The sequence below is a fragment of the Gadus chalcogrammus genome, chromosome 23 (assembly GCF_026213295.1).
Source record: "Gadus chalcogrammus isolate NIFS_2021 chromosome 23, NIFS_Gcha_1.0, whole genome shotgun sequence".
Lineage (NCBI taxonomy): Eukaryota > Metazoa > Chordata > Actinopteri > Gadiformes > Gadidae > Gadus > Gadus chalcogrammus.
Genome location: NC_079434.1, coordinates 1,809,252 through 1,931,582, shown reverse-complemented (window position 1 = coordinate 1,931,582; position 122,331 = coordinate 1,809,252). Strand labels below are relative to the sequence as shown.

Genomic DNA, 122,331 nt, shown 5'->3' with positions numbered 1-122,331 from the left:
CTTGTCGTGGTGTCAGTCAGAATTTTCGATTTAGCTTTATAATCCATCTTGTTTACTTTATCCACTGCTGAAGTTGCCGCTGCAGTCTGTGGCTGATCGGCCAGAGCTTGATCTATTTGTAGCTCGGGGAACAACGATAGTGCTGTCTCAGCTTTATCACATTCACAGCCCAGTCCACCCTCTTTGGTTTTAGTAAAAGACCTTACGTGACACGTCCGCAGTACTCACAATGCACATCAGAGGGCAGCATTTGTCAGAATTTCAATGAGATGTTTATCAAGATGATGAGGCTGCTCGCAGCTACCACCACTGAATTCAGTGGCGGACTCAGAGTGTTTGAAGGGAAGGGGCAAACAATAAAAAGGGCACATTCTTGCTCTAGAGTGCACATCGTCATAATTAATTAATGAGAGGGCCCTCATTCATTTTTTTCACCTGTAAAGGGCAGCCAATAAGGCACTTTATCTCGTATTCACCACTCTAGAAGGCACTTTTTTTCAACCACGGAGGCACTGTAAGGGCATTAAGAGGGCACTCATTGAGGCACGTTATCGAATTTTCTTATCTATAGGGCTCATCATCATAATTTATTGTATGAAGGGGCACCAGAGGGCACCCAATAATTTTTTCACATGTAAAGGGCAGACAATAAGGCACTTTCTGTCGTATTCGCCACTCTTGAGGGCGACTTTTTCAACCATGGTGCCCCCCCCCCCCCCTGAATCCGCCACTGACATTCCAAGTTCCCTCTCCCCAATCCTTTTTTTTGGGGAACTGCATATTTATATATTCCTTGATTTGGAGTTGCAACGGAGATTATTGTGTCCCTATTGATACAGCTGTGCCCCATGTCAAATTAATCCATTCTCCTTGTTTTATGGCAGAACAACGAATACTTGCAGGAGAGGTTACTTCAAAGAGCGCCAACAATAACAGAGAGGTCGAAAAAGGTAAGAGCCAGTCAGTAAGGTTACATTAAAGAAGACCTACATCACAAAGGTAACAGCCAGTCAGTAAGGTTACATTGAAGAAGACCTACATCACAAAGGTAACAGCCAGTCAGTAAGGTTACAATAAAGACGACCTACATCAGAACAAACGTAAAAGCCAGTCAGTAAGGTTACATAAAGACAACCTACATCAGAACAAACGTAAGAGCCAGTCAGTAAGGTTACATTAAAGACGACCTACATCAGAACAAACGTAAGAGCCAGTCAGTAAGGTTACATTAAAGATGACCTACATCAGAACAAACGTAAGAGCCAGTCAGTAAGGTTACATTAAAGACGACCAACAAAGAAACTAAGATTATCCTCAGGTTTCTGCCTACAAACCGATGTGTGTTTGTGTGTCTTTTCGGACGTACGTGTGCGTGTGTGTGTGGGTGTGTGTGTATGTGTGGGTTCAGGTGCGGCGGGTCCCTGGTTCCAGCGGGAGGCTCCACAAGACGGAGGACGGCGAGTGGGAGTGGAGCGACGAGGAGCTGGATGTGGAGAGCGAGGAGGGCAAGGCCGCCGTCGCCGCCTTGAGGGTGAGCCCTGCCACCGAGCTGTTCCTCCGTCTCCTTCACCTCCTTCTCCACCTCTTCTTCCTCTCCTCCACCTCTTCTTCTTCTCCTCCTCCTTCACCTCCTTCTCCACCTCTTCTTTCTCCTCCACCTCTTCTTCTTCTCCTCCTCCTTCACCTCCTCCACCTCTTCCTCTCCTTCTCCTCCTCAAACTCTTCTTCCTCTCCACATCTTCTTCCTCTCCTCCTTCTCCACCTCTTCATCCTCTCCTCCTCACACTCTACTTCCTCTCCTCCTCCAACTCTTCTTCCTCTCCTCCTTCTCCACCTCTTCATCCTCTCCTCCTCACACTCTACTTCCTCTCCACATCTTCTTCCTCTCCTCCTTCTCCACCTCTTCATCCTCTCCTCCTCACACTCTACTTCCTCTCCTCCTCCAACTCTTCTTCCTCTCCTCCTTCTCCACCTCTTCTTCCTCTCCTCCTTCACCTCCTCCAACTCTTCCTCTCCTTCTCCTCCTCCACCTCTTCTTCCTCACCTCTGTTTCTTTCTCATACTCAGCCTCTTGCTTCCACTCTTCTTTCTGCTTATCCTCTTTCCCTTCCCTTTTTTCCCATTCCTTCTTCTCCTTTTTCTGCTGTTCCCCTCCCATTCGCCTCCTCCCCCACCTCTTCCTCCTTTTCTGCTCCTCCTCCTCTTTCTTCTCCTCTGCTAATCTTTCTCCTTCTCCCCCCCCCCCTACTTTCTCCCTCTCCTCATCCACCTCTTTGACCTACTCCACCCCCTCCACCTCCTCTTTCTCCTCTCTTTCTCAACCTGCTCCTCCTGGCGCATTAGCACCCGATAAAGCATGTCCCCACAGTCTATAATCTGATTCACAATCACTTATGACAGATGTCCTCATAATGTCCAAATGTCCTCATATCACCAGTTCGACTTCCATAGTTTCCATGCTCCTCTCTAGTGTCTGTCACATGTCAGTGTGTTCGCCAGTGTGTCTTTTATTGTGTTATCTCCACTGAGTCTCCCACTATGTGTGTGTGTGCGTGTGTGTGTTTATTATCTTGTGTCCGGCGAAGGAGCAGCAGTCGAAGGCTGTTTGCGCGCCCAGGCGACAAGTGCGCTTCTCCTTCCCGCTCGAGCTGCCCACGGCCAGGGTTGTCCTTCTGCCAACACAATACACATGGCTGTTCCTAACAAGGAAGGGACTCTCTCTGTCCCACCAGGACAGGAACACATTCACCCAGACAAGCATAGGAGGAGAGCGGGCCAGAGACATGGCGAGGGACAGGCCTGGAGAGAGAGGCTTGTGGAGAGAGGGAGAGCAGAGGCATGGGGAGAGAGGAAGAGTAGAGGCATTTGGAGAGAGGAAGAGTAGAGGCATTTGGAGAGAGGAAGAGTAGAGGCATGGGGAGAGAGGAAGAGTAGAGGCATGGGTAGAGAGGGAGAGTAGAGGCATGGGGAGAGAGGAAGAGTAGAGGCATGGGGATAAAGGGAGAGCAGAGGCATGGGAGAGAGGGAGAGCAGAGGCATGGGGAGATAGGGAGAGCAGAGGCATTGGGAGAGGGAGAGTAGAGGCATGGGGAGAGAGGGAGAGCAGAGGCATGGGGAGAGAGGGAGAGCAGAGGCATGGGGAGAGAGGGAGAGCAGAGGCATTGGGAGAGAGGAAGAGTAGAGGCATGGGGAGAGAGGGAGAGCAGCAGAGGCATGGGGAGAGAGGAAGAGCAGAGGCATTGGGAGAGAGGAAGAGTAGAGGCATGGGGAAGAGGGAGAGCAGAGGCATGGGGAGAGAGGGAGTAGAGGCATGGGGAGAGAGGAAGAGCAGAGGCATTGGGAGAGAGGAAGAGTAGAGGCATGGGGAGAGAGGAGAGTAGAGGCATGGGGAGAGAGGGAGAGTAGAGGCATGGGGAGAGAGGAAGAGCAGAGGCATTGGGAGAGAGGAAGAGTAGAGGCATGGGGAGAGAGGAAGAGCAGAGGCATTGGGAGAGAGGGAGAGTGGTAGCGGTTGACAGAGACATGGAGAGAGAGGTAAAGAGACTGTAGGTTCTTGCAATGTGATGTACAGGTGGTTAAAAGCTCTTCAAGGGTTAGCCTTTGAAACAGTTGTTTCTAGCTAGCTCCAGTCCAAATAGACAATGGGTTTTGTTCAGTCGTAAAAGGGAAGAATGCAACAAGGGCAATGGAGGACCGGCAGTGAATGATCACGAGTCCCTCGTCGGGGAAGGACAGAATGCTCCCCGGGTCGGAGACATACATACACTGTGCTCGTATTTCCAGGGCTAGCCTAGCGCATTTATGTTGGGGTCAGCATAGATAATTTGGATCATTTGCACACCACGGTAACATTGGATGCATCTTTAAATTGTTCCCGAGCTCTCAGAAAGCCAGTGTGGGTGTGTGTAAACCAGCTGAGATCAGAGCGGGGTCCCATTCCTGGAAGCCATGTGTATTTCTATTCTTCAATCACGTTTGCAGTAACTTTTACTGACCTTAATCAAAAGTCCTAATCGAAACCTACAATGCACTACTGATTAACCTGAGTGGACCAATGACTCTCTAATGAATTAAGATCATCTTTAACCACTGATTTGACATTTGGTTTCTTTGATGAATCACATCTTTCACTGCCTCTGCTAAATGCTTTTCCTCTCCCAATGTGGAGCTCTGTTTCTATCGTGGCTGGATGAATGATTCATCATGGTGAACCGTTTTTAGGAGTTACTACTGGTATAATTAACTACCAGAAACCTAAGTGCTATTACTATGCCTCACTTTGTGTTGCACTGACACATAGAAACTGATCTCAAACCAAAATGGTATGGAAACTGTGGACAGCGTTCTGCGCAACCTCACACCGTTACGTAGGATATCACAATGCTTTACTACAAAGTGACCCAAGTTTGTCTCCATTTTGAAACTGTATTCAGTTCCTCGAGCAGCGATCAGAACCGAGACCGTTCACTACACCCATTCAGTCTCTGCTGGCTTTCCTTTGCAGATGTTTGGAACACGACCGTATAATTGTGTGATCACTCTTTGTCTTACAAATAATTCTGCTTCTTCTATGTTGAGTTTTTTCAAGCCAATCCAACAAAATGCTCTGATTTGTTGCCAGTTGTCATTCGTTTGATCTCAAATTCAAAATACATAGTTGGTACTTTTACACATTTGACAATGTTATTTTGGCATTGAAATGCCACACTTGAATTGACATTTATACACACTTAAAAATAAGATTTAAAACAATTTAATTCACATAATGTAGGTAACAGAATCGTATCCCAACTGTGAATGATTTTACAGTTACAGAACCCAAAGTCGACTATGCAGGCAGTCAGACGCAGGCTAAACAAATGGCAAAAGTGGACAATATCATTTCTTTATGTTGCGTGTACGTCTGTGTGCACACATACATCTGTGTGTGTGTCTATCTCGTTCTCTCTTCAAGTTATGGTCGGCTTGTTTTCGGGTGTACGAGAAGACTGTTTTCTAAACATACCTTCATGTGTTTCTCCTAGTCGCCCAGAGTGAAGGAGGGATCCGAAAGTTCTGAGGTGGGTGATAACGATAATAATGATGATGTCCCATTCGGTCAACATCTCCCACTGAATCTATTCAGTCTACCTTTAAACCTGCTGGGTTGAATCATGCCTGGTATTAAAAATGTTTTCAAACCAACTAAGCTTTTGTCTCATGATTAAGATTTCTGATTTTTGTTTTAGAATAAACAAAAAATAATACATCTCTATATTTTATATGGTTATTTTAGGAATGTACTGATGATGTAATGATATACTGTTTAACAGTTGGTCGCCCCTTGAATCCAAACAATTACACCTGTGGCATTATGACTAACCTTTACTTGTTCATGTATGTATTTATATATATATGTATTTATTCATTTTTACATACATTCATACACACACTGTTTAAAATAGGACTTTGTGGCTACGGAGGCCTCAAGTAGTCATCTCCAGCCCCCGGCCGCGGGTCAGCCCCAGCTACCTCATGCAGCAGGCCAGGCTCTGCTGCAGCCCACACAGCCCAACTCCCAACCCACTACCCAGGCTGCAGGCCCCGGCCTTCCCACTGCTGCTTTGTCTGCTCAGGTCAGTCCGCCGGCCCGCACCCCGTGCAGGAGAGCCGATAGAGTTAGGCCCAATCCGGATTCATTGCTCTACAAAAATCTCCACCTTAACCCTACCCTACCCCTACCCCTACCCCTCACCTCAACCCTACCCCTACGAAATGGGACGACAACCCTTCAAGACCCAGTTACAGTACGTCATTAGTAGTCATTGACTGGGTTTTGATGTATTTTTTTTTAGCTTTTGATACAATATCTGTTTCTGGAATTTTACTGTAATAGTTTGAATGTCTTAGGAATGCAACCTTACCCACTTGGAAAAGCGTTGTACGATTAGATAAGATCAATCAAGCTCACAATCTGTTAGAAACTGCAGAAACTTTATTTTGGATCAAACATTATACAAGATCAACATAAATATTAGGGGTGTAACGATTCATCGATACGAATCGGTATCCGGTTGGATTAACACAGGTGTGACTACATCGATATGTCGGCCCCTGAATCGATTTAAAATGACCAAGAATCTGTCGATGCACCGATTTAAACGTTGCGAAACGGTTGAGTGAGCTTTAGCCTGATATCAAGACAGAAGTGTAAACTCATTTCATTCCGTTTCCATACGAATCCGGAAAATGAAACTGAAGGAAGCGAGCGGATCCGTGTGTGTGTTTGTGTATGTTTGCGAGTGCGTCCTTGGTGCGCCCTGTGACTAGGGAGCAACCAGAGATGTGAGTACGCGAATAACTCAAATTTAAGTGCAGCAAATCTGAAATCAAACGTGTGGAAGTCCTTTGGGTCTTGCCTCTGACAAAAGCTTCACAATTTTTTAATTGTGTAGAACAGCGATCAAGTCTATAAATAAACAAATAAATCGACATGTAGTTCTAAATTTATAATTTTTTCCCCTATGCCATACAAAACTAAATATATAAACCTAGGTCTTCCAATGCAGAAGAGGTGCTTTAGGTGGTGGAGGGATGGGCTCTGTGATGGCAGCGGCCTCAATGATCTCCTGAAAGAAAACATAACAAATAAAAAGGAATTGTATGGCAGAACTGGGCCACATGTTATGTCCAATATATAATAACTGATATATACATATTTCTTGCAAAATAAATGAAAAAATACACTGGTTTATAAAAAGCAACGACATCACATTGGTCAACCATTCTTCAGGCTAATAAGCATTTTTAAAACAAATTATTGCATTACTTGGCAGGGGATTAAAGCTTATCTTCAACCTGGGGTCCCTAGAACATGGAGCATATGGATATCATACGACATGAGCCCGGCAGTGTCTTCTATTAACATAGAAAACATTTACATTTGTGGTTTTCAATCCTGTCGCACCTTTTTCGCCCGCCATCTTGCCTAGGATTTTTCTTTCCATTTTCTCGCAAGGTATTGTGGGAGCAATTCACAACTGGAGCGTTCTCAGTTTCAATGTGCCCATCGAAAAATCGCAATTTTCGAAGGGGGGATGTAAGCCCTCCTCCTTACCCCTTACCCTACCTTTAAATGGGTTTTGGACACGGCTACACAGCGCGTGAACGCGCAACAGCGAGGGTTAGGGCTGAGATTTTGCTTTGAGCAATGAAATTGGATTCAGCCTTAGTCTATTGATTTAGAGACAATATGAAGACATTCTTGTGACATTAAGCTAAAGTGCTAAAGAGTAACATAGTGCAGCTTTTTAGAGCATAACTTGAACTCGCTGTTCAGAGTTTGGGCTGAGTGTCAGTTCAACACATAATAATGAAGCTGATAACGTTGTTGTATAATGAAGTTATACATTGAAGTTGATAACTTTGTATTTCAAATGAGGTCTTACTGATACATAGTTCCATTGATGTTGTGTTTGTGTGTTGGCAGATCCTAACATCAACAAGTGATCCTAAGGCCCCCATCAGCCTGGTGTTACGGTTAAGGTGGGGAAACCAACGGTTCATGTCCCTTAATAAAGAAGCACTAGGAAAGATTTGGAGGGCATTCTTCTAACAAACATGAGTTTGAAAATATATCCCCCAGCAGCAAGTGGGCAGAGAAAGGCACCCAGGAACTCGTTCTTTGGCCTGCTACACAGCCAACTACACATTCTTAGTTTTGAAATCAAGTGGTTTTGTTGCAGAAGATTCTATTTACAGATAGCTGCCAGAATATTATTCTAATTTGATCATTTTGACACAAATATTGCTTACTGTTCCTTTAAAATATTGTTCACTAAGAGCCGAGGAATTATGTCTTGCATTAGGTTTATCAGGGCTCCAGACTGTGACCAAATGGTCGCATTTTGCGACCAAATTTTGAGATTGTGCGACTGAATTTTACATCTGGTCACTCATGTGCCACCAGTAATTTGATTTATTTTTTACACGTTAATCGTGGAAGCGGCGCGTCAATGAATCCTGAATCTGTAGCAGACCAATCTGTGAGAAGGATACGGAATGGCCTCTGTTAGTGGCTAATGTGTGGAGGGGGAGGGTCCTAGATGTGCGTGCCTCAACGACTGTGAGAAGAGAAAGATTTCCACCTTACGTGCGTTTGAACAATGACCTAGCGACTATTGATTTGTTCTGCCGACATGCGGCTATGTGCCAGTGCCAGTCAGAGTCCTGCACGGGATTATTTTGCAAACCCGAACCCGCCTTACCCGCAATACTTAATCCGCATCCGACCATGTCCACGTAGCGCAAATTACATTCCGCAACTGACCAGACCCGCTATAAATTGATATCGACGCCCAACCCGCACCCGAAGGAAAATTAGTCACGTTAGATGGAACGCGGGGCTATTACACTATCTGGTGTTTGGCGTGGTGCTTTAGATTGCTTCGCAAAAATAGCACATCCATCCACTGTTCACACTACATGCTCCGTCGCGGATGGCCGAGGGTGTGTCTGACGAATAGGGGACTAGTAGACGCATACTGAAGCCATCGAATTGCTTCCCGCTATAGATAGATAGATAAATACTTTAATAATCCCAGGGGGAAATAATTTTTGTCACGAACTCCAATATACATACACAAATGTTAAGAATAAAATAAATATAAAATATATTATATATATATATATATATATATATATATATATATATTATATATATATATATATATACACACACACATAATATAAATACATATACACACATAAAAGATACAACCTAAGAAATACAAATATACAAATAACATAAATTTAAGGACAATATAAATATATATACAACACCATATATACATACATATATATATATCACACATACACATATACATATATATATATATATATATATATACATATATATACATACTACATATACACATACATACATAAGACAGCACAGTACAAAAGTATGTGTACAGTATTGTGCAAAAGGTGCAAGAATTATAGTCCTTGTTTGAGGTCAGAGATTAGAGAGGGGGGGGGGTGTCTGACCTTCTAAGGGAGGCGTTGTAAAGTTATTGGCCACAGGCAGGAATGATTTCCTGTGGTGCTCTGTGGTGCATCTGGGTGAGAGGAATCTTATGCTGAAGGTGCTCCTCTGCTGGGCCAGTGTGTCGTAGAGAGGGTGTGAGACATAAATATATAATACTAACTATAATGGCGATATGTGGATATAAATACAAAAGATGACACAAACAGGTGGCTAAAAACAATCCTATTTTTCCACATTTCTTTAAAATATATGAGGCTGGATTTTTACTGCTTCTTCCTGCTTGTTATTGCAAAATGGATCCAAGAAGAGCGTGGATTGCATTTGCATAACAGCGATCTGATTAGCTGACGGATCTGGCGCTGCATGAAAAGTTGAAAATTTCTCAACTTTTTGACGCAGGCCACGGAGCCAACGGAACGGACGGACCCACAAGGCATCTCGCGAGCGCCCCATGCAAAGTCAATGAGATCCGTCGACGGACGGAGGTAGTGTGAACAAGCCCTGAAACTGTCGCTTCCGTGCTGGTCGAACGCATGCGCGCACACATGGAAACCATTGGGATAGATGAGAATCACAATAAAATGAACTGAATTGAAACCGCACATTGTAATTTCTGCATCTATAATCAAAATATGTAATACAGGGAAAATTAGTAGAAATTTGAATATTTGGTTGGCATGTTGTTTCACGCTGTGTGCCCCTAAAATTTCTGGTTGCGCCCCTACAATTTTCAGTTAGGGGCCACAGTACTCCTGGTATAAAAAGTTTGTCTGTAGCCCTGTTTATGATGAGTCTGTGATGATGACAGAGAGTTGTGTTTGTCTTCCATTTACAGTATTTTGTGAGGTGTTACATATTTCTACATTTTTGCTGCAAATAGAAAAACTAGAGTGAGCGATCAGATCACTCTATATCAAGGTTCTTATTTTTCCATTTCCTTCATTGCAGAAATTTAAAGAAGGAACTAAATGACATCCGCTTTGAATTCATGCCAGGACGAGGTCAGTAAGATGAAGTGATTCCTATAAGCCAAACCCTGATTCAGACTCGTGGCAGCAGTATATGGGCCCCTCTCCATTGAGTTCTCTCCCTCTCTGCCTCTCCTCAGACACGGCTGACGGCGTCTCTCAGGAGTTGGTCTCCGCAGGCCTTGTTGACGGCAGGGATTTAGTTATAGGTCAGTTGCCCTGCTCTACGGACCGAGGACATGCTTGTTGACCCCTGCTGTGTCTGACCACCTAATATGGGGAATTAGACCCTTTTGTTGAAGACCTTCCCAGAGATCTGCACTGGCTTCATTTCTATAGTGAGCTGAGAAGGACAAGTCAGTCAATATGTGTTCTTTGTCTTTTCAGTTGCTGCTAATTTGCAAAAAATTGTGGATGAGCCTCAGTCGAACCGAAATGTGACCTTCAAATTGGTAAGTGGCTGTGGTCCCTTGCTCCAGGGCATCACCCATAACAAAGTAGTGGTCAAAGTGTTGGGAATGGTGTCGTTACAAGGTTACTGGAACCAGTGTGTGTGTGTGTGTGTGTGTGTGTGTGTGTGTGTGTGTGTGTGTGTGTGTGTGTGTGTGTGTGTGTGTGTGTGTGGTGTGTGTGTGTGTGTGTGTGTGTGTGTGTGTGTGTGTGTGTGTGTGTGTGATTTGTATTTTACGAAACAAGAATACATTTGTGTTATGGTAACGCTTGGTAAAAAAAACAAATGATTCCGATCTAAAAACGGTACCTTAATTATTGAAATAATTGCAGCCAACCCTGGTGTTGAAGTAGGGGATGAGTTAAAGGACGTGGAGTTTAAGGGAGGATTAGTTTAAAGGAGGATGAGTCTCTTCCGTCCTCCAGGATGGTCCGGACCACACTAAGCAGTCCAAGGCTGCGTGTGTCCTTGGTTAATGCCTGTGTTCTGTCTCTCCTCTCCACCTTCCAGGCCTCTGGGGTGGAGGCCAGTGAAATACCAGACGACGTCAAGCTGATGGCTTCGCTCAGCTCAGTATTAGTTAAACAAATGGGACTTGCCTAAAAGAATGTAAAAAAAATAAATCATATGCATTTTTGTTTATTCTCTGCCGTAAGAAACCACTACTGCCAACGAAGAGAGGCAGCATGCCTGCCAGCGGGGGCCACCGGACACCGCAGCGGACTATAACAGTAACAGGGTTTACAGTATATATGTAGGATTGAGTATCTGACGTCTTTAACGTCCATGCTCTCTGCCTCCCCGCTCTTACTCTGTGTCAGTTCTGCATCTTCCCCATCTGAAGCAGCTAAACCTGCTCCCTGTAACAAGGCCTTATCTATATCCACATCTGAAGCCCTTAAACTGCTCCCTGTAACAAGGCCTTATCTTCATCACATCTGAAGCCCTTAAACCTGCTCCCTGTAACAAGGCCTTATCTTCATCTCAGCTGCTGAACGGGTCCCTCGCCTCCCCACAAAACCACATGAAAGTGGTTTATTATTGCCTGATGTTTTAGTTTATTTGTTCTGTTTTTCTATTTTCTTTTGGTTGGAGGGGGACTCAATCAGAAGCCAGCCTGATGTGGAACCGTTACCGCATTGAGCTTCAAAAGCAACGCGGGTCCCCACATCGTCACGTCGCGCAACAGTCAACTGATAAATAAGACTCACTAAAACCTTCACATAAGCCAAAACAACTTCAATACAGCATTGCTTTACCCCTTAAGGCCGTGTTCCACTATCTAGCGATTTTTGGTAATAGGGAAAGGTTGATCCGACCGTTTTTTCAAAAAAGAAGAAGCTGGCAGCGTTTTTTTGTCCTAAAAGCACTGGGAGCGTTTTTTTTATCGCTTAGGAACCAATTCTAGACCCGACATTACCCAGCCTACTACGTATCCCGGCTAGAGCCCATTAGACATGTCATAGATCTCGACATGTTCTGTAATTAAAACTATTAACGCTCCCACCTGCACTTCCCCGAGTGATTTGTCCGCCATTGTTTCTTGTTTTGACAGTGAGTTTCCTCTCACTGTGTCACTGTTCCGCTTTTGATTGGTCAGTTGCCAAAAAGACCCCTGACGTCGGCACGCTTTCTTCCTGAAGTTGAACTTTTTCAACGCTCCGTATGGAAGAAAAAAACGCTGGGAGAGGCGTTTAAAAAAACGGCTGTGACTTTTGCCAGAAACGCTCTGCTCCATAGGAATACAATGTAAGACAAGCGCTGGCAGATTTAAAAAAAAAAAAGCCATCTGTGAACACGGCCTAACCCGTCATGGCTGTATTGGCATGTCACCTGCTGCTAGAGCTGCTGAAGTGGAGCCAAGGAGCGCTAGTCCGGCTGGATCCAGTCAATGTGGGGTTTAAACGTTGTAGTTTTTATTCCGCGCCAAGTGGACGACTGATTGTTCAGTTACAAAAGTAAACCGTCAGGGATGATGTAGAATATGTAAGGATAATATTTACTTTTATTTTGTTTCTTTTCCGATTGGTGGTGTCCTAGTAGTGCATATAAAAACCGATAACTAATTGATACTCAATGTCATCTCTGAAGGCCTTACATCAAACCTATTTTTCCTTCCTTTGTGTTTTGTTTTAATGGAGGGTAGCATTCCGGCCTTGTGTACCAAATCACTGTAGGACTTTCCATAAAAGTGAATATATTAAGTTGTAAATTAATGTTTTCACCAACATCACTGGAAGCCACAAGTGTTGTATGAGCAATATGTGTACTGTTTGTCTGTCGGTGTATATGCGATTCTCTGTTTGGAATCTAATTCTCACAACGACCTTTAAAGTGCATATTGCTTATTTGGAAGAACAATTCGTACTTAACTTAACTTCTAGTACGTAAATAGCACATATGGCTTTGAGTTTGTTTTTATATCTTGATATTTCATTTTTTCTTCTTCTTTTCTGTCCTATGAGAAGATTTGGGATTGTAGCGGGGGAAGGAAAACGACAGGAAAGGAAATGTAATGTTAATTCTTCTGTTTTTGCAATCCCAACGTTGGTATGTTTCAAAGTGGCTTATTCACGCAGGTTCGAAAATTCCCTAATGCTTGACACATTACGCTGTATCAGCCGTTGTCGGGGCAACAATACAAGGCTTGTCAGTTCACTTTCGTTATCCTGAGCTAAGTCAATAAAAGAGTTCCTCACCCATTTAAGATGTCAAAATGGACTGCTATTATACACTCCCTTGTCCACGAGTTTGTGTGTCCACTTCATCTTAAAGATGTCTTTTAATACACAGAACCATGTCACCTAAGTTGCGTTAATACAAACCACTGGCATTGACCTCCATAAGGAAATTGTATTACCTTTGGTAATATTATAGTAAAAGTATGACCTATGATCTTTGTGTCTTAAGACCACTCAAATTTGTGAGGGACGAAGAAGATGCGAGTATCTCATACCAGCCTTCTGCCATGTTTTCATTTGTTTCTGTGGTGTTGGGTTTCAGTGAAGACCTTCCTCTCCTGGTTATTTTTTCTCTTTAAGAGGTGTGTCAATGGGCAGGTTGTCCCCTAACGTACAGCAAGGAGCAGAGTGCATCTAGCTAATATTAAAGGTTCAAACACCAGCATTGATGCCATTGCCTGGTAGTCGAACGGGCATGGATTTGGATTTGTCAAAACCAGTGTTGGCCAGCACTGTACCCCTGAGGAATCCTTGACACTTCACCCCTCTCTCAAACATAACCTGCTGGGTCTTTATCTCATGCTGATCAAACTGAGGACAACTCAGACACGGGTTTCCTTCTTTTTTTTTTTTGTTTGTTTCACCTCAGTAGTATCACCACACTGATGGTATTTACACTATCCACTCATTTTCAGTTTTTCCATGCTTGGTTCTTATAGATTATTTGAGAGTTGACTGCATTTTGATTCATGGTTTCAATCAATAAAGAAGGAACATATCCAAACAGATTTTGACTGGTTGCCATTGACTCAAAACACTCAATATTGTTAAGGTTACAATGTTGTTGGGTGTGTCAAAATGCATGCTTGTTAAAACGGATTCAGTAAAATATGTTATTTCACTAATTGTAATAAATTATTTACCCAACATTTATTCTATTAAAGCCACAATGTGTACGATTAAAGTAAACTACACATGCGGCCTGCATGTGAATTTTCTGTGTGGTGTTGCCCTAAACTTCGTTGTGTGGGTAATGGTTCTTTGAGCAATGCTAAACAAGCTAATGCCCCCCCAGCTTGCCGAATAAGGTCCTTCCTTTTCGGCAGATCGTGCTTATGCGTGGTTTCTATATATGTAAACCACTTTGACGCCCTGAGTTGTTCGGTCTTTTGAATGGTTGAGGAGTCAGTGTTTTCCTCGCCATTGACTTCCAGTATAAAAATAGGTGGTAAGCACTTCATCATTGTTCATTTCAAATTGACACTGATGTAATTTTGTTGGATATCACAACAAGGAACTTTTACATAATATCTAAGGTCCTTCATGGGAACACAAAAGTAACAATGGCGCCTCATTTGGATAATCCTACTTTCTCATAAATCCACCATAACTCAGCCATTCTTAACATAATTACAACCAAAATTAAAGCTGCAAGCAGCACTTTACGGGGGCCAAGCCTAATGCAGACCATTAAGACCCTGAAGACACAGAACTTTAAAGGCACCAGGTGCAACTTTCGAGCTTAAAAATAAACATTCAATTTCTAGTCTTTTTACACGTAGTAAGTTTCAATAACTCCATACCATTACATACCGCATTCAAGCACGCAAAGATGAGACGTCGTGTGTGGTGGAACTGATAGAAAATCGATAACAACAACAATGCCGCCATTTCTTTATTTTTTGTAACCTACAATAAATGAAGCAGGCTTCCAGTCAATGGAAAAATGGCTTCTCCCCACCGGCGATTGTTGTTGTTACGATTTTCTATCAGTTCTCACCACACAGCGACGTCTCATCTTTGCTCCTTGAATGTCGATATGTAATGGTATGGAGTTATTGAAACTTACTACGTGTAAAAAAGACTAGAAATTGAATGTTATTTTTCATTGAATGTTTACATAAAGTTGCACTGGGTGCCTTTAAGACCTTATTTTGTCTGCATATGGTTGACAACGCTGGAATAGCCTCAACTTGGATCTGGCGATGGAAGAACAAACTTCCATGACTGTACGTCAAAAGGCTGAGGAGTTATGAGTCTTTAAAGTTTACAATTGATCGCTTTAGCGCCCCATATGGTCCTATTTGGATAAACTTTAGCTTGGTTAACCTTGAACTATGCTTCTTTAAGTTTCAAGTTTTGAATTTAGTTTGTATTCATTAGGGATGGGCATGATTAATCGACGATCGACTAATTGATCGTTGAAGAATTTCATTGATTACGTAAATTTTTCATAGATTAAACAAATGCAGTGTGCAATTAAACATTTTACCACACAGGGGCAATATTTAAATTTGCGGCTCCTCCCCCGCAATAAACATCCCGCTTTGAACGGTGAACTCTTTACGCCTAGCAGCTATAAAAACTACAAAATGACTATTAATGCAGGCTATGTGGAAAATGCGCCGACTTGGCTCAGCCTGGCTCCGCCCTATTCCGCTACGTAGGCTAAGATGGCTGCCGTTGAGTACGAAAAGTGACATCGCCACACACTCGTGATTTGACCGTTTTCAGTACACTTATTTTCGCCCCGATCTGAATCGGAACGCCCTACGTACTCAAACTTAAGACTAGTAAGTATGGATAGTATGGATATTGGAACACGGCGATGTAATCATGAAGCGGACGATGCCACGGCGAAGTCTGGTGTGGGACCATTATGATTAAAAAATTACTTCTTGGGAGCAATATAGGCCTACCACTCAAGGCGAGGTTAGCATCGAAGCAGAAATGAAGAACTTTCTGAGCCCCTGGATTGTGGAAAGTTGTTCCCCCGCCTTGCCAAGTTAGCACGGAGGTATTTGTGCATCAAGGCACGCCGGTCCCCTCAGAGCAGTTGTTTTTCGGCGGCTGGACTGACGGTCACCAGGCTGCGTTCGCGTCTAACCCCAGAGCATGTTAACATGCTCATCTTTCTCAACAAAAATCTGTAGACTGGTGTGGTTAAGTTATAACACAATTGTTTTTTTAAATATTATGATTGTATTATTTTGGAAAGAAACTAGGGTTGTGTTTATTTTTAGTTATGTTTATGAGCACCGGCTTTGAGCTGCATGATCCGTTGCTTAAAGCTTTAATGTAAAATATTATTATTATTATTATATGGAGCTAATTGATCGTTAATTCTCCCGACGATCGACTAAGACACTTAATCGAAATGCCCATCCCTAGTATTCATACTACAAAAAGTTAGGGCCAGATACCAAGTTTCAGATTTTCTTTTTTTCATGTGCCACGGTTCATGGCTGTATAGGTCTGACCACGATATAGCGCTCCCTGTGGCCCTACATATGCTAATTAAATTTGACAACTCACAGGTGTTCAGGTTTTGGACTGGTTATTTAGCGATTTCGGCTCATTCACTCTCCCTATTAAATATTATAAATTCATTTAAAGAAGTATGCAATGGTTGGTCTAAAAAGTAGTAGCGCAGTGCACTGATACATGCCGACTTTTCCGGCTGGCTTGGTGCCGTCATGAGCTAGTCTAGCTCGGCTGGCTTAGGACTTTATTATGCGGAACCCAAGAAGATGATTCACAATTTCGTTTACCACCATCCACATATATTTGGTTGTGCCTCGTAAAATATTATTCACACCGATATTACACAATCCACAAATACATAATGTCCGCCTGTGTCTTGTGAAATCAATCCACACTCACTTTTTTCCAATTTTTGGATTGCATGGCCCTTGTGAATTGCCCGATACCAAGGCCAAGCCTGTGTTGGAGAGAGGCCGCAGTTCAGAAAGGCAACTTCAAACAAATGCATCCAATTTTATTTTCAGATATACACTGGGAAAAGGTTTTTAAGCTGTACTTCATCTGATTATTATTTTGTAATTCAATTCAAATAAACATTTTTTGTTTATTTTTAAAATAACTTTTTTTTATTTCAAAATACTGTGAAATATAGATATTTTTAATTAGGAGCTCAATTAAGAAATATCCATTTTGACAAATGTAAAATTTTAAGGTTGTGTATTCAACTGATTAATAATTTTGTCATTCAATCCAAATAAACATTTTTGGTTTTCTTCCTAAAACACAGTTATATTTGATTAGGAGCTCAATTTAGAAATATTTGTTTCGACAAATGTACAATTTCAAGGTTACGTACAAGCCTGCGCATGCGCATTAAATACAAAGACGCTTACGACTACTGGACCAAACCGCAGTGTTGCCAACTTAGCGATTTTGACGCTATATTTAGCTACTTTTCAGACCCCTTTGGCGACTTTTTTTCAAAACAGCGACAAGCGACAAATCTAGCTCCTTTTTCAGCTGCTATTGGTGACTTTTGGCGACTTTTTGAGGTGAAAGCACTATCGCTATTACCTCTTCACAACGAGCACCGGGTGCCTGCGCGGGCCCCTCCCCCGTCTCAACGCACTTACTGAGCTCAGTCCTCGTGGTAAAAAGCAAACTCAGGAACCGGATGTCCTTGCAGACCTTAAACTCCATCCTATACATCCGATATGGATTTAAAGCTGTCAGGTGATGCTTGCTTTTGAGCACCAGCTGCCTGATCATGATTTGAAGCTTTTTGGAACATCGGCTGCTTATTCATTCAAGGTAGCACCTACAGCTGAACCTGCAGTAGAGAGCCTTGACCAGAGTGACGATGACTCACTGGTTCTGTGAGCTAGCACAGCCTGTCTGTGTCTGGAGGGAGGTCTGGAGTAGGCCTAACTCTGCCATTTAGATTGTTAATATATTGTATACAAAAATATGTATGTTTAAAAATGTTCATGTTTAAATGAGAAAAAATGGTTTGATTACATTTTAATCCTTTTGATTGGATAAAACAAATGATTTCTGATAGATATTTCTTAAATGAGAAACAATTGTTTGATTCGATTTTTATCTTTTAAATTGGATAAAACAAATTATATCGGATGCACATTATGACTTAAATGAGAAACAATTGTTTGATTAAATTTTAATCTTTTTGATTGGATAAAACAAATTATTTCTGATAGATATTTCTTAAATGAGAAACAATTGTTGGAGTGAATCAATATTTTTTGTTTAGGATTTAACATACGATTTAATGTATTAACTTCATTCAAAGAATAGAATTATACTTGGTGCCAAGTTGTATTATTTAGTTTTTATGATATAGGAAATATTGTTTGAGGCAAGCTATATATTTGTCATTGGCTCAAGTTATGTAATATAGATGTGAACCATTACCCTAGATTTTTTTAATTGGTTCAACAGAAGGCTTTTTCCAGTGTAGACTTGAAATTTGGAATGGGTATACTATGGAATCTCCTCTTGTTGACAGCTGAGCCGACATGGTCCTGATACAACGTTACACTTGCTTAAACATCAGAGATATGCATATTTTTCACTTTCAAATGTATATCTCTGCCGCCTTTGGCCTTATGCTATGAGTTGAAACACAATATAGTCCCACAGTCACCTCGTACATGTGTGTAAAGCTTACAGCTTTACCACCTTCGGCACAAAAGCAGATTATGTGTGGCTCTTCGAGTTGTATCCATTGCATTAAGTCTAAATTGTCCGGCTGAATGGGTTGCACCTTGAAAGTTGTTCATCATAATGAATGGTGCATGCATACAAAGTGTCATGCATATTGCACTTTCCTAGTGGAAATGGCAACCTGTTGAGTATTTTGTACTACAAAGGCTTGACCTCAATTTAACGGTACAAAAAAGATGTGGAGACACTGTGACCATTTTCCCTTCATCGCGCAACAATAAAACACAGAGCTTCCCCATGATCCTTCGTGCAACACGTTGACCTGTCTAACAGAGTCAATTGTGGCTTGTGATGGCTCAATGCATGCACGGAATGCGGTGAGGTCGGGCATTCAAATTAGGAATGTCACAGCCTGGTTGTCAGTGTGGGCCTATGCAAATAATGTTTGCAAATGTCCAACGTTGTTTGAATATCCCTATTAAATAGGTGCAGCTGCTAGTAATGTCTCCATTCTATCTGCATACTTTATCTTGTAATTTGGTTCTACTTCCTATCCTAGAGCTAAAAGCAGTTTATGTGTGGCTCTTTGGTCGCGTTGTATCCATTGCATTAAATCTAAATGGTATGGCTAATGGGTTGCACCTTGCAAGTTGTTCATCATAACAAATGGTGCATGTATACAAAGTTTCATGCATATTGCACTTTCCTAGTGGAAATGGCAGCCTGTTGAGTATGTTGCACTTCAAAGGCTTGATATAGCGCCACCTATACTTAATTCTGGCCTATCCTTTTAATTCATTCATTAATTTTAGGAGTACTACAAGCCTGCCAATTTATACAACTTTTCAAGGTAGTTTTTGAGATAGGGCAGATGGAAAAAAACAATAATACTAACAAATGCAATAGGGTTCCTATGCTTTTCGTAGGACCCTTAATGAATAGACACTTGCGTTATTTTTTTAATGTTTAATTAACAGGTATAATATGTAAAATGTACATTAAACAAAAAACCACGAGGCGTCAGACATAACAAGGGTTACGCTCTGTCCATGTCACCTCAATTTAAAAGGTACAAAAAATATGTGGAGACACTGTGACCGTTTTCTCTTCATTGCAAAACACACAAGAGAGCTTTCCCCATGATCTTCGTGCAACACGTTGACCTGTCTCACACAGAGTCAATTGTGGCTTTTGATGGCTCACTGCATACGCGGAGTGCGATTGGGTCGGGCATTCAAACTAGCAATGTCACGGCCCGGTGGTCAGTCTGGGCCTATACAAATAATGTTTGCAAATTTCAACGTCATTTGAATGTCCCTGTTAAATAGGTGCAGCTGCTAGTAATGTTTTCATTCCATCGTCATACTTTATCTTGTAATTTGGTTGTACTTCCTATCCTAGAAAAGAGTCAATGTGTGGGTTACAGGGGTAATTGTCAATGGAAAGTGTAGTATACTATGCATGCGAATCAATTATTCAATAGCTTTAACTGTTGTTCAGGGCTCAAAATGCATTGAAATTTTAAAATGCATGCCATCTACTATTGGTCTGTTGAAAATAACTAAGAGCTGAAAATTTTGTTCATTTACAGAAGCACCTTAGTGAAATAAACGAGGTGTTACAACAGCTCACGCACTCGTTGAACGCATCACCTCCTCGACCTCATGCAGGGTGGCCGCGGGGTATTAAAAAGTCTTAAAAAGTCGTAAATCAATTTTCATCAAAATAAGGCCTTAAAAAGTATTAAATTGTCTTAAATTCAGATTGCATTGGTCTTAAATATTTGTGTGCCATGTCAGTGCGAAAATGCGGGCAATCTGTTCTGCCAGGTCAAATATTTTTTTTCCGGTAGCCTGTGCGCTGCGTTGTCTTTGGTTAGGTCAGAGCGTAGACTACTGCGCAGCTGTAGCCCCACCCCCCCGATTACGCCACTGCCAGGGCTCCTGTTTATTGGTTTATCATCTAGCCAGGGCTCCAGCCTGTTCGTTTATAGATTTTGGCGCGATTCAGACCCCTCACTACGATATAGACACTCGACTCTGAAACATGGGTAAGTGTAAATTTAATGATAAATGGCTCGAGAAGGACGAGTATGACTGGTTAAGGTCGGTGCCTGGTAGCGCCTATGAAGCTCGGTGCACTGTGTGTAAAAAAACCTTCAAACTTGGGACAATGGGGATCGGAGCGGTGGAATCCCATGTCCAGAGCCAGAAACACAAAGCTTACTCAAAAGCACGCCTGCAGCCTACAATTACTAGCTTCTGCTCCACCGCTAGCAATGATGTAATTGACAACGCTAGTGTTGCAACAGGAAATCCACAGCCTGTTACAAGCATGCCATCTGACCGCGCAATTTGTGGCTCTACGCCAACACTGCGAGCAGAGGTGATTTGGGTGATGAGGACCGTGACAAGCCACCATTCCTGCAGGTCCAATGACGGAATTGATGACTTGTTTAAAGCGATGTTCCCAGATTCTGCCCTTGTACAGTCTTTTACATGCGGGAAAGACAAGACCAGATACGTTGCCAAATTTGGATTGGCGCCGTATATAAAAAAAGAGCTCGTCAATGAAGTTCAAAAATGCGGTGCGTTTGTTGTCATGTTCGATGAGACACTGAACCAGACAACCAAAACCAAACAAATGGACTTGCATGTGCGTTTTTGGTTAAATGACCATGTCCAGTCTAGGTTCTACGGATCACAGTTCATGGGCCACGCAACTGCCAAGGACCTACTTCAGCATTTCAAAGTAAGTATGCCCAACATTTATTTCTTAACTAACCTTTTGTATGTTATTATATAGTTAGTCTAAGCTTTACTGATTGTCAAGTTATTAACAACTATGGATATGATAATATACATCAATTAGACAAATTAAAATAAAATGAATTAAAAGAAATAAAAAACAGCCAGCTTTAGTTTTAGAAAGATAGTCTGGTGTTAACATGCCAATAAGTTTAAATAATATATACAATATGGCTATAGGGATGGCTGACTGCTTATTTTGTGAAATAGTATTCTTTATTTTTTTTTTTTTTTATCTTATCCAGTCTGACATTAATCTGAAGTAGTGGTGTGTCAGAAATGAATGTGTTAACTGTTGTATGGCTAATGTCTGTAATGTCTTTTTTCAATTTCCAGGAGTGTGTGCAGCAGCTTGACCTGAGACATTTGGTTTCTATCTCAATGGATGGACCAAATGTCAATTGGAAGTTTTTCTCAATGCTCCAACAGGAGCATGCAGATACATTTGGAGGTGCCCAGCTGATTGTGGTGGGGAGCTGTGGGCTTCACACACTCCACAATGCCTTTAAAAGTGGCTTCAGTGTCTGGCAGATGGAGAAAGTGCTCAGGGCATTGCATACACTCTTGCACAATACCCCTGCTAGAAGAGAAGATTTCTGCTCTTTGACCAAGTCATCTGTGTTTCCCCTACCATTCTGTGGGCATCGCTGGATCGAAAACCTACCCGTTGTCGACAGGGCTATCACCATATGGCCAATGATGGTGAAGTATGTGGATGCAGTGACACAGAAAAAGCTTCCAAACCCTAGAACATCCTCCTATGACACCCTTGCAGAGGCACGGAATGACCCTCTCATAATGGCCAAGCTGCACTTCTTTATGGCTGTCTCTAGGACCTTCACCACATTTCTGACTAAGTATCAGACAGATGAGCCGGTGATTCCATTCATCGGTAAAGATCTGGCTGTTCTCATGAAGGTAATGTATAACATGCATGGAGAAAGTGTATGAAATGAAAATTTTAACTCAACCCTCCAACACTTTTTTATTTGTATTGTTATTTGTACTGTATTTGTTCTCAGAGCCTACTGAAGAGGTTCATCAAGGCAGAGATCCTTAATGACATCACAGCACTGCAAATGGTCAAACTGGACACAACTGCCAAGGAAGCAAGGGCTGGCCTAAAGGCTGTGGACATTGGATTAGGAGCAGAAGTAGTCCTAAAGGTAAAGGCAAAGGTGTCAAATATCAAACAATGGTTAAGGTACAGGAAATCAAAACTTTATTTTTGCATAAAACTTTTAGTCAGTCTCACAGGCCCTCCTCCCCTCTTCCTGTTAGGAACTCCAGAGTAGCCCCAAGAGCAGCGTAGGGGAGCTCAGTGTGTTGGCCTTTAGAAAGGACTGCATGGACTGTTTGACCAATATTGTCAAGAAAATGCAAGACAAGAGCCCACTGAAGTACACCATTGTGAGGCAGATGGCATGTTTGGACCCAACGAGCATGTTCTCAGACCCCGACTTGTGCTATGAAAGAATGAAAGGAGTTGTTCAGAGGTTTCTGCATGATAACCAGCTGTCAGGAGGCGCCTCTGCTGGTACTTACGATTTAGAAGTCAGAATGTAAATTTTTTTGTGGTTTGTCTGTCTAAACTTTTCATTGCATTGATTTAAAATATTTATATATTATTTTTTGTTAATCTGTTTTGCAACAGGTGATGTGATTGTCCAACAATTTGGAAATTTCTTGTCTCTGGAGGCAAAACATGAGTCATTCTCCTCTTTCCAACCCATGCGTACAAGACTGGACGTTTTCCTGCATGGACTCCTCCATCAATCCTACCCTGAACTCTGGGCATTCTGCAGGAAACTTCTGCTTCTCTCCCATGGCCAAGCAACGGTTGAGAGGGGCTTTTCTGTAAACAAGGAGGTAGAGGCCGATAACATGAAGGAGGACACAGTGGTTGCTCAGAGGATGATCTGTGACTATGTCTCTGTCTGTGGGGGGGTTCTCAAAGTACCTCTGACTAAGGAGCTTTTGGCAGCTGCAGCTTCAGCTAGGTCTCAGTATCGGCTACACCTGGACCAGGAAAAGAGAAAGCATGCGAGCAATGCTCAAAGAGAAAAGAGAAAAGGTGCAGAAGACCACCTAGAGCAGCTCAAAACGAAGAAGAAGATACTGATTGAGGTAGCAAACAGCCTGGAAAAAGATGCAGACAAGCTAGCAGAACAAGCTGAGGGTAAATCAGGCACACTCATGGCCCAGCTAATCACCAAGTCAAACATCCTCAGAAGAAGACACAAAGAAAAACTCACAGAACTCAAAGAGGTTGAGAAAGAGCTGGAAGATAAATCGGCAGAACTCAGGCATATGCCATAATGTCAAATTAGGCATTACCTCTTCCTTACCTTCTTTTTCACTGTTTCAAGTGTTTATGTTCATTTGTGCACATGTACATTGTTATAAATGGGTTAAGTACACTCTTTTGGGAAGGCTTTCTCAAGTGCCAGGTCAGTATTTTGTTTATTATTATTATCTTTTGATTTTGGTTGATTCAAAGGATGTCTGTCACACACACATACACACACTCACACAAGTTATGTTAAGTTATATTTTGCACTTCAAAAGCACTTGAAATTGCCATTTATTTATGTAGTTATTGTATTTATTATTTTGTTCGAAAGGAACAGTATTTTTTATTTATTTACTTGATTTTATAAGCATTTGTTTATGGGACCTAAATGCTCTGAAAATAATAAATATAATTGAGGACTAATGACATTTTTGTGTTCTCTTTTCGCATTACACACATTTAGCCGATGTTCTTAAACTCAACCGGTTATTATCAGACATCAGTGTGTTTACTTGGAAAGATTACTGTATATTTCCCCTTTTGATTTGTTTTTCCATCGTAAGTTTGGTCTTAAATTTCATTAAGAAGTGGTATTAAAATGTCTTAAAAAGTCTTAAATTTAATTTGTTTATACCTGTAGACACCATGTCATGCTCGAATTCCTGTGTTTAACAAGCCCGTCTCTGATTGGCTAAGAGTGCAGCAGTACATAAATCGCATTGGCTTATGTTACTTCGCTTAAGCACATTGAAAATGCCTTAAAACCCACCAAAAACAAAGGAGTAACGGTCATGCAGTTTATTTTCTCTTTATTCACAAATTAAATAAAACACACTAATTATTCATTAAACGGTATTTATCCGCATATGAAATAAATAAATTAATCCGTGTATGGTTCCTTCTTTGAATATTCCGATTTAAAACAAAATCAGAAAACCAAATAACAGAGTCGTTCTTTGGATTTTCTGATTTGGTTTTGAAACGGAAAAAGGGCAAAAGGAATAAACAAATAAACGGCATTTCATTTAATCCGTGTATGGTTCGTTCTTTGAATATTCCGATTTAAAACAAAATCAGAAAAACCAAATAACCAGTCGTTCTTTGGTTTTTCTGATTTGGTTTTTGAAACGGAAAAGGGCAAAAGGAATAAACAAATAAACGGCATTTCATTTGGTGTTTGTGTTTTGTTTGTTGGGTTTTTTTAAACCCGAAACAGAAAAAACAAAAAAGCAATCTGGTGCACCGAAGTGCTCCGTTATGACGGTGAGGAGGTGTGGAGCACAACCTTCGAAGAAGAAATCTAGTTCCTTTCTTCTTCTATGTAGCCTATTGTACAATATGTAGGCTACTGTCATTTAGATGTATTTTACTGTTTTATGACCAGCTATGTTTCTTAGTAAACAGCCACCTGGAATATCATGGCGATCTTCTCCACGGTCATATCTTCCACTCGCAGACTAAGTCGCCGGCTCCCATGCACGGAAAACAATAAAGCTGGCCATTGTAATATGCGAAACTCAATGGAAAGTTTGAAACGTCTTAATATGTATTTTTTTTAAAACCACGTGCCCTTTTCCCGGCATTGTGGTTTTATCTAAATATCATACAAACAAACAAGCAACTGGATTATTCAGTATTCCCGTTTGATTTAAAAAACAGAAAAATGCAGTTTATTTGTTTATTCCTTTTGCCCTTTTTCCGTTTCAAAACCAAATCAGAAAAAACCCAAAACGACCTGTTATTTGGTTTTTTCTGATTTTGTTTTAAATCGGAATATTCAAGACGAACCATACACCGTTTTCATTTGTGTTTGTGTTTAGTTTGTTGGTTTTTTAAACCAAACAAAAATAGATACATTTGTAGGCTACACCAGAAGGCAGAACGCAGCGAGCGAAGAAAAAAAGAGCCTACTACCTAAACCAGCAATAGACCAATTATATTTAGCCTTAGTTATGGCCACACTTGAACCATATGGGGATTTATTCGTGAACTATTTGACAATGGAAAGACACACGACGAGATCAGTACCGCTCTAAAGCAATCTGGTGCACCGAAGTGCTCCGTTATGACGGTGAGGAGGTTCTGTGTGGAGCAAACCCTTCGAAGAAGAAATCTAGTTCCTTTCTTCTTCTATGTAGCCTATTGTACAATATGTAGGCTACTTGTCATTTAGATGTATTTTAATGTTTATGACCAGCTAGGTTTCTTAGTAAACAGCCACCTGGAATATCATGGCGATCTTCTCCACGGTCATATCTTCCACTCGCAGACTAAGTCGCCGGCTCCCACGGAAAACAATAAATCAGAATCAGAATCAGAAAGGATTTAATTGCCAAGAAGTGTTTTACACCCAACCAGGAATTTGGCTTGGTGATTAAGGTGCATACATTAAGACAATAAACAATGAAAAATGAAGAAGAGATATATATATAATATAACACCATATAAACAAGCAGGAACATAAGCGATCAATTAAAAAAGGATTAAATAGAATAAATAAATTAAAAACTAAAGTAAAAGATTTAAAAATTTAAGATACAAGAATATAAGAATTTACAAATTGGTGATGGGTATGAGTGCCAGAGTCAGTGTCAGTCAGTGGGGGGTGGTGGTCCTGGACTTGTTAAGGAACCCAACTGAAGAGGGGAAGAACCTGTTCAAGTGGCGGGAGGTTTTGGTCCTGATGGACCGCAGCCTCCTGCCAGAGGGGAGAGTTCCAAATAAACTGTGACCAGGATGGGAGGGGTCGGCCATAATCTTGCCTGCCCCGCCTCAGAGCCCTGGAGCTGTGCAGGTCCTGGAGGGATGGAAGGTTGCAGCCAATCACCTCTCCGCAGAGCGTATGTATACGCTGCAGTCTGCTCTTGTCCTAGCCGTAGCAGCAGTGTACCAGACAGTGATGGATGAGGTGAGTGATGGACTCAATGATTTGCAGTGTAGAAGTGCACCATCACAGTCTTTGGCAGGTTGAATTTCTTCAGCTGGCGCAGGAAGAACATCCTCTGCTGGCCCTTTTTTGGTGATTGGGACCCCTGATGTTGAGCTTCACATTTTAGGTCCTGGGTGATGATGGTGCCCAGGAAACGGCAGGACTCCACAGAGTCGACTGGGAGCCACACAGGATGATGTGGGTGGATGGGGCTGGGTTCTTTCCTCTATCCACAATAATCTCCCACAGTTTTTAAAGGGTTAAGCTCCAGGTTGTTCTGGCTGCACCAGGTCACCAGATGGTCAATCTCCCACGGGTAGGCGGACTCATCACCGCCAGAGATGAGCCCCAATGAGCGTGGTGTCGTCCGCGAACTTCAGGAGCTTGACAGACTGGTGACTGGAGGTGCAGCTGTTGTGTACAGGGAGAAGAGCAGAGGGGAAGATAACACAGCCTTGGGGGGATCCGGTGCTGATGGTCTGGGATTCAGATAAATGTAAAAATAAAAACATTTATTTTGACATTATAATGTCGTTCAAAGAAACGAACCATACACAGATTTAATCTAGTATTCATCTAACTGTCTTTTTGTAGGTCCCTACAAGTAAATCAGATAAAAGGCATGTTCGTGCATTTAGATGGTTCAATGGAGCAAAGTCAGTGAATCCAGACGAGGTAAGTCTACATTTTAACAATCTAAATCATCTGCAATCTGGGTGAGTACACATTATTCTGTATAATGTATGGAAAGTTTATTCATGCCTTGCAAAATTGAAAAACAACTGCTTCTGTTGATGTACACTCTGGAGAATATATAGAAGGTGAGTTAACTTGATTCTTTCCCATGGAGGGAACAGCATGGGATGTCAATATTCAGGGTTATACAGTGTGTAATATAATGATACATTGCATTACATGAGCTGTGTCCATTTTTTCAATCAGTGTAACCAATGTATTTGTCCACACTGAATTCAGTCTAATCAGGTTGCTTTCTTGAAACAAAGGTAAGGTAAAGATTATGATGGCTTTTAAAGACACTTTAAGTCGTGCTGAGGTCAATATTATTTGTTGTATAAATTTGTTAAATGATTGTTAAGCAATTTCTTGTGCTTAAAGCCTTAAGTCTGTGTTTTGTATCAGGTTGAAAATGCTGTGTCCAGTGGCCTCACCAGGAACTGCCTGCACTGATGAGCAGCGCCTTTGGAACAGTGGGACCCAGAGGAACCTCGCTCCAAAGCTGTTGGCTGACATCAGTTTTGCCCATCACAAACCTATGGATGCTTTCCACGAAACCCGATGTGAGAGCGAGCCATCTACCTTTACCTCCCATCCCTGTGGATGACATGAGAAAAGGCCTACATCACGTGAATCTGCCTGTGTCAAGCCTCCTCCATAAGCTGCTTAAATGCTACCCTCCCCACAGCACCATAGTGCTATAGCACCGCAGTCACCGCAGTGTGCTGCCCATGTCAACCATGACAGCACCAACATTTGCCTAAAATGTGGAAAATAAGAATCTACGGCCAGCTCTGCAAAGAAGGTCCCAATTGGATCCAAACCCTGACAATTTTTTTTTATAGAAGCACCCCATTTCCATCGGAATACAGCAACAAAGCATGTTTGAGGCTTTGGCTGTGCAGTGGCTAGAGGGCTGTGGGAATCCAGTCACCTGCCGAGGCACAAGGTTCTGTGTGTGGCTGAGCCCTGGCCTCTCGGTGAGCCCTGACAGGGTTTTGAGCACAGGTGAGCCCCTCGAAATAAAGTGCCCTTTGCCGAGAAACAGCTCTATGGAGGACCTGATTGGAAGCCAGAGGTTTGTTGTTAAATAGGTGGAAGGGAAGCCACAGCTACAGTCAAATGGGCCACGTGGCTACTACACACACGTGCAGCTGTGTGCAGGGCGGACGGCAATGCAAGCTGCTTCTCTGGTCGTCGTCACAGCAGGTAGATGTTGGTTTGTGCTGTTCGACGAGGAGTTCTGTGCCAGGACAGTGGCCAGACTGAAGATGTTTATTTTAAGTTCATGCTACCTCATTTGTGTGAAGAGTTGGATTGGGGTCGCCTTGCTCTTCCAAGCGCTACATTGAGCTATGTTAAGTCAAGTGCTGAGAAGGAAGTGTGAGTTTATAGAGATATGATTATCTTAAGAGTTATGTATAATTGTTTGTTATTGTTTTGGTATTTATAAAACATACTGAATAATTTAAACATATCATACATGGATCAATTGTGTGAATTCTGTTGAATTAAAAGGTTGATAACTTGTAATCAAACAGAATACACACAATTGATCCATGTATGATATGTTTAAATTATTCAGTATGTTTTATAAATACCAAAACAATAACAACAATTATAACATAACTCTTAAGATAATCATATCTCTATAAACTCACACTTCCTTCTCAAGCACTTGACTTAACATAGCTCAATGTAGCGCTTGGAAAGAGCAAGGCGACCCCAATCAAACTCTTCACACAAATGAGGGTAGCATGAACTTAAAATAAAACATCTTCAGTCTGGCCACTGTCCTGGCACAGAACTCCTCGTCGAACAGCACAACCAACATCACCTGCTGTGACGACGACCAGAGAAGCAGCTTGCATGCCGTCAGCCCTGCACACAGCTGCACGTGTGTGTAGTAGCCACGTGGCCCATTTTGCTGTAGCTGTGGCTTCCCTTCCACCATTTTAACAACAAACCTCTGGCTTCCAATCAGGTCCTCCATAGAGCTGTTTCTCGGCAAAGGGCACTTTATTTCGAGGGGCTCACCTGTGCTCAAAACCCTGTCAGGGCTCACCGAGAGCCAGGGCTCAGCCACACACAGAACCGTGCCTCTGCAGGTGACTGGATTCCCACAGCCCTCTAGCCACTGCACAGCCAAAGCCTCAACATGCTTTGTTGCTGTATTCCGATGGAAATGGGGTGCTTCTTAAAAAAAATGTCAGGGTTGGATCCAATTGGGACCTTCTTTGCAGAGCTGGCCGTAATTCTTATTTTCCACATTTTAGGCAAATGTTGGTGCTGTCATGGTTGACATGGGCAGCACACTGCTGTGACTGCGGTGCTATAGCACTATGGTGCTGTGGGGTAGCATTTAAGCACTTATGGAGGAGGCTTGACACAGGCAGATTCACGTGATGTAGGCCTTTTCTCATGTCATCCACAGGGATGGGAGGTAAAGGTAGATGGCTCGCTCTCACATCGGGTTTCTGGAAAGCATCCATAGGTTTGTGATGGGCAAAACTGATGTCAGCCAACAGCTTTGGAGCGAGGTTCCTCTGGGTCCCACTGTTCCAAAGGCGCTGCTCATCAGTGCAGGCAGTTCCTGTGAGGCCACTGGACACAGCATTTTCAACCTGATACAAAACACAGACTTAAGGCTTTAAGCACAAGAAATTGCTTAACAATCATTTAACAAATTTATAACAACAAATAATATTGACCTCAGCACGACTTAAAGTGTCTTTAAAAGCCATCATAATCTTTACCTTACCTTTGTTTCAAGAAAGCAACCTGATTAGACTGAATTCAGTGTGGGACAAATACATTGGTTACACTGATTGAAAAAATGGACACGCTCATGTAATGCAATGTATCAATTATATTACACACTGTATACCCTGAATATTGACATCCCATGCTGTTCCCTCCATTGGGAAAGAATCAAGTTAACTCACCTTCTATATATTCTCCAAGGTGTACATCAACAGAAGCAGTTGTTTTTCAATTTTGCAAGGCATGAATAAACTTTTCCATACATTATACAGAATAATGTGTACTCACCCAGATTGCAGATGATTTAGATTGTTAAAATGTAGACTTACCTCGTCTGGATTCACTGACTTTGCTCCATTGAACCATCTAAATGCACGAACATGCCTTTTATCTATTTACTTGTAGGGACCTACAAAAAGACAGTTAGATGAATACTAGATTAAATCTGTGTATGGTTCGTTCTTTGAACGACATTATAATGTCAAAATAAATGTTTTTATTTTTTACATTATCTGAATCCCAGACCATCAGCACCGGATCCCCCCAAGGCTGTGTTCTTTCCCCTCTGCTCTTCTCCCTGTACACAAACAGCTGCACCTCCAGTCACCAGTCTGTCAAGCTCCTGAAGTTCGCGGACGACACCACGCTCATTGGGCTCATCTCTGGCGGTGATGAGTCCGCCTACCGGTGGGAGATTGACCATCTGGTGACCTGGTGCAGCCAGAACAACCTGGAGCTTAACCCTTTAAAAACTGTGGAGATTATTGTGGATTAGAGGAAGAACCCAGCCCCATCCACCCCCATCATCCTGTGTGGCTCCCCAGTCGACTCTGTGGAGTCCTGCCGTTTCCTGGGCACCATCATCACCCAGGACCTAAAATGGGAGCTCAACATCAGGTCCCTCACCAAAAAAGGCCAGCAGAGGATGTTCTTCCTGCGCCAGCTGAAGAAATTCAACCTGCCAAAGACTGTGATGGTGCACTTCTACACTGCAATCATTGAGTCCATCCTCACCTCATCCATCACTGTCTGGTACACTGCTGCTACGGCTAAGGACAAGAGCAGACTGCAGCGTATCATACGCTCTGCGGAGAAGGTGATTGGCTGCAACCTTCCATCCCTCCAGGACCTGCACAGCTCCAGGGCTCTGAGGCGGGCAGGCAAGATTATGGCCGACCCCTCCCATCCTGGTCACAGTTTATTTGGAACTCTCCCCTCTGGCAGGAGGCTGCGGTCCATCAGGACCAAAACCTCCCGCCACTTGAACAGGTTCTTCCCCTCTTCAGTTGGGTTCCTTAACAAGTCCCAGGACCACCACCCCCACTGACTGACACTGACTCTGGCACTCATACCCATCACCAATTTGTAAATTCTTATATTCTTGTATCTTAAATTTTTAAATCTTTTACTTTAGTTTTTAATTTATTTATTCTATTTAATCCTTTTTTAATTGATCGCTTATGTTCCTGCTTGTTTATATGGTGTTATATATATATATATATATATATCTCTTCTTCATTTTTCATTGTTATTGTCTTAATGTATGCACCTTAATCACCAAGCCAAATTCCTGGTTGGTGTAAAACACTTCTTGGCAATTAAATCCTTTCTGATTCTGATTCTGATTTATTGTTTTCCGTGGGAGCCGGCGACTTAGTCTGCGAGTGGAAGATATGACCGTGGAGAAGATCGCCATGATATTCCAGGTGGCTGTTTACTAAGAAACCTAGCTGGTCATAAAACATTAAAATACATCTAAATGACAAGTAGCCTACATATTGTACAATAGGCTACATAGAAGAAGAAAGGAACTAGATTTCTTCTTCGAAGGTTTTGCTCCACACAGAACCTCCTCACCGTCATAACGGAGCACTTCGGTGCACCAGATTGCTTTAGAGCGGTACTGATCTCGTCGTGTGTCTTTCCATTGTCAAATAGTTCACGAATAAAATCCCCATATGGTTCAAGTGTGGCCATAACTAAGGCTAAATATAATTGGACAGTCTATTGCTGGTTTAGGTGGTAGGCTCTTTTTTCTTCGCTCGCTGCGTTCTGCCTTCTGGTGTAGCCTACAAATGTATCTATTTTTGTTTCGGGTTTAAAAAACCAACAAACAAAACACAAACACAAATGAAAACGGTGTATGGTTCGTTCTTTGAATATTCCGATTTAAAACAAAATCAGAAAAACCAAATAACAGTCGTTTTGGGTTTTTTCTGATTTGGTTTTGAAACGGAAAAAGGGCAAAAGGAATAAACAAATAAACTGCATTTTTCTGTTTTTTAAATCAAAACGGGAATACTGAATAATCCAGTTGCTTGTTTTGTTTGTATGATATTTAGATAAAACCACAATGCCGGGAAAAGGGCACGTGGTTTTAAAAAAATACATATTAAGACGTTTCAAACTTTCCATTGAGTTTCGCATATTACAATGGCCAGCTTTATTGTTTTCCGTGCATGGGAGCCGGCGACTTAGTCTGCGAGTGGAAGATATGACCGTGGAGAAGATCGCCATGATATTCCAGGTGGCTGTTTACTAAGAAACATAGCTGGTCATAAAACATTAAAATACATCTAAATGACAAGTAGCCTACATATTGTACAATAGGCTACATAGAAGAAGAAAGGAACTAGATTTCTTCTTCGAAGGTTGTGCTCCACACCTCCTCACCGTCATAACGGAGCACTTCGGTGCACCAGATTGCTTTTTTGTTTTTCTGTTTCGGGTTTAAAAAACCAACAAACAAAACACAAACACAAATGAAATGCCGTTTATTTGTTTATTCCTTTTGCCCTTTTTCCGTTTCAAAACCAAATCAGAAAAACCAAAGAACGACTGTTATTTCGTTTTTGTGATTTGGTTTTAAATCTGAATATTCAAAGAACGAACCATACACGGATTAAATGAAATGCCGTTTATTTGTTTATTCCTTTTGCCCTTTTTCCGTTTCAAAACCAAATCAGAAAATCCAAAGAACGACTCTGTTATTTGGTTTTTCTGATTTTGTTTTAAATCGGAATATTCAAAGAAGGAACCATACACGGATTAATTTATTTATTTCATATGCGGATAAATACCGTTTAATGAATAATTAGTGTGTTTTATTTAATTTGTGAATAAAGAGAAATAAACTGCATGACCGTTACTCCTTTGTTTTTTGGTGGGTTTTAAGGCATTTTCAATGTGCTTAAGCGAAGTAACATAAGCCAATGCGATTTATGTACTGCTGCACTCTTAGCCAATCAGAGACGGGCTTGTTAAAACACAGGAATTCGAGCATGACATGGTGTCTACAGGTATAAACAAATTAAATTTAAGACTTTTTAAGACATTTAATACCACTTCTTAATGAAATTTAAGACCAAACTTACGATGGAAAAACAAATCAAAAGGGGAAATATACAGTAATCTTTCCAAGTAAACACACTGATGTCTGATAATAACCGGTTGAGTTTAAGAACATCGGCTAAATGTGTGTAATGCGAAAAGAGAACACAAAATGTCATTAGTCCTCAATTATATTTATTATTTTCAGAGCATTTAGGTCCCATAAACAAATGCTTATAAAATCAAGTAAATAAATAAAAAATACTGTTCCTTTCGAACAAAATAATAAATACAATAACTACATAAATAAATGGCAATTTCAAGTGCTTTTGAAGTGCAAAATATAACTTAACATAACTTGTGTGAGTGTGTGTATGTGTGTGTGACAGACATCCTTTGAATCAACCAAAATCAAAAGATAATAATAATAAACAAAACACTGACCTGGCACTTGAGAAAGCCTTCCCAAAAGAGTGTACTTAACCCATTTATAACAATGCACATGTGCACAAATGAACATAAACACTTGAAACAGTGAAAAAAGAAGGTAAGGAAGAGGTAATGCCTAATTTGACATTATGGCATATGCCTGAGTTCTGCCGATTTATCTTCCAGCTCTTTCTCAACCTCTTTGAGTTCTGTGAGTTTTTCTTTGTGTCTTCTTCTGAGGATGTTTGACTTGGTGATTAGCTGGGCCATGAGTGTGCCTGATTTACCCTCAGCTTGTTCTTCTAGCTTGTCTGCATCTTTTTCCAGGCTGTTTGCTACCTCAATCAGTATCTTCTTCTTCGTTTTGAGCTGCTCTAGGTGGTCTTCTGCACCTTTTCTCTTTTCTCTTTGAGCATTGCTCGCATGCTTTCTCTTTTCCTGGTCCAGGTGTAGCCGATACTGAGACCTAGCTGAAGCTGCAGCTGCCAAAAGCTCCTTAGTCAGAGGTACTTTGAGAACCCCCCCACAGACAGAGACATAGTCACAGATCATCCTCTGAGCAACCACTGTGTCCTCCTTCATGTTATCGGCCTCTACCTCCTTGTTTACAGAAAAGCCCCTCTCAACCGTTGCTTGGCCATGGGAGAGAAGCAGAAGTTTCCTGCAGAATGCCCAGAGTTCAGGGTAGGATTGATGGAGGAGTCCATGCAGGAAAACGTCCAGTCTTGTACGCATGGGTTGGAAAGAGGAGAATGACTCATGTTTTGCCTCCAGAGACAAGAAATTTCCAAATTGTTGGACAATCACATCACCTGTTGCAAAACAGATTAACAAAAAATAATATATAAATATTTTAAATCAATGCAATGAAAAAGTTTAGACAGACAAACCACAAAAAAATTTACATTCTGACTTCTAAATCGTAAGTACCAGCAGAGGCGCCTCCTGACAGCTGGTTATCATGCAGAAACCTCTGAACAACTCCTTTCATTCTTTCATAGCACAAGTCGGGGTCTGAGAACATGCTCGTTGGGTCCAAACATGCCATCTGCCTCACAATGGTGTACTTCAGTGGGCTCTTGTCTTGCATTTTCTTGACAATATTGGTCAAACAGTCCATGCAGTCCTTTCTAAAGGCCAACACACTGAGCTCCCCTAACGCTGCTCTTGGGGCTACTCTGGAGTTCCTAACAGGAAGAGGGGAGGAGGGCCTGTGAGACTGACTAAAAGTTTTATGCAAAAATAAAGTTTTGATTTCCTGTACCTTAACCATTGTTTGATATTTGACACCTTTGCCTTTACCTTTAGGACTACTTCTGCTCCTAATCCAATGTCCACAGCCTTTAGGCCAGCCCTTGCTTCCTTGGCAGTTGTGTCCAGTTTGACCATTTGCAGTGCTGTGATGTCATTAAGGATCTCTGCCTTGATGAACCTCTTCAGTAGGCTCTGAGAACAAATACAGTACAAATAACAATACAAATAAAAAAGTGTTGGAGGGTTGAGTTAAAATTTTCATTTCATACACTTTCTCCATGCATGTTATACATTACCTTCATGAGAACAGCCAGATCTTTACCGATGAATGGAATCACCGGCTCATCTGTCTGATACTTAGTCAGAAATGTGGTGAAGGTCCTAGAGACAGCCATAAAGAAGTGCAGCTTGGCCATTATGAGAGGGTCATTCCGTGCCTCTGCAAGGGTGTCATAGGAGGATGTTCTAGGGTTTGGAAGCTTTTTCTGTGTCACTGCATCCACATACTTCACCATCATTGGCCATATGGTGATAGCCCTGTCGACAACGGGTAGGTTTTCGATCCAGCGATGCCCACAGAATGGTAGGGGAAACACAGATGACTTGGTCAAAGAGCAGAAATCTTCTCTTCTAGCAGGGGTATTGTGCAAGAGTGTATGCAATGCCCTGAGCACTTTCTCCATCTGCCAGACACTGAAGCCACTTTTAAAGGCATTGTGGAGTGTGTGAAGCCCACAGCTCCCCACCACAATCAGCTGGGCACCTCCAAATGTATCTGCATGCTCCTGTTGGAGCATTGAGAAAAACTTCCAATTGACATTTGGTCCATCCATTGAGATAGAAACCAAATGTCTCAGGTCAAGCTGCTGCACACACTCCTGGAAATTGAAAAAAGACATTACAGACATTAGCCATACAACAGTTAACACATTCATTTCTGACACACCACTACTTCAGATTAATGTCAGACTGGATAAGATAAAAAAAATAAAAAATAAAGAATACTATTTCACAAAATAAGCAGTCAGCCATCCCTATAGCCATATTGTATATATTATTTAAACTTATTGGCATGTTAACACCAGACTATCTTTCTAAAACTAAAGCTGGCTGTTTTTTATTTCTTTTAATTCATTTTATTTTAATTTGTCTAATTGATGTATATTATCATATCCATAGTTGTTAATAACTTGACAATCAGTAAAGCTTAGACTAACTATATAATAACATACAAAAGGTTAGTTAAGAAATAAATGTTGGGCATACTTACTTTGAAATGCTGAAGTAGGTCCTTGGCAGTTGCGTGGCCCATGAACTGTGATCCGTAGAACCTAGACTGGACATGGTCATTTAACCAATAACGCACATGCAAGTCCATTTGTTTGGTTTTGGTTGTCTGGTTCAGTGTCTCATCGAACATGACAACAAACGCACCGCATTTTTGAACTTCATTGACGAGCTCTTTTTTTATATACGGCGCCAATCCAAATTTGGCAACGTATCTGGTCTTGTCTTTCCCGCATGTAAAAGACTGTACAAGGGCAGAATCTGGGAACATCGCTTTAAACAAGTCATCAATTCCGTCATTGGACCTGCAGGAATGGTGGCTTGTCACGGTCCTCATCACCCAAATCACCTCTGCTCGCAGTGTTGGCGTAGAGCCACAAATTGCGCGGTCAGATGGCATGCTTGTAACAGGCTGTGGATTTCCTGTTGCAACACTAGCGTTGTCAATTACATCATTGCTAGCGGTGGAGCAGAAGCTAGTAATTGTAGGCTGCAGGCGTGCTTTTGAGTAAGCTTTGTGTTTCTGGCTCTGGACATGGGATTCCACCGCTCCGATCCCCATTGTCCCAAGTTTGAAGGTTTTTTTACACACAGTGCACCGAGCTTCATAGGCGCTACCAGGCACCGACCTTAACCAGTCATACTCGTCCTTCTCGAGCCATTTATCATTAAATTTACACTTACCCATGTTTCAGAGTCGAGTGTCTATATCGTAGTGAGGGGTCTGAATCGCGCCAAAATCTATAAACGAACAGGCTGGAGCCCTGGCTAGATGATAAACCAATAAACAGGAGCCCTGGCAGTGGCGTAATCGGGGGGGTGGGGCTGACCTAACCTAAGACAACGCAGCGCACAGGCTACCGGAAAAAAAATATTTGACCTGGCAGAACAGATTGCCCGCATTTTCGCACTGACATGGCACACAAATATTTAAGACCAATGCAATCTGAATTTAAGACAATTTAATACTTTTTAAGGCCTTATTTTGATGAAAATTTATTTACGACTTTTTAAGACTTTTTAATACCCCGCGGCCACCCTGCATGAGGTCGAGGAGGTGATGCGTTCAACGAGTGCGTGAGCTGTTGTAACACCTCGTTTATTTCACTAAGGTGCTTCTGTAAATGAACAAAATTTTCAGCTCTTAGTTATTTTCAACAGACCAATAGTAGATGGCATGCATTTTAAAATTTCAATGCATTTTGAGCCCTGAACAACAGTTAAAGCTATTGAATAATTGATTCGCATGCATAGTATACTACACTTTCCATTGAACAATTACCCCTGTAACCCACACATTGACTCTTTTTCTAGGATAGGAAGTACAACCAAATTACAAGATAAAGTATGACGATGGAATGAAAACATTACTAGCAGCTGCACCTATTTAACAGGGACATTCAAATGACGTTGGAAATTTGCAAACATTATTTGTATAGGCCCAGACTGACCACCGGGCCGTGACATTGCTAGTTTGAATGCCCGACCCAATCGCACTCCGCGTATGCAGTGAGCCATCAAAAGCCACAATTGACTCTGTGTGAGACAGGTCAACGTGTTGCACGAAGGATCATGGGGAAAGCTCTCTTGTGTGTTTTGCAATGAAGAGAAAACGGTCACAGTGTCTCCACATATTTTTTGTACCTTTTTAAATTGAGGTGACATGGACAGAGCGTAACCCTTGTTATGTCTGACGCCTCGTGGTTTTTTGTTTTAATGTACATTTTACATATTATACCTGTTAATTAAACATTAAAAAAATAACGCAAGTGTCTATTCATTAAGGGTCCTACGAAAAGCATAGGAACCCTATTGCATTTGTTAGTATTATTGTTTTTTTCCATCTGCCCTATCTCAAAAACTACCTTGAAAAGTTGTATAAATTGGCAGGCTTGTAGTACTCCTAAAATTAATGAATGAATTAAAAGGATAGGCCAGAATTAACTATAGGTGGCGCTATATCAAGCCTTTGAAGTGCAACATACTCAACAGGCTGCCATTTCCACTAGGAAAGTGCAATATGCATGACACTTTGTATACATGCACCATTCGTTATGATGAACAACTTGCAAGGTGCAACCCATTAGCCATACCATTTAGATTTAATGCAATGGATACAACGCGACCAAAGAGCCACACATAAACTGCTTTTAGCTCTAGGATAGGAAGTAGAACCAAATTACAAGATAAAGTATGCAGATAGAATGGAGACATTACTAGCAGCTGCACCTATTTAATAGGGATATTCAAACAACGTTGGACATTTGCAAACATTATTTGCATAGGCCCACACTGACAACCAGGCTGTGACATTCCTAATTTGAATGCCCGACCTCACCGCATTCCGTGCATGCATTGAGCCATCACAAGCCACAATTGACTCTGTTAGACAGGTCAACGTGTTGCACGAAGGATCATGGGGAAAGCTCTGTGTTTTATTGTTGCGCGATGAAGGGAAAATGGTCACAGTGTCTCCACATCTTTTTTGTACCGTTAAATTGAGGTCAAGCCTTTGTAGTACAAAATACTCAACAGGTTGCCATTTCCACTAGGAAAGTGCAATATGCATGACACTTTGTATGCATGCACCATTCATTATGATGAACAACTTTCAAGGTGCAACCCATTCAGCCGGACAATTTAGACTTAATGCAATGGATACAACTCGAAGAGCCACACATAATCTGCTTTTGTGCCGAAGGTGGTAAAGCTGTAAGCTTTACACACATGTACGAGGTGACTGTGGGACTATATTGTGTTCAACTCATAGCATAAGGCCAAAGGCGGCAGAGATATACATTTGAAAGTGAAAAATATGCATATCTCTGATGTTTAAGCAAGTGTAACGTTGTATCAGGACCATGTCGGCTCAGCTGTCAACAAGAGGAGATTCCATAGTATACCCATTCCAAATTTCAAGTCTACACTGGAAAAAGCCTTCTGTTGAACCAATTAAAAAAATCTAGGGTAATGGTTCACATCTATATTACATAACTTGAGCCAATGACAAATATATAGCTTGCCTCAAACAATATTTCCTATATTCATAAAAACTAAATAATACAACTTGGCACCAAGTATAATTCTATTCTTTGAATGAAGTTAATACATTTAAATCGTATGTTAAATCCTAAACAAAAAAATATTGATTCACTCCAACAATTGTTTCTCATTTAAGAAATATCTATCAGAAATAATTTGTTTTATCCAATCAAAAAGATTAAAATTTAATCAAACAATTGTTTCTCATTTAAGTCATAATGTGCATCCGATATAATTTGTTTTATCCAATTTAAAAGATAAAAATCGAATCAAACAATTGTTTCTCATTTAAGAAATATCTATCAGAAATCATTTGTTTTATCCAATCAAAAGGATTAAAATGTAATCAAACCATTTTTTCTCATTTAAACATGAACATTTTTAAACATAACATATTTTTGTATACAATATATATTAACAATCTAAATGGCAGAGTTAGGCCTACTCCAGACCTCCCTCCAGACACAGACAGGCTGTGCTAGCTCACAGAACCAGTGAGTCATCGTCACTCTGGTCAAGGCTCTCTACTGCAGGTTCAGCTGTAGGTGCTACCTTGAATGAATAAGCAGCCGATGTTCCAAAAAGCTTCAAATCATGATCAGGCAGCTGGTGCTCAAAGCAAGCATCACCTGACAGCTTTAATCCATATCGGATGTATAGGATGGAGTTTAAGGTCTGCAAGGACATCCGGTTCCTGAGTTTGCTTTTTACCACGAGGACTGAGCTGCCTGTAAGTGCGTTGAGACGGGGGAGGGGCCGCGCAGGCACCCGGTGCTCGTTGTGAAGAGGTAATAGCGATAGTGCTTTCACCTCAAAAAGTCGCCAAAAGTCACCAATAGCAGCTGAAAAAGGAGCTAGATTTGTCGCTTGTCGCTGTTTTGAAAAAAAGTCGCCAAAGGGGTCTGAAAAGTAGCTAAATATAGCGTCAAAATCGCTAAGTTGGCAACACTGCGGTTTGGTCCAGTAGTCGTAAGCGTCTTTGTATTTAATGCGCATGCGCAGGCTTGTACGTAACCTTGAAATTGTACATTTGTCGAAACAAATATTTCTAAATTGAGCTCCTAATCAAATATAACTGTGTTTTAGGAAGAAAACAAAAAATGTTTATTTGGATTGAATGACAAAATTATTAATCAGTTGAATACACAACCTTAAAATTTTACATTTGTCAAAATGGATATTTCTTAATTGAGCTCCTAATTAAAAATATCTATATTTCACAGTATTTTGAAATAAAAAAAAGTTATTTTAAAAATAAAACAAAAAATGTTTATTTGAATTGAATTACAAAATAATAATCAGATGAAGTACGGCTTAAAAACCTTTTTCCAGTGTATATCTGAAAATAAAAATTGGATGCATTTGTTTGAAGTTGCCTTTCTGAACTGCGGCCTCTCTCCAACACAGGCTTGGCCTTGTATCGGGCAATTCACAAGGGCCATGCAATCCAAAAATTTGAAAAAAGTGAGTGTGGATTGAATTTCACAAGACACAGGCGGACATTATGTATTTGTGGATTGTGTAATATCGGTGTGAATAATATTTTACGAGGCACAACCAAATATATGTGGATGGTGGTAAACGAAATGTGAATCATCTTCTTTGGGTTCCGCATAATAAAGTCCTAAGCCAGCCGAGCTAGACTAGCTCATGACGGCACCAAGCCAGCCGGAAAAGTCGGCATGTATCAGTGCACTGCGCTACTACTTTTTTAGACCAACCATTGCATACTTTCTTTAAATGAATTTATAATATTTAATATGGAGAGTGAATGAGCCGAAATCGCTAAAATAAACCAGTCCAAACCTGAACACCTGTGAGTTGTCAAATTTAATTAGCATATGTAGGGGCCACAGGGAGCGCTATATCGTGGTCAGACCTATACAGCCATGAACCGTGGCACATGAAAAAAAGAAAATCTGAAACTTGGTATCTGGCCCTAACTTTTTGTAGTATGAATACTAGGGATGGGCATTCGATTAAGTTGTCTTAGTCGATCGTCGGGAGAATTAACGATCAATTAGTCCATATAATAATAATAATAATATTTTACATTAAAAGCTTTAAGCAACGGATCATGCAGCTCAAAGCCGGTGCTCATAAACATAACTAAAAATAAACACAACCCTAGTTTCTTTCCAAAATAATAACAATCATAATATTTAAAAAAAACAATTGTGTTATAACTTAACCAACCAGTCTACAGATTTTTGTTCAGAAAGATGAGCATGTTGGCATGCTCTAGCGTCAGACGCGACCGCAGCCTGGTGACCGTCAGTCCAGCCGCCGAAAACACCCGCTCTGAGGGGACCGGCGTTGCCGTGATGCACAAATACCTCCGTGCTAACTTGGCAAGGCGGGGGAACAACTTTCCACAATCCAGGGGCTCAGAAAGTTCTTCATTTCTGCTTCGATGCTAACCTCGCCTTGAGTGGTAGGCCTATATTGCTCCCCAAGAAGTAATTTTTTAAATCATAATGGTCCCACACCAGACTTCGCCGTGGCATCGTCCGCTTCATGATTACATCGCCGTGTTCCAATATCCATACTATCCATACTTACTAGTCTTAAGTTTGAGTACGTAGGGCGTTCCGATTCAGATCGGGCGAAAATAAGTGTACTGAAAACGGTCAAATCGCGAAGTGTGTGGCGATGTCACTTTTCGTACTCAACGGCAGCCATCTTAGCTACGTAGCGGAATAGGGCGGAGCCAGGCTGAGCCAAAGTCGGCGCATTTTCCACATAGCCTGCATTAATAGTCATTTTGTAGTTTTTATAGCTGCTAGGCGTAAAGAGTTCACCGTTCAAAGCGGGATGTTTATTGCGGGGGAGGAGCCGCAAATTTAAATATTGCCCCTGTGTGGTAAAATGTTTAATTGCACACTGCATTAGTTTAATCGATGAAAAATGTACGTAATCAATGAAATTCTTAACGATCAATTAGTCGATCGTCGATTAATCATGCCCATCCCTAATGAATACAAACTAAATTCAAAACTTGAAACTTAAAGAAGCATAGTTCAAGGTTAACCAAGCTAAAGTTTATCCAAATAGGACCATATGGGGCGCTAAAGCGATCAATTGTAAACTTTAAAGACTCATAACTCCTCAGCCTTTTGACGTACAGTCATGGAAGTTTGTTCTTCCATCGCCAGATCCAAGTTGAGGCTATTCCAGCGTTGTCAACCATATGCAGACAAAATAAGGTCTTAAAGGCACCCAGTGCAACTTTATGTAAACATTCAATGAAAAATAAACATTCAATTTCTAGTCTTTTTTACACGTAGTAAGTTTCAATAACTCCATACCATTACATATCGACATTCAAGGAGCAAAGATGAGACGTCGCTGTGTGGTGAGAACTGATAGAAAATCGTAAACAACAACAATCGCCGGTGGGGAGAAGCCATTTTTCCATTGACTGGAAGCCTGCTTCATTTATTGTAGGTTACAAAAAATAAAGAAAATGGCGGCATTGTTGTTGTTATCGATTTTCTATCAGTTCTCACCACACAACGACGTCTCATCTTTGCTGCTTGAATGTCGGTATGTAATGGTATGGAGTTATTGAAACTTACTACGTGTAAAAAAGACTAGAAATTGAATGTTTATTTTTAAGCCTCGAAAGTTGCACTGGGTGCCTTTAAAGTTCTGTGTCTTCAGGGTCTTAATGGTCTGCATTAGGCTTGGCCCCCGTAAAGTGCTGCTTGCAGCTTTAATTTTGGTTGTAATTATGTTAAGAATGGCTGAGTTATGGTGGATTTATGAGAAAGTACGATTATCCAAATGAGGCGCCATTGTTACTTTTGTGTTCCCATGAAGGACCTTAGATATTATGTAAAGTTTTGTTTTGATATCCAACAAAATTACATCAGTGTCAATTTGAAATGAACAATGATGAAGTTGCTTACCAACCTATTTTTTATAATGGAAGTCAATGGCGAGAAAACACTGACTTCAACCATTCCAAAGACGAACAACTCAGGGCGTCAAAGTTGGTTTACATATATAGAAACCACGCATAAGCAGATCTTCGAAAAGGAAAGGACCTCTTCGGCAGCTGGGGGGCATTAGCTTGTTAGCATGCTCAAAGAACATTACCCACACAACGAGTTAGGGCAACCCCACACAGAAAATTCACATGCAGCGACATGTGTAGTTTACTTTAATCGTACACATTGTGGCTTTAATAGAATAAATGTTGGGTAAATAATTTATTACAATTAGTGAAAAACATATTTTACTGAAATCCTTTTAACAAGCATGCATTTTGACACACCCAACAACATTGTAACCTTAACAAATATTGAGTGTTTGAGTCAATGGCAACCAGTCAAATCTGTTTGGATATGTTCATTCTTTATTGATTGAAACAATGAATCAAACATGCAGTCAACTCTCAAATAATCTATAAGAACCAAGCATGGAAAACTGAAAATGAGTGGATAGTGTAAATACATCAGTGTGGTGATACTACTGAGTTGAACACAAAAAAAAAAAAAAAAGAAGAAACCCGTGTCTGAGTGTCCTCAGTTTGATCAGCATGAGATAAAGACCCAGCAGGTTATGTTTGAGAGAGGGGTGAAGTGTCAAGGATTCCTCAGGGGTACAGTCTGGCCAACACTGGTTTGACAAATCCAAATCCATGCCCGTTCGACTACAGGCAATGGCATCAATGCTGCGTGTTTGAACCTTTAATATTAGCTAGATGCTCTGCTCCTTGCTGTACGTTAGGGGAAAACCTGCCATTTGACCACACCTCTTAAAGAGACAAAAATCACCAGGAGAGGAAGGTCTCAACTGAAACCTCAACACCAAGAAATGAAACATGGCAGAAGGCTGGGGTATGAGATACTCAGCATCTTCTTTCAGTCCTCACAAATTTGAGTTGGTCTTAAGACACACAGATCCATAGGTCATACTTTTACCTATAATATTACCAATAGGTAATACATATTTCCTATGGAGGTCAATGCCAGTGGGTTGTATTAACGCACATCTTGGTGACATGGTTCTGTGTATTAAAAGACATCTTTAAGATGAAGTGACCCACAAACTCGTGACACGGGATGTGTTATAATAAGCAGCCATTTTGAAATCTTAAATGAGTGTGAGAACTCTTTATTGACTTAGCTCAGGATTAAAGAAAGTGACCTGGACAGGCCTTGTATTGTTGCCCGACAACGGCTGAATCCCAGCGTAATGTGTTCAAGCATAGGACTTCGAACCTGCGTGAATAAGCCACATTTGAAACATACCAACGGTGTGGATTGCAAAAACAGAAGAATTAAACATTACATTTCCTTTCCTGTCGTTTTCCTTTCCCCCGCTACAATCCCAAATCTTCTCATAGGACAGAAAAGAGAAGAAAAAATGAAATATCAAGATATAAAAACAAATCAAAGCCATATGGTCTTATTTACGTACTAGAAGTTAAGTTAAGTACGAATTGTTCTTCCAAATAAGCAAATATGCACTTTAAAGTCTTTGAGAATTAGATTCCAAACAGAGAAATCGCATAATACACCGACAGACAAACAGTACACATATTTGCTCATACAACACTTGTGGCTTCCAGTGATGTTGGTGAAAAACATTAATTTACAAACTTTAATATATTCACTTTTATGGAAAGTCCTAACAGTGATTTGGTACACAAGGCCGGAATGCTACCCTCCATTAAAACAAAACACAAAGGAAGGAAAAATAGGTTTGATGTAGGCCTTCAGAGATGACATTAGATCAATTAGTTATAGGTTTTATATGCACTACTAGGACACCACCAATCGGAAAAGAAAACCAAAATAAAAGTAAATATTATTCTTACATATTCTTACATCATCCCTGACGGTTTCACTTTTGTAACTGAACAATCAGTCGTCCACTTGGCGCGGATAAAACTACAACGTTTAAACCCACATTGACTGGATCCAGCCGGACTAGCGCTCCTTGGCTCCACTTCAGCAGCTCTAGCAGCAGGTGACATGCCAATACAGCCATGACGGGTTAGGCCGTGTTCACATCTAGCGTTTTTTTTAAATTTGCCAGCGCTTGTTTTACATTATATTCCTATGGAGCAGAGCGTTTCTGGAAAAAGTCACAGCCGTTTTTTTAAACGCCTCTCCCAGCGTTTTTTTCTTCCATACGGAGCGTTGAAAAAAGTTCAACTTTCAGGAAGAAAGCGGCCGACGTCAGGGGTCTTTTTGGCAACTGACCAATCAAAAGCGGAACATTGACACAGTGAGAGGAAACTCACTGTCAAAACAAGAAACAATGGCGGACAAATCACTCGGGGAAAGTGCCGGTGGAGCGATTAATAGTTTTAATTACAGAACATGTCGAGATCTATGACATGTCTAATGGGCTCTAGCCGGGATACGTAGTAGGCGGGTAATGTCGGGTCTAGAATTGGTTCCTAAGCGATAAAAAAAACGCTCCCAGTGCTTTTAGGACAAAAAAACGCTGCCAGCTTCTTCTTTTTTTGAAAAAACGGTCGGATCAACCTTTCCCTATTACAAAAATCGCTAGATGTGAACACGGCCTTAAGGGGTAAAGCAATGCTGTATTGAAGTTGTTTTGGCTTATGTGAAGGTTTTAGTGAGTCATTATTTATCAGTTGACTGTTGCGCGACGTGACGATGTGGGCGACCCGCGTTGCTTTTTGTAACGGTTCCACATCAGGCTGGCTTCTGATTGAGTCCCCCTCCAACCAAAAGAAAATAGAAAAAAAGAACAAATAAACTAAAACATCAGCAATATAAACCACTTTCATGTGGTTTTGTGGGGAGGCGAGGGACCCGTTCAGCAGCTGAGATGAAGATAAGGCCTTGTTACAGGGAGCAGGTTTAAGGGCTTCAGATGTGATGAAGATAAGGCCTTGTTACAGGGAGCAGGTTTAAGGGCTTCAGATGTGATATAGATAAGGCCTTGTTACAGGGAGCAGGTTTTAGTGCTTCAGATGGGGAAGATGCAGAACATGACACAGAGTAAGAGCGGGAGAGCAGAGAGCATGGACGTTAAAGACGTCAGATACTTCATCCTACATATATACTGTAAACCCTGTTACTGTTATAGTCCGCTGCGGTGTCCTGGCCCCCGCTGGCAGGCATGCTGCCTCTCTTCGTTGGCAGTAGTGGTTTCTTTACGGCCAGAGAATTAAACAAAAATGCATATGATTTATTTTTTTTACATTCTTTTAGGCAAGTCCCATTTGTTTAACTAATACTGAGCTGAGCGAAGCCCATCAGCTTGACGTCGTCTGGTATTTCACTGGCCTCCACCCCAGAGGCCTGGAAGGTGGAGAGGAGAGACAGAACACAGGCATTAACCAAGGACACACGCAGCCTTGGACTGCTTAGTGTGGTCCGGACCATCCTGGAGGACGGAAGAGACTCATCCTCCTTTAAACTAATCCTCCCTTAAACTCCACGTCCTTTAACTCATCCCCTACTCTCAACACCAGGGTTGGCTGCAATTATTTCAATAATTAAGGTACCGTTTTTAGATCGGATAATTCATTTGTTTTTTTTACCAAGCGTTACCATAACAAAATGTATTCTTGTTTCGTAAAATACAAATCACACACACACACACACACACACACACACACACACACACACACACACACACACACACACACACACACACACACACACACACACACACACACACACACACACACACACACACACACACACACACTGGTTCCAGTAACCTTGTAACGACACCATTCCCAACACTTTTGACCACTACTTTGTTATGGGGTGATGCCCTGGAGCAAGGGACCACAGCCACTTACCAATTTGAAGGTCACATTTCGGTTCGACTGAGGCTCATCCACAATTTTTTGCAAATTAGCAGCAACTGAAAAGACAAAGAACACATATTGACTGACTTGTCCTTCTCAGCTCACTATAGAAATGAAGCCAGTGCAGATCTCTGGGAAGGTCTTCAACAAAAGGGTCTAATTCCCCATATTAGGTGGTCAGACACAGCAGGGGTCAACAAGCATGTCCTCGGTCCGTAGAGCAGGGCAACTGACCTATAACTAAATCCCTGCCGTCAACAAGGCCTGCGGAGACCAACTCCTGAGAGACGCCGTCAGCCGTGTCTGAGGAGAGGCAGAGAGGGAGAGAACTCAATGGAGAGGGGCCCATATACTGCTGCCACGAGTCTGAATCAGGGTTTGGCTTATAGGAATCACTTCATCTTACTGACCTCGTCCTGGCATGAATTCAAAGCGGATGTCATTTAGTTCCTTCTTTAAATTTCTGCAATGAAGGAAATGGAAAAATAAGAACCTTGATATAGAGTGATCTGATCGCTCACTCTAGTTTTTCTATTTGCAGCAAAAATGTAGAAATATGTAACACCTCACAAAATACTGTAAATGGAAGACAAACACAACTCTCTGTCATCATCACAGACTCATCATAAACAGGGCTACAGACAAACTTTTTATACCAGGAGTACTGTGGCCCCTAACTGAAAATTGTAGGGGCGCAACCAGAAATTTTAGGGGCACACAGCGTGAAACAACATGCCAACCAAATATTCAAATTTCTACTAATTTTCCCTGTATTACATATTTTGATTATAGATGCAGAAATTACAATGTGCGGTTTCAAATTCAGTTCATTTTATTGTGATTCTCATCTATCCCAATGGTTTCCATGTGTGCGCGCATGCGTTCGACCAGCACGGAAGCGACAGTTTCAGGGCTTGTTCACACTACCTCCGTCCGTCGACGGATCTCATTGACTTTGCATGGGGCGCTCGCGAAATGCATTGTGGGTCCGTCCGTCCATTTGGCTCCGTGGCCTGCGTCAAAAAGTTGAGAAATTTTCAACTTTTCATGCAGCGCCAGATCCGTCAGCTAATCAGATCGCTGTTATGCAAATGCAATCCACGCTCTTCTTGGATCCATTTTGCAATAACAAGCAGGAAGAAGCAGTAAAAATCCAGCCTCATATATTTTTAAAGAAATGTGGAAAAATAGGATTGTTTTTAGCCACCTGTTTGTGTCATCTTTTGTATTTATATCCACATATCGCCATTATAGTTAAGTATTATATATTTATGTCTCACACCCTCTCTACGACACACTGGCCCAGCAGAGGAGCACCTTCAGCATAAGATTCCTCTCACCCAGATGCACCACAGAGCACCACAGGAAATCATTCCTGCCTGTGGCCAATAACTTTACAACGCCTCCCTTAGAAGGTCAGACACCCCCCCCCCTCTCTAATCTCTGACCTCAAACAAGGACTATAATTCTTGCACCTTTTGCACAATACTGTACAATACTTTTTGTACTGTGCTGTCTTATGTATGTATGTGTATATGTATGTATGTATATATATGTATATATATATATATATATATATATATATGTATATGTGTATGTGTGTATATATATATATATGTATGTATATATGGTGTTGTATATATATATTTATATTGTCCTTAAATTTATGTTATTTGTATATTTGTATTTCTTAGGTTGTATCTTTTATGTGTGTATATGTATTTATATTATGTGTGTGTGTGTATATATATATATATATATATATATATATATATATATATATATATATATATATATAATATATTTTATATTTATTTTATTCTTAACATTTGTGTATGTATATCTGGAGTTCGTGACAAAAATTATTTCCCCCTGGGATTATTAAAGTATTTATCTATCTATCTATAGCGGGAAGCAATTCGATGGCTTCAGTATGCGTCTACTAGTCCCCTATTCGTCAGACACACCCTCGGCCATCCGCCGACGGACGCATGTAGTGTGAACAGTGGATGATGTGCTATTTTTGCGAAGCAATCTAAAGCACCACGCCAAACACCAGATAGTGTAATAGCCCCGCGTTCCATCTAACGTGACTAATTTTCCTTCGGGTGCGGGTTGGGCGTCGATATCAATTTATAGCGGGTCTGGTCAGTTGAGGAATGTAATTTGCGCTACTGTCGGAACACTGGTCGGATGCGGATTTAAGTATTGCGGGTAAGGGCGGGTTCGGGTTTGCAAAATAATACCCGTGCAGGACTCTGACTGGCACTGGCACACTAGCCGCATGTCGGCAGAACAAATCAATAGTTCGCTAGGTCATTGTTCAAACGCACGTAGCAGGTTGTGAAATCTTTCTCCTTCTCACAGTCGTTGAGGCACGCACATCTAGGACCCTCCCCCTCCACACATTAGCCACTAACAGAGGCCATTCCGTATCCTTCTCACAGATTGGTCTGCTACAGATTCAGGATTCATTGACGCGCCGCTTCCACGATTAACGTGTAAAAAAATAAATCAAATTACTGGTGGCACATGAGTGACCAGATGTAAAATTCAGTCGCACAATCTCAAAATTTGGTCGCAAAATGCGACCATTTGGTCACAGTCTGGAGCCCTGATAAACCTAATGCAAGACATAATTCCTCGGCTCTTAGTCTGAACAAACAATATTTTAAAGGAACAGTAAGCAATATTTGTGTCAAAATGATCAAATTAGAATAATATTCTGGCAGCTATCTGTAAATAGAATCTTCTGCAACAAAACCACTTGATTTCAAAACTAAGAATGTGTAGTTGGCTGTGTAGCAGGCCAAAGAACGAGTTCCTGGGTGCCTTTCTCTGCCCACTTGCTGCTGGGGGATATATTTTCAAACTCATGTTTGTTAGAAGAATGCCCTCCAAATCTTTCCTAGTGCTTCTTTATTAAGGGACATGAACCGTTGGTTTCCCCACCTTAACCGTAACACCAGGCTGATGGGGGCCTTAGGATCACTTGTTGATGTTAGGATCTGCCAACACACAAACACAACATCAATGGAACTATGTATCAGTAAGACCTCATTTGAAATACAAAGTTATCAACTTCAATGTATAACTTCATTATACAACAACGTTATCAGCTTCATTATTATGTGTTGAACTGACACTCAGCCCAAACTCTGAACAGCGAGTTCAAGTTATGCTCTAAAAAGCTGCACTATGTTACTCTTTAGCACTTTAGCTTAATGTCACAAGAATGTCTTCATATTGTCTCTAAATCAATAGACTAAGGCTGAATCCAATTTCATTGCTCAAAGCAAAATCTCAGCCCTAACCCTCGCTGTTGCGCGTTCACGCGCTGTGTAGCCGTGTCCAAAACCCATTTAAAGGTAGGGTAAGGGGTAAGGAGGAGGGCTTACATCCCCCCTTCGAAAATTGCGATTTTTCGATGGGCACATTGAAACTGAGAACGCTCCAGTTGTGAATTGCTCCCACAATACCTTGCGAGAAAATGGAAAGAAAAATCCTAGGCAAGATGGCGGGCGAAAAAAGGTGCGACAGGATTGAAAACCACAAATGTAAATGTTTTCTATGTTAATAGAAGACACTGCCGGGCTCATGTCGTATGATATCCATATGCTCCATGTTCTAGGGACCCCAGGTTGAAGATAAGCTTTAATCCCCTGCCAAGTAATGCAATAATTTGTTTTAAAAATGCTTATTAGCCTGAAGAATGGTTGACCAATGTGATGTCGTTGCTTTTTATAAACCAGTGTATTTTTTCATTTATTTTGCAAGAAATATGTATATATCAGTTATTATATATTGGACATAACATGTGGCCCAGTTCTGCCATACAATTCCTTTTTATTTGTTATGTTTTCTTTCAGGAGATCATTGAGGCCGCTGCCATCACAGAGCCCATCCCTCCACCACCTAAAGCACCTCTTCTGCATTGGAAGACCTAGGTTTATATATTTAGTTTTGTATGGCATAGGGGAAAAAATTATAAATTTAGAACTACATGTCGATTTATTTGTTTATTTATAGACTTGATCGCTGTTCTACACAATTAAAAAATTGTGAAGCTTTTGTCAGAGGCAAGACCCAAAGGACTTCCACACGTTTGATTTCAGATTTGCTGCACTTAAATTTGAGTTATTCGCGTACTCACATCTCTGGTTGCTCCCTAGTCACAGGGCGCACCAAGGACGCACTCGCAAACATACACAAACACACACACGGATCCGCTCGCTTCCTTCAGTTTCATTTTCCGGATTCGTATGGAAACGGAATGAAATGAGTTTACACTTCTGTCTTGATATCAGGCTAAAGCTCACTCAACCGTTTCGCAACGTTTAAATCGGTGCATCGACAGATTCTTGGTCATTTTAAATCGATTCAGGGGCCGACATATCGATGTAGTCACACCTGTGTTAATCCAACCGGATACCGATTCGTATCGATGAATCGTTACACCCCTAATATTTATGTTGATCTTGTATAATGTTTGATCCAAAATAAAGTTTCTGCAGTTTCTAACAGATTGTGAGCTTGATTGATCTTATCTAATCGTACAACGCTTTTCCAAGTGGGTAAGGTTGCATTCCTAAGACATTCAAACTATTACAGTAAAATTCCAGAAACAGATATTGTATCAAAAGCTAAAAAAAAATACATCAAAACCCAGTCAATGACTACTAATGACGTACTGTAACTGGGTCTTGAAGGGTTGTCGTCCCATTTCGTAGGGGTAGGGTTGAGGGGTAGGGGTAAGGGGTAGGGGTAGGGTTAAGGTGGAGATTTTTGTAGAGCAATGAATCCGGATTGGGCCTAACTCTATCGGCTCTCCTGCACGGGGTGCGGGCCGGCGGACTGACCTGAGCAGACAAAGCAGCAGTGGGAAGGCCGGGGCCTGCAGCCTGGGTAGTGGGTTGGGAGTTGGGCTGTGTGGGCTGCAGCAGAGCCTGGCCTGCTGCATGAGGTAGCTGGGGCTGACCCGCGGCCGGGGGCTGGAGATGACTACTTGAGGCCTCCGTAGCCACAAAGTCCTATTTTAAACAGTGTGTGTATGAATGTATGTAAAAATGAATAAATACATATATATATAAATACATACATGAACAAGTAAAGGTTAGTCATAATGCCACAGGTGTAATTGTTTGGATTCAAGGGGCGACCAACTGTTAAACAGTATATCATTACATCATCAGTACATTCCTAAAATAACCATATAAAATATAGAGATGTATTATTTTTTGTTTATTCTAAAACAAAAATCAGAAATCTTAATCATGAGACAAAAGCTTAGTTGGTTTGAAAACATTTTTAATACCAGGCATGATTCAACCCAGCAGGTTTAAAGGTAGACTGAATAGATTCAGTGGGAGATGTTGACCGAATGGGACATCATCATTATTATCGTTATCACCCACCTCAGAACTTTCGGATCCCTCCTTCACTCTGGGCGACTAGGAGAAACACATGAAGGTATGTTTAGAAAACAGTCTTCTCGTACACCCGAAAACAAGCCGACCATAACTTGAAGAGAGAACGAGATAGACACACACACAGATGTATGTGTGCACACAGACGTACACGCAACATAAAGAAATGATATTGTCCACTTTTGCCATTTGTTTAGCCTGCGTCTGACTGCCTGCATAGTCGACTTTGGGTTCTGTAACTGTAAAATCATTCACAGTTGGGATACGATTCTGTTACCTACATTATGTGAATTAAATTGTTTTAAATCTTATTTTTAAGTGTGTATAAATGTCAATTCAAGTGTGGCATTTCAATGCCAAAATAACATTGTCAAATGTGTAAAAGTACCAACTATGTATTTTGAATTTGAGATCAAACGAATGACAACTGGCAACAAATCAGAGCATTTTGTTGGATTGGCTTGAAAAAACTCAACATAGAAGAAGCAGAATTATTTGTAAGACAAAGAGTGATCACACAATTATACGGTCGTGTTCCAAACATCTGCAAAGGAAAGCCAGCAGAGACTGAATGGGTGTAGTGAACGGTCTCGGTTCTGATCGCTGCTCGAGGAACTGAATACAGTTTCAAAATGGAGACAAACTTGGGTCACTTTGTAGTAAAGCATTGTGATATCCTACGTAACGGTGTGAGGTTGCGCAGAACGCTGTCCACAGTTTCCATACCATTTTGGTTTGAGATCAGTTTCTATGTGTCAGTGCAACACAAAGTGAGGCATAGTAATAGCACTTAGGTTTCTGGTAGTTAATTATACCAGTAGTAACTCCTAAAAACGGTTCACCATGATGAATCATTCATCCAGCCACGATAGAAACAGAGCTCCACATTGGGAGAGGAAAAGCATTTAGCAGAGGCAGTGAAAGATGTGATTCATCAAAGAAACCAAATGTCAAATCAGTGGTTAAAGATGATCTTAATTCATTAGAGAGTCATTGGTCCACTCAGGTTAATCAGTAGTGCATTGTAGGTTTCGATTAGGACTTTTGATTAAGGTCAGTAAAAGTTACTGCAAACGTGATTGAAGAATAGAAATACACATGGCTTCCAGGAATGGGACCCCGCTCTGATCTCAGCTGGTTTACACACACCCACACTGGCTTTCTGAGAGCTCGGGAACAATTTAAAGATGCATCCAATGTTACCGTGGTGTGCAAATGATCCAAATTATCTATGCTGACCCCAACATAAATGCGCTAGGCTAGCCCTGGAAATACGAGCACAGTGTATGTATGTCTCCGACCCGGGGAGCATTCTGTCCTTCCCCGACGAGGGACTCGTGATCATTCACTGCCGGTCCTCCATTGCCCTTGTTGCATTCTTCCCTTTTACGACTGAACAAAACCCATTGTCTATTTGGACTGGAGCTAGCTAGAAACAACTGTTTCAAAGGCTAACCCTTGAAGAGCTTTTAACCACCTGTACATCACATTGCAAGAACCTACAGTCTCTTTACCTCTCTCTCCATGTCTCTGTCAACCGCTACCACTCTCCCTCTCTCCCAATGCCTCTGCTCTTCCTCTCTCCCCATGCCTCTACTCTTCCTCTCTCCCAATGCCTCTGCTCTTCCTCTCTCCCCATGCCTCTACTCTCCCTCTCTCCCCATGCCTCTGCTCTCCCTCTCTCCCCATGCCTCTACTCTTCCTCTCTCCCAATGCCTCTGCTCTTCCTCTCTCCCCATGCCTCTACTCTCCCTCTCTCCCCATGCCTCTGCTCTCCCTCTCTCCCCATGCCTCTACTCTTCCTCTCTCCCAATGCCTCTGCTCTTCCTCTCTCCCCATGCCTCTGCTCTCCCTCTCTCCCCATGCCTCTACTCTTCCTCTCTCCCAATGCCTCTGCTCTCCCTCTCTCCCCATGCCTCTGCTCTCCCTCTCTCCCCATGCCTCTGCTCTCCCTCTCTCCCCATGCCTCTACTCTCCCTCTCTCCCAATGCCTCTGCTCTCCCTATCTCCCCATGCCTCTGCTCTCCCTCTCTCCCCATGCCTCTGCTCTCCCTTTATCCCCATGCCTCTACTCTTCCTCTCTCCCCATGCCTCTACTCTCCCTCTCTACCCATGCCTCTACTCTTCCTCTCTCCCCATGCCTCTACTCTTCCTCTCTCCAAATGCCTCTACTCTTCCTCTCTCCAAATGCCTCTACTCTTCCTCTCTCCCCATGCCTCTGCTCTCCCTCTCTCCACAAGCCTCTCTCTCCAGGCCTGTCCCTCGCCATGTCTCTGGCCCGCTCTCCTCCTATGCTTGTCTGGGTGAATGTGTTCCTGTCCTGGTGGGACAGAGAGAGTCCCTTCCTTGTTAGGAACAGCCATGTGTATTGTGTTGGCAGAAGGACAACCCTGGCCGTGGGCAGCTCGAGCGGGAAGGAGAAGCGCACTTGTCGCCTGGGCGCGCAAACAGCCTTCGACTGCTGCTCCTTCGCCGGACACAAGATAATAAACACACACACACGCACACACACACATAGTGGGAGACTCAGTGGAGATAACACAATAAAAGACACACTGGCGAACACACTGACATGTGACAGACACTAGAGAGGAGCATGGAAACTATGGAAGTCGAACTGGTGATATGAGGACATTTGGACATTATGAGGACATCTGTCATAAGTGATTGTGAATCAGATTATAGACTGTGGGGACATGCTTTATCGGGTGCTAATGCGCCAGGAGGAGCAGGTTGAGAAAGAGAGGAGAAAGAGGAGGTGGAGGGGGTGGAGTAGGTCAAAGAGGTGGATGAGGAGAGGGAGAAAGTAGAGGGGGGGGGGGAGAAGGAGAAAGATTAGCAGAGGAGAAGAAAGAGGAGGAGGAGCAGAAAAGGAGGAAGAGGTGGGGGAGGAGGCGAATGGGAGGGGAACAGCAGAAAAAGGAGAAGAAGGAATGGGAAAAAAGGGAAGGGAAAGAGGATAAGCAGAAAGAAGAGTGGAAGCAAGAGGCTGAGTATGAGAAAGAAACAGAGGTGAGGAAGAAGAGGTGGAGGAGGAGAAGGAGAGGAAGAGTTGGAGGAGGTGAAGGAGGAGAGGAAGAAGAGGTGGAGAAGGAGGAGAGGAAGAAGAGTTGGAGGAGGAGAGGAAGTAGAGTGTGAGGAGGAGAGGATGAAGAGGTGGAGAAGGAGGAGAGGAAGAAGATGTGGAGAGGAAGTAGAGTGTGAGGAGGAGAGGATGAAGAGGTGGAGAAGGAGGAGAGGAAGAAGAGTTGGAGGAGGAGAGGAAGTAGAGTGTGAGGAGGAGAGGATGAAGAGGTGGAGAAGGAGGAGAGGAAGAAGATGTGGAGAGGAAGAAGAGTTTGAGGAGGAGAAGGAGAGGAAGAGGTGGAGGAGGTGAAGGAGGAGGAGAAGAAGAAGAGGTGGAGGAGAGGAAGAAGAGGTGGAGAAGGAGGTGAAGGAGGAGGAGAAGAAGAAGAGGTGGAGGAGAGGAAGAAGAGGTGGAGAAGGAGGTGAAGGAGACGGAGGAACAGCTCGGTGGCAGGGCTCACCCTCAAGGCGGCGACGGCGGCCTTGCCCTCCTCGCTCTCCACATCCAGCTCCTCGTCGCTCCACTCCCACTCGCCGTCCTCCGTCTTGTGGAGCCTCCCGCTGGAACCAGGGACCCGCCGCACCTGAACCCACACATACACACACACACCCACACACACACGCACACGTACGTCCGAAAAGACACACAAACACACATCGGTTTGTAGGCAGAAACCTGAGGATAATCTTAGTTTCTTTGTTGGTCGTCTTTAATGTAACCTTACTGACTGGCTCTTACGTTTGTTCTGATGTAGGTCATCTTTAATGTAACCTTACTGACTGGCTCTTACGTTTGTTCTGATGTAGGTCGTCTTTAATGTAACCTTACTGACTGGCTCTTACGTTTGTTCTGATGTAGGTTGTCTTTATGTAACCTTACTGACTGGCTTTTACGTTTGTTCTGATGTAGGTCGTCTTTATTGTAACCTTACTGACTGGCTGTTACCTTTGTGATGTAGGTCTTCTTCAATGTAACCTTACTGACTGGCTGTTACCTTTGTGATGTAGGTCTTCTTTAATGTAACCTTACTGACTGGCTCTTACCTTTTTCGACCTCTCTGTTATTGTTGGCGCTCTTTGAAGTAACCTCTCCTGCAAGTATTCGTTGTTCTGCCATAAAACAAGGAGAATGGATTAATTTGACATGGGGCACAGCTGTATCAATAGGGACACAATAATCTCCGTTGCAACTCCAAATCAAGGAATATATAAATATGCAGTTCCCCAAAAAAAAGGATTGGGGAGAGGGAACTTGGAATGTCAGTGGCGGATTCAGGGGGGGGGGGGGGGCACCATGGTTGAAAAAGTCGCCCTCAAGAGTGGCGAATACGACAGAAAGTGCCTTATTGTCTGCCCTTTACATGTGAAAAAAATTATTGGGTGCCCTCTGGTGCCCCTTCATACAATAAATTATGATGATGAGCCCTATAGATAAGAAAATCCGATAACGTGCCTCAATGAGTGCCCTCTTAATGCCCTTACAGTGCCTCCATGGTTGAAAAAGTGCCTTCTAGAGTGGTGAATACGAGATAAAGTGCCTTATTGGCTGCCCTTTACAGGTGAAAAAAATGAATGAGGGCCCTCTCATTAATTAATTATGACGATGTGCACTCTAGAGCAAGAATGTGCCCTTTTTATTGTTTGCCCCTTCCCTTCAAACACTCTGAGTCCGCCACTGAATTCAGTGGTGGTAGCTGCGAGCAGCCTCATCATCTTGATAAACATCTCATTGAAATTCTGACAAATGCTGCCCTCTGATGTGCATTGTGAGTACTGCGGACGTGTCACGTAAGGTCTTTTACTAAAACCAAAGAGGGTGGACTGGGCTGTGAATGTGATAAAGCTGAGACAGCACTATCGTTGTTCCCCGAGCTACAAATAGATCAAGCTCTGGCCGATCAGCCACAGACTGCAGCGGCAACTTCAGCAGTGGATAAAGTAAACAAGATGGATTATAAAGCTAAATCGAAAATTCTGACTGACACCACGACAAGCAGAAAAGCAACTCAGAATTGGGTTGGAATGTCACAAATATGAGGAGCACTTATCTGGTTTGTTGAAGAGAAACTATTTCACTGAAATAAAAGTTATGATGAGATCTATGATGATAAATCATGAGTGGTCTGTGCCATCACAAGATGGTAATTAGACTCTGGATGGTAAATGTGTAAGTAAGTTTGTAAATCAGGGTCAAGGGAGATCTAAGATTATGTGATTATTTTTATAATTTTATTCGGATTATAATGTAGAATATCGGTATAATGGTAATGTTAAAATGACATTATTTGTCATCATTAAGCTTAATAAAATTATATATATATATATATATATATATATATATATATATAATAATCCGTTCCGGTGTTGAGGCTCCAGCAGCTCATCCACTAAACATGAATTTTCTTCACTCAACAAGGTCCGATCAGTGTAATGACATCATTATATATATATAGGCAGTGTGGCCATTTATATATATATATAATGATGTCATTACACTGATCGGACCTTGTTGAGTGAAGAAAATTCATGTTTAGTGGATGTGCTGCTGGAGCCTCAACACCGGAACGGATTATTCATCACGCAGAGACTGACTCAGGATGAGGGGAGTCGCACCTACCTTTGCTTTCTGGAAAAACTTGTTCTTCAGCAGCTCTGCGGATGTAGGCCTGGAGAAGGGAGGGGAACCAGGCCAGTAAACAGTAAAACACCTTCAGCCAATAAAAGGGCTGCAAAACGGGACCTCAGCCACTGACTTCTGGAGCGGATTTGGCCTCGTCAGCAGCATCATATGTCTGACTTTTTCTAGAGTAAGAGAATACTGGGTATTTTCTCGAAGGGGTTCTCCATATGATATGTGACTGGGCTCATGTTTTAGACCTTTTCTCTGGCTCCTTCTGAAGACATAGGGAGATCATCTTCCTGAAGGATTTTCCGTATTTCTTCACCATCTCCTTGTCTGCGATGCCCGTCTCAAGACCGGGGGGGTCGTTCTGCAGGGTCAACATCAGCACCTGCACACACACACACACACACACACACACACACACACACACACACACACACACACACACACACACACACACACACACACACACACACACACACACACACACACACACACACACACACACACGATTGAATACATAAATAAACATTAAAATCCATCAGTTGTTCAAGTCAGATACACATAGCCAGTGGGGGGGGGCCGGACACCGTCTGGGCCCCGGTGCAGTGCACCGGTTGCCGTGTCGATATTTACGCCACTGCACATAGCACTAGGCAGTGTGGCCATTTAAACATACAATCCAGGTATATGACAGATGATCTTATACCGTAATGGTGTCTAATGGTGCGTAGGATGGGATGTGAGAGGGTGTGAAATTATGTAACGGTGTGTCATGGTGAGTATGATGTGTGTAATGGTGTGTAATGTGTGTGAGTGTGTAATGGTGTGTAAGATAGTGCAGTCCTGCCTCACCTTCATGGGCGGGTACTTGTGATAGGGTGCGGCGCCGGTGGCGAGCTCGATGGCTGTGATGCCGAAGCTCCAGATGTCTGCTTTAAAGTCGTAACCCCTGACCTGCAGAGGAGAAGATGAAGCTCCAGAAACTACTCCGGATTCACTCTCAGACCTCACTGCAAGTAACACGGCCACTTGAGAGGACATTCTGCATTTTATTACCCTCTCTTACTTTTTATTTGACCTTTTTTATCTATCTATCCCACCTTGTTATACTGCACATGCGATCGTGAAATTTGAGCTGGTGGCAACTTCCCCCAGCTCATCTGTGAGTACTGACCTAGTATCACAGAGACAAACAAAGAGTCCCACTGAAGCACACAAGCCAGGAGCCACAGAGCTCAGGACCCCCAACACAGTCCTTTAGGAGCCCCTCACACTCCAAAAGGGTCCCAGCTGCAACTGGTACTTTCTGTCATGGGCTGCATGGATAATGTTTATGAATATCCCGTTGCCATGGTGACGGCGCTCACCTGCTCCATGACCTCGGGGGCCATCCAGCACGGCGTTCCCACGAAAGTCTTGCGCACCTTATTCCTGGTGATGTCCCCGCCAGTCGCCAGGAAGGCACTGACGCCGAAGTCTAGGGAGGAGCAGAGGCCACGCCCATCAGGATACAAACACAAGAGACACAGAGGCCACGCCCATCAGGATACAAACACAAGAGACACAGAGGCCACGCCCATCAGGATACAAACACAAGGAGACGTCATTGTGGACGGACCAGGGTTAAGTGACTCTGCTTAAGGGGGCTGGGGGTTGGACCAGGGTTTAGTGACTCTGCTTAAGGGGGCTGGTGGTTGGACCAGGGTTAAGTGACTCTGCTTTAGGGGGCTGGGGGTTGGACATGAGGCTGCTGCAGCAGAAGGCCGGGACTTGTTCCCGCTGGAGTTTGGTGAGTTATCTTCACTCTTCAAGGGTAATCTTCACAGTTCAAGGGTCTGGGGGAGCCATGGACTTATGTGGGCCTGCAAACCCCTGGTAACTCAATAATGGTTAAATTTAGGTGAATAAAGTTTAAATATCCTTCCAAACCATAATGGGTTAGGGTCAGAGCGCGCTGGATAAAGCTTGCTCACCGTCGGTCAGAGAGTCAACTGCATGGTGTTGAATGGCTTCCTGAATACATACCTGCGATCTGCACAGAGCCATCTTCTCCCAGCAGAATGTTGCCCGCCTTCAAGTCCCTTTAGAAAGAAGATCAAAGGGAGGATTGGACTGCATGTGCACCTTATCGTTGGCAAACATTACGTTACCTCTGGTTGTATAAGACCTGTAGCGTTTGATCAGCATTGGGTGAACTGCAAACGTTTGAGAAGGGTTATTCCATTACTTCTAAAGGTAACTAATTTGGCCATTAATAAAGACAACAACAGGGATGTGTGCTCACAACAACCTTGTGTCCCTCACACCATCACATCTCAACATTCAAACAGCTTCTAAAATGTGTTCCTCTCATTCATCGTCTTTATTCTGCTGACACTGTCTCACTGTTTAGCAGACAGACGCTGGCCGTCCCTGGCATCAAACCTGTGGTCCATTGTATATACCCTACAGTAACTCCAGCACAGCAACAACACTGCGCACCGATGACTTGTACTTGTTGCCCGTATGTTAGGCTGACATTTGAGGCTTGACCTTTCACACTCACACACATCACACAGGTGTGATCACACACAATAAAAGGACCCTCATTTAGGTGCAGCGGACTCTGCCTGAGTGACGTTAAGTTCGACCTTTAAAGGGGACATATTATGAAAACAACACTTTTCCTGGGATTTGGGGTGTTGTGTTGGATCTCTGGTTCTCCCAGACACATACAAACTTTGAAATAAATCCGTACATGATTGGGGTATGAGTATGAGTGAGATATGCATGGAGATTCCATACAAAAATAAATAATAATAATTTGCCATGTCACTGCCTGGCAGGGAGTCCGGCAGACTGCCGCTGAAGCTCCCAAGGCCGGAGCTGCCGGACTGCCACTGAAACTCTGGCGGCAGTCCGGCAGCTCCGTCAGGGGAGCTTTGGCGGCAGTCCGGCAGCTCCAGCGGGGGGAGATCGGCGGCAGTCCGGCAGCTCAGGCGGGGGGAGATCGCTTTCTCCTCCATGTCGCCGTTCAATCTGGACTTCAGAGAGTCAAAGCCATAGTTCCTTACCCCCAATTATTCTCACCCATGGCAGAGATAACCCCCACTACGAGTCTTTACTTATTGTGGAGATACCAAAGACGTCAGACGCAGTCTTTATGATTCATAATATCATCAGAGGCGCACATAGCTTTCGGCCGTGATATCAGATATTATATTATATCGATACCTATATATTATTATATGTGTGGTTCTATCTGTGGTTCACCCCCACAGCTAGTTTGTATGCAATGGGCAGCAGCACATTTGCATTAAAGCTACAGACACCAGATACGGACGGATTGTTACTGGGAATTTGTCGATAGTTTAAATGTTCTTTTCCCTCACTCTCCACCTCATCCCTAACTCTCCACCTCAAGCTGGTGTGTAGTGAGCGTTCGGGCGTCGATTGGTCGCCGTGCATCACCCAAGTGGGTGCTACATATTGGTGGTGGTTAGTGAGGTCCCCCCCTTCACTTTAGTCGTCTTTTGAGTGTTATTAATTCTTCATGTTTAACCTCTGTCTTATAACTTTATGCTCTGTAAGGTGACCTTGAGTGTCTTGAAAGGCGCCCTTTAAATAAAATTATTATTATTATTATTATTATTACCAGAAACAGCAGTAGGCAAGATTTTTTTTTCCTAAAAGCTATTTCCAGCAAATGGCTTTAAAAACATGTTTTCTGGAATTCATTTACTATGTTTACTTGTTGGGAAAACACCATAATAAACACCATAATATGTCTGCTGCTGCATTGATGCAGCAGCATCAATGATTAAACACAGGTGGCCGTTTCCCTCAGCGGGTTGGTCAATGTTCGCTCCGCTACCGACGGCTGCTACTTCATTTCCTCTCATATTAATATTATTAGTGTCCACGCCTCCTGAAAGGCAGACGGAGAGACGATGCTCTTGCATACACCGCCAGCGCCTCAACACCCAGACATAGTCGTCTTGGCAACAGACTTGCCGCCAAATAGATAAAGCATGACTAAGGGGTCACACAAAATGCGAGGAAATCGCAAAGAAAAACAAAGATTGAAGCAGTGTCACATTTCAAAAGGAAGTCACTTCTCGCGGCGCCATCGTGGACCCAATGTCTGGGTAGACTGGGGAAATCCCTTAATGATTCATAGTCTAATGTAGACCTGTAGGCCCTAGATTTAAAACCCCTTAATGTTTAATAGTATAGTGTAGACCTGTAGGCCTCCTACAGTAAACCCCTTAATGTTTCATAGTCCAGGCTTCCTAAAGTAAAACACCTTTGCCCCTGCCTGGTCATAACTAAAAATATAACTTGTAATTCCCTTTGGATAAAAGGGACTGCTAAAATTATCAAAGAATTAAATTTCCAATTGGCCAATAAGATTCATTTTTATTATATAATATTAACATTATTGTTATTAGATTGACCATTTCCCCCAAGATTTTGTACTTAAGAGTGCACCTCCTTCTTGTGAACAGGAGGGGGCACTAGAGTTGAAAGCCCTGTCAAATGCAGCTGGATTAGAAAGTCTTCTGGACCACTTCTATGAACACATGGGTGAGGGAGAGGCAATGACAAGAGAGTCCCTTTGAGAGTGTGGTATATGACGAGACAGAAGACACGTCAGAGCTTCAGGTTAATACGCCTGTCAATCCAACACCAGCCCAAGCATCATCTGGTCCACTAAACACCAGAGACATCTTCTGGTCCACATAACACCAGAGACGTCATCTGGTCCACACAATACCAGAGACATCATCTGGTCCACAAAACACCAGCCCAGAGACATCTTCTGGTCCACACAACACCCGACACATCATCTGGTCCACAGAACACCAGACACATCCTCTGGTCCATGCCGATACACACACACCCATTGTCACTTATAAAGTAGACATTCGTACATAGTTACAAACTGATAAATGTGTACACAGAAACACACCCTGACAAAAATCACACAGAGAAACACGCACATACACACACACAGTAATCTATCTCTAAGGATATATCCAAGGACTAGTGACTGTACCTCGGTTGTCCAGCAGAACCAGTAAGTCAGTTCAACTCTCTGCCTCTAACGCAATGCCAAATATCCTCTTTTCAGGAGAACAACACATAGTAAACATCTAACATGAGGCCACATAGCCTCCTCTTCAGGAGAACTTCTCCAAACACACAGTGTGCCGAGGACTCAAGTTCACAGGTTCAACCGGGGAGGTCTTTGAGAAAGAAAAACCGGAATCAGAACACTGAATGCTCGAGTGTTTGAACGCAACTCTTGTGCCCGGGGGTTTTCAGTAAAAATACCAACGATCAATAGATCTTACAGGGCTTTGGAGTAGGGTGGGGAGGGGTGCGGCCTGTTGCAAGGAATGCAGTGTTTGCATTGGGAGATATGACGATAAGCACTGAAACCTGCTAATGGCTCATACAGCCACCAGAACCCAAACAGGGTACTCACCCCCGGTCAGAGCAGATGGTCGGGGACAAGGCCAGTACTGGAAGACCCCGTCACTTTCTGTGTTGTGTTAAATAGGTCCCACTTTCCCTACATTTTACAGTCATTATGATTTGATGGAATACATTGCCCCCCAACTGTACCAGACAGTCGGTACAAGAAAAATCACATGGCTGCAGAGCAGTATTCATTGTGTGCTAATCCTGTGGGAAAACACGCTGCAGAGAAACATGCTAACACGCTGAAGAGGAACAAATTCACAAGCTGCAGAGGAACACGCTTACACGCTGTAGAGGAACATGCTGCAGAGGAACATGCTGCAGAGGAACACGCTAACACGCTGCAGAGGTACATGCTAACATGCTGCATAGGAACACGCTAACATGCTGTAAAGGAACATGCTAACATGCTGTAGAGGAAAGTGCTAACACTGTACGATAAGGCAGCATCACATCTGGCTAGCCCATGACAAGCCAAACTCACTGGCTAGTGTTTTACAAATTTACATCAGATCTAGCTCGCCTATGATAAGCTTACATATACACACACAGACATAGATCATATTACATCTGGCTAGCGCGCACACACACACACACACATAGATCACCCAACACCCCCACACCCAACCACCCACCAAGATCCCCACACACACATACCCAAAGCAACAATCACTCCCATCCCCAAACGCACATACACACACACAGTTATTTAGTGGCAGTAAATTCAGGCCGTGTCCTCATGGAAAGGTGTTTTTTTGTGAAAACGCAGAAGTCTGGTGCGTTTGGGCCGACCTTCCAGACGGATCCGGTGTTTTCGGTGGCCACCAAACACCAAATACGCAAACGATGACGTCATCGACCCCCAACCAGGTGGGGAACCTAGAGTTCCGTAGGTTTTGTTTGATAAGATTTGTATTATTTTTGTAGCTTTAAATACAGCCCATTGGTAAATGTAATTACTAACTGTACATTAAAAAGTATTTTCTGCTCAATCTAAAAGGTTTCAAATCTGCTTTCTCTGCCTTTCTTCTTATTTTATTGGTGGACAACCAGCGTCACAGAGTGGCCTTGAATATGTACTACAGCGTTTCTACAGCTAGATGCGTTTTGGCAATGAGTCTTTACAGAGATATTCCTGAAAGGCATAAAAGGAAAACGGAGGGGAAAAGATTGTTCTATTTCATTCCTACTGACCTGACCGCCAGAGGCGGTGCTTCAGCGCACACGCAGGTCGAGTAATTATACCAACATAGTCACCTGGCTGTGACACCTGTGTGACCCGAGAATATCTATATATTCCGGAAGTCACCCGAGGATCTGTTCCTTCTATCTTCTCGCAGTAGCAGACTAGCAGGATACACAAACATTGTTTGTTGTAATATACCATTTTAACTTGTCGCAAGTAGCCTTGTAACCCAAGGGTTGGTGCCTCGATTCGACTTTGTCAACCAAAGGCTGCGACTTGCAATTTATTTTCGGCTCCGGTCAGGGGTGAGTTAAGTGTTTAGGCTTCGCGTAGCCGTTGGCTAGCGCAGCAGCTAATATCACCTTTCTACCTTTGCTTTTAATTTGCAGTCGGCGGCTAGCTTTTCAGTGTTGGACAACAGCAGAGACACCCTGCGCGATTAAGTTACAACGATCTCGGCCGCACATGCAAGGGTGGATAATCAGACGTCAAGCAGTTTCTGAAGGGAGCCACGGCCCCCGAGGGCACCAGCATGGGACGTAGCTTGCAAGTAGCTCTGAGGTCCTTATGTCTACCCCCATTTGAGCCGCTAAGTCAGGCAGCCCTGACGCGTCTGTCCATGAGGATGGCATTCCTACTTTCGGTTGCGACTGCAAAGTGGGTCGTCGAACTCCATGCCTTGTCAGTGAGCCAGGCATGTTTGCGCTGGCATTCAGATGGGTCAGGAGTGGTGCTCTGGCCGAATCCATCCCTCTTACCAAAACGATTGTTTCCCCATCCTGTAAACCAATCGATCGAGTTGGTTGCTTTCAATCCCCCAGGCTCTCCAGGGGGTGCAGAAAGAGTGTAGGACCCGCTGTGCCCGACGCTTAGGGCATATGTTGAAGCGACAACCAGCTTGCGTAAGACAGACTTTGTCTGTTAAGGGGGCTGCAGGAAGGGGGCTGCCCTGTCGAAACAGAGACTCTTCCACTTTATTGTAGATTTGGTCTAGAATGCATATAGAGCACAGGGGCTTCCTGGGCCCTTGGCCATTAAGTACCACTCTACCAGGAGTATGGCTACATTATGGGGTGCCTTGAAGGGGCTTTCACTTCAGGACATTTGCTCCGTGGCGACATGGTCCTTATCATGTACGTTTGCGCGGTTCAACAGAGTTATTGTCGCTGCTCCTCATCCTGTGGCGATGGCTGTCATGAGAACGGCTTCGAGCCCTTAATCGGTGAGTACACTTCGTGACCTTTATGGTATAAGTCATCCAGTGCTAAAGCACCATCTCTGGCAGTCAGTAGGAATGAAATAGAACGATAGTTACGTATGTAATGACGGTTCTATGAATTCCGGATGACCGCCAGAGTTCTCTGTCACTCAGACTTCTCAGATTTCGCGAGAAGATACTGTTGGAACAGATCCTCGGGTGACTTCCGGAATATATAGATATTCTCGGGCCACCTAGGTGACTTTGTTGGTATATTTACTCGACCTGCGTGTTCCCGAGATGGAACATCCAGTGCTAAAGCACCGGTCATCCGAAATTCATAGAACCGTAGTTACAAACGTAGCTATAGTTTTCAACCGTGTGCACGGGCCTGAGAGGGATCTTTTTACGGATTATAGGGGTGGTGTGGATGCACAGGGGGGGCGTTCTCATCAGCCTGCCCTGACCCCAGCCTCCAACATGAAACCTTAGTCTGCGAGTGGATACACACAACACTCAACTTCAAGGCTTTGATCCCTGTCTTTGGGTGACGGCCGCGGCCATAGTGTGAACTGTGGTGTTGATGATGTGCATCAGGCCCGGTCACCTGACCCTGTGAGTATTGATCTGACCGGCAGTGAGGAGCAAGAAGAGGTCCTTTAATCCTGCCTGCTCACTGCAGCAGAATCCTTGCTTGTTGACCGTCCTGATGCACTCGTTAACATCCAAAAACGAGCAAGAGGGGGAGAGTGATCAGTAGAAGAAGGGTTGAAGCCTGACCCTGGGAGACATCAGAGGAAACTTCCATATGAACTGCCCGTCCCCCTCCTTTAGCTCCTGATTTACTCCACATGTCCAGAGTACGTTTTATATACGTCCTAGCACCCCGAGTTGACCGGCTGCTCCTAGGGCTCTGGGGCCCCACACCGGCCCCTGGCACCACATCCTGGAGGGAGCCCTAAAATTCTGACACATTTGTAGGTTCGTTGGGGAGGGATTTGACTTTGGGAGGGATTTTACCTTTGCAAGGTTTATTGTTCATTACAACATAATTCTCTGAGCTGTATGGTTTCTAGATCAACCCCCACAGCTTCATTGAGCTTCCCCAATGTTGTGCACACAGAGCAGCACTTATTTTCCCTCCCTCCCAGGCAGGGCTCTGCTAGCCGCGGGATGCGGGTTCCACCAGCGCCACGGCGCAGAGAGGTCACCCTCAACGCCCTGTGAACGCCAAGGTGCTGAACTTTGCTGGCTGTGGTGAATGTCTTGTGGTGGGCCCCCGGCCCTCAAGGTCAGTGTTGATACAGACTCATTAGGAAGCACAATACTAGCGGTGTGGGAGAGTCGTGTTTCATGTCTGGTGACAGCAGGGATACACAGAAGTTACATTAAAAGGTAGCATACCTTTAAACATAGCTCTGAGGTTCATCATTTTGATCATCACACCTCAAGTGGGTTGTAGGCGGTGGAAATAGTATTTGTGTGTGTGTGTGTATGCCAGTGTGCATGGGTGTGTGTGTGCGATTGTCCACGTGTGTCTGTGTGTGTCAGTATCCATGTGTGTGTGTGTGTGTGTGTGTGTGTGTGTGTGTGTGTGTGTGTGTGTGTGTGTGTGTGTGTGTGTGTGTGTGTGTGTGTGTGTGTGTGTGTGTGTGCGTGTGTGTGTGTGAGTTTGTCTCTCTCTGTCTCTGTGTGCGTGGGCGTGTAAGCAGGGCTGTCAAGTTCTGGGCGTTGTAGGAAGGCCTCATGATCCATTATTAGGTCATATGCATTATACAATTAATTAATTAAGAGTAATAGGCTATATTGTGTTTGAAATAACATTAATTATGATTACAATTATATCGAAGGCTCGGTAGTTTCTGTTCTGACAATAGTGGGGTTTACCTGACGGTAAGACTGAGGTCAAAACACCTACCATCTACAAACTCATTCACACCGTGTCTATAAAGAAAGGGCAAAAATAAAGTATGTTTTCATTCTGAAACGGTGGCATGTTGTCTGAGACGCTCCACTCTGGTGCTGAGTGTGAGCGTGTAAGGTCGGCCTTTTGGCCCATGGCGCAGCCTCATCCATAGTGAGCCATTAACCAGAGAACCAGAGTCTCCCCTCCTGTGGTCTCTGCGTCGCGTGGCGCGGCCCGCGCTCCTCCTTCACACTGAAGCTCTGCCCTAACCCTGCTGGATCCCAGAGGGGATCTGCACCCAGCTTGACTCAGAGCCAAAGGGGATCTGAACCCAGCTGGACTCACAGTGACCTCCTCCAAGCACCACTAACTATGGCCCATTGAGTTCATCCCGAGATAACCTGCCTGTTTCTTTTCATGGCCCTTCTGAGTGGTGGTAGAGTGGTGGGGGACCAGGAGGACTTAGATTGAGCCCCGCCCCAGTGTATCCGGCTGCACGGTACCTGTGGATCTGTCCGTTCTTGTGCACGTACTCCAGCCCCAGCAGCACCTCCTTCAGCATGGTGGCGATGCTGGCCTCGTCCAGGACACCCGTCTTGTGCTCCCCGCGAGAGATGATGTGCTTGATCACATCCAGCATGGACCCTGCAGGAGCAGAGCACACGGGTCAGGATACACACGCACACACACACACACACACACACACACACACACACACACACACACACACACACACACACACACACACACACACACACACACACACACACACACACACACACACACACACACACACACAGAATACAGAGGCCCGTTGGTCAGTAGATCAGTATTGTCCAGCGGGGGACTGATGTGTCCTCTGACGCTCTCTGGATGGAACCGGAGAACACAGAGACGTCTGAGGGGGACAGGAGAGCAGAACCGGCCTACTGACCAGCACCTTCTAATGGGTGAGCAGGCACTCTGAAGAGAACTCTGATGACCTCGGAGGTCAGTAGTGAACAGCCTCCTCCCCAGGGGCCCATGGCAGAGCGGGACGGTGTGGGTATGACCCGCAGGAGGCCCCTAGCCCACTGTACCCCCACATTAAACCAACACTACACTCCCTGCCCCTGTGGGAGCAAGCCAAGAGCTAGCCAGGACCTAGCACCAGGACCAGGACCTAGCACCAAGCTCACCTGAAGCTCACACTGGAGCTACTGTGTTAGCCCCTCGAGCTCAGCATGGCGTGGAGCTACTGCGTTATCGACTTGAGCTTAGCATGGCGCAAGGCCAATCCATCAAAACAGACCCTTAACAACCACATACTGTACATAATAAAAAGATTAGAGGTCAATGTTTCCCTCGACCAGTGGATCTGCTTCCTGCTGAAAGACAAACAGCTTATGACCTCAAACAAGGCGTTCATGTAATCACCCTGTCACTAGAAACAAGGTGGCCTGAGGAAGAGGAGGAGGAGGAGGACGGTTAGGAGGATGAGGAAGAGGAGGACGAGGAGGGGTAGGAGGACAAGGAGGACGGGGAGGAAGAGGGGGACGAGGAGGTAGAGAAGGACAAGGATGAGGAAGAAGAGGAGGAGGAAGGGGAGGACGAGGAGGAGGACGAGGAAAACGAGGAGGAAGAGGAGGAGGAAGGAGGATGGGGGGCAGTTGGGTGTAACGTATCCGTGAGATTGAGCCCCACGTTCATAAGCTGAAGTTACAGGGGTCTGACAGCAGCTCCCAGCTGAACAGGGTAACCTGCTGGATCATCTCTCCCAGCCCTTGGTCCTAGTCCAGGGTCTAGGTTGTCCAGGGTCTGGTGGTCCAGGGTCTAGGTGGTCCAGGGTCTAGGCGTCAGACAGACATTCCCCCGTGTGATAGGCTGTATGCCTGGGCGACAGCTCAATGAAAAGGGGGAAGGGTGTCGGGGAGCTTAACTCTGTGTGTGTGTGTGTGTGTGTGTGTGTGTGTGTGTGTGTGTGTGTGTGTGTGTGTGTGTGTGTGTGTGTGTGTGTGTGTGTGTGTGTGTGTGTGTGTGTGTGTGTGTGTGTGTGTGTGTGTGTGTGTGTGTGTGTCCAGAATAGGGCCGCTGCTCTCCATGGGGACCAGAAAGTGCTGATGTTTCAGAACACAGCCTCCCTCACTCGCACCCTGTCCCAGAAAACAAACCGCCACGGAGCTCGCTGAGCAGAGACAAAACAACACCGCAAAACAAAGCTCAACATGGCCTGTATGCAGAACACACACCACCACCACACGGTCACGCACACAAACACACAAAGGAACCACAGGGGCCTGGATGCTTTGCCAGCGTCGGCCAGGGGCCAAATGTGAGACAGGTTGTGACAGAGGCTGGGCGCCAGACGACCAGGACACCAGGATGATGTCCTGGTGTCCTGGACATCATCCAGGACACCAGGACAACAGCTCCATCACTTTAGGACCGCCCTCCCCCCTCCCCCACCCAACTCAGAGCCAGCAGCCATCGCACTGCACCCTAGAGTAGATAGTCCCGGACCAGACTAGACCAACCAGGGTCCAGGACCAGACCAGGTTTACTCAGAGAGAGAGAGAGAGAGAGAGAGAGAGAGAGAGAGAGAGAGAGAGAGAGAGAGAGAGAGAGAGAGAGAGAGAGAGAGAGAGAGAGAGAGAGAGAGAGAGAGAGAGAGAGGGCAGGCGAGAGTGACAAAGCAGAAATGTGTGAGGGCAGGCGAGAGTGACAGAGCAGAAATGTGTGAGGGAGCTTAAGTGTTTGAGACGCATAGCGAGAGAGTGCCAACATGAGAGGGAGAGAGAGAGCGCAATGGTGGAAGTGGTGATGAAGCTGGGTTCAACGGGTTTGTGCTGCAGGGAGGGCTCTCTCTCCCTCTCTCAGAGTAAACAGTAAACCTGGGCAAGCAGACAGAGCATAGAGAGACAGAAATAGAGAACATGATCCAGGGAGAGGCAGAGGGAGACGGAGAGAGAGTCTGAGTCTGCCCAAACTAACTGAGATACCATCAAAGGAGTTTTTGGGCTCAGAGACACTTTAATGACATCTCAACTCACTCTAAGTCCTTTTGGATAAAGCGTCTGCTAAATGACTGTATATAACTGCTACAGTGGGTTTATTTTTTTTACATTATAATCTCTCTCTCTGGCTCTCTCTCTCTCCCTCTCGCTCTCCCTCTCCCCCTCTCTCCCTCTCCCCCTCTCTCCCTCCCCGTGGAGCGCCCCACACACAGTAGCTGACAGGATCAATAGGACCTTCTCCAGTCCAGGGCCGAGGGGTGGAGGGGGGCGAGGTGCCCCTCCTCCTGAGTCCTTCAAACAGACCTGCATGATCCGTCTCCGTGGCAGACATCACCTCATTTCCCTAACACCCCCCACGCCGAGGCTTCTGGTTCACTACGGCGGGCAGGGCCGTGGTCACATGACGCCCCCCTCCAGGACCAGCTGCCCTGCGTCCCACGGCTCCAGTGAAGCGGGGAGACACCCGCACGCCACCGGGGGGCTGTTCATTACAGCGGATCATCGTGTGTGTGTCTGTGTGTGTGTGTGCGTGTTTGAGTGTGTGTGTGTCTGTGTGTGTGTCAGACGGATGGCAAGCATAAGAGATTGGCGACCCCTCTGTATGTTGTACTTGCCATCTCACCCTCTCTACATGCTCTGCAGTCATTTTCTGGAGCTGGGGGAGCACTAGTCCCCAGCCCCCCCAAACCACCCTGAGTGAGAGCGCTAGGAGCCTAGGAACTGCATTGTCAGTTCCTAGCGTTCCTGTCACTTCACGCGCCACTGTGTCGGGTAATACTTTCTAGTCAGGTCTGATCAAATTTGCACATTTAATACATTCGTCATACGGCGCTGCACAGTTCCACAACCATTACTGTCAACATCCGGCCCCCTTCTTCTTCTACGCCTCTCTTGCTGAACTGCGTCTGTCAACATCTGGGATAATAGACCGGTAACAGCTCTCAAGTCTCACGCATTCGGCGTGAGACACACGCAATTCGGAAGAAGACGATGGGTGTGTCCCATATAGACGTCGTCATCGTCTTGCCGTCCCTCCCCGTTCTGTGATTGGTTCCCCATCTCAGGCGAAAATCGGATCCATGGAATCCAGGCTGCCTTGCAGCACGAAATGAAATCCCTCACAAGGCAGCCAGGCTATTTCGGAGGCGGGAAACGTTCAGAATTCTATTCATAAATTAACAGACGTGACTGTGACGTGAATTTTCTGGCTGGCTGAAATTTGAGAGGGGTTCTGGAAGTGTCCATGGTAAGATTTGTGTAACCAACGATGGAGAGGTATGATCAGTTAAGCATGACGAAGGAGAAGTGTATGGAAGTAAATCTGTGCCATAGGATTTTGAAAATAAAAAGCCATTGAATTCTAAGCACTGAATATTTATGCATTGAAATAACGTATCTGGATTTGAATTTCAACGTTATTAACGTCCCCACGTTGAAGTTTTTGACGTTGAAACTTTGATTTTGAAATTTTAACATTAAAAAATAAAGCTGAATAGGAGTTCAATTCAAATCCAAATACGTTATTTCAATGCTTAAATATTCAGTGCTTAGAGTTCAATGGCTTTTTATTTTCAAAATCCGACGGCACAGATTTACTTCCATAGAAGTGATGGTTTCCACCATAGGTTTCTACAGGAAAAAAATCTGTGTGGGGGTGGGGGAATCTAGAGCGGTTCTCCACATGAAGAAATATTCAGTTTCTATTGTCATACCAAATGGATATGTTCAACAAAAAAACAAGGAATTGAAAGCTATTTACAATATGCCTAGGCTACATTAATTTCCCCTGATGGAAGCAATGTTCCAGTTGGAATTCACCGGTACATCAAAACCACGTGTCTTCTTTAGATTTCAGTTCCCTTTATTTATTCACACAGTTCAGCAGCGGCATTCATTCAGAATCAGAGCCGACATTAAAGCTGCATTCAGGGCGACTATCAATACCCAGTCGAAAAATAGATTTACTATAAATGGTTTTGTATATAGCAGTCAGGAACATGGGCATAATTGTGGAAGTGCTGGGGTTAGAAAACAAAGTTGACGGGAATTAAAGTGCTGCACATCGACTGTACAAATGTAGATTATTCATCACAAGAATTTTAATTCAGAAATCGAATAGGCTAATGAACTCTAAATTGTGAGATAAAATTCAGCATTCTGATAATAAAGTCAGAATACTTGGATAAAATCCGAATTCCGATAATTAAATCCAGCATTAAAGATTCATTTAAGAAGGTTCTCACCAGTCATTTCCCGTCTGGTCGCGGTGTCAAGTTTTTTTTTTAAAGTAGTTCACTAGTCGTAGCGCGCAATCATTTGCAGTGTCAGAATTCTGAGGATTTAGTCAGCATTCAGATTTCTCAGAATTCTCTGACACTGCAAATTAAAGCGCTACTACTAGCGAACTACTTTCAGCGTGACTGGAGAGAACTTCCTTAAATTAACCTTTAATGCTAAATTTGCATGAACGCTATTGTGTGAATTAGTTTGGTTCTCTTTCATGGAAGCCGGAAGTGGGAGATTCCTTATTTTTTTTTACCATTATTGTTTTATTAACAAATTTCTCCTACAGGGGATTGATAAAGTTCTATCTAGACTATTGAACAGAAAGAAACACTTGGTCATACTTTACACACTTTACCACAGCATTGGCCTACTGAATGCCACAGATATAATTTCAGCATTGGACTGAATGCCACATAAATATATAATTATGTTTTTGCACGTCTGCAATGTTTAAAAGTTCAGGGTATAAAGTTCAAGCATATGCCTCTACTTGTATTGCTTAAAGGGGACCTATTATGCTTTTCGACTTTTATGACCTATAAACGTTGTTATAATGATTGACAGTCATGTTTAACCATTAACAAAAAACGATGTAGATTTTCGGGAAACTCTTCCTCTCATCTGGGCGCTTTCAGCATTCTCTGTCAACGCTCGGTTTCGTCCTTCTCCGCCCCCTCCTGCCAACCCAACTCTGTTGTGATTGGTTACCTTCCTTGAAGCGCGCGCGCGGGCAGATTTGACCAGGCATATGGGGGCGCGGCAGGAGTGCCTCTACGTAGATGATTTCCCGGAAATGTGAACAAGTGAATCGCAAACGTTGTCCCGAGTGTTTAGCGCTCTGCACAGCCACCCCAGACTGTCAGCAGGGAATACGTTGAAATGCATGCATGTCATTATTTGACACTTTAGTATGGTTGAACATGAGTATCAATCATTATAACAACGTTTATAGGTCATAAAAGTCGAAAAAGCATAGTAGGTCCCCTTTAAGCCAATAGTCTTTTGAGGCAGTGTTTTTTCTGAATATTAGTGTTAAGGGCCAATAATGCTTACTGTCATATGTTAGTTACCATGTCTGTGGACACATTTGTATGCAGTCACATGTAAATATAGAAAAACAAATTGACCTATGATGGTGTAGCCATGCATGTTGTTTTATTGTTAATACGTCAATTTGTTTTTTATTGAAAATACTTTGTATAGATGAATTATCCCCAAACATGTTATCGTAAAACCTTTGAAATAAACATGACTTAACATGGCAGATACCTGTGTATTGTTTATCATATGCGGTAAGAGTGTAACGTTTTCAACTCAGTTCCTTGGTAGAACCCATTTACAGTAAAATGAAACAACACTTTTCTTATCTATTGTTACTATTATATATTTTTTAATGTACGCATATATTAACTCGATAGTCGAGTATAGAGCTTGCCCAGAGCACCGCTAACAGCCCAAATGGCTTCCATGTTATTGGCTAGGGGCACAGCGAATGCGAATGCCAACAAATTGAACTTAACAATTCCCCCCTTGATACTTGCCTGTTTAAATCTGTTGGCGCCTCTATTATATTATTTACGGTAGCCGGTAATCGACTTGTGTGGACTTCCTGGAAAAATGGACCTACCGCTAAGGCACGGACTTGCAAAACAGTCTTTTTTTAATAAACTCGCGGTACGCTGAATAAGTTGTTGATGCTCCATTTTAGGTGTATCTAAGTTTTTTTGGTGTTCAATTCATGCTACTACAGAGGTTTGGTGGTATTTTGAGTGTAATATTATTGGTTCAAAAATGCAGATTTGGAAGCGTTCGCTGTGCCCCTAGCCAATAACATGGAAGCCATTTGGGCTGTTAGCGTTGCTCCGGGCAAGCTCTATACTAGATTATAGAGCAACGAAAAAAAGCATATGGAGGGCTTAATTTATGGGTCTTCATGCCGAAAAAGACCCTGGGTTCAATTTACGCCGGAATTACACTTCATAACCCTCATGGAGACACATCAGAATGTACTGCTGGTCAGACGGACCTCCACACGTCCAGACAGACTCTAGCGTTAAACTAAAGTTACGGCCACACTGAAAGCGTTACACGCGTTACTGTGCGTTCACACCAAACGCGTCGGGGCGACAGGATCCCATACAAGGTGAACGTATAGACGCGTATCGGGCGAATTTTTTCGCGAGAGAAAACCGGCGCAAGTTCTGATTTTTCGCGCCACACTTTTGCCGTGCACAGGCGAGCGCGTTCACGAGGAATTGTGGCGTGACAAATTCGCTTGAGTTGAAATATTTCAACTTTGAAGCGAATTTCGCGTGATGACAGCCAATCAGCGTTCAACAGTATGTGTAACGTAACAGCCAATCAGCGTTCAACCGTCAAATTCAGTGCAGTGCAGTCCGGGGTCAACTGCAGCATGGAGGAGAAAGTGATTGTTGCCGTTTGCGACTACCGGAGCTCTATATATAATAGTATATAATATAATATAATATATAATACCACGGCCAAAAGCTCTGTGCGCCTCCGAATGGCTGTAGCGCGGGGAGCCCTCAAAGGGATTGGGTTTCTCGGGGTTTGTTTTCTATGGTCTAGTGTGTTCCAACGGTTTATTAGGTAGGCCTATCTAATAAATCTCTGTCGAATCAATACTTCATTCACTGCCTCTTCCGTGGTCATTACAATATTATGAATAGACTGCGTCTGGTCCTCCGACGTCTCTCCCTCTTCCACAAAAGGTAAAGACATGTGGTGGTTATCTTGTTGTGGCGCGACAAATTCGACAAAACTTGCACAGCGACAGATATGATTTGTGGCGACGAAACTTCGGCGACAACGCGAAGGGGCAACAAATGTCGCGTTTGGTGTGAACGCACAGTAAAGGTGCGGGCACACTGAACGCGTTACGCGCGTTAGATTACGCACGTAACGCGCATAACCTTTTTTTTTGGGCATTTCCTCCCAGTGCAAATATGTTTACATTTGTTACAGAAAGCAGTGTTCTGAAATGGGATCAATTAATAGTTTTTAAACCTATGTTGTGAGTAATAGAGAAGAAGATATTTAAAATATTGCTGCAAGTGGCCTGTATGCATCGCCTTCACATGGTTTTGCAAAGCTGTACATGTCTTAAAGATATTGATGTGGATGGTTCCAACATTCTCATATATTCTCGTTTTTTACATTTCTCAGAGTGCAAATATGTTTTTGAATGAGTTTCTGAAAATTTTTGTTTTATGTAGTTATAATTTGTAAACCCATGTTGCAAATATAACAACCAAAAAAACATTTAAAATGTTGATGCATAATTGTGGACTATATGGAAATAGTAAAATTCCAGGTCTTCTGGAAATGTTTTTGGTCACTGTGTCATAATTCAGCTTAATTTTTTATATATTGTTGCTTAAGGCACACATTAACAAGAAAATGTCAAACTGGCACTGCATGTTGATAAGGTTGCTGACGTAGCATTAAAGAGGCCCAACTCTCTCAGAGACAGCTCCACACATCCACACACACGTAAAGTTAAATAATAGGAACGTTAGAGCGAAATATCTGTTGATAGACATTTTTCTCTCGTCCCTCGTTATATATTGTCATATCGCACAGCCCTAGGGGAAAACTATGCATCCCTTCTCCCTCCCTTCTTCCTTGCCTTCAGCATGCCTCAAATAAGGCCTTCTGCTCTAAAGGTGCAAAGTTTAACATTATAAGTTTGAAACATTCGAAAACTTAAGGCAATTTAAACAGTTTTGACGTTCTGTGAAAGACGTCTTTGGCTTGTGTTGCAGAGATATTTAATTAAGTTAGCAGCTAGCCAAGCTAGCCCCGGTCCTTCTGGTAATACCACTTTGTACCTCAAGAGGGCACCATCATTGCAGCCTCCAGCCTGCTTCAGTCTAACATGAGAGGATGAAGAAGATGTATTGTCTAACTCTTTGACCGTCTAAAGAAAAGAAAATTGGCCTTGCTTTCCACTGCTGGACAGCTCTCAGGGAGTGAAGGAATGAGGTAATGCTGAACTTACAACATTTCTTTTAGTGGGTAAAAGGTGTTAATGCTAACGTTGGCTGTTTAGCGATACCTTATGAATTGTAGAACGTAACTGAAAGTATGTTGCAGAGTTAGCAGTTTGTTGATACACCGATCACCTTTTCGTTTCAATACAAGATGGATAGACTAATTTGGCCAAATCGTACACATAGCACCTTTAAGGTCTAGCACCATCAGCATATACTTCTTGCCGTTTCGTCTTCATAATCATCAGCCCAGGTGGGCTGTATCCCTGCTCTCCATCCTCAACTCTCCCTTGTTCCGCAAGAGTGGCACGTTATTACCCCTCCATTAGCCTAAACAGGACGGAGGGGCCGGCGTGCGCTCAGGCCACAATCAGCTTGCCTGCATCACACTCTATCAGCAGCAGCCCTCCATAGGCCTTCCTCTGGTCTCCACTCGAGGGACGAGTTTGTTTTATGCAAACTCCATGACAAGACCCTGTCCTCCTTCCAGCTCACCTAGCTGACAGGATGAACTGAAGAGTGGAAGCTGACTGACCCTGCAGCTAAAGACGTCATTCCTACAAGCTGGCAACCAATCAAAGAACAACTATGTGTTTCTTTGTTCAATTTGCTACTACGCAGTCAGAAAACTAGAAACGTAACTCACGGTTCAATCAATGTTTTTTACACTGCAGAACCGAGGAATCCAAACGGCAGACCAAGAAGAACAAGGCCAGGGACTCTTCACTCTGGTTGGCTGCTATGGGAATACTGGTCAGGAAGAGGCCGGATAGTGTTTCAGGAAACGCTGCACTCTTTTGTCCGTCTACGAGCTCGAGTTCTCACCGGGAAACGGGTTCAAGTGCAGCAGGAGAATGGGTCAAGTGAGGCTCAGGTACGGGACCAGAAAGAGAGCAACAGGCTGAGGAACGGTTCACACACAAACCACTCTGTTTGAGTGTGAGCGTACGTAATGCATATGGGTGTTAATGTGTGTGTGTGTGTGTGTGTGTGTGTGTGTGTGTGTGTGCTCACCCCCGCTTAGCAGCCTCATCACCAGCCACAGCTCATCCTTCACTACGAACGAGGTGTAGTACGACACAATGTTGGGGTGGTGGCACTGGCTCATCGCCTGGATCTCTTTCTGTCAGGGACACACACACACACACACACACACAGAAAATGGTGATGGTGCACACACCTCCCTTATCGTGTTTAAACAGTTAAGACAGAAACGTGAACATTGACATTAGCTGCAGCTGCTTGTTCAATTCATGTGCATATGACAATGAACCAATATTACCATTTCAACCCCCACCCAACATAAGTGTGAACAATTTTCCATCCTTCCGTCTCGGGCCCCGGCCCCCGGCCCCATTCCCTCCCAAGCTGGGAGCACTCACTGGGCCTGGCACGGTAGACATAGGGCAGCCCTGCCAGTTTGGTGTTTCACATCAATTACATCAATGTAACATGCCAAACCAAGTCCATGCACTTTTTGTTTCCTGGAACAATACCCCTTCCCTAACACCAACCCAATAAAGGGGTTGTACCAATCTGGCCACACTCTGCAGCCATTGGTTACTCATGGTGATGGATCGGTAGTTTTGTATCAGTGCATATTCCTTTTTACCGATGGTTGGTTTTGGTTTTATTACAGTAGAACTGAACGCAATGGAATCATTGTAACGGCTGTTTGAAGACTGGGCCCATAGGAGGGGTCTGATAGAGTGAGTGTATAGTGATCAAAAGAGCAGCACTACTAGGGGATTATAGGGTACTCCATGTTCACTACATCAGATACTACCAAAATATAGTAGGTATGGAACAAACAATGTTAGTATAATGTATAGTGCAATATAACGTAATTATAACCATTCTGATTTGAACCCTTTAGTGAAGCCATGAAGGCCTCCCTCCAGAAGAGCCTGGATGAGGACCCCAGAGGGGCCAGTGCCTTGGGCCACACCTCTCCTCTGTCCAGCCTCGCTGCACAGCTGGGAGTGAGGTTGTGCTGGGGTCTGGAAAACAAAAACATCTCTCCACCTCCACGTCTTTAAGGACACGTAGGTGGAGAACAGGAATATACGCACAACAGGCACTCTCTTTTTTTACTTTCTGCCAAATATCTGCCTTCCAGTGCCTTGGGCGACGGGAGCCTGGCTGGGGGTTCAGCCCAGGAGGACTCCTGAAGACTTTAAGGCCGCTCTGTGTTTAGATTTCTATATCGTGGAAGGGTGTTTCTGAGTGTGTGTACCAGAATAATCCGGTAACCTGAGTCAAAGGTTGAAGTCAGTCAGCCTGCGTCAGAGGTATGACCAATCCTACTCCAATGAGCCGCTAACTGTTGTTTTGCAAACTTCAAGGAAGGTCATCCACACAAGCGCCCATACACAGTAGCCCAAAGCTCCAGTATTTACCAACATTGGCTTCCCGGAAAAGTTCTAATGGGGCCCGTCTCAAGTTGCAGGTTGCCTATTTTCAAACTTTGAACAGAACCCTGGATAAAGCAAAAGCTTTACTGCACTTTGTGGGTCTTCGATTTCAGCACCATTGTTTTGAATCTCGAACACCTCACTTAATCTTGGATAAGGTTGACTTGAACAATTTGTATCCAAGACAGGATTCAAAAGCAATCCTCTATCGCACCCTAAAAATGTAAACGGTCAGGGAATCCACCTAAACATCCAATACATTGAAAGACACCCTTTACAGTGAAAGACCCCTATTACAGTGAAAGACATCCATTACAGTGAAAGACACTTATTACACTGAAAGACACCTATTACAGTGCTTCTATTGCATTGTAAAAACGAAAACTTAAAATTGTTGGTCTCATTATGCTTTCTGATTAACATGAATATAAAACATTAAGTATTCATGTCAACTGTGCAATGCAATTTAGTCCAACCAACAATGTTGAGTTTTGGGTCAAGAGTTGGGCTCAGTGTAGTATCTTTGTTAGCAAGACACACGGGTTTAAGTCAGACTCTGTCTGAGGCTGGGCCAACTACGGTGCACATGCGCATTTCGACACTTTTCGACTACCCCCCGGGGAGTCTGGGTATTCGTGATGCCGGTTGGGAAAAAGGGGTTTATTGCCTTTTGTCAATTTGTTTCTGTTATGTTAAGTGGGGTTAACGGGTTTGGGGTCTTTATTGTTTGTGTGTTGTTTATTGTGTGTAGTGTTGCCGCCACCGTTACCGAGACTTGCATGTCCGTTGGTTGGATGTGCGGTGCGCTGTTTCTGGGTGTGTGGTAAATAAAGGCAGCTCTCGGGATCGTGCGGTGTATGAGGCACGAGAGTTGCGTCACCGTTTAACCTGGGCTCCCGTATCGTGCAGTACAAGTTTGACCATAATGTCGAACTTGTTCTGCACTTTGGTTTGCTGCATTTAGACAGCGATTCTCTGCTGCTGAACTGTTCTATTGCTGTCTGGCATTCAGAAATGTAAAATGGAAGTTTCCAATTATTAATTTTAATAAAGTGAACTTAAAACTAGTTTTGCATTCTTTGAAATGTTTTTTTTTTAAATAATATTAACCTTAATTTGAAATATTAAGTTAACAACCCTGACTTACTTTTTTGAGTTTTGTAAAATATAAAATCTTAGTTGGTATAACTAACTTTCAAGTTTGTCTAAAGAAGAAAAATGACATTTTGTTGACAAATTGATTGCAGTAAGTTGCCTTGCAATTTTGAGTTTTCTCAACTTTTTATTTTTTACAGTGTGGCTGAGGCCTAGTCTTCCTCATGCAAAGGCTGGCTCTGTAATAATAGTTGAGGCCCATCTAGCGATCTGCGCTCCAGATAAATACTAAGCTATGCTTTCTGTAGTCCAACAAAACAAACCACCTTTGTGAAGAGGATGAACCACATTGATAAAGGTGGGCTGGTCATCAAGGGGCACATCACAGGAATGTTAAGGGGCTATCTGCCATAATGGCTTGTCTTATCACAGTATGACGCAACAGCACCACACCGCTGCAGTGTCATCACTCTAGAGCCTGTACTGCCTACAGAGGAACACATCCTTATCAGTCATTACTAAGAGCCTGTACTGCCTACAGAAGAACACATCCTTTCTTTATTAGCTTTTTCCTTTTTTCTACGAGAACAAGAGACAGCCACACCTTGGCCCGGAGGAGATCGTGACATCATTGGCACCGCTTAAACATAATAAGAAAATAAGAAAAAGGAACAGGCCACTGGATCATAGAAAGGGTGGTGGAGGCGGATTGTTAGTGTTCCAATAAAACCAAGCCATAAGGTGGAGTACAACCAGTTTGGAAGCCACACAACGGTGACGGAGACCCAGAAGGAGTACTCCACCTGAGAATGCCTCACGCCATGAACAGTGTACCTGCATACATATTGAACGGATTTGAAACAGAGGAAAGGACTAGTCACCATAAAGGTTAATATGGTCACAGCACGCAAGAAACTTTAAGCAAATATACATTCAGAATACATTCAAGTCCTCTGTGGCTTTCATAAATAACTGCTTTGGGCCACATTTAATAAAATTCGTATCCCTATTCAGATTTTTCACACACACCATCAAAGGTCAGCCTTCTCCATATCTGAACCACCGCATATCAACTCTAAAGGCTGTGGAACTTCCTGGAGCGGAGGGCTGCCTCCCTGCCCGCTTAGGACTGCAGCGGGCAGGAGCGCAGGATGCTAGCCAAGGAGCTAACCTTCCCTGATGTGAGGGTCCGGGGCCATGTCCTCACATAACCACACAGACGCCACCGCATGAACCCACCAGCGCCAACGCCAGCCCCCTTCCCTTCTGGGCCGCGGCGACGGCGCTGGGATCACAGAGAGCCTTTTGTTGCAGGGATTAGGTCACTGTAAACCTACCCCTGTGACAAAGACACTGTAATGTCCTCATCGCTGAACACACTTGCATTACCTCCGACTGGGCTGTATGCGCGTGTGTGTGTGTGTGTGTGTGTGTGTGTGTGTGTGTGTGTGTGTGTGTGTGTGTGTGTGTGTGTGTGTGTGTGGTTTCCTCTATGCCTCAGTCACACTGTTGTTGTTTTAGCACAATAGCATGGAAGAAAATTCCAGAAAAGGGAAGAGTATGGTTTTCACTGATGGTACATGTCAGTCATTCTGCTGCCTCGCCGTCCTTATTGCGAAAACAAAATGCCTATTTGTATTCTTTAGCAAATTTTATATTTATTCTTCTCAGAGGTGGGGGTAAGTCACTCATGTGCAAGTCACAAGCAAGTCTCAAGTCATAACCTTCAAGTCTCAAGCAAGCTCCAAGTCACTGTGGTGAGAATCAAGCAAGTCACAAGTCAAGTCATTGCTCAGGTCAAGCAAGTCACAAGTCAAGTCATACAAAAATCTGATGATCTAACCCAGTTTCCACATTTAAAAATCGGTAAAGAGAGTGGTTCATAAGTTGAGTTTTATTTCAACATTAACAATAACAATGTCTTAACAATAACAATAAGTCAAACTATTCAAAACATTCCAAAACCATTATGTGAATAGTTTGAAAATGTTTTTATGATCATTACCTCCAACCTATGAACAGAATCAAATAGAACCTCTAGGTGGCTGTATGCGAGAACAGTTCAAGTCAATCACTCAATCTCCCTACATGTTGTAGGTTATTATTTGCAACACATGGCATCAGACATGAAAAAAATGAATATTTCAAAAGTAATATCACATACACATACTGTAGGAAGGGGAAATAGTAATACACAAGCCTGAAAGCTGGTAGCAATCTTGCTGTGCTGCCTCGCAACATACATCGACTTACAATGCATTGCATTTGCAAAAATGTTTATTTGACAGTACTTTGTCACTGAGTTCTGAAAGATGGGGTCACATTATCACCCCACCATGGCTGAACACAGGTTCAACAGGTGCACTTGATGCAGGGACTGCCATAACTCTTACCTCCACCTTGAACAAAGAGGGGAGGGTGCGCCTGTTCATGGCCCAAAACTGAAGGCAGCTCTGTCCATCACAAATGTCCAGGTAGTGGTTCAACTGAATTTGGGGACTGGAACTTGAACCCTCTTAATTTTTTTGCGGTATGCTGAGAACAGCCCAGTCTGACGCTCTGGCTCTGATGGTGTAATATTACTTGAAAATTACTTGAAATCCTTATCATAACCCACTTACAGCCACTGAGTTAGAAGTAGCCTACTGACATGAAAATTAAACAAGTTAATCATCTGTGGAACGGGCAGGGCTCGAAAAACTCCAGCCAATGATTTTCAGAACCACAGAGTGGCATTGGACAGTAAGTACGTCAATCAAACGGTCGTACTGCGCTCCCCCTCCCCCGCTCCCGCTCCCCGCGAGTGACCCCTTCGTGCGCGTGCACGTACTCAAAGCTCGTGACCCAGAGCAAGCTTCTGTTTGTTGTTATCCTGCGGTAGCTACTGGAGCTAGTTTACTAGCTAATCCACATTTGGACCTAGCACTAGAATACAACCCTAAACTCCAACCTAGCTAGCCTGGCTCACTCTCGCGCATCTGTGTTCGCGCTCGTGTGTGATTGCGCGTCCATGTACTTGGAATGGGTCAGAGTCAGCGTCAGAGTCAGCGTTGAAGGAGAGGGGGTAGGACCATTTGAGTTGTGTATTTTCAAAATCTGCTGGCGTATCGCAAATCACATATCCAACCTTTAAACTAACTTTAAAAAAGTCATTTCAAGTCATCTGTCTCAAGTCTAAGTCAAGTCTCAAGTCATGAAGACCAATCAAAGTCAAGTCGAGTCTTTTATCAGTGTTAGTCAAGCAAGTCTCAAGTCCTCAAATTTGCGACTCGAGTCTGACTCGAGTCAAGTCATGTGACTCGAGTCCCCCATGTCTAGCCGCCTAGAAAAACTTTAGCATATGCTGCTAATATGTTAGCAACATGTCCCATTTGTTGGGTTGTGTAAGAAGAGCACGTACTTCAACAGTGCATGACCTCATAGCGTCTCGAAACCCTCAAGCGCTACAGGCGTGAGTCCAGGCTGGAGGTCCAGCACCACCAAGTCTACAGGCGTGAGTCCAGGCTGGAGGTCCAGCACCACCAAGTCTACAGGGGTGAGTCTTGAGGTCCATCCCCACCAGGTCTACAGGTGTGAGTCTGGAGGTCCATCACCACCAGGTCTACAGGCGTGAGTCCAGGCTGGAGGTCCATTACCACCAGGTCTACAGGGGTGAGTCTGCAGGGCCGTCATCACCAGGTCTACAGGGGTGAGTCCAGGCTGGAGGTCCATCACCACCAGGTCTACAGGTGTGAGTCTGATGGTCCATCACCACCAGGTCTACAGGGGTGAGTCTGGTGGTCCATCACCACCAGGTCTACAGGTGTGAGTCTGCAAGGCCCTCATCACCAGGTCTACAGGATGGGGGACAATGGCTAGCTACCCGGACCGCTCACCAAACCTGTTCTGAATGAAGACTTGGCATGCCATGGTCCAAGGACAGGCCCTGACCTTCGACCCCTGCCCTACACAACCAGGGCCTCCAGAGGGAGGGGCTCCATACATCAACTGGGAGCATTGGGAATATTAGCCCCTCCCCCCCCCCTGGGCACCCGAGGGCCAGCTGCTGGGGCCCCTCGCTGTCACCACCACCCAACTAGCACCCTTCCAGTGTGGATGGAACCGACGTGAAGTGATGCACTCCCCGTACCACCAGGGTTCTCTTTAAAGAGCCCAGTGCCATTCATCATGGATTTATCTCTCCTCACCCCCCTGCACCATTCAGCAGTCTACCCTGCAACTAGCACTGGACCAGGACCCGGACCAGGAACAGGACTCCGACCCGGACCCGGACCAGGACCAGGACTTCGACCCGGACCAGGACCAGGACCAGGACTCCGACCCGGACCAGGGCTCCGACCCGGATCAGGGCCAGGAAAAGAAACCAGAACCAGGACCAGGACCCGGACTCCGACCAGGACCAGGGTGACATGGAGGCAGATCATGTGGGACTCGATTTGTCAAGTCAAATCAAATCAGCAGATTCCCCCTTACTTTAGAGGATCAGTTCAACATTCCTTGGATAGAGGAATTAGTGATTACAACAAGATAAATTGTAATTACTAATCTAGAGAAATGGTCAAATTAAAATAATTCGCAAAATGCTAAATTATCGGCCGAAATGCCAGCACATAGAGGAGGCAACAGGGAGCGGAATGAGGGCTGCTCTAGAACACATTTACTCTCATTCAGCTCTGCCGTTTCTCTCCTACTGGACTTCAAGAACCAGAGGCCCTCACACCTGGACCAGGCCTTCAGCGTACACACAGGTACACACAGGTAAATACCTACAAACACACATACCTACATACACACATAAAACACATGTATTTGACACACTACATTTCAATGCACTTTGTAGTGTTAAGCAGACACACAGAATTCAGAGACCGGTCATTGAGGTGCCAGGAGGGGTTAGGTAGCTTGCTCCAGGATGCCACACGGGTAGGCTGCTAAAACTTGAAGGTTACAACTCTCTAACCACTAACCAGAAACAAGGCAGGAGGTATGAAACCTCTTCCAAGGTTGTAAGCTCTGGGTCCCTTTAATGCCTCCTCAACATCTCACTGGTGGCTACACTGTTGGGGGGGGTGGGGGGGGGGAGAGAGTGAGAGTGTGAGAGAGAGACTGAGACTGAGGGTGAGAGTGAGAGTGAGAGTGAGAGTGAGAGTGAGAGAGAGAGAGAGAGAGAGTGAGAGTGAGAGTGAGAGAGAGAGAGAGAGAGAGATCCACAAGAAGGTAATCTTCTTGCGCCATGTGACCGACAACTCCAAGAATCCCAGATCGACATCCCCTGATTCAGCCTACGGAAAGAGGGGGTTAGGGAGGAGAGGCGGGGGGGCTGTGGAATTGTTTTGAAACTCAATTTTGTGGTGGGGGGAGGGAGGATATCAGTGACGGATCTCCCGGGGGTTTGGTTCAAACCCCACACAGAGGTCTCACTGAACAGCTGCCCTCCCATCAGTAACTCTAACAAACATGGAGGAGACCCAATGGAATGTGGCTTAGAGAGGAACGCTGAGAGGGCATCAATCAACCAATCAGGGGCCAGATTGAGGCGGCTGGTTTCCCCTGAGTCAGGACTGGGAGTCTGAGACCAGCTGTCAGGGGGGGTCACGGCGATCCAAAGACCAGAGACCCCCGACCTCCCTCACTGATGACACAGATGCACATCCCAGGACGCGACTCTCTCTCAGACACCAGAGAGGGTCAGACGGATCGGGCTTTGTGGTCTTAAACATCAGGACCACTAGTGTACCGCATGGAGGGGGGATGGGTGGAGGAGAGGAGAGGAGAGGAGGGGAAGGAGAGGAGAGGAGAGAGGGGAGGGGAGAGGAGGGAGAGTAGGAGAGGAGGGTAAGGAAGGGGTTGGAGGAGTGGGAGAGGGGAGGATGGGTGGAGGAGAAGAGAGGAGGGGAAGGAGAGGAGGGAAGGGAGGGGAGGAAAGGAGGGGAAGGAAGGGTATGGAGAAGAGGGAGGGGGGAATGAGTGGAGGAGGAGAGGAGGGGAAACGGGGGATGGGTGGACGAGAGGGAGAGGAGGGGAAAGGGGGGGGGGGGGCTGAGTGGAGGAGGAGAGGAGGGGAAAGGGGGGGGGGGGGGCTGAGTGGAGGAGAGGGAGAGGAGGGGAAGGGGAGAACACGTTTGAAGGACGGCTCACTAAACGTTTCCTGGCGCTGGGCCTCGGGCCTCCTGGGAGCAGCACGTAGGGTCAGAGGCCACTGGGGTCTGACCCACTGGAAAGAGGGGCGGGGGGGTCTGGGATAAGCCCGGTAATGAGAAGCAGAGGTGGACCTCGCTCTGTCCCTAAGCTGCTGATGAAGGCCATGCGGAGAGCAGTTAAGCCCCCACCCTGTTTGTGAACTCCAGCCCAGCAGCAAGGGGCCCCCTCTGGTCTGACTCCCCCTCTGGTCTGACTCCCCCTCTGGTCTGACTCCCCCTCTGGTCTGAGGGCCCTTCTGGTCTGACTCCCCCTCTGGTCTGACTCCCCCTCTGGTCTGAGGGCCCTTCTGGTCTGACTGCCCCTCTGGTCTGACTGCCCCTCTGGTCTGACTCCCCCTCTGGTCTGACTGCCCCTCTGGTCTGAGGGCCCTTCTGGTCTGACTGCCCCTCTGGTCTGACTGCCCCTCTGGTCTGACTGCCCCTCTGGTCTGACTCCCCCTCTGGTCTGACTGCCCCTCTGGTCTGACTCCCCCTCTGGTCTGAGGGCCCTTCTGGTCTGCGGGCCACGAACTCTGAACCTGTTACTGGGTGTATACTTCACAGGGGCGGGTTGTTGAGAAACACAAGACCTCCTCTGTAAGTATTCTGCATTCTGTACTCTAATTCAAGAGTCTCTAAGAAGCGTGTGTGCGTGTGCATTCTTACCAAGAGCTCGTCCATACTGGTCTGGCATTTCTCCAGGTTAATGCGTTTTATGGCCACCTTCTCCTTGCGAGGTAAACAGTACGCTGCCTGCACCACAGCCGTGGCTCCGCTGCCTGCAACACACAACCAGAGTCAACATGGGGGCCAAAACACATTTACTTTAGTGGTTTGAAACACACCTTCATGCGCAGTGTAGTAAAGCGGCAAGCGCTGACTTCTTCTTTGTATTTACATTCTATTCTGAATCTAAAAGACGATAGGACTTTCTTGTCCAACCCTATTGGCTCGGGTTTGGCAGTGAACAGATTCACGCGTTTCCTCTACAGTCTGCGTGGGTTTTTGGGTCAGAGCTCTGTGCCCTGCAGGGACCCAGCCGGACTCCAGAGAACACCCCAGAGGAGGGGTAAGAGGGGGGGGGGGAGAACCCCCGAGAGGACCTACTGGGTGAGGAGAGGGGGGGGGCCAGACCCCTCAGAGTACCTACTGGGTGAGGAGGTGGGGTGAGGAGTGGGGGGGGGCATAACCCCCCAGAGGACCTACTGGGTGAGGAGGTGGGAGAGGGGGGGCAGACCATGTTTTGGCTCGCTGAGGTCATGCATGGACTTCCTGTTAATGCTAGGGGAACCAAAAACGTGTGATTGTTTACTCAAAACTCGCACCACCACCCCCACACTTCCACCTCCTCCACCTCCTCTAGCTCCTCCACCATCTCCCCCTTACACTCTGCCTTTCTCCGCCCGGGCCTGTGGTCTGACCCAGGTATCTACAAAGTCCTCATTGTTCAGGGTCTGGATGGATCCAGGTGTACTGAGGTCGAGGACAGCATCATGGGTCTGTACAGAGAAACGGCCATTGAAAGATCTTGCTTTGGTTTTTAATTAAAATCCAACCCCACAATGTCCCCAAAGGACACAGTGACTTTCAGACGTTTTGAATCCTCTGCCCTACGGTGTCAGGTTGTATCTAGAAACTGTACCTTCCCCAAGACCTAGTACATGTAAAAAACACTACGCTATCTAATAATACAAATATAACATCCCCTCATAAATAGGAAAGACAGCAGACACAAAGCAACACTTACAGTACACATACAGTATAATAGCCCATCTATAGCCCTCGGGCTATAGATGCTATAGATGTTTCAGAGCTGAAGTAACATCTCACAGCAGCATGACATCCATTCTGTAATGCTCTGACCACAGCCCACCAACACTCCACTACCCCCCCACTACCCAACCACCACACTATGGGATGGGGACAGGGATGGAGGACTGAACTATTGCTCTCACACACACACACACACACACACACACACACACACACACACACACACACACACACACACACACACACACACACACACACACACACACACACACACACACACACACACAGTTTTAATTACTGTTAGTTAATTACCGTTTGATTACATATTATTGAGTGATTTCATGTGGTGATACTAGTTTAGCAGTCAGACTGAACAACAGCCCATGGCATTAAAATGTGGGTGAGACATCAGGGCAGAGCAAGTCTGTTATTTAGGTCTGTATAAATCAGAAGATATATCTGGTAGTTATTTGGGATCCATAGACATGTTGAGATCACGCACACTTCAGAATCAGCAGTGGCAGGACAGGCGAGATCATGGTGTGTGTATGTGCGTGTGCGTGTGCGTGTGTGTGTGTGTGTGTGTGATTGTGAGTGCGTGTGAGAGTGTGTGAGTGTGTCAGTGTGAGTGTGTGCGTGTGTGTAGGGGGGGGGGGCTCAGAAGGTACAGGAATAGCAGTTAGGTCAAGGGTCATATACATCGGGGAACACGGAGCCCCAGAATGAGTTCCATGTGGAGGCAGAGAACGTTCAGAGGAAGGTGAAGGTACCGCTGGTCTGACCTTGATGGAATATACAGACATGAGATCTAGGAGTTCTCAGGGAATATTTGATTAGAGCTTTGGCCCTCAACGAGTGTCCAGTGAAATATGTTAAGTTGATTAATTTATCTATATATATAATAACACACTGGGGACTACAGCATCGAACACTCTGGTTATGTCAGAGAACTTTTTACAAGCAGAGAACTTTTAAGTCTAAAGAGGGGATCAACCAGGAATTCTAGTTGATATGTTAACACACTCCAACAAACTATGAAGCCTTGCATTGCCACATCGACCAATGGGTCCCTCAGAGACAATATGCTCTCCCTAGCCTCCATGCCCCCAACAGGCATGCCCTGCATCAGGGAGGACCAGAAATTGAACCAAAAAAGTAAAATACAAAGCAGCAGGGCCCCCAAAGCAAGCGTTACCGTGGGCCTTCCCTTTGAAGTAACCTCCATCTAATCAACCAGTGGCCATGACACGCCACACAATGGCTGTATACCAAGCAGCCCCGCACAACACCCCTCCACCAGGGAGCCCTGGCAAACAGCCCTCTCCCTCTGCCACGCCTGTCAGGGAGCTCGGGCTCTGGGTGGCCTCCATGGATCAACAGCCACCCTCCTGGAGCCTCTCCCACCCCGAGACGGAGAGGCAAGGGGCTGAGTAGGGGTCAGACACCCCTGGACTTAGGGGTCAACCACCCCTGAACTTAGAGGTTAGACACCCCTGGAACTTAGGGGTTGGACACCCCTGGAACTAAGGGGGTTAGACACCCCTGGAACTAAGGGGGTTAGACACCCCTGGAACTAAGGGGGTTAGACACCCCTGGAACTAAGGGGGTTAGACACCCCTGGAACTAAGGGGGTTAGACACCCCTGGAACTTAGGGGTTAGATCTACCGTTTTGTTCACTATCAGATTAGTTGAATAGTCTGGATTTATATTGACCAACTAAACTGCAGTTGGTTTGTTACTAAGCAGATACAAGTAATTAAGGAAGAGAGAGGGAGGATATTTTGTACCTGACCGTTTGGATTCTGGCGTCGAGATTGAGTTAGTGCTAATACGTGTACGTAGCTTAATAACAGGCTAGTTACAGAATTTTGAATGCAATTGCAGAACGACATCGAACCTGTGTGTTATGCCAAAGCAAAAGGTCCACATTGCATCTCCTGACAAAGCCTATTTTTATTTCAAATACTGTGTTTGGGGCCCACTAATAGATATTAAAGCATCCATAAAGTAGCATGCCATGGGAACTTTAAATTAAAATTTTCCAAAATAGAATCCATAGATAAAAGTGGACTAACGATTAATTTAGAATATGTATATATCCAAATCAATCAATTTGTAGTTTATTCAAACATGTCCTTAATGAGCAGGCTGCCTACAGGTAGACTGAGAACATGAGTGTTCAAACCCAAGACCTCTGGGCAGGGCCACCACTCCACTACCATCCCCTATCGTTCTCTGCTCTCTGTTAAGTTCAGGATGGAAGAGCTGGGAACCCAGATCCATCCACTCCTCAGCTCTCATCACGAGGTTGGCTAACGATACGATGGAGGTCTTCTCCCGGCTGCGCTGCATCATTTCTAAATCCCTTAAACCAACACTAAATAACACTCCCTTTGCCTTAGGAGGCCTACTTCTAGTCCATAATAACTCCAAGAGCCGTTATGGGAATTTAAAGAAGAATAAACACTCTTCCACGAGAGAAGAGCCCCATTCATCTGCTACTGCGCTGTCTTGTAAGCGTTATGAGAACCTCCTGGGGAACCTGAAACCCATGTTCAAAACCACACTACCGCTATCTACCTTAGATACCAGAGCTCCCCCCTGCCATTACTAACTTGTGAGAATTGTTTTTTTCTCTAAATAGCTAGGCTTAATTAATTAAACTTTCTATGAACATATTTGAGTGGACCTGGTCCTAGGTGGTCCACTTCGGGTCCCAGCCTTGTTTAGGAATGGACATGACACTATGCTGTCTTCCAGGATAGCTCTCCAACCTTAGTACTTTTTTATAGCAGTTCTTTGGTAACCTATAAACCTAGCACTTACTTACACAACCATGCCTACTCCATAGAAAGAAAAGCAGAAAAGTTATTTACGTTTTATAACTTGATTGACCTAAACAAAATGATATGCGATGATTCTTAACTTAACAGCAATGTATCAAACCATATAATTTACATATTGTATTATATTGCATAAAAAGATTGTAACCCACATGATGGAAACATGTCTCCCTCAATGCGTCAGACTGAAAACTTTGGAAAGCCATAATAACCCAGGTTAGAGTCAGAGTAAGGACCCTCTCATCTGATTGACTGACCAAGAATGCCCACCAATGACCAAGGTCTATTTGGTACAGCACCGGGAATCAGAGGCTGGGAATCAGTCAGGGACTCTTCCAGAAAACAAAGATACATTAGAATGAGCTGCAACAACAAGGCCCTCCACGGGGAGCAGGCCAGTATCCTGACTCACAGCGAGAGGACCAATGGGCCCCGGCCTCTCTGTGGTGGTCAGAACGGCCCGTCGCTGGATGCCGTCCTGCCACTAAGCCTTTAGTTATTACACCTCCTTGCATATCGCGCCCACATTCCAAACCTTATTCCAAAGCACGACCAGAAATGTTACACACGTCTCGCAATCCCCCCCCCTTGGCCGGCGGGTTTCTTAGTGAGCACCATTCCTCCCATGGCTGAACACGGGGCCAGGGGCCAGGGGCCCTGGGCTGGTGTTGCAGTGGAAAGACAGAACTAGAGTGTTTCCAGGGTTTTCTGTCAAATATGAGCCAATCACCACTGGGGAGGAGAGAGTGGGAAGGACCATGTCCCAACTAAAGCTCCTTCCCCAGGGAACTTTCTAAAACAATAGTTTGCGGGGAGCATTCTGGTAAAAATGCAGGGCCATCCTCACAATCCCCCCTCCATCCAGCTCTCACCACCACCAGCTATAAGCCATGGCAAATACCAGCCCATGACTTCCTGGTCAGAACAGTAGAAATGAGAGGGATTATTCCAGTTCACACAGTATTCACTTGAGAATAAGATAAGAGATTCTAAGGTCTTCTTTTTAATTTGACTTAACTTCTCATGAATATGATTCCACCCTCTTGATGTCTGCGACTGCTTACATTGATAAACATACATTAGCCTAAATGGAAATCAAAATGAACAGTAAAAAAAATATATATGTAATCTATCATGTCAGGGATAATGTATCGAACGCCGGTCATTATCGGGAAAATAAGCCCAGACAGGACGAACAGGACAACGACGCGCAGGGGAGGCGTCTTGCTTCGCCCTAAAGGCGCTTATTTTCGGTAATGACCTGCGACGTTCTATACAATTGAGATTGATACATTTCAACAGCCAGTATCCATATAATCCCCAGCAATGCCCTCAGGGAGGGACAATAGTACCTTGAGCAAAGAAAGGTTTACATGAAGTGAGCCAGTGGCTGGGTTCAAATATGTCCAAAGGAAGCTCTCACCATTGGCCTTGACACAATTTCTTTAAACAGACTCTATTGAGTTGAGGAACAGGAGACGTTGGACAGGAAGGGGAAACATGAAGAAGGTCTAGATGACCAGAAGACAGTCCATGGTTATGACAGCTTATGACATCCTATGACTGGTTTTGGCCAGTTATGATGACACATACTAAATTAAAGTGGCGACGACAGAGAGTGAAGTCAGATATAGGGGACAGAGAGATACAGTAGACAGAGAGATATAGGAGACAGAGAGGGACAAAGAGAGACAAACTGAACATCATTTGCCATTGAGAATGAAGAGTGAGACATTGAGGATGATTTCTTGTTTGAAGAGACCCTTAGAGAAAACGTCTGTCTCTCTACACAAACACAGTGGCTGGACTGTAGCTTCGGTCTGCATTTCCCATGAGTGAAACACATTTGTACATTTCCAAATGTATCCCAGTGGTTAAAAGTACAATTCAAAAGGGAGCAGACTTTGAGTTAAGGAGACTTTTGGTGGTGTGCATTAAAGTACCTGCACAGGAACGGAATCTGAACTCAACAGTTAGGTGTTGAACAGTTAAAATGCTACCAAACTAGTTGCTAAAGGAGAGGAACAGTATCTGTTGTGTGCATGCTGAAAAGAAGGGCGTTATCCAATGAGGTTCCCCCAAAGTTTACAAAAACCGAGGGGAGATGTGAAGCACAGGTAAGCTAAATACAACTCCTGTACAAATATACACAATGGTGTGCAGAAAGTGTTTTGTATAAAGGCTCAGCACCAACCCGTTCAGTACCCCGAGGGCAACACAACAGTTAGCACATTATAGGCTTCTGCAGCTACTTCTCAGTAAAGAAAATTACCATATTTTCCTATGATTCATGCCATCTTTGTTTCACCTATGAATCGAGTATTGGTTTACATAAGAGGCTTATGTATTAAAAAAACGCGCTTGACCAAAGCCCAAAAGATGCAGGGCAAATACTTTAAATAGGCCTACTCCTCATGTCAAAAGCAGGGAGATTTGCTAAAATAATTCAAATCACCCGATTTTCCCGGGACGACCAAGGATCCGAGACCAACCAAGCCACCCAGGAACAACGAGGACCCGAAACGAACCAGGACCACCGAGGACCCGGGACCACCCAGTACCCGGGAAGACCCAGGATCTGAGACCAACCAGGACCCAGGAAGTTCCAGGACCCAGGACAACCCAGGACTCGAGAGCTCCCAGGACCGGATCCCCTTGGGGAACACTGGATTAAGTTGCTCTATTCGATTCGTAAATGAAGTACCCATTGAAAGCTCTGGGTTTCTATGACTTTGTATAAGTTTTACATTTTCAACAATAAATAAAAAATAAAAAAAGAATTTCAGGCAAAAAAGGCACATTCTCTTAGGGTAAAATTATTAAACCCACGGGTTGAACGAATATTCAAATTCACAGCCCAAACTGGTATCTCAGCCCGGGTGAAGGTTTATGCCTTCCCTAAGGACCGTCCCCTGTCTCAGCCCGGGTGAAGGGGTCTGCCTCTCCCCAGGACTGTCCCCTGTCTCAGCCCGGGTGAAGGAATCTGCCTCTCCCCAGGACCGTCCCCAGAGTCACATCGGGTGAGGGGGTCTGCCTCTCCCCAGGACCGTCCCCAGACTCAGCCTAGGTGAAGGGGTATGCCTCTCACTATGAACCCTGTCTCACCCCGCCTTTCTGTGGGAAATCCACAGAGCTCACTGAAGAACACAACTACCGCAATGCTTATGACACACATGCAGATAACATCTAGTGAAGCTACCGGCTAGGCTCACCTACCGATAACCTCCTGGAGCTCATAGTCGTCTTTGTTGATGGACCAGGGCTGGGAGCTCAGGTCCTCCGACATGACTCAAGGTCTTCTGAGCCGCGTTGGTTGGGAAGGAAAGATGCTCGGTCCAAAAACTGGATGGGAAGATAGTTCAAAGTAATTCCAGCCGGTTAGAGGGCGACACTTCCCTTCCTCACGATCCTGCAGCAGCAGCACTCCTGTCATCCCCAAGTCTGACACACGCCGACCGCCCCGCCCACCGCATTCCTCCGGCAGGACGTGGGTTCACCCGGCGGCCATGTTGGGTGTTCCTACCTAAATACTGAATGTGGGCTCACCCGGCGGCCATGTTGGGTGTTCCTAATATTTATACTGAATGTGGGCTCGCCGGGCGGCCATGTTGGGTGCCCTTATATATGGTACTGTACGTGGCTCATCTGGCGTACATGTTTGGTGGCCTAATATAAGCATCAAAGGTGAAAACCTTTGGACTGATCAAAACCATATCAGGTAAATTAACACATAACGGCGAATATGTTGTTCAAGTCGAGACTGGAACACTAGAAAAATGTAATTCAATTAACTAGCTTGTTGCACTGTATACTTTTAGAATGACCAGCAATACAATTGGCTGTAAGTGAAACACTCCTATATAATGATTTCAAGCACATTAGTTTCCCACACTAGTAATGGCAGGGCAGTGGCTGTCAGTAAAGTGCAAGCCCCCAGGAGCAGTGCATACTTAAAGGGACACTGTGTAAAAATGACTCCCATCTAGTGGTACGATTGTATATTGCATTCAAACTGATAGTGCTCGCTTGTTCAAAAACTACGGTGGGCAGTATGTGCCAAGAATCTATGTCATGACATCCAATACTACCTCATCGAGTAATTTGAGTGATGATGAGGTTTGTTATTTAAAACAAATTTCAAACTGCATTTAATCATTAGTGTAGGCTAATGATGTATGAGTAATTACTCCTCGAGCAAGATAGTGAATTATTTCAGTCATCATTCACGCTGGCTCAGAGTGAAAACGCGTTTGCATTTCCTGTACCACGTAGTGCTTTTTGTCCCTCTCGGCAGTTCATAGACCGGAAGAACATGGAAGCCTCCATAAAGCTTACCCGTCCTATGTAACTACATTATTCTTCGCTCAGGAGGATAAGTGAGATTTTTGGCAGAGAACATTTTAGACCAATGAGGACTTATTTATGAATAAATACGTTGATTTGAGGTAATAAATGACTTAAAATGTTACACTGTGTCCCTTTAGCAATCCACCAGTGCTCAGCGGCCAAGCCTGGTATTGCAGCTGTTTAAGCGGGCTGTGGACGGGTCCCTCGATTCAAGGGGCCCAGAAGTAGATATCTCCGTTCACACCAATACAAGTGGGGAACAGGAATGTGTCTCCGCAAAAAATGTCTGGATATCAATCAAAGGCTCATAATTATCTTTATGCCATGTACTAAATTTTCTGAACTTTTCTCTTTTCAAAACGCCACCTCAAGCAGTATATTAGCTGTTTTATGTTATTATTTTTTGCTGGAGAAGGAGGGGCAGCTGAAAGGAGTCATAGTGAGATAAATGTTGTTTCGGCCCGGCATTCGAGAGGGCCTAGTGCACAGCTCCGTTTTTTTGTCTTTTTTTTAATCACTAAAAGTGTTTTAGACTGGTTCAGCTGCTGCTCAATGACTCTCACATTTCTCTGCTTGCGATCATTGCGATTCACCATGCATTGATCCATTTATTCAAAAGATCCAAAGACAAAGAATGGTGCATTACGGTATCATTTTCATATTATTGTTATTAGCCTAATAAACATTTCAGTTGCGTTAGTATTTAATTTTTCATTTGCTTGTTTAGCTGTGTGACAGTTGGTGTATTACACTTATTTATGTGGTAAGGCTACTCCAACCTCGTTGCTGATCGATATGTAACCATTTATTTGTATATAAATGATTGATTGCATTTTTTATAAATAGTTGGAAGGAATCTGTTGGATCAGGGAATGGGGGAAATTTCCGGATAGACCTGGTAAGCCCAAACGAGTAGTGCGGGTGAATTGGGAACGTCTGGAGGTGACCCCCGTCCTAGGTATCTTCAACTCACACCTCCGGCTGAGTTTTTCTGGCATTCCTGTGGAGGTTGGGGGCATTGAGCCGGAGTGGGCGGTGTTCAAAGCCTCCATAGCTGAAGCTGCGTTGGCTAGCTGTGGCCTCAAGGTCTTAGGCTCCTCAAGGGGCGGTAACCCTCAGACACCGTGGTGGACACCGGTGGTCAGGGAAGCCGTCCGATTGAAGAAGGAGGCCTTCCGGGATATGATATCCTGGGGGTCTCCTGACTCGGTTGCAGGGTACCGACAGGCTCGAGGGGCTGCAGCTGCTGCTGTGTCGGAGGGTAAGCAGCGGGTGTGGGAGAAGTTCGGAGAGGCCATGGAGAAGGACTTTCGGTCGGCACCAAAGTGTTTCTGGAAGACTATCCGGCACCTCAGGAGGGGGAAACAGGGAACCATCCAAGCTGTGTACAGTAAGGATGGGACTCTGTTGACCTCAACTGAGGAGGTTGTCGGACGTTGGAAGGAACACTTTGAGGAACTCCTGAATCCGAATAACACGCCTTCTATGTTGGAGGCAGAGCTCGAGGTTGATGGTGTTTCGTCGTCAATTTCCCTGGTGGAGGTCACTGAGGTAGTCAAACATCTCCGCAGTGGCAAAGCCCCAGGGATTGATGAGATCCGGCCAGAAATGCTAAAGGCTCTGGGTGTTGAGGGGCTGTCATGGTTGACACGCCTATTCAACATCGCGTGGGAGTCGGGTACAGTGCCAAAGGAGTGGCAAACCGGGGTGGTGGTTCCCCTGTTCAAAAAGGGGGACCTGAGAGTGTGTGCCAATTACCGGGATATCACACTTCTCAGCCTCCCTGGTAAAGTCTACTCCAAGGTGCTGGAAAGGAGGGTTCGGCCGATCGTCGAACCTCAGATTGAAGAGGAACAATGCGGTTTTCGCCCCGGACGTGGAACTACGGACAAGCTCTTCACTCTCACAAGGATCCTGGAGGGGGCCTGTGAGTATGCCCATCCGGTCTACATGTGTTTTGTGGATCTGGAGAAGGCGTATGACCGGGTCCCCCGGGAGAAACTGTGGGAGGTGCTGCGGGAGTATGGGGTAAGGGGGTCTCTCCTCAGGGCCATCCAATCTCTGTACCTCCCAAAGCGAGAGCTGTGTTCGCGTCCTCGGCAGCCAGTCAGTTTCGTTCTCAGGTCAATGTGGCCCGGGAAAGGGAAGTCTGGGGCTCCCTGCTTGAGCTGCTCCCCCCGCGACCCGACCCCAGATAAGCGGATGACGATGAGATGAGATGAGATGATGTGTTTACTTATGGAAGCATAAGTAAACTTATGCTTCCATGGTCGGTAAACAATGCAACTGCGATCACTCAGACCTCTCGCTTAGGATGCTACAATGCTAACAATGCTAGAAAACAATGAATATTTCTGCATCCGGTACGTCATGAACTAGGGCGTGGCTAGGCTCCCATGATGCGGAAGCAAATCTCTCCTTGATGTTGCCCGTGACATTGAGCAGTTTTCATAGGAATGAATGGGCGCCATTTTGGAATCCGCTGTCCATTCTATAATATGTCCATGGTAAAGGGATGTGAGGTTCCAGCAACGTCTTCCACTTCTATAAAGTCACGCCCCTTCCGGTAGAGCCCATGGACCTATGAGATCGATTCCCATGTAAACTGCTCAATAGAGTGGCGAAGTCACGCCCCTTCCGGTAGAGCTCATGGGACCTATGAGATCGAAAAATATGAATGGGTGTCAATGGAGAGAAAATAATTATTTTCTGGTCCCAGTCTTTATATGCCCTGGATTACACATATGTTGTTTATGGATTTAAATGATAATTTTTCATGCAAAGATAACTAAACATTTTCGTGAAGAAGTTTGATAATTTTAGTTTTTATGTGAGGCCGCTTTGTGAACTACAGCTCTTCGCTGCTCTCGACGCATATGATATACGTCACCACACCCGCACTTGGAACTCGACACAGAAATTTTTTCAAATTCAAATTCAAAAAAACTTTATTTGTCTCCAGGGGGCAATTGAAGGCACATAGCAGCAGCATTACAAAGGACAGGGCCATGTCCAAACAAAAAACAAACGAAAACACAGCATTGCTACCTGGCAGACAATACGCACAAGCACAGGTGTCTACAAATACACACATTTATATAAATATGTATAAAATATGCAAAGTGCATGTTTATAAATGGAGAACTGACTCTTAAAAGTGTAAAATGTGTCAAATATGACATAAATATAAAGTGCAATCAGTTAATAAATACTATGCCGGTTATAATCAATTTGAGATGAATTGAGGCGAGGTATTTATGTTGTAACAGTTAATGGGAGTGAGAGGGTAAAACAGAGTTCACGGCTTCACCAGTCCATGTGGGGAGGCCACAAGCCCGGGTGGGGGGTTTAGGAGGAGTTGAGGAGGTGAACAGCCTTGGGAACAAAGGTTGCTTTTCTCCTCTGTGTCCTGCAGCCGAGGCAGCGTAGTCGGCGCCCTGAGGGGAGCCACTCAAAGGCGGGGTGTAGAGCGTGTGAGGGGTCCTGCATAATTCTGTTGGCTAACCGGAGTGTTTGCTGGTCGTGTATGGAGGAGAGAGTTCTTGTTGAAAGTCCAATTATTTTAGAGCAAACTGGCCGTACTCTCCAGGCGGTTTCTGTTTTGGAGGGTGATGGAGTGGAACCAGCAAGTTATGGAAAATGTACAGATGCTTTCAATGAAGGAGTAATAGAAAGTAAGCAGTATGTTTTTGCTGACTCCAAAGGAATTTAGTTTCCTTAAGAGATACTTCCGCTGATGACACTTCCTAAGGATCTCTTCAGTGTTGGAGGAGAATTTCAACTGGCTGTCGAAGATGGTGCCCAGGTATTTATACTCCTCCACCAGCTCCACCGGCCTCCCGTGGATTGAGATGATGGATGCTGCGGCCAGCTCTCTCTGCCTCTTAGAAAAGGTCACCACCATCTCTTTGGTCTTACTCACGTTCATCTCAAGGCATGAGCTGTCGCACCACTCCACAAACTCCTGGAGAGCTGATCCATGCTGCTGTGAAGGACCTGAGAGCAGGGACAAGAGAACTGTGTCGTCTGCGTACTTCACCAGGTGACACTGAGGCTGTGTGGATCTGCAGTCATCTGTATAGAGGATGAAGAGCAGAGGTGAGAGCACACAGCCCTGAGGGGAGCCCGTCGAGGTGTGTCGGAGGTCGGAGAAGGTGTTGTTGACCCGGGCTCTCTGTGACCTGTCCGTTAGAAAGTCCAGTATCCACCGGATGAGCTGGTCGTCTAGATGGAAGTAGGAGGTGAGTTTGTTCGCCAGGATGTGGGGCTGTAGTGTATTGAATGCAGAGGAGAAGTCTATAAAGAAGTGTCTGGCTGATGTGTTGGACCGCTCTAGATGTTTGTGTACAGTGTCAATGATGAATGCTTTTGCGTCGTCCACACCTCTGCCTGCGCGGTAAGCATACTGTAGTGAGTCCATCAGGGTGTCGGTTACAGTGAGGATGTGTTTTTTAACGACCCTCTCCATGGCCTTCATCACCAGGGATGTGAGGGCCACAGGCCTGAGGTCGTTCAGAGTGTTGATGGTGCTTTTCTTTGGGATGGGGATGACTATAGAGTGTTTCCACAGCTGGGGGACTGTGCTGGTGTCCATGGATCTCTGAAACAGGGTTTGGAACACTCCCCCCAGCTGCTCAGCACAGAACCTCAGGACGCGGCCACTGATGTTGTCTGGGCCAGGAGAGCTGTTCTCCCTGGTCTTCCTGAGGGCTCTGACCACCTCCTCTGTTTTAAAGGTGAGTGTGGAGTCACCAGGTTTCAGTGTTGTTAATGTATCTGCCAGTTGGGTGGAGTTGTCAGTCTCAAACCTGGTGAAAAAGGAGTTGAGGTCGTTAGGGAGAGATGTAGAGCTACTACCCGCCACCTGGATGGTTTTGTGGTTGGTAGCAACGGTGTTAACAGCAGCCATGGTTTTGAGGCCCTGCCAGGCTGAGCGGAGGTTCCCCTGGGTGAATGAGATGGCGATCTCTCTGCTCCTCTTCACCACTTTTTTTCAGGGGCGAGGATAAAAGCATAGAAAGAGGTGAAAACCACTATAAGTCGGGGCATGTGGAGAGTTTTAGTTATGTGCGGGTGTGGTGACGTATATCATATGCGTCGAGAGCAGCGAAGAGCTGTAGTTCACAAAGCGGCCTCACATAAAACCTAAAATTATCAAACTTCTTCACGAAAATGTTTAGTTTTCTTTGCATGAAAAATTATCATTTAAATCCACAAACAACATATGTGTAATCCAGGGCATATAAAGACTGGGACCAGAAAATAATTATTTTCTCTCCATTGACACCCATTCATATTTTTCGATCTCATAGGTCCCATGAGCTCTACCGGAAAGGGCATGACTTCGCCACTCTATGGCGCAGGGCAACATCAAGGAGAGATATGCCTCCAGGCTCATGGGAGCCTAGCCACGCCCTAGTTCATGACGTACCGGAGGCAGAAATATTCTTGTTTTTTAGCATTGTTAGCATTGTAGCATCATAAGCGAGAGGTCTGAGCGAACGCAGTCGCATTGATTACCGACCATGGAAGTATAAGTTGACTTCATAAATATGAAAGATTGCTCCATATAACATATAATATCAACAACATAGTAAATGTACGTTGGCCTAGAAAACAATACAGTTCAATAGTATTGCTTAAGAAACAGATTCCATCCAACTATTTACGAAAAATGCAATCAATCATTTATACACAAATAAATGTTTACATATCAGCAACGAGGTTGGAGTAGCCTACCCACATAAATATTTTTAATAGGCCTACACCAGGGGTCGGCAAACCCTTGGCACGCGTGCCACTGTCACACTAAATTTGTACCGGCTGCCAAATTTGTACCGGGCGCGTCATCAATACGTAATCCATTCCAAACCTGCCCGGCAACAGATGATCGCGTCGTCCGTTGCCTGGCAACGGACGATCGCGTCGAATGACGTGAAAGGTCCATGAACATTCGCGAACCTTCTATCTAGCGATCCGTTATCTGTATTGTGCTATTTCGTCCTTGACCTGCTTTAAACACTCAGTTTACTTGCTAAATTTGATTAAACAATGAAATGCAATACAAATATAAAGTAAAAACAAGGGTTATCTAGCGATCCGTTAACTGTACTATGTTATTTCGTCTTTGGCAACTGTGGCAACCCCGATCGTCGGCGGCTGAGGTTTCCAGAGGAGACGGACCAAACAAGGTGTGGGTTAACGGTCTTTTATTTCGTTTAACCACTCATGCAGAAAAAAGGGAACAAAGGAGTCAACTCAGGTTCTTCCTGGTCTGGGAAAAAAGGACACCGCGCCGGGTCTGGTCCTGCTGCGGGGGGCGGGGTCTCGATCCCCGGCGTCTTTGGCGGCTTAGTCCTGGGGGGAAGCGTAATGGCGTTAGCGGGGGTTCGGGTAATCTCCGCTTTCCCACTCGGTCGCGTTCCCCTGACTGGTGTCCACGCGGTGGTTGAGTCCCCTCCGCCGTCTTGCTCCGCCGGGTGCTCCGCATCTCCGTGATTGCGCGGGTGCGTTCGATGCTCGCTCCCGCATCGCTGCGCCGAGCGGCACATATCTCCCCCTGACTACCTGCCCGCGGAGAGGGCGCTGGCGGGGCTCGAACTCCTCCGTTGGATCGGGGTTGCCACACACCCCCCCCCTCAGCTGCAAGTCGGGGTCCGCCCGGCATAGGCCTAGGCAGGCGTCCCTCCGGGACAGTGCGTCTGCGTTGGCATGTGCGCGTCCGGGCCGGTGGACCACCTGGAAGTGGTAATCCTGCAGGGCCAGGAACCAGCGCGTCACCCGGGGGTTGGTATCCTTGGCCGTGGCCATCCACTTCAGGGGGGCGTGGTCTGTGACCAGGGTGAAGGTGCGTCCGAGGAGGTAGTAGCGGAGCTTCTCCACGGTCCACTTTATAGCCAGCGCCTCCTTCTCTACGGTCGAGTAGGCTTTCTCGCTGGCCAGGAGTTTCCGGCTGATGTAAGTCACCGGGTGCTCCTCGCCCGACCGGACCTGGGATAAGACCGCTCCCAGGCCCACCTCGGACGCGTCGGTGTGGACGACGAAGGGGAGGTTGAAGTCCGGGGTGATCAGGAGGGGCTCGGTGCAGAGGGCCCGTCGGAGGCACGAGAACGCCTCGTCGACCTCCTCTGTCCACTCGACCCGGTCAGGCAGAGCCCTCCGCGTCAACTCGTGGAGGGGGCTGGCCAGGGTCGCGAACGCCGGGATGAAGCGTTGGTAATATCCCACAAGTCCCAGGAATGACTTCACCTGCTTCTTCGTCCTCGGGCGGGGCCAGGTCTGGATGGCCTGCACCTTCTCCTCTTGCGGTTTGACGCTGCCCCTCCCCACCCGGTAGCCCAGGTAGGACGCCTCTTCGAGGCCCAGGTGGCACTTTTTAGGGTTGGCCGTGAGGCCGGCGGCTCGGAGCGCTCCCAGGACGGCACGGAGGTGATGTAGGTGCAGGTCCCAGGTGCTGCTGTGGATGACGATGTCGTCTATGTAGGCGGCGGCATATTCCCTGTGGGCCCGTAGGACCCGGTCCATCATCCGCTGGAAGGTCGCGGGCGCCCCGTGCACCCCGAACGGGAGGACCGTGTACTGGTACAGCCCGTCGGGGGTGGCGAATGCTGTCTTCTCCCGGGCCCGCTGGGTGAGAGGGACCTGCCAGTATCCCTTCGTCAGGTCCAGGGTGGTAATGAACCGGGCCGGCCCCAGCCGCTCTATTAGCTCGTCTATGCGGGGCATGGGGTAGGCGTCGAAGGCCGACACTTCATTCAGCTTCCGGAAGTCGTTGCAGAAGCGGTACGACCCGTCCGGTTTGGGGACCAGGACCACCGGGCTGGACCATGCGCTGTGGGACTCCTCGATGATCCCCATCTGCAGCATGCTTGTGACTTCCGCTCGGATGGCGGCCCGCCGTGCCTCCGGAATGCGGTAGGGCCGGAGTCGGACTCTGACTCCCGGTTCCGTCTTGATGTCATGGCTGACGGTCGCGGTCCTTCCGGGCCGCTCCGAGAAGACATCGAGGTGCTGGAGGACCACTTCCTTCAGGTCCTGGGACTGGCTGGGGCTCAGCTGCTCCCCCACTGGTACCTCGGGCAGGGGTAGTTGGGCGGACAGGGACAGGAGGGCTGGATCTCGCAGGGCTGTTGGTGGGTGCCACTGCTTCAGCAGGTTGATGTGGTAGACCTGGATGGTCTTGCGCCTCCCCGGTTGCCGCACCTGGTAGTTGACGTCGCCGACCCGGTCGATGACGTCGTAGGGGCCTTGCCATTTGGCCAGGAACTTGCACTCAGCGGTCGGGACGAGGACCAGCACCTGGTCCCCCGGGTTGAAGGTGCGGAGCTTGGCCCCTCGGTTGTACACCCGGGCTTGGGTTTGCTGGGCCCGACCGAGGTGTTCCCGGACCACGGGCCAGATCTGCGCCATCCGGCCCCGCATCTGCTCCACATGCTCGACAACGGTGCGGTGGGGTGATGGTTGGCTCTCCCAGGCGTCCCGGGCGATGTCGAGCAGCCCTCTTGGTCGCCGGCCGTAGAGGAGCTCGAAGGGCGAGAATCCCGTGGAGGCCTGGGGCACCTCTCGAATGGCGAAGAGGACATGCGGAAGCAGCTGGTCCCAGTTCTTCCCATCAGCTTCCATGACCTTCTTGAGCATGGACTTCAGGGTTTTGTTAAACCTCTCCACCAACCCGTCGGTTTGGGGATGGTAGACGGAGGTCCGGAGGTGGCGGATCTGTAACAGACTGGTGAGGTCTTTCAACACCCGGGACATAAAACAGGACCCCTGATCCGTCAGGATCTCCCGGACTATCCCCACCCGGCTGAATAAGACCATTAGCTCCCTCGCCACCGCCTTGGCGGTGGCGGCCCGTAGAGGAACTGCCTCTGGGTACCGTGTGGCGTAATCCACCATAACTAGGACATAGCGGTGACCTCGACTAGTCTTGGGGAGGGGACCTATGATGTCTAGCCCCAGCCGGTCGAACGGGACCTCTATCAGCGGCATCGGTATGAGGGGGTTCCGGACATTGGGTCTCGGGGCGGTGTGTTGGCACTCGGGGCACGCCCGGCAGTAGTCCTCTACGTTCCGTTTTACCCCCGGCCAGAAAAACCGGTTCAGGATTCTGTCCCTCGTCTTGTCCACCCCCAGGTGAGCCCCCAATAGGTGCGTGTGGGCCATGTAGAGGACCTTGCTTACGTACGGCCTTGGAACGACCAGCTGTTCTACCTCCTTACCCCCTCTCTGTACCACCCGGTATAGTAACCCCCCCCTTGTGCTGAAGTGTGGGTACCGCCTGTCACTCACCGAGTCCCGCGAGAGGCCCTCGTGGACCTGGACGTGTCCCCAGGCGTGGCGGAGGGCGTCGTCCTCCAGCTGGGCGGTGGCGAACTGTCCTCCCTTGTCGGGTCCTCCCCCGTCGGCCAGGGGGTAGTCGGTGAAGTCTATGAGGGGCGGAGAGTCCTCCTTGTCTGGCGGAGGGGCCTGCTCGGAGCCAGTCATCGTGTCCGGGGTCCCCGGGGGAAGGGACACCGTGGACGAGGCGTGGGCATGTCGTGCCGGCTCTCTCGGGGCCCTGTCGGGGGACTCGTCCGAGTCGGACCGGGACGGCACCGGGTGAGTGGCCATATAGGCGGGCCGGCTACGCAGCCGGCGGGGTCTGGTCCGAGGGGGTCGGCGCCGGGGTGCCTGAAGCTCGGCCCCTAGCAGTTGGGCGAAGATCGGGCAGTCCCGCCCGATTAAGAGGGGCATCGGGAGGTTTGGGACCAGCCCGGCCCGAACCGTGAAGGTGCCCTTCGGGGTCCGGACTGTGATCTGCCTCGTGCTGTAGGACTCGGTCTGTCCGTGGATACAGCCAACGTCGATCCTCCACCCGGGGGCCCCGTCCGCCAGGTCGGGTCGGACCAGCGTAACCACGCTCCCTGAGTCGAGCAGGGCGTGGGTGTCGTGCCTCCCCACGCGGACCGGTAGGCTGGGGGTGTCGGTCCTTTCGTGGGACCAGCAGGTGGTGCGGAGGCAGACCCCCCCTCTCCTGTCGGACGGACTGGCCGTGGGCATGGATACGTCTCCGGCTCCGGGACAATGGCGGGCCAGGTGGCCCGTTTGGCCGCCCGAGTAGCACCTCCACTCCTCTCTCTGGGTCGGAGGGGCGGGCCCTCGGCGGTCTGCGATGGTCTGGTTCGGGTAGGCGGGTGCGCGGTTGGGCGGTGCCTGTGTGCGCTGGCTCTCCGGCGTCCGTCCGCGTCGCTCGGTCCGCGTCTCCCCCGCCCCACCGGGGGCCGGGGTCGCCCCGCCGCACAGCCGCTGGGTGACTTGGTGGTTCTCCAGTAACTCCACGAGGTCGTTCACCGTCCTGGGTTGGTTCCCGGAGGCCCAGCGTTTGGCCCCAGTGGGCAGGGCTCGGATGCAGCGATCGATCACCAGCCGGTCCAGCTGCGGGGGACCCTCCCCCTCAACGAGCCACCGCTCCGCCAGGCGGACGAGTTGCGATATCTGGCTCCTCACCGAGCCCAGGGGGTCGTACACCCAGTCGTGGAACCGCTGCGCCTGGGCTGGGAGGCTGTGGCCGTAGTGGGCGAGGATGGCCCGCTTGAGTGTGGGGTAGTGCGCCGCCTGGGCCATGCTGAGGTCCCGGTAGGCGCGTTGAGCGTCCCCGGTCAGGAAGGGCGCCAGTATGTAGCCCCACTGGTCCGCTGGCCACCTCTCACGGGCCGCGGTCCGCTCAAAAATCTCGAGGTATGCCTCAACGTCATCGTCCGGTCCCAGTTTGGTGAGCCGCTTCGTGGGGGCGGCGTGGGACGGCTCCCGTGCGAGCTGCTCAGCCATCCGGGCCATGCATCGCCGCAACACCTCGATCTCCTCCTCCCGCGTTGCGGCCTGGTCTCCGGGTTGATTCATGGTCCTCTAGGGTCTGCCGAAGGATCGCGTTGCCTGCATTCTCCACCACTGTGGCAACCCCCGATCGTCGGCGGCTGAGGTTTCCAGAGGAGACGGACCAAACAAGGTGTGGGTTAACGGTCTTTTATTTTGTTTAACCACTCATGCAGAAAAAAGGGAACAAAGGAGTCAACTCAGGTTCTTCCTGGTCTGGGAAAAAAGGACACCGCGCCGGGTCTGGTCCTGCTGCGGGGGGCGGGGTCTCGATCCCCGGCGTCTTCGGCGGCTTAGTCCTGGGGGGAAGCGTAATGGCGTTAGCGGGGGTTCGGGTAATCTCCGCTTACTGCGTCTTTCCCACTCGGTCGCGTTCCCCTGACTGGTGTCCACGCGGTGGTTGAGTCCCCTCCGCCGTCTTGCTCCGCCGGGTGCTCCGCATCTCCGTGATTGCGCGGGTGCGCTCGATGCTCGCTCCCGCATCGCTGCGCCGAGCGGCACATATCTCCCCCTGACTACCTGCCCGCGGAGAGGGCGCTGGCGGGGCTTGAACTCCTCCGTTGGATCGGGGTTGCCACACAACATGAGCACGAATGTTTTTTGAAACCTGCCCGGCAACGGACGACGCGATCATCTGTTGCAGGCAGGTTTGGAATGGATTACTTATGGATGACGCGCCCGTTACAAATTTGGCAGCCAGTAAAAATTTAGTGTGACACCACCACTGGCACGGGGCAGTATAATCATTAGCAATCATTAGCAAAAAAAATTATTAATAACTTATTAATAACTTAACTTAAAAAAATTCACTGCACAATGCGGCAGCATAATCATTGCTACCGATTTTTTTGCACTTTATTCTGTTTTGGGCATTTCCTCCCAGTGCAAATATGTTTAAATTAGTTACAGAAAGCAGTGTTCTGAAGTGGGATAAATTAATAGTTTTTAAACCTATGTTGTGAGTAATAGAGAATAAATTTTTAAAATATTGTTGCAAGTGGCCTGTATGCATCGCCTTCACATGCTTTTGCAAAGCTGTACATGTCTTAAAGATATTGATGTGGATGGTTCCAACATTCTCATATGTCCTCGTTTTTTACATTTCTCAGAGTGCAATTATGTTTTTGAACAGCAGGTGGCGGTGTTGAGTCAGTTTAAGGCCGCCAGGACGATCTTTTTTCTCCCCAAAATCTTTATTTGATGCCGGCCAAACGTGTGTGGATTCAACTCCATACTATGCGAATTGCCGCCCCTTTGTCACGGAATCGTACGACACGGAGAAAAGCTAGTTTGGGAGATTAAATTGAACAAAATGAGCGGCCAACAGGTGAGTCCAATGGAAGTGTCGCCACTCTGTTTTGGCATCAAATAAAGATTTTGGGGAGAAAAAAGATCGTCCTGGCGGCCTTAAACTGACTCAACACCGCCACCTGCTGTTGTGTAGTGTGAATAACAGGACATTTATTTGTCACGTGACTTTTGGCACTAATTTTCCGCCTTGCTGTTCCATACGCAAATGCAATCCGATCCGTGCGCAAATGCATTCCGATCCACGCGCAGCTTTCGTGTTCCGTACTTGTAGAATTGTTTTGTGTACTTGAAGGATTTTTTTTTGTACTTTGTGTAAAACATACTGTATTTGTTTCTGAAGCAAAATGCTTTAGTTTGTGAATGATGTTTTGTATTTGCAAACCACACTGAGCGTGTGTGTGAATCATTTTGCGTGAGTAAAACACGTTTTGTGTGCGTGTGAATCGTTATGCGTGAGCAAAACACGTTTTGCGTGTGTGCGGGGTTTTGGCATGAATCTAAATCCATAAAAGATTAACAACGACTACACCGACATTTTCCCGGAGAGCGGAATATTGCGTGCGGAAAAAAGTTCAGAGCGAAAGCGATTAAAGGGGTAGTTCGGAATTTTGGACATAGGGCCTGATTCCGAAGTGAGCATTGGTATTCTATATCACTGGAGACAGTTTTCAACACATTTCATTCAGTCCTTCTAGTTGCAGAGTTCGCTCGTGCTAGGCTAGCGCAAGTCAACGGGCAATGCTAGCCTGCTATTAAAAACAGTCTTACCCACTCCACAGTACACCCGAGGTAAATCAATTATAACGACAGACTATACATCTAAATGTCTGTTTATAGAATAATGTTAGAAATAAAACCAACCTTGCATTGCATTGCATTTTGAGGGAATTGCGGGGTCTCAGCAGCAGTGTTTATATTCCTGTACGTAGGCTACGGCAGCGGCGGACTGATACCTAGGTTACCTCCGCTGTCATTGCTACAAACGCAGAGTACAGTGAACGAAGGAATTCTACAAGCGTATTAAATTAACAAGATATGGCCACGTTTGGAGGAGTTGATTACGGTAGTATAAACGCGAACCGGATGTGATGCCCGGGGTGCGACGCTGTTCAGTTCTCCAGCAATAAAGCAACATCATGCAAAGCTCCGTTTCATCATTCATAGTAAGCTACGTTAACGCTACTCATAAATACCACACTGGCGACGAGGATCAAAGATTAACAACGACTACACCGACATTTTCCCGGAGAGCGGAATATTGCGTGCGGAAGAAAGTTCAGAGCGAAAGCGATTAAAGGGGTAGTTCGGAATTTTGGACATAGGGCCTGATTCCGAAGTGAGCATTGGTATTCTATATCACTGGAGACAGTTTTCAACACATTTCATTCAGTCCTTCTAGTTGCAGAGTTCGCTCGTGCTAGGCTAGCGCAAGTCAACGGGCAATGCTAGCCTGCTATTAAAAACAGTCTTACCCACTCCACAGTACACCCGAGGTAAATCAATTATAACGATAGACTTCTAAATGTCTGTTTATAGAATAATGTTAGAAATAAAACCAACCTTGCATTGCATTGCATTTTGAGGGAATTGCGGGGTCTCAGCAGCAGTGTTTATATTCCTGTACGTAGGCTACGGCAGCGGCGGACTGATACCTAGGTTACCTCCGCTGTCATTGCTACAAACGCAGAGTAGGCCTAAAGTGAACGAAGGAATTCTACAAGTGTATTAAATTAACAAGATATGGCCACGTTTGGAGGAGTTAGCGATGCATCTGCTTTTGAAGACGATTATGAGGAATTTGTTGTATCCAACGAACCGTACATGTACGAGCCGGTGTTTTGATGTCAAAGCCAGCAGCAACAAGCCACAGTTGAGTCCTTTCTGGATCTCGCACTGGAAATGGTGGAAACTTTGTGGTGACCATCTGTACCGTTTATTTCTACAATTTCTAAAAGCACACTGAACCATCATGTTGCCTAGTCGTTCAATTGCGCTTCTGTCCCACGCTTCTCTGTTTACGTTCTTCTGTCGTGATTCGGTTACAAACCTAACCAGCGCATAGTAGAATTCCGCTTCTGCTGAGAAAGTAGTCCCTCGATGATTCATGCGATGCATGGTTAGTTTTATTTCTAACATTATTCTATCAACACAGACATTTAAATCTATAGTCTGGCGTTATAATTGATTTACCTCGGGTGTACTGTGGAGTGGGTAAGACTGTTTTTAATAGCAGGCTAGCGTTGCCCGTTGACTTGCGCTAGCCTAGCACGAGCGAACTCTGCAACTAGAAGGACTGAATGAAATGTGTTGAAAACTGTCTCCAGTGATATAGAATACCAATGCTCACTTCGGAATCAGGCCCTATGTCCAAAATTCCGAACTACCCTGTTACGTATTTTAAGAATCTAAGCTACCCACACATAGACCCAATGATGCAGGACCAAACATATTAGCCGTAAATACCATACATAGCCACAAGGGGAGCAAGACCTTATTGGAGGCTGCTCCAGCCACAGATAACAGCGCTTTTATATATATACGAAGAAGCCGAAGCCAGTACGGCACCCCGGCCACGCCCACTAGGCCACGCCCACTTGGCGGTCTCTACCTGAGGACACGACGTGGGGATCGCCAGAGATTTTCAGCGACACCCGCGAAGGGTCACGGGCCTCTGCCCGTGGCCCATAGTAGCCAGAGTTATTATCTCTCACACGTGTTCCACTCTTTAGCTACAATTCCCTCCGTATAGCTTCACTTACCATGCCGAAACATGCCGACGACTTTATAATAAATGAAGTGAGTTCAAAGCAACCTGGGATTGGACAACTTTCTTCGAGAATATGCAATAGATGGTGACCCTTCGACGTTTGGAAGAAAGTCCCGAGAAATCCCGGCGGGCGCGACGCTAAAACAACTTCAACAGGCCCGCACGTCTGAGGTAAGTATAACTCATTGTTTTAAAGATTAAATCTGAAATAGGATTGGTTATAAGAACATTTAGGTGTAAGTTTGTTTTAGCCACCGTCCGGTCGTTCTGCTCCAGAGACCTAGACCTCGACTTAACAAGACATTTTACATTCAAGTCTGTTGGTAGGCTATTTTGTTATTAAAGACGATGAATTATTAAGGTAAAAGACCCCTGACCCCCTACACACGTGAAGTCCCCACCGCCCCCCCTCCAGGCCCCCCACACACGAGTACCCCTCCCCCCCCTCTCCCCATCCCTTTGTTTACCTGGGCGCTCCTGGCTGTTTGATAAGGCAATGGTAGCCTGCACAAAGGGACCCCCGGTGTGTTATGTCTGTCTGTCTGTCTCTGTCTCTGTGTCTGTCTGTACCACGTGGTAGGTGGTTTTTGTGTTATATGATGAATGTCTCGAAGTTAAGCCGAGACCATCATAAGGTAATTGGTGAATGTCTCGAAGTTAAGCCGAGACCATCATAAGGTAAATGTTGATAAGCTTCGAGTTCAGCCGGGCCAACATAGGGTAATTGGTGAATGTCTCGAAGTTAAGCCGGGCCACCATAAGGTATATTTATTACCGACCATAAACTTCCAAACTCTTTACGGTGGGGGGAGGAAAGGTCAGGTTTTTAACGTTAATCTAGCTTAGTTGCATATTAAAACGGAGGCTTGGCCAAGGAATTCAAATTGGATTGATTCCTCCCGGTTCAGTTAAGTCTAATGTGCAATTTTGATTAGTATAGAACGCAGCCGTAGAGTGTAACCACGTGGTGTTAAAGAGACGGCACGTCTTCGTGACGTGGGTTTCCTTTGTCCAGACGTCCGCCATCTTGGGTCTTGCAGAGACCAAGAGCAGCGGGGAGCCCAACTACGGTGTTACATTCTCTCTCCCTCTTCCTCTCTCCCTCTTCCTCTCTCTCGCTCGTGAAACCCCCCCCCCACTCCCTTTGTCCCAGTCTTCACAGGTCCAGTAGTCAGACCCCCCCCCCCCCCCCCATCCCCCTGTCCACAGGTCCGGTCGTCAGATCCCCCCCTCCCCACCCTTTGTCCCTGCAAACATTCTCTTCCCCTACCCTTCCTTATTCATATTGCTTAGAGAAGGCAACTCGCCTCTCTATTGTTAGTTAAATTGCCCCTTGCCCCCTAAAACCCTCAAACCCTCACACCTAGCCATGTGTTGGAACCAGGATGTAAATTTAGCCTTTACAACCTGTGTTTGTGTGCATTGATCTTAATATTCTCTCTCTCTCTCTTCAGGAAATAGCAGTATATGCAGTAACGAATGCCTAACACTCAGACATTATGTTTTTCAGGTTGCTAAGCCCTTCTGTCTATTCAACATGCGTTTTGTGTATCAAAACAGGAGTGCAATAGACACGGGTTGTGTCATGCACATTGATTAGGGAACCAGGATGGTTCAAATAGACACGGGGTTCAACTGCTAAAATAATATGTTTAATTAATAAATGATGCACATAGTTTTAACCGGTGCACAAGGCGGGAGTTAGCTCAACTGCTGTAGTTCAATTACAATAACATTTGTTTCAACCGATAACTTCTGAATTTTTCTTTTAGGTTCAGTTTTTGTTTAGTTTGTAGAATATCACCATATATTTAATAATTGTTGTAAGTTTGAATGACTCTTTATTCTAACTAGTTTAGACGGTTTTGATTGACCTAGCTGAAGGTTCACCAGGTGTCAAGACGTAGGATTGTGGCACTTCCTGGGAGCCTCCGGGCCACACGTTAATCCACTAATCGTTCCTGCAGTGTTCTGAGGTGGTAACGGTGGGGCTCATGGGGAGGCCCCGGGAGAGTTGTCATTCGCGGGCTCACACGGGGAGAAATCGGGTAGGTCGGTAAGTCAGAAGGTTGAATTAATGTATCGATTTGATGTTGACCAACAAAAAACTAGATAATTATAATAATAAATACTGTTCATGTAATGGTATAGTTAGGTCTGGGACCTGCGTAGCTAAAAAAACTGTTTTGGAAATAGTAATGAACGTGTCCGGGACATGTGTAGCTATAAAATAAGTAAAGATAAAACTGAGTTTTACTTTACTTCACTTTGCTAAGACATATTCACGTTTGATGTGGCATGCAGAAAGTGGCGCAATAGGATGTTGTGCAGAGAATAAGGCGTATTCACGTTTGATGTGGTATGCGATGTACATAGGAGTGAATCAAAGTGTGGACAACATCAAATGCGAGCAATAGGTAGAATAAATGAAGATTAGGTCATCCAATATACATAGTTAGTGTAGGACAATCGGGTAGTATGATGAAGGTAACTGTTATTATGAGATACGGTTAACACAGAAGTGATATTGAACATGCAAATTTTAACATTGTTATTTCCCTTTTACATCTTTTTGGTTATAGCAACTTGGTTGAACTACGGCGTGGTTAGCTTTGGTTGTCATTCAATGCGCATGGCTGAAGCAATGCGCAAGGAGGGATGTAGTGTGAAATTAAACCAAAGTAGATACTGTAAAACAATTAAAATGAGAATTCATGGAAATATGTTTTTGAACAACTAACTGCTGTACATGAGTTTGTATTTCTGCAATAGAAGCAAAAAGTTCCAGATGCAGACACACCCGGAGCCTACAAACTACCACCGCCGAGCAAGGACTAACAGTCACATGAGGAGATCAAATAACAGCAGGATTTGAATCGCTCCGGATGGGTTGGTGGCCAGGGCGCTGGTATGATTACAATCCCTCAGGTTAGAATTGGCAGAGAACTCCGGCATTAATGACCCTTTCACAGGATGGATGGAGAATATGTTTGGGAGGTGGAAAGGCAGAATCCAGTAAGTGCCCGTCGCGGGAATAAATGCAGAGACCGTGTTAATTGTCACCGGCTGCCGTTGTATTCCCTGCGCACGAGGGCTACTGCATCTGCTGATCACCACAGCAGTGGGCGCTACAGAAGTGCCAAGTGCCATTCAGGCTTACATTACCTGAGGGGCCCGACCCTATCCAGCTGTAATATCTAGAATAGTCACACCTATACTATTCTAGTAGAATCGACTGTATTTAAGATAATCAATATCCCGGATTTACTTGAATAACACATTTTAAAACAACCATACCAGACTACGTTTGTTATTGTGTAGTGTTGCTTGGTTGCGAGTGCAACCCGTTATTTCTGAATCGCTGCATTGATAAATGGTACTGTTGATCTTCCTTGAGACGGTTGTTTTACAGGCCACCTGTTACTGACACGACGACAACGGAGAACCTGTTTGGAGGCTCCCATGATGTAGGAGTAACCTCTCTGAGTTGAGCCCTTGACAAGGAGGGACGAGTCTTGGGTTCATGAATTACAGGCCCGACGGCGACAGAAGAAACAATGGCTACGATAATAACATTGCCCAAAACCACCCACATGAACCGGCGCACTGTGGCAACCCGTCCCCAACCCCTCGGGCTGGAGGGCCCAGGGGAGAGGTGGTGGAGGGCGTGTACCGGCCACATCCGACAGATGGAGCCAGAGGCCGGCACTCACGACACACTAACGAGGGGGATGGGAAACACCTGGGCCGGGGAGTGAGACATGCTATTAACCTGCGCTCTCCCGGATCCCAAAGCAGAGTTGGTGCGAGACGCTGGAACCGTAACCAGAGCCACGAACGAGCGAAGGGAGAACCGCGCCGTACCCGGACCGAGCAGACCCGGCAGAGAAAGCTCAAACCCTTGTTTCACTGTTTGTCCTAGCTCTCGGAGCTAGAGTATGATTTTCATTACCCTCCGGGGAGAACACTGGTCAAACGAATAAATGCCCTCCGGGCTTTGAACCAGCCGCCAAGTGTGGAGTTTCCTTGCCTCACCCAGACATTCTCGGGCCCGGGGTGCCACATATGGTGGAGAAGGCAGGCATTTAAGAAACCCACTACGGATTACAAGGAATCATCCACCCAACCCCGATGCAGAACCCGGAAGCCGCCGCCGCCGTGGCCGCCGCACAGCGGCACCATCGAGACACCGCGGAGAGCCTCGCTCTTCTCCGAGAGGCGGTGATAAGGCTCACCCAACAAGCGGGGCGCGAGGCTCCGACAGCCGCGCCAACTAGCCGCCTTACCAAGCTCGGACCGGACGACGACGTGGAGGCGTACTTGGAGGTGTTCGAGAGGACGGCCCGACGGGAGAAATGGCCGGAGGACCAGTGGGCGCACATCCTGTCTCCCTTCCTAACCGGACCTGCCCAACAGGCCAGCCAGGACATGACGCCGGAGCACGCCAGCCAGTACCCGACCCTGAAGCAGGCCATCCTGGCCTATTATGGCCATAGCCTCGCTGCCAGAGCCCAGCGCTTCCATGTCTGGCGATTCGACATGCGAGGCGCGGTGCGCGCGCAGATCTCCCAGCACGGACGGCTGATACGGAGGTGGCTCACAACGGGAGAAGGACCCAGCATCCTGGATCAGGTCCTTATAGACAACACCATCCGTCAGCTCCCCCCCGACGCACGGAGAACCTTCGCGCACCACCACCCCGACACCGTGGATGAGCTGATCCGACAGTTGGAAAACTGGCAGGTGGCCCAACAGCTGGGGGGCGGGCCCCGGACCCCGGCGCGCGCCGCCGAGCCGCGTAGTGACCAGCGAGGCCCGGGAGCCGGGCAACAGTGGACCCCGCCGAGACCGCAGACCGTCGCCCCGGGGCTCCGGGAGGACCGACGGTGCTACACTTGCGGGCAAACCGGACACCTAGCCCGACAGTGCACCGGGAACCGGGACGTGTCCATGCCGTCGGCCTTCGCCGACGGGGGACGACCGGGACCGTGTCTGCTGACCAACTGCTGGGCCCACCAGACATCCGGAGCCCCAACTATCCCGGTGAGGGTAGGGAATAAGGACACGAAGGCACTACTAGATACCGGCAGCGTGGTAACCCTCCTACGCCCAGACCTTGAGGGGGGACGGAGGGGCGAGCCCATAGAGGTCGCGTGCGTCCACGGGGACACCCGCACCTATGACATTTGCCACGTGGTCGTGAGGACCCCCCGTGGGGTGTATGTGACGCGGGCCGGGATCGTGCCCAACCTGCCCGTACCCCTACTCATCGGCAGGGACTGCCCCATGCTCACCCGCCTGCTGAACCCCGGCCCGAGTTCCCGTCTCCGGCGAGATCCATCGCGTCGGACCGGGCGGACGGTCCGACCCGCCTACGGGGCTCGGCCGGTCCCCGGAACCCCAGCGGAGACGTCGGAGGAGGACGGCGGGACTGAGGGGGACGGACCCACCCCGCCAGGCACCCCAGCGCACTCGGCGGGAGGGTCCCACCGAGTGGAGACGGCGGGACCGCCCGTGGACACGCCGGACACCCTGACGGCAACCGAGCAGTCCGGTCCACCGGGAGACTCCGAGAGCTCCCCGCTCACCGAGTTCTCGGATTTTCTCCCGACCGGGGGAGGGGGGAGAACGCATCGACCCGGACAATTCGCCAGCGCCCAGCTACAGGATGACGCCCTAAAGCACGCCTGGAGCCACGTCCTCGCCCATGAGGGACAAGCGAGGGATTCGGTGAGTCGCCTCCCACACCCGCACTTCAGCACCAGGGGGGGTTTGTTATATCGGGTCGTGGAAAAAGGGGGAGAAGTGGTAGAACAATTACTAGTACCCCGGCCCTACATTAGTAAGGTACTATTCATGGCCCACTCCCACCTGCTAGGGGCCCACCTAGGCATGGATAAAACCAGGGAAAGAGTGCTAGCTCGGTTTTACTGGCCCGGGGTGAAAGGGGATGTAGTCCGCTATTGTCAGTCCTGTCCGGAATGCCAGCGTACGGCCCCGAGACCCACAGCACGAAACCCCCTGATCCCCATGCCAATCATTGAGGTCCCCTTTGAGCGGATAGCGCTGGATATTGTCGGCCCACTCCCAAAGACCAGCAGGGGACATCGATACATCCTGGTTATCGTAGATTACGCCACCAGATACCCCGAAGCCCTTCCCCTCCGCGCCGCCACCACCAAGGCAGTAGCCAGGGAGCTAATGCTCCTGTTTAGCCGGGTGGGGATAGCCCGGGAGATATTAACGGACCAGGGGTCCTGTTTCATGTCCCGGGTCATGAAACAACTGCTCAGTCTCCTCCAGGTCTCCCAGCTCCGGACCTCGGTCTACCACCCACAGACCGACGGGTTGGTAGAGCGCTTCAATAAAACACTGAAGCAGATGCTAAAGAAGGTCATGGACGCTGACGGAAAAAACTGGGACCAGCTCCTGCCCCATGTACTCTTCGCAGTCCGCGAAGTACCCCAAGCCTCGACGGGGTTTTCCCCCTTCGAGCTGCTATACGGGAGAAGACCCCGGGGGCTCCTCGACCTCGCCAAGGAGGCATGGGAGAGTCGACCCTCCCCCCATCGCACCCTGGTTGACCATGTGGAGCAGGTGAGGGACCGCATGGCCCAGGTCTGGCCCATCGTCCGGGACCACCTTCGGCAGGCCCAGCAGGCCCAGGCCCGGGTCTACAACCGCGGGGCCCAGCTACGCCTGTTCCGGCCCGGAGACCTGGTCATGGTGCTGATCCCGACGTCTGAATGTAAATTCCTGGCCAAGTGGCAGGGCCCGTACGAGGTCACGGAACAGGTGGGGCCGGTGAACTACCGGGTGCGGCAGCCCGGGAGACGAAAACCCACCCAACTCTACCACGTCAACCTCCTGAAGCAGTGGAGGGCGAACCCGACCCCGACGGCGCCGGCTACCCTCGCCCTGGCCGCCCGGCGCGACATACCGGCAGTCCCCATGGGGGAAGATCTCAGCCCCGCCCAGAAGCAGGACCTTGAGGAGGTCATCCTCCAGCACCAGGATGTCTTCTCCGAGATGCCCGGGAGAACGACCATAACGCAGCACGACATCAGAACGGCGCCCGGCATCACGGTGCGCGTTCCCCCCTACCGGGTCCCAGAAGCCCGGCGGAACGCCATCCGGGAGGAAGTCGCCCGAATGCTTAGTCTCCGCGTCATCGAGGAGTCCCGCAGCGCCTGGTCCAGCCCGGTCGTCCTGGTCCCCAAACCCGACGGCAGTTTCCGGTTCTGCAATGACTTCCGGAAGCTCAACGAGGTGTCCGAATTCGACGCCTACCCCATGCCCAGGGTGGATGAGTTGATCGAGCGGCTGGGACCGGCCCGCTACCTCACCACCCTGGACCTCACTAAAGGGTACTGGCAGGTGCCACTCACCCGGACAGCCAGGGAAAAAAACGGTGTTTGCAACCCCGGGGGGATTGTATCAGTACACGGTCCTGCCGTTCGGTGTCCACGGCGCCCCGGCGACCTTCCAGCGGATGATGGACCAGATCCTGCGGCCTCATCAGGCGTATGCGGCCGCATACATCGATGATATCATCATCCATAGCGCAAGCTGGGACATACACACCCGACAGCTGAGGGCGGTCCTGGCGGAGCTGAGGAGGGCCGGACTCACCGCCAACCCCGCCAAGTGCCGCCTGGGGCTGGAGGAGACGGCGTACCTAGGCTACCGGGTGGGACGGGGGAACGTCAGGCCTCAGGACAGCAAAGTCGCCGCCATCCGGGACTGGCCCCGGCCCACCACCAAGAAGCAGGTGAAGTCGTTCCTGGGCCTGGTAGGGTACTACCAGAGGTTCATCCCCGGCTTCGCCACTATGGCGAGCCCCCTGAACGAGCTGACCCGGAAGGCGTTACCCGACCGGGTGAAGTGGTCGGAGGCAGCAGAGGGTGCCTTCGAAACCCTGAGGAGCGCCCTCTGCTCCGAACCCGTCCTAATAACCCCTGACTTCTCTCTGCCCCTTATAGTCCACACAGACGCGTCCGAGGTGGGGCTAGGAGCAGTACTCTCCCAGGTACGGGCGAGAGAAGAGCACCCGGTGACATACATCAGCCGGAAGCTCCTCCCCAACGAGAGGAATTACTCCACCGTGGAGAAGGAGGCCCTGGCCATCAAGTGGGCCCTGGACAAACTAAGGTATTACCTCCTGGGACGGGAGTTCACGTTGGTGACCGACCACGCACCACTGAAGTGGATGGCCGGCGCGAAGGACACGAACGCCCGGGTGACGAGGTGGTTCCTGGCACTCCAGGACTACAGGTTCCAGGTGGACCACAGGCCGGGCAGGGAACATGCCAACGCCGACGCCCTGTCCCGCCGAGACGTGTGCCTGGGGGCGGTCGGAGACCACCAGGGGCGTGAAGCAGCGGTGGAGGAGTGTGGCAACCCGTCCCCAACCCCTCGGGCTGGAGGGCCCAGGGGAGAGGTGGTGGAGGGCGTGTACCGGCCACATCCGACAGATGGAGCCAGAGGCCGGCACTCACGACACACTAACGAGGGGGATGGGAAACACCTGGGCCGGGGAGTGAGACATGCTATTAACCTGCGCTCTCCCGGATCCCAAAGCAGAGTTGGTGCGAGACGCTGGAACCGTAACCAGAGCCACGAACGAGCGAAGGGAGAACCGCGCCGTACCCGGACCGAGCAGACCCGGCAGAGAAAGCTCAAACCCTTGTTTCACTGTTTGTCCTAGCTCTCGGAGCTAGAGTATGATTTTCATTACCCTCCGGGGAGAACACTGGTCAAACGAATAAATGCCCTCCGGGCTTTGAACCAGCCGCCAAGTGTGGAGTTTCCTTGCCTCACCCAGACATTCTCGGGCCCGGGGTGCCACAGCACCAATACACGAAGATCACCTGAACCCCCCAAATCCATGCCCAAACCACCCACATGAACCGGCGCACCAATACACGAAGATCACCTGAACCCCCCAAATCCATGTTAGCTTATCAATCATTTTGAAATTTTAAAATTGTATTATGACTACCAATTTTTACTTTACTTTACTTTTGCACATGATGAAAATTGTATGGCCTTGTAGCACATAACCAAAAGTTGTAGCTCAGGATTTCTATGAATAGTTTTGTTTGTGTGATGTTTGGCCATGTGATTGTATGATAACAAGATTTATGTTCATTGTTGTATTGTTAAATAATGACCTGTATTCCCAATGAGACCCACAAGGTGAATGCCGTTCAGTATTATGAGCGCGTTGTGGTTTTTCCCTCTATTCAAGAGTTTTCCACACGGTTGATGGTGTTGATGATTGATCCTAATTTGACTATGTTTTCGGTGTGGTAAATGGTGTTTATGATTTAAAATATTATTGTATGGTCATCTAAGATGACCAAGGAGGGATTGTTACGTATTTTAAGAATCTAAGCTACCCACACATAGACCCAATGATGCAGGACCAAACATATTAGCCGTAAATACCATACATAGCCACAAGGGAAGCAAGACCTTATTGGAGGCTGCTCCAGCCACAAATAACAGCGCTTTTATATATATACGAAGAAGCCGAAGCCAGTACGGCACCCCGGCCACGCCCACTAGGCCACGCCCACTTGGCGGTCTCTACCTGAGGACACGACGTGGGGATCGCCAGAGATTTTCAGCGACACCCGCGAAGTAGCCAGAGTTATTATCTCTCACACGTGTTCCACTCTTTAGCTACAATTCCCTCCGTATAGCTTCACTTACCATGCCGAAACATGCCGACGACTTTATAATAAATGAAGTGAGTTCAAAGCAACCCGGGATTGGACAACTTTCTTCGAGAATATGCAATAACCCCTTTAAGCTGATAAGAAAAGTAAGTGTGCTAGTCAGTTAGCAGCAAGATAGTCAACATAATGCTAGCACACGGCCCATCCATACCACCGTTCGATACCGAGAACGAACCCAGCTCTATCGGACCGCATTGGACTAAGTGGCTTCAGAGATTCGAGAACTACACCACGGCTATGAACATAACCGAAGATCCAAGAATGAAAGCCCTTTTGCTGCATATAGCCGGCGAAAGAGTGCACGACATTTACGACACAATGGCAGGAGAAGGAGACAAGTATAGAGGCGTGAAAACGAAACTCAACAACTACTTCTCGCCGAAAAAGAATGTCCAGTACGAGGTCTACGTTTTCAGGAAAGCCACACAGCTGCCTGATGAGAATCTAGATGTTTATAATACCAGACTTCGCATGCTAGCGAAACACTGCGAGTTTGGTGATGTGGACAATGAAATAAAATCACAAATCATTCAAAGCTGCACGTCCTCCAGGGTGCGCAAATACGGTTTGAGGGAGACTAATAAGACATTAAAAGAACTCCTTGAATACGGCAGGACTCTTGAACTGTCTGAATTACAGTCGAAGGGAATTGAAGAGGGTTCCAATCTCGCTGTGGCAGTGAATCAAGTGCATAGACAACCCCAGAAGAAGGCATACCAAAAACGTCCAGTAGGTGGCAGCAACGCCCAATGCAGGAACTGTGGTGGTGAATGGCCACACAGAGACGAATGCCCTGCAAGAGGCATACAGTGTAAAGCGTGTGGGAAGCAAAACCACTTTGCAAGACAGTGCAGGTCGAAACCACAACACATGGAACAGAAAACAGACACAAGGACATACGAGAAAGACTACAGAAAAAGAGTCAACCAGGTAGAAACACAAAGTGAACCAGCTCAGCATGAGTGTTCCTCAAGCAGTGATGAATGTTATGCATACATGTTAAAAGTAATAGAGACACTAAGCAGCCACTGACAAAAATCAAGCTGAATGGAGACACAGTGCCAGCTCCGGTGCTGCAGTAAACATCATCAGTGAAAATACATTTAGTAACCTGAGTGTCCCGCCCCGCCTCCTGCACACAGATCTCAGGATACTAGCCTATGGATCCAAAGACGCGCTGCCCGTCCTAGGGGCAAGCAGCGTGGAGGCGCGTAACAAGAACAAAATAGATGGAACGTTCTACATGATCAAAGGTGATGGCTGCTCCCTACTCAGCTACCAGACAGCTGATGAACTGGGGTTGATCAAAATTGTACACTTTATCAGCCCTCCCCCAATTAGGCTCACAGTGGCAGATGAGCTTGTGAACAGCCACCCCGAGCTGTTTGATGGCATCGGTAAGCTCAAAGACTTTCAAGTCACGCTGCATATCAACCCAGACATACAACCAACATGCCAGCCACATCGCAGAGTTCCTTTTCATGTATGCGAGAAAGTTGAAGCTGAGCTACGGAAACTCGAAGCCGAGAACATCATTGAGGAAGTGACAGACGCCCTGGGTCTCGCCCATCATAACGCCACCAAAGCCC

The 122,331-nt window shown here is 46.0% G+C and overlaps 4 protein-coding genes across 9 annotated transcripts in view; 2 read left to right on the top strand and 2 right to left on the bottom strand.

The window, feature by feature from the left end:
- LOC130377590 (serine/threonine-protein kinase OSR1-like) overlaps window positions 1-11,289 on the top strand; it is an 18,957-nt gene extending 7,668 nt beyond the window's left edge. Inside the window, exons 2-11 of the mRNA XM_056584746.1 lie at window positions 885-950; window positions 1,409-1,531; window positions 5,025-5,060; window positions 5,445-5,615; window positions 7,469-7,524; window positions 9,977-10,029; window positions 10,137-10,205; window positions 10,384-10,448; window positions 10,958-11,020; window positions 11,269-11,289. Coding sequence (XP_056440721.1) covers window positions 885-950; window positions 1,409-1,531; window positions 5,025-5,060; window positions 5,445-5,615; window positions 7,469-7,524; window positions 9,977-10,029; window positions 10,137-10,205; window positions 10,384-10,448; window positions 10,958-11,020; window positions 11,269-11,289 — 723 coding nt within the window. The remainder of the gene's footprint in view (window positions 1-884; window positions 951-1,408; window positions 1,532-5,024; window positions 5,061-5,444; window positions 5,616-7,468; window positions 7,525-9,976; window positions 10,030-10,136; window positions 10,206-10,383; window positions 10,449-10,957; window positions 11,021-11,268) is intronic.
- Window positions 11,290-20,137: 8,848 nt separating this feature from the next.
- Window positions 20,138-23,732, top strand: LOC130376774 (uncharacterized). Of its 3 annotated transcripts, XM_056583646.1 has the most exons (6): window positions 20,138-21,327; window positions 21,720-22,090; window positions 22,217-22,301; window positions 22,406-22,549; window positions 22,665-22,920; window positions 23,038-23,732. In XM_056583646.1, the coding sequence occupies exons 1-6, from the start codon at window positions 20,623-20,625 to the stop codon at window positions 23,700-23,702; spliced, it is 2,226 nt and encodes a 741-aa protein (XP_056439621.1). In that variant the 5' UTR covers window positions 20,138-20,622; the 3' UTR covers window positions 23,703-23,732. The 3 variants fall into 3 exon arrangements, with proteins under 3 accessions (XP_056439621.1, XP_056439620.1, XP_056439619.1); XM_056583645.1 differs by having other exon boundaries at window positions 20,139-21,327; window positions 21,813-22,301; XM_056583644.1 differs by having other exon boundaries at window positions 20,139-21,327; window positions 21,720-22,301.
- Window positions 23,733-33,620: 9,888 nt separating this feature from the next.
- On the bottom strand, window positions 33,621-37,220 carry LOC130377292 (uncharacterized). 3 transcript variants are annotated; one of them, XM_056584345.1, is made up of 5 exons: window positions 36,387-37,220; window positions 35,624-35,994; window positions 35,413-35,497; window positions 35,165-35,308; window positions 33,621-34,674 (listed from the first exon to the last, which is right to left on the bottom strand). In XM_056584345.1, exons 1-5 carry the CDS (start codon window positions 37,089-37,091, stop codon window positions 34,666-34,668), a joined length of 1,314 nt encoding a protein of 437 aa, XP_056440320.1. In that variant the 5' UTR covers window positions 37,092-37,220; the 3' UTR covers window positions 33,621-34,665. The 3 variants fall into 3 exon arrangements, with proteins under 3 accessions (XP_056440320.1, XP_056440318.1, XP_056440319.1); XM_056584343.1 differs by having other exon boundaries at window positions 35,413-35,994; XM_056584344.1 differs by having other exon boundaries at window positions 35,413-35,901.
- A 6,548-nt stretch (window positions 37,221-43,768) lies between these two features.
- Window positions 43,769-95,163, bottom strand: LOC130377145 (serine/threonine-protein kinase OSR1-like). 2 transcript variants are annotated; one of them, XM_056584134.1, is made up of 19 exons: window positions 94,940-95,163; window positions 87,773-87,885; window positions 78,433-78,541; window positions 68,630-68,771; window positions 60,396-60,451; window positions 59,738-59,847; window positions 59,223-59,324; window positions 58,622-58,755; window positions 58,362-58,410; window positions 56,789-56,854; window positions 56,206-56,328; window positions 55,107-55,145; window positions 52,667-52,702; window positions 52,112-52,282; window positions 50,205-50,260; window positions 47,663-47,715; window positions 47,487-47,555; window positions 47,244-47,308; window positions 43,769-46,734 (listed from the first exon to the last, which is right to left on the bottom strand). In XM_056584134.1, exons 1-19 carry the CDS (start codon window positions 95,007-95,009, stop codon window positions 46,660-46,662), a joined length of 1,638 nt encoding a protein of 545 aa, XP_056440109.1. In that variant the 5' UTR covers window positions 95,010-95,163; the 3' UTR covers window positions 43,769-46,659. The 2 variants fall into 2 exon arrangements, with proteins under 2 accessions (XP_056440109.1, XP_056440111.1); XM_056584136.1 differs by lacking the exon at window positions 55,107-55,145.
- Window positions 95,164-122,331: the final 27,168 nt, after the last annotated feature.

Bases quoted from the DNA above. Each gene is read 5' to 3' on its own strand.
- LOC130376774 (XM_056583644.1), top strand. From the start codon at position 20,623: ATGGGTAAGTGTAAATTTAATGATAAATGGCTCGAGAAGGACGAGTAT. The intron at 22,302-22,405 runs GTAATGTATAAC...ATTTGTTCTCAG, and splicing joins ATCTGGCTGTTCTCATGAAG to AGCCTACTGAAGAGGTTCAT. The intron at 22,550-22,664 runs GTAAAGGCAAAG...TCTTCCTGTTAG, and splicing joins GAGCAGAAGTAGTCCTAAAG to GAACTCCAGAGTAGCCCCAA.
- LOC130377292 (XM_056584343.1), bottom strand. From the start codon at position 37,091: ATGGGTAAGTGTAAATTTAATGATAAATGGCTCGAGAAGGACGAGTAT. The intron at 35,995-36,386 runs GTAAGTATGCCC...TTCAATTTCCAG, and splicing joins ACCTACTTCAGCATTTCAAA to GAGTGTGTGCAGCAGCTTGA. The intron at 35,309-35,412 runs GTAATGTATAAC...ATTTGTTCTCAG, and splicing joins ATCTGGCTGTTCTCATGAAG to AGCCTACTGAAGAGGTTCAT.
- LOC130377145 (XM_056584134.1), bottom strand. From the start codon at position 95,009: ATGTCGGAGGACCTGAGCTCCCAGCCCTGGTCCATCAACAAAGACGAC. The intron at 55,146-56,205 runs GTGAGCCCTGCC...TGTCCGGCGAAG, and splicing joins CCGCCGTCGCCGCCTTGAGG to GAGCAGCAGTCGAAGGCTGT. The intron at 50,261-52,111 runs GTCAGTCCGCCG...GTGTGTTGGCAG, and splicing joins CTGCTGCTTTGTCTGCTCAG to ATCCTAACATCAACAAGTGA.